Below are 122528 nucleotides of genomic sequence, written 5' to 3'. Positions count from 1 at the left end.
ACTACTGCAGCTCTGTCACTACTGCAGCTCTGTCACTACAGCAGCTCTGTCACTACTGCAGCTCTGTCACTACAGCAGCTCTGTCACTACTGCAGCTCTGTCACTACTGCAGCTCTGTCACTACTGCAGCTCTGTCACTACTGCAGCTCTGTCACTACAGCAGCTCTGTCACTACAGCAGCTCTGTCACTACTGCAGCTCTGTCACTACTGCAGCTCTGTCACTACAGCAGTTCTGTCACTACAGCAGTTCTGTCACTACTGCAGCTCTGTCACTACAGCAGCTCTGTCACTACTGCAGCTCTGTCACTACAGCAGCTCTGTCACTACTGCAGCTCTGTCACTACTGCAGCTCTGTCACTACAGCAGCTCTGTCACTACTGCAGCTCTGTCACTACAGCAGCTCTGTCACTACTGCAGCTCTGTCACTACTGCAGCTCTGTCACTACTGCAGCTCTGTCACTACTGCAGCTCTGTCACTACAGCAGCTCTGTCACTACAGCAGCTCTGTCACTACTGCAGCTCTGTCACTACTGCAGCTCTGTCACTACAGCAGTTCTGTCACTACTGCAGCTCTGTCACTACAGCAGCTCTGTCACTACTGCAGCTCTGTCACTACAGCAGCTCTGTCACTACAGCAGCTCTGTCACTACTGCAGCTCTGTCACTACTGCAGCTCTGTCACTACAGCAGCTCTGTCACTACAGCAGCTCTGTCACTACTGCAGCTCTGTCACTACAGCAGCTCTGTCACTACTGCAGCTCTGTCACTACAGCAGTTCTGTCACTACTGCAGCGCTGTCACTACTGCAGCTCTGTCACTACTGCAGCTCTGTCACTACTGCAGCTCTGTCACTACTGCAGCTCTGTCACTACAGCAGCTCTGTCACTACTGCAGCTCTGTCACTACTGCAGCTCTGTCACTACTGCAGCTCTGTCACTACTGCAGCTCTGTCACTACTGCAGCTCTGTCACTACTGCAGCTCTGTCACTACTGCAGCTCTGTCACTACTGCAGCTCTGTCACTACTGCAGCTCTGTCACTACAGCAGTGACAGAGACTTGAAATCTTCTCTCTTGTGAACAGGATCAGCCTGGGAACAGTTCTGAGGAAAAGCTTGTCTCAATTTATCTTGTTTTCTGCTGGTGCAGATAAATGTTTTCTTTGCATTAGTGACAGGAATAGGACAGGGACAGGGTAGGACAGGGACAGAAATAGGACACAGGGACAGGATAGGACAGGGACAGGAATAGGACACAGGGACAGGATAGGACAGGGACAGGGTAGGACAGGGACAGGGTAGGACAGGGACAGGAATAGGACAGGGTAGGACAGGGTAGGACAAGGACAGGAATAGGACAGGGACAGGGTAGGACAGGACAGGCAACTCTCGTGTCAACTCTCACGCATTTGGTGTGAGACTCACACATGTATGACCTGTCCCCCTGAAGCAGGGTTCAGACATGAGGCCCCTGAAGCAGGGTTCAGACATGAGGCCCCTGAAGCAGGGTTCAGACATGAGGCCCCTGAAGCAGGGTTCAGACATGAGGCCCCTGAAGCAGGGTTCAGACATGAGGCCCCTGAAGCAGGGTTCAGACATGAGGCCCCTGAAGCAGGGTTCAGACATGAGGCCCCTGAAGCAGGGTTCAGACATGAGGCCCCTGAAGCAGGGTTCAGACATGAGGCCCCTGAAGCAGGGTTCAGACATGAGGCCCCTGAAGCAGGGTTCAGACATGAGGCCCCTGAAGCAGGGTTCAGACATGAGGCCCCTGAAAAAGGGTTCAGACATGAGGTCCCTGAAGCAGGGTTCAGACATGAGGCCCCTGAAGCAGGGTTCAGACATGAGGCCCCTGAAGCAGGGTTTAGACATGAGGCCCCTGAAGCAGGTTTCAGACATGAGGCCCCTGAAGCAGGTTTCAGACATGAGGCCCCTGAAGCAGGTTTCAGACATGAGGCCCCTGAAGCAGGGTTTAGACATGAGGCCCCTGAAGCAGGGTTTAGACATGAGGCCCCTGAAGCAGGTTTCAGACATGAGGCCCCTGAAGCAGGTTTCAGACATGAGGCCCCTCTGGTGAGACATGGTGTAAATAGTGTCTTTTGTCGGTTCTCGCGCTGCTGAAGAAGACACAGGGATAAAAAAACATTTTTGTATAACTTCTGTTCATCCAGTTTGTACAGGGGACATAAACCCTTTATGTCCCACGTCCACTTGTACAGGGGACATAATCCCTGTGAGTGAGTGTGCCACGTCCACTCGTACAGGGGACATAAACCCTGTGAGTGTCCCACGTCCACTCGTACAGGGGACATAAACTCTGTGAGTGTCCCACGTCCACTCGTACAGGGGACATAAACCCTGTGAGTGAGTGTGCCACGTCCACTCGTACAGGGGACATAAACCCTGTGAGTGAATGTCCCACGTCCACTCGTACAGGGGACATAAACCCTGTGAGTGAATGTCCCACGTCCACTCGTACAGGGGACATAAACCCTGTGAGTGAATGTCCCACGTCCACTCGTACAGGGGACATAAACCCTGTGAGTGAGTGTCCCACGTCCACTCGTACAGGGGACATAAACCCTGTGAGTGAATGTCCCACGTCCACTCGTGCAGGGCACATAAACCCTGTGAGTGAGTGTCCCACGTCCACTCGTACAGGGGACATAAACCCTGTGAGTGAGTGTCCCACGTCCACTCGTACAGGGGACATAAACCCTGTGAGTGAGTGTCCCACGTCCACTCGTACAGGGGACATAAACCCTGTGAGTGAGTGTGCCACGTCCACTCGTACAGGGGACATAAACCCTGTGAGTGAATGTCCCACGTCCACTCGTACAGGGGACATAAACCCTGTGAGTGAGTGTCCCACGTCCACTCGTACAGGGGACATAAACCCTTTATGTCCCACGTCCACTTGTACAGGGGACATAATCCCTGTGAGTGAGTGTGCCACGTCCACTCGTACAGGGGACATAAACCCTGTGAGTGTCCCACGTCCACTCGTACAGGGGACATAAACTCTGTGAGTGTCCCACGTCCACTCGTACAGGGGACATAAACCCTGTGAGTGAGTGTGCCACGTCCACTCGTACAGGGGACATAAACCCTGTGAGTGAATGTCCCACGTCCACTCGTACAGGGGACATAAACCCTGTGAGTGAATGTCCCACGTCCACTCGTACAGGGGACATAAACCCTGTGAGTGAGTGTCCCACGTCCACTCGTACAGGGGACATAAACCCTGTGAGTGAATGTCCCACGTCCACTCGTGCAGGGCACATAAACCCTGTGAGTGAGTGTCCCACGTCCACTCGTACAGGGGACATAAACCCTGTGAGTGAGTGTCCCACGTCCACTCGTACAGGGGACATAAACCCTGTGAGTGAGTGTCCCACGTCCACTCGTACAGGGGACATAAACCCTGTGAGTGAGTGTGCCACGTCCACTCGTACAGGGGACATAAACCCTGTGAGTGAATGTCCCACGTCCACTCGTACAGGGGACATAAACCCTGTGAGTGAGTGTCCCACGTCCACTCGTACAGGGGACATAAACCCTGTGAGTGAGTGTCCCACGTCCACTCGTACAGGGGACATAAACCCTGTGAGTGAGTGTGCCACGTCCACTCGTACAGGGGACATAAACCCTGTGAGTGAGTGTGCCACGTCCACTCGTACAGGGGACATAAACCCTGTGAGTGTCCCACGTCCACTCGTACAGGGGACATAAACCCTGTGAGTGAGTGTCCCACGTCCACTCGTACAGGGGACATAAACCCTGTGAGTGAGTGTGCCACGTCCACTCGTACAGGGGACATAAACCCTGTGAGTGAATGTCCCACGTCCACTCGTACAGGGGACATAAACCCTGTGAGTGAGTGTGCCACGTCCACTCGTACAGGGGACATAAACTCTGTGAGTGTCCCACGTCCACTCGTACAGGGGATATAAACCCTGTGAGTGAGTGTCCCACGTCCACTCGTAGAGGGGACATAAACCCTGTGAGTGAATGTCCCACGTCCACTCGTACAGGGGACATAAACCCTGTGAGTGAGTGTCCCACGTCCACTCGTACAGGGGACATAAACCCTGTGAGTGAGTGTCCCACGTCCACTCGTAGAGGGGACATAAACCCTGTGAGTGAGTGTCCCACGTCCACTCGTACAGGGGACATAAACCCTGTGAGTGAGTGTCCCACGTCCACTCGTACAGGGGACATAAACCCTGTGAGTGAGTGTCCCACGTCCACTCGTACAGGGTGTGGGACACACATCTTCAGCTTTCTGTTGGTGGAGGAGTAAGTAGGTCAGAGGGCGGGGCTTGTGTTCTTTAGCGCGGGGACTTCCTGTGGCCCACACATGTGCTTCCTGTCCCGGCTGATAACAAACACCCAAACAGAAACACAGAGGGACATGGACAGGACAGGGACAGGACAGAGGCAGGACAGGGACAGGGCTGGACAGGGGAAAGACAGGAGCATCACATGGACAGGGATGGACAGGGACAGGAGCATCACATGGACAGGGACAAGGACAGGAATAGGACAGCGACAGGAGCATCGCATGGACAGGAATAGGACAGGGACAAGAATAGGACAGGGACAGGAATAGGACAGGGACAGAGTAGGACAGGGACAGAGTAGGACAGGGACAGAGTAGGACAGGGACAGGCAACTCTCGTGTCAACTCTCACGCATTTGGCGTGAGACTCACACATGTATGACCTGTCTCACGCTCACAAACCTGTTCCACTGAAAAAGACAAAGTTCAGTGGTGCAGGTATAAGTCATGATTTCAAACTGAGTGGACGCAGAGTGGACGCAGAGTGGACGCGGAGTGGACGCAGAGTGGACGCGGAATGGACACAGAGTGGACACAGAGTGGACGCGGAGTGGACACAGAGTGGACGCGGAGTGGACACAGAGTGGACACAGAGTGGACACAGTCCTTGTATCATCGCAGAAAGCAGATAAACAGAGTTTTCGATGCACTCGGAGCATCAGTTGCATCGACAGCAAAGACTATAAAGATTTTAAAAAACAAACGTATCTGTCAGTGGTTCAACTCAACTGTTTTAGTTTAGTCAAATCTCACACATTGCCTCCTGGATAAATTGACAGCTCTGGACAGGACAGAGACAGGGACAGGAGCATCACAGGGACAGGGGCAGGAGTAGGACAGGGACAGGACAGGATAGGTGTGACAGGTGTTTTCACAAAGTAGTCAAACAAATATAACACACACTAAGAGAGCAAGAGACAGAACCTGTCTCCTGTCTCGAGTGTCATTTTCAAACAGACAGAATCCATCTGCTGCACAGGAATCTCCTCTAATCACTATCATTACAGTCTGAATCAGAGAGGAAGCAGGGGCGGGGCCAGGGGGCGGGGCCAGGGGGCGGGGCCAGGGAGAGAGGTAAGAGAGAGAGAGAGAGAGAGAGAGAGAGAGAAGGGGGCAAGAGGGGCATGTAATAGTGTGTTTAGACTAATACACCATGTAATAGTATGTTTAGACTTATACACCATGTAATAGTGTGTTTAGACTTATACACCATGTAATAGTATGTTTAGACTTATACACCATGTAATAGTGTGTTTAGACTTATACACCATGTAATAGTGTGTTTAGACTTATACACCATGTAATAGTGTGTTTAGACTTATACACCATGTAATAGTGTGTTTAGACTTATACACCATGTAATAGTGTGTTTAGACTTATACACATGAAATAGTGTGTTTAGACTTATACACATGTAATAGTGTGTTTAGACTTATACACATGTAATAGTGTGTTTAGACTTATACACCATGTAATAGTGTGTTTAGACTTATACACCATGTAATAGTGTGTTTAGACTTATACACATGTAATAGTGTGTTTAGACTTATACACATGTAACAGTGTGTTTAGACTTATACACCATGTAATAGTGTGTTTAGACTTATACACATGAAATAGTGTGTTTAGACTTATACACATGTAATAGTGTGTTTAGACTTATACACATGTAATAGTGTGTTTAGACTTATACACCATGTAATAGTGTGTTTAGACTTATACACCATGTAATAGTGTGTTTAGACTTATACACATGTAATAGTGTGTTTAGACTTATACACATGTAACAGTGTGTTTAGACTTATACACCATGTAATAGTGTGTTTAGACTTATACACCATGTAATAGTGTGTTTAGACTTATACACCATGTAATAGTATGTTTAGACTTATACACCATGTAATAGTATGTTTAGACTTATACACATGTAATAGTGTGTTTAGACGTATACACATGTAATAGTGTGTTTAGACTTATACACCATGTAATAGTGTGTTTAGACTTATACACATGTAATAGTGTGTTCAGACTTATACACATGTAATAGTGTGTTTAGGCTTATACACAATGTAATAGTATGTTTAGACTTATACACCATGTAATAGTGTGTTTAGACTTATACACCATGTAATAGTATGTTTAGAGTTATACAACATGTAATAGTGTGTTTAGGCTTATACACATGTAATAGTGTGTTTAGACTTATACACATGTAATAGTGTGTTTAGGCTTATACACATGTAATAGTGTGTTTAGGCTTATACACAATGTAATAGTATGTTTAGACTTATACACCATGTAATAGTGTGTTTAGACTTATACACCATGTAATAGTATGTTTAGAGTTATACAACATGTAATAGTGTGTTTAGGCTTATACACATGTAATAGTGTGTTTAGACTTATACACATGTAATAGTGTGTTTAGGCTTATACACCATGTAATAGTGTGTTTAGACTTATACACATGTACAGTGTGTTTAGACTTATACACCATGTAATAGTGTGTTTAGACTTATACACATGTGATAGTGTGTTTAGACTTATACACCATGTAATAGTGTGTTTAGACTTATACACCATGTAATAGTATGTTTAGACTCATACACCATGTAATAGTGTGTTTAGACTTATACACATGTAATAGTGTGTTTAGACTTATACACATGTAATAGTGTGTTTAGACTTATACACCATGTAATAGTATGTTTAGACTTATACACCGTGTAATAGTATGTTTAGACTTTTACACATGTAATAGTGTGTTTAGACTTATACACCATGTAATAGTGTGTTTAGGCTTATACACCATGTAATAGTGTGTTTAGACTTATACACCATGTAATAGTGTGTTTAGGCTTATACATTAGACTTATACACATGTAATAGTGTTTTTGGACTTATACACATTTAATAGTGTGTTTAGGCTTATACACCATGTAATAGTGTGTTTAGACTTATACACATGTAATAGTGTGTTTAGGCTTATACACCATGTAATAGTGTGTTTAGACTTATACACCATGTAATAGTGTGTTTAGGCTTATACATTAGACTTATACACATGTAATAGTGTTTTTGGACTTATACACATTTAATAGTATGTTTAGACTTATACACATGTAATAGTGTGTTTAGACTTATACACATGTAATAGTGTGTTTAGACTTATACACCATGTAATAGTGTGTTTAGGCTTATACATTAGACTTATACACATGTAATAGTGTTTTTGGACTTATACACATTTAATAGTGTGTTTAGGCTTATACACCATGTAATAGTGTGTTTAGACTTATACACATGTAATAGTGTGTTTAGGCTTATACACCATGTAATAGTGTGTTTAGACTTATACACATGTAATAGTGTGTTTAGACTTATACACCATGTAATAGTGTGTTTAGACTTATACACATGTAATAGTGTGTTTAGACTTATACACCATGTAATAGTATGTTTAGACTTATACACCATGTAATAGTGTGTTTGGACTTACACACCATGTAATAGTGTGTTTAGACTTATACACCATGTAATAGTGTGTTTAGACTTATACACCATGTAATAGTATGTTTAGACTTATACACCATGTAATAGTGTGTTTAGACTTATACACATGAAATAGTGTGTTTAGACTTATACACATGTAATAGTGTGTTTAGACTTATACACATGTAATAGTGTGTTTAGACTTATACACCATGTAATAGTGTGTTTACTTATACACCATGTAATAGTGTGTTTAGACTTATACACATGTAATAGTGTGTTTAGACTTATACACATGTAATAGTGTGTTTAGACTTATACACCATGTAATAGTGTGTTTAGACTTATACACCATGTAATAGTGTGTTTAGACTTATACACCATGTAATAGTATGTTTAGACTTATACACCATGTAATAGTATGTTTAGACTTATACACCATGTAATAGTGTGTTTAGACGTATACACATGTAATAGTGTGTTTAGACTTATACACCATGTAATAGTGTGTTTAGACTTATACACATGTAATAGTGTGTTCAGACTTATACACATGTAATAGTGTGTTTAGACTTATACACATGTAATAGTGTGTTTAGGCTTATACACAATGTAATAGTGTGTTTAGACTTATACACCATGTAATAGTATGTTTAGAGTTATACAACATGTAATAGTGTGTTTAGGCTTATACACATGTAATAGTGTGTTTAGACTTATACATATGTAATAGTGTGTTTAGGCTTATACACCATGTAATAGTGTGTTTAGACTTATACACATGTACAGTGTGTTTAGACTTATACACCATGTAATAGTGTGTTTAGACTTATACACATGTGATAGTGTGTTTAGACTTATACACCATGTAATAGTGTGTTTAGACTTATACACCATGTAATAGTATGTTTAGACTCATACACCATGTAATAGTGTGTTTAGACTTATACACATGTAATAGTGTGTTTAGACTTATACACATGTAATAGTGTGTTTAGACTTATACACCATGTAATAGTATGTTTAGACTTATACACCGTGTAATAGTATGTTTAGACTTATACACATGTAATAGTGTGTTTAGACTTATACACATGTAATAGTGTGTTTAGGCTTATACACCATGTAATAGTGTGTTTAGGCTTATACACATGTAATAGTGTGTTTAGACTTATACACCATGTAATAGTGTGTTTAGAGTTATACAACATGTAATAGTCTGTTTAGGCTTATACACATGTAATAGTGTGTTTAGACTTATACACATGTAATAGTGTTTTTGGACTTATACACATTTAATAGTGTGTTTAGGCTTATACACCATGTAATAGTGTGTTTATACACCATGCAATAGTGTGTTTAGACTTATACACCATGTAATAGTGTGTTTAGACTTAGACACATGTAATAGTATGTTTAGACTTATACACCATGTAATAGTGTGTTTAGACTTATACACCATGTAATAGTGTGTTTAGACTTATACACCATGTAATAGTATGTTTAGACTTATACACCATGTAATAGTGTGTTTAGACTTATACACCATGTAATAGTGTGTTTAGACTTATACACCATGTAATAGTATGTTTAGACTTATACAACATGTAATAGTGTGTTTAGACTTATACACATGTAATAGTGTGTTTAGACTTATACACCATGTAATAGTATGTTTAGACTTATACACCATGTAATAGTGTGTTTAGACTTATACACCATGTAATAGTGTGTTTAGACTTATACACATGTAATAGTGTGTTTAGACTTATACACATGTAATAGTGTGTTTAGACTTATACACATGTAATAGTGTGTTTAGACTTATACACCATGTAATAGTATGTTTAGACTTATACACCGTGTAATAGTATGTTTAGACTTATACACATGTAATAGTGTGTTTAGACTTATACACATGTAATAGTGTGTTTAGGCTTATACACCATGTAATAGTATGTTTAGACGTATACACCATGTAATAGTGTGTTTAGACTTATACACCATGTAATAGTGTGTTTAGGCTTATACACATGTAATAGTGTGTTTAGACTTATACACCATGTAATAGTGTGTTTAGAGTTATACAACATGTAATAGTGTGTTTAGGCTTATACACATGTAATAGTGTGTTTAGACTTATACAACATGTAATAGTGTTTTTGGACTTATACACATTTAATAGTGTGTTTAGGCTTATACACCATGTAATAGTGTGTTTAGACTTATACACATGTAATAGTGTGTTTAGGCTTATACACCATGTAATAGTGTGTTTAGACTTATACACATGTAATAGTGTGTTTAGACTTATACACCATGTAATAGTGTGTTTAGACTTATACACATGTAATAGTGTGTTTAGACTTATACACCATGTAATAGTATGTTTAGACTTATACACCATGTAATAGTGTGTTTATACACCATGCAATAGTGTGTTTAGACTTATACACCATGTAATAGTATGTTTAGACTTAGACACATGTAATAGTATGTTTAGACTTATACACCATGTAATAGTGTGTTTAGACTTATACACCATGTAATAGTGTGTTTAGACTTATACACCATGTAATAGTATGTTTAGACTTATACACCATGTAATAGTGTGTTTAGACTTATACACCATGTAATAGTGTGTTTAGACTTATACACCATGTAATAGTATGTTTAGACTTATACAACATGTAATAGTGTGTTTAGACTTATACACATGTAATAGTGTGTTTAGACTTATACACCATGTAATAGTATGTTTAGACTTATACACCATGTAATAGTGTGTTTAGACTTATACACCATGTAATAGTGTGTTTAGACTTATACACATGTAATAGTGTGTTTAGACTTATACACATGTAATAGTGTGTTTAGACTTATACACCATGTAATAGTGTGTTTAGACGTATACACATGTAATAGTGTGTTTAGACTTATACACCATGTAATAGTGTGTTTAGACTTATACACATGTAATAGTGTGTTCAGACTTATACACATGTAATAGTGTGTTTAGACTTATACACATGTAATAGTGTGTTTAGGCTTATACACCATGTAATAGTATGTTTAGACTTATACACCATGTAATAGTGTGTTTAGACTTATACACCATGTAATAGTATGTTTAGAGTTATACAACATGTAATAGTGTGTTTAGGCTTATACACATGTAATAGTGTGTTTAGACTTATACACATGTAATAGTGTGTTTAGGCTTATACACCATGTAATAGTGTGTTTAGACTTATACACATGTATAGTGTGTTTAGACTTATACACCATGTAATAGTGTGTTTAGACTTATACACATGTGATAGTGTGTTTAGACTTATACACCATGTAATAGTGTGTTTAGACTTATACACCATGTAATAGTATGTTTAGACTTATACACCGTGTAATAGTATGTTTAGACTTAAACACATGTAATAGTGTGTTTAGACTTATACACATGTAATAGTGTGTTTAGGCTTATACACCATGTAATAGTATGTTTAGACGTATACACCATGTAATAGTGTGTTTAGACTTATACACCATGTAATAGTGTGTTTAGGCTTATACACATGTAATAGTGTGTTTAGGCTTATACACCATGTAATAGTGTGTTTAGACTTATACACCATGTAATAGTGTGTTTAGACTTATACACATGTAATAGTGTGTTTAGGCTTATACACCATGTAATAGTGTGTTTAGACTTATACACATGTAATAGTGTGTTTAGACTTATACACCATGTAATAGTGTGTTTAGACTTATACACCATGTAATAGTGTGTTTAGACTTATACACATCTAATAGTGTGTTTAGACTTATACACCATGTAATAGTATGTTTGGACTTATACACCATGCAATAGTGTGTTTAGACTTATACACCATGTAATAGTATGTTTAGACTTAGACACATGTAATAGTGTGTTTAGACTTATACACCATGTAATAGTGTGTTTAGACTTATACACCATGTAATAGTATGTTTAGACTTATACACCATGTAATAGTGTGTTTATACACCATGTAATAGTGTGTTTAGACTTATACACCATGTAATAGTGTGTTTAGACTTATACACCATGTAATAGTGTGTTTAGACTTATACACATGTAATAGTATGTTTAGACTTATACACATGTAATAGTGTGTTTAGACTTATACACCATGTAATAGTATGTTTAGACTTAGACACATGTAATAGTGTGTTTAGACTTATACACCATGTAATAGTGTGTTTAGACTTATACACCATGTAATAGTATGTTTAGACTTATACACCATGTAATAGTGTGTTTATACACCATGGAATAGTGTGTTTAGACTTATACACCATGTAATAGTGTGTTTAGACTTATACACCATGTAATAGTGTGTTTATACACCATGGAATAGTGTGTTTAGACTTATACACCATGTAATAGTGTGTTTAGACTTATACACCATGTAATAGTGTGTTTAGACTTATACACCATGTAATAGTGTGTTTAGACTTATACATATGTAATAGTGTGTTTAGACTTATACACCATGTAATAGTGTGTTTAGACTTATACACCATATAATAGTATGTTTAGACTTATACACCATGTAATAGTATGTTTAGACTTATACACCATGTAATAGTGTGTTTAGACTTATACACCATGTAATAGTGTGTTTCGACTTATACATATGTAATAGTGTGTTTAGACTTATACACCATGTAATAGTGTGTTTAGACTCATACACCATGTAATAGTGTGTTTAGACTTATACACATGTAATAGTATGTTTAGACTTATACACCATGTAATAGTATGTTTAGACTTATACACCATGTAATAGTATGTTTGACTTATACACCATGTAATAGTGTGTTTAGACTTATACACATGTAATAGTGTTTAGACTTATACACCATGTAATAGTGTGTTTAGACTTATACACCATGTAATAGTATGTTTAGACTTATACACCATGTAATAGTGTGTTTAGACTTATACACCATGTAATAGTGTGTTTAGACTTATACACATGTAATAGTATGTTTAGACTTATACAACATGTAATAGTGTGTTTAGACTTATACACATGTAATAGTGTGTTTAGACTTATACACCATGTAATAGTGTGTTTAGACTTATACACCATGTAATAGTGTGTTTAGACTTATACACCATGTAATAGTGTGTTTAGACTTATACACATGTAATAGTATGTTTAGACTTATACACCATGTAATAGTATGTTTAGACTTATACACCATGTAATAGTGTGTTTAGACTTATACACAATGTAATAGTGTGTTTAGACTTATACACATGTAATAGTGTGTTTAGACTTATACACCATGTAATAGTGTGTTTAGACTTATACACCATGTAATAGTGTGTTTAGACTTATACACATGTAATAGTGTTTAGACTTATACACCATGTAATAGTGTGTTTAGACTTATACACCATGTAATAGTATGTTTAGACTTATACACCATGTAATAGTGTGTTTAGACTTATACACCATGTAATAGTGTGTTTAGACTTATACACATGTAATAGTGTGTTTAGACTTATACACATGTAATAGTGTGTTTAGGCTTATACACCATGTAATAGTGTGTTTAGGCTTATACACCATGTTATAGTATGTTTAGACTTATACACCATGTAATAGTGTGTTTAGGCTTATACACCATGTAATAGTGTGTTTAGACTTATACACCATGTAATAGTGTGTTTAGACTTATACACATGTAATAGTGTGTTTAGACTTATACACATGTAATAGTGTGTTTAGGCTTATACACCATGTAATAGTGTGTTTAGACTTATACACCATGTAATAGTGTGTTTAGACTTATACACATGTAATAGTGTGTTTAGACTTATACACATGTAATAGTGTGTTTAGGCTTATACACCATGTAATAGTGTGTTTAGGCTTATACACCATGTTATAGTATGTTTAGACTTATACACCATGTAATAGTATAGTAGAAAAAGCTTCAGTTGTAGTCATCTGGACTCAGTTTGAAAAAATAGACGTTTAGACTCTCATCCAAGAGGCTTTATCAGCACAGAAGAAATACAAGTTCAGGACCTCAGAGCGCCGTGCATCTCCATCTTGAAGCCTCTAATCACTCGTTTGAAGACGGTGAGGTGAAGGTTTTAAGCAGGAGAAAAGATGGTTTGAAAGAGGAGTCAAGGAAGCTATTTTTGTTAAAAAAGAAAGACCTTCTTTAAACAGAAATGGAGGGCTAAGGTTTAATCTTCCTGTTATTTATAATGGGTTACTGAACCCCTGGAAAGGTAGAGGACCAGGACAAGGACATTTAGATGCTAATCAGGTACTCAGGGTGGTTGAGCCAGGGTCTCACAAAGACAAAGAGGATTCTAATAGCCCATTAAGATTCTGAATAGGCTCGGTAGATACAAGGGGGGAGTTTCTGTTGAAACAAACAACTCTTTCTACTTCAGGAAGGCTCCTCCCAATGGGCGGGTCTTACCACAGAACAGTATTAATATCGGAGTTCTCGATCTAAATTCTTTTATTGACAATGACTCTTGGATGAGAGTCGAAACGTCTATTTTTTCAAAATGAGTCCAGATGACTACAACTGAAGCTTTTTCTACTATGGAACACGCCTGGACCAATGAGGGATTACACCGACATGTAATAGTATGTTTAGACTTATACACATGTAATAGTGTGTTTAGACTTATACACATGTAATAGTGTGTTTAGACTTATACACCATGTAATAGTATGTTTAGACTTATACACCATGTAATAGTGTGTTTAGACTTATACACATGTAATAGTGTGTTTAGACTTATACACCATGTAATAGTGTGTTTAGACTTATACACCATGTAATAGTGTGTTTAGACTTATACACCATGTAATAGTGTGTTTAGACTTATACAACATGTAATAGTATGTTTAGACTTATACACCATGTAATAGTATGTTTAGGTTTATACAACATGTAACAGTATGTTTAGACTTATACACATGTAATAGTATGTTTAGACTTATACACATGTAATAGTATGTTTAGACTTATACACATGTAATAGTATGTTTAGACTTATACACATGTAATAGTATGTTTAGACTTATACACCATGTAATAGTGTGTTTAGACTTATACACCATGTAATAGTATGTTTAGACTTATACACCATGTAATAGTATGTTTAGACTTATACACCATGTAATAGTGTGTTTAGACTTATACACCATGTAATAGTGTGTTATGGTGCATGTATCTATCCTTGGAGGGAAATAGGACCCCGTATGAGTCTTGTTTAGTATCCATGGTAACACAAGCAGGCGTGACTCTCGCTGCTTGCCGTTGATTCTAAGCTCATCAACTTTATTCCTCATTGAACAAACATTACTGAGAAGCACCAGGGGACATGGTGGCCTGGTCCCCTCCTGTGGAGACCCTGGAGCACACTGCCATATTTGCCCCACCAGGAGTTCGGAGCAGAACCACAGGCAGGACATGTGTCCTGAAAGGAGCCGTTCCAAAGCGTCCTAAAGTGAGCCAGTCTGATCAGGGCCGGTCCAAACGTGTCTATAATGCATCTTTACACAAAACATCTGTGTGACCTTTAACGAATATGAAAATGTGTCTTTCAGAACATTTGAGCGCCTTTGACTCCACCGGGACGGCCCCGGCGCAGCTCCCACCGGGACGGCCCCGGCTCAGCTCCTCATGTTTGGGCTGCTCACAGCAAAACACTCATTTGGGGCGGAGCCTCCATTTACGCCTCATGAGGATGTTATTAGAGCCACAATGTGAGTCCTGTAAAGCTCCTGAAACTGTCATCAAGAACCACACACGGAGACAGAGGGACAGCACGGGGACGCCCAGGGACACACGGAGACAGAGGGACAGCACGGGGACGCCCAGGGACACACGGAGACAGAGGGACAGCACGGGGACACACAGAGACAGAGGGACAGCACAGGGACACACGGAGACAGAGGGACAGCACAGGGACACGCGGAGACAAAGGGACAGCACGGGGACACACGGAGACAGAGGGACAGCACAGGGACACACGGAGACAGAGGGACAGCACAGGGACACGCGGAGACAAAGGGACAGCACGGGGACACACGGAGACAGAGGGACAGCACGGGGACACACAGAGACAGAGGGACAGCACAGGGACACACAGAGACAGAGGGACAGCACAGGGACACGCGGAGACAAAGGGACAGCACGGGGACACACGGAGACAGAGGGACAGCACAGGGACACACGGAGACAGAGGGACAGCACAGGGACACACGGAGACAAAGGGACAGCACGGGGACACACGGAGACAGAGGAACAGCACCGTGACACACAGAGACAGAGGGACAGCACAGGGACACACAGAGACAGAGGGACAGCACAGGGACACACAGAGACAGCACGGGGACGCACACCATGTATAAACAATGAAGGTACATTAAACCATCCTTGGAGGGAAATGCGACCCCGTATGAGGCATATTTACCATCCCTTTAAAAAACCCAGGGGACAGCACTGACAGGGACACAAGGAGACAGAGGGACATGTGGAGTGAGAGGAGAGAGGGGGCTGTCTCTGGGACAGGCTTCAGCAGGAGGAATGAGGAGAGCTGGAAAACACCCACAGGTGTGAGCTCAGGAATCCAAAGACCTCCAGTAATTTCCAGTCCACTACTATGTCCACTGCCTGGGGAGGACAAATCTCCAATGAACTAGCAACTACCCAGACAAAGGTAGAACATGCAAACTCCACGCAAGCAGAAAATGTCACCATGCATGTAATAAGAAGCCATAATAAAAACCAAGAGGACTTAATTGGTGTGTTAAGTGGGACAAATTGCAGGAATGTGCTGCAGCAGACACAGAGTGAACTGCATTGTTGGCTCCACCTTTCCGGCCCTGACCTCACTTGCACCAGGAAGTGAGCTGCTCCATGTGACATTTGAACTGTGCACTTCAATCTCCAGCAGTAAACAGGGCTGACCCTTTCATTGCTCTACAAACACCTCACTGACCCACAGGTTCACCAGGACACCAGCCTCTGTAGACTAATCACAAGACTGTCATTATTTAGTTCACATATTAATGTCCTCAACGTTTACATCCCTGTGACTCCCTAGGGTTTTATGCTGTCTCCAAGCTGCTGTAGTTTAGATGGTTACAGTCCTGTTCTTCAATGACATTAGCAGTTCAAATTTCAATATTTTCTCAAATGATAGCTAGTGTCTATTTGCACTTAGGCCGCGGTTATTTTATGACTCGGTTTAAGGATCCGCCGCACTTAGATTATTGATTTATACAATATAAATACAATTAATTATTATCAATGCAAAATAGCATTAAATGAAATATAAAAAGCGGTATTTAGTCAAAAGATAAGTGCGTGTGAAGCCCCTGTGCGGTCCCGTTTCACTGTCTGCTAAGCGCCTTTATATATCGCAAATACACATTTTAAACCTGTTTACCACATTTTCAGCGCGTTTTGCCGTGACTAAGGCTGTACACCTAGAAGTGTGAGTTCTGAGTGTAAAACACGCTAAATGTACCGTTACACGCTCCTGCGCGCCGCGTCTCCTCGCTCTCCTCCTCCTGGTGCGTTTTAGGGAAACCCGGAAGAAAAAATCTTTGGAAATTGAAATTATATTGAAATTTATATTTCTTCCGCCTGTTCAATATATTTCATTTAAAAATCCGTAAACCAAGTAATAAAATAACTACGACTTACTGGTTTAAATCCAACAAGTTCAAATCTAATTCAGCCAACTTTGAACAAAAGTTCAGATCTTCTAGACTCCTTCAAAAACCTGAGGACAGAACTACATCCAGGTTCACTGTGAATATTGAGGTTAGAAATGTCTATTCTTTTGCACATCAACTGCAAAAGGGGCAGACACCAACAGCAGCTAGTACAAAACGACATTTGCCCAGTACAGATATGTCATGAAAGCAGCCCCTGGGTTCAAAATGAGACCGCTGTGATGTCTGTGTGGGTTTTATTCAGCAAAGCAGCAAGTGTACTGTCTTTACCGTGATTTAAACACCGCTTTGGCTCCGAGAGATGTGAAAAGCGCTTATATACTCTTGGTTTGGTAATGCATCTACGTGCATCTTCATCTTTAGCCACAAACCGCTCTTTTGAAGACAGAAGAATCTAAGCAGGAGAAGAGATGGTTTGAAAGAGGAGTTAAAAAGGCCATTAACGGTGGAATATAACATCATTTTGAAACCATGGAGCAAGATCAGCTCAAGCCAGTCAAGGCTTATTGTGTCTACCCTTCTCTCCAACTCAAGCACGTTGGTGGACAATTGTCATTTTGTAGTACATTAGTGGATAATTGTGGATAATCAACAAAACAGTATTATCTACAGGCATTCCAATTTTTACAATACATTTAAAAAATATAATTTTTCTGATTATTTTTTGTCAGCATTTTTCTTAGAAATTGAACTCATTGCAACAACTATTCCATAGTATAATTCCTTTACTTGATAAGCAATGTTTCCTCAGCGTCGTCACATAAGCTAAGTAGAGAAAGATTCAGCTGTCGTCCCTTATGTCTCTGGACTGTTGGAAAAACTGCAAAAAAACACCCTGTTTATGTTAAACCAGGAAACACTTTAAGACAAAAGCTGTTTTCAGGACAAGTTGCCGACACAAAAACAGACCAATGTAGTTTATTCTGTCCAATGCAGTGAAGAAAGTTGTAAAGAGCGTTACATAGTGAGACTAAACAGGGTTATTGTCTTTTACGCCAACCGTTTGACTTGTGACCGTGTTACAGCACCGCCAAGTCTATCGCACTCGCCTGCTCTCCGTATCTTCCAAATTCATTGCCTAACACTCTATTCAAACGCACCAGTATCCATCCTCGTCTCCAGTAATGGACAGACTCCTTTAGATTCCATCCAGCTACTCTTCAGAGAGTCCTTGACTATCCAGCTCCTCTTCTCTCGTACTACTCAGTCAACATTATTTTCTGCCAGGCCTATGTCGAGATACAGATTATCGTCCCTCATTTTTAAATCATCTTTGGGGGTTCTGAATAAGCTGGGCTGATTACCCGAGACAGAGTCCCCGTCCTGAGTCTCTAACCAGCCAACTATCACCGCTCCATCATTGCTCCATCATCGCTCCATCATCGCTCCATCATCGAGCCATCATCGCTCCATCATCGCTCCATCATCGCTCCATCATTGCTCCATCATCGCTCCATCATCGCTCCATCATCGCTCCATCATTGCTCCATCATCGCTCCATCATCGCTCCATCATTGCTCCATCATCGCTCCATCATCGCTCCATCATCGAGCCATCATCGCTCCATCATCGCTCCATCATCGCTCCATCATCACTATCAATAAATATCAATAAACATTCTTTCATATTCCATTGTTGTGGCGTGGTCCTTGCTAGTGAAATGTAGATGACGATATTATTTGTTAACTAAGGTTCGGGAGCAGGACCACGCCTCAACCTCTTACTCCTCCAGCAACCACGCCTCCACTCTTTAACCACACCTCGAATTACCCAGAAGCCCTATTTATACTGGCCTATCCACAGCATATCTAGTTGTCTCTGCTCTCTCGACCCCTCCCACCCCATGTCTCAATCATCTTCACATTAACACATCACCATCTGAGGAGGGGGGGTTCTGGGGGGAGTCTCTACCCAGCCAACTCTCATCAATCCATCATTGATCCTTCATCACTATTACCTATTACACTACACTACACTATTACAATATTACTATATTCCAGTGTTGTGGCGTGGTCCTTGCCTCTGCTCATGTTAAAGAGCGCAGCATGAACGGGCCAATGAGCACGGCCACAGACTGAGCAGCAGAACCATGCTTCACGCACATATATATATATTTATTTATGTATTTATTTCACGTTCCAGATGCTCTAAAATAACACTACACAAATGAAACTGAAACGCCAGTTGGCCCCTGTTGTTTATAATAAGTGAAGGGAACTATGTGTCGCATACCATTTATTTTTTATGTTTGATTTAGTTTTAATCAGGAACAGACGATATATCACTAAAACAAGCCTCTTCTATGTAGATTTAAATGTCTACAGTTTAATCAGCAGCATGTATTTAACTTTAAAAAGAGTTAAATATCGTATATAGAGATATGAGAAAATGTTATGGAGATGTACATTTTTGGCCATATCGCCCAACTTCAGGCCATTCAGTGTGGTGCATACATTGCAATCAAATCGAATTTGCAATTTGAGTTGGCAAAAAAGATCAACTCTCAAAGGCTGCAGTTATTTAGATTACTACCTCTCTGATGTCCTGAAGGTGCTGGTGGTAAGATCAGATGGCCGGATGAACCAGAGGTCCCATTGGTGCTGCTGTTAAGTGTAGACTGAGAGAAGGAGGCGATCCTCTGGAGGATGGAGCCCACACTGTCTTTGAGCTCGTCCGACTCTGCCTCTGGGGACACGAGGCCCCTTGAGACGGAGACACTGTCCAGCGTTCCCACCTGCGGCCCCGACAGGAGCAGCAGGCGAGGCGCCTGAGCAGGCGACAGGGGCACCCGGCAGGGGCTGACCCGGGGGACGCGCTGGGGGCCTGAAGGAGGAGTTACAGGACTGCACGCCTCGTGCAGGGAGTGCAGCGGCGTGTCCGAGCTATCCAGGCTGTTCAGGGAGACTGAAGAGCTTACCAAAACAGAGCCAGGAGAGCGGGGAGGAACACTGGCTCTGGGCGAGGCGTCTGGAGGGAGAGACGGAGCAGTCACGATACTGTCCAGGTCCAGGGGGAACTTGTTGAGCTGCTGGGTCTTTCTGTGACTGGCCGGGGTCACTGTCTTTTGGCTCTGGTTATTGAACGAGAGATGCTCTTCCCCAAAGCTGCTGTTATTTTGGAAGCGACCATTCCAGTTAGTGTTCACATTAGCATTAACCATCTTAAATCCGGGAGAGAATTGTCCTCCTGCTGCACTCTTCCCCAGAGCCCTCCCTTCGTCTCTGTTGGGACTCTGCAGGTCGAGGATGGCTTTGGACTCTGGAGAGAACTTCCTGTGTTTGAAGTTGCCATTGAGCGGCTGCTGATGCTGTGCGTTGAGCGAGTACTCCTCGGCCGTGCAAGGACTAGTGTAGGACAGGAGCTTGGAAACCCCTCCCGAGTATTCCAGGCTGGACGTGGAACTGTGCAGGCTGTCATTGTCACTGCCCGCTGCAAACATGGCTGAGTAGCTGCTGGGACAGAGTTGGTACTGGAAGGAGGCAGTGCGTGTCACACAGGAGCCATTGCTCTGAAGGGGCTTGTTGGGGATTCCCTTGCGGGGGGGCCGAGGCTCACGACTGTGATGTGGAGGTGGGCTCAGGGGCGAGGTGAAGGGCTGCAAAGTGGAATGGACAATGGGTTTAGTGTGGTTGAGGAAGTAGCGAGGAGAAGCTGGAGGCAGTGGGGAGCACACCGGAGAGGGAAGGGAGAAGGAAAGGATGTCCTCCTCATCATCAATGTCAAAAGACCTCTTCAGAGCTGAAACAGAAAGACAGCTTTAATAGAACATTGTCAACTCAAAGCATGAGCAAATACAATTGGCTTGATGAAAAAACGTATAAGAAACTTCTGATTATGACGTCGGGGTAGAAACTAACACTGCCAAAATTTGCCTTAAAAATCAGTTTCAGCCACATAATCCCAGAAACAATAGATGAGTACACAACAGACACAAGACTGATAACGCTACGGGAACTAAACGATCAAAGATGACGCACCGTGGCCTCAGTGGCAAACAGACTCACAACAGTGCGGCGGCCCTCTCTCCGCCACCATTCAACATATTTCAGACAATATTGATGAGTCCAGGGGCCTCAACTATAAAGGATTGTGGAGACATTTTGCTGTGTGTACTAAGTGACTGCTAGAGACTCATCAAACTACTGATTTATTAAACACTCACTGTCCCCCAGCAGCTGCCTACATGAACCCATATCATGCCCTCTACACACGTGGCACAGAGACACAAGACACGTGGGACAGAGGGCGGGGCAGACGCTGCACGCAGCAGCAGTCTCAGCGTCACAGGCTTTAGTACAAATACACATTAAAGGGATTGTAATCATTCATCCCTCTCAAATGAACTTTTAACACGTCAGAAGAAATAGTTTGAGTTTCCTACACTTGAGTTTTGGTTGTGCTTCAGGCTCTTGTTTGAATGAGATGTGAGGTTTGACCATGGCCCTGGTCACACATATGATCACATGGAGGTCTGAAAGGTCAAAGTATGTGACAGATGAAGCTCTAACTCTTATTCGGAGGATAAAACGCCGTAAAAAGTGGGCTCACTTGAGTGCGCTGGTCTGGGTCAGGGTCAGGGCCAGACTCTGCGTCCGGTTGGATCATTTGAGTGGATCCAAACTCCAGCGTGCGGAGCGTAAAGACAAATGAAGGCGTTGGATCTGCGTCTTGTCTCAGCTTCATTAAACCAAACATGGCTCATGTCGTCTGGAGGAGGAGTTTTCTCACAGCTCTGATTCTTGTTTCATAAATCCATTCACAGATTCAGAGGATCTTCTCTGTCACAGACACAGACTGATGCGGTCACAGCGCTGCATGAGAGAGAGCTTCATGTGTCATGTGACGCTTCATGTGTCATGTGACGCTTCATGTGTCATGTGACGCTTCATGTGTGTCATGTGACGCTTCATGTGTGTCATGTGACGCTTCATGTGTCATGTGACGCTTCATGTGTGTCATGTGACGCTTCATGTGTCATGTGACGCTTCATGTGTGTCATGTGACGCTTCATGTGTCATGTGACGCTTCATGTGTGTCATGTGACGCTTCATGTGTCATGTGAGGCTTCATGTGTGTCATGTGACGCTTCATGTGTGTCATGTGACGCTTCATGTGTCATGTGACGCTTCATGTGTGTCATGTGACGCTTCATGTGTCATGTGACGCTTCATGTGTGTCATGTGACGCTTCATGTGTCATGTGACGCTTCATGTGTGTCATGTGACGCTTCATGTGTGTCATGTGACGCTTCATGTGTGTCATGTGACGCTTCATGTGTGTCATGTGACGCTTCATGTGTGTCATGCGACGCTTCATGTGTGTCATGCGACGCTTCATGTGTGTCATGTGACGCTTCATGTGTGTCATGTGACGCTTCATGTGTGTCATGTGACGCTTCATGTGTGTCATGTGACGCTTCATGTGTCATGTGACGCTTCATGTGTGTCATGTGACGCTTCATGTGTGTCATGTGACGCTTCATGTGTCATGTGACGCTTCATGTGTGTCATGTGACGCTTCATGTGTGTCATGTGACGCTTCATGTGTGTCATGTGACGCTTCATGTGTCATGTGACGCTTCATGTGTGTCATGTGACGCTTCATGTGTCATGTGACGCTTCATGTGTCATGTGACGCTTCATGTGTGTCATGTGACGCTTCATGTGTCATGTGACGCTTCATGTGTGTCATGTGACGCTTCATGTGTCATGTGACGCTTCATGTGTCATGTGACGCTTCATGTGTGTCATGTGACGCTTCATGTGTGTCATGTGACGCTTCATGTGTGTCATGTGACGCTTCATGTGTCATGTGACGCTTCATGTGTGTCATGTGACGCTTCATGTGTCATGTGACGCTTCATGTGAGTCATGTGACGCTTCATGTGTCATGTGACGCTTCATGTGTGTCATGTGACGCTTCATGTGTGTCATGTGACGCTTCATGTGTCATGTGACGCTTCATGTGTGTCATGTGACGCTTCATGTGTCATGTGACGCTTCATGTGTCATGTGACGCTTCATGTGTCATGTGACGCTTCATGTGTGTCATGTGACGCTTCATGTGTCATGTGACGCTTCATGTGTGTCATGTGACGCTTCATGTGTCATGTGACGCTTCATGTGTCATGTGACGCTTCATGTGTCATGTGACGCTTCATGTGTGTCATGTGACGCTTCATGTGTCATGTGACGCTTCATGTGTGTCATGTGACGCTTCATGTGTGTCATGTGACGCTTCATGTGTCATGTGACGCTTCATGGGTCATGTGACGCTTCATGTGTCATGTGACGCTTCATGTGTGTCATGTGACGCTTCATGTGTGTCATGTGACGCTTCATGTGTCATGTGACGCTTCATGTGTGTCATGTGACGCTTCATGTGTGTCATGTGACGCTTCATGTGTCATGTGACGCTTCATGTGTGTCATGTGACGCTTCATGTGTCATGTGACGCTTCATGTGTGTCATGTGACGCTTCATGTGTATCATGTGACGCTTCATGTGTCATGTGACGCTTCATGTGTGTCATGTGACGCTTCATGTGTCATGTGACGCTTCATGTGTGTCATGTGACGCTTCATGTGTGTCACGTGACGCTTCATGTGTCATGTGACGCTTCATGTGTGTCATGTGACGCTTCATGTGTGTCATGTGACGCTTCATGTGTGTCATGTGACGCTTCATGTGTCATGTGACGCTTCATGTGTGTCATGTGACGCTTCATGTGTGTCATGTGACGCTTCATGTGTGTCATGTGACGCTTCATGTGTCATGTGACGCTTCATGTGTGTCATGTGACGCTTCATGTGTCATGTGACGCTTCATGTGTGTCATGTGACGCTTCATGTGTGTCATGTGACGCTTCATGTGTCATGTGACGCTTCATGTGTGTCATGTGACGCTTCATGTGTCATGTGACGCTTCATGTGTCATGTAACGCTTCATGTGTGTCATGTGACGCTTCATGTGTCATGTGACGCTTCATGTGTCATGTGACGCTTCATGTGTGTCATGTGACGCTTCATGTGTCATGTGACGCTTCATGTGTGTCATGTGACGCTTCATGTGTGTCATGTGACGCTTCATGTGTCATGTGACGCTTCATGTGTGTCATGTGACGCTTCATGTGTGTCATGTGACGCTTCATGTGTGTCATGTGACGCTTCATGTGTCATGTGACGCTTCATGTGTGTCATGTGACGCTTCATGTGTCATGTGACGCTTCATGTGTGTCATGTGACGCTTCATGTGTCATGTGACGCTTCATGTGTGTCATGTGACGCTTCATGTGTCATGTGACGCTTCATGTGTGTCATGTGACGCTTCATGTGTGTCATGTGACGCTTCATGTGTCATGTGACGCTTCATGTGTGTCATGTGACGCTTCATGTGTGTCATGTGACGCTTCATGTGTGTCATGTGACGCTTCATGTGTCATGTGACGCTTCATGTGTGTCATGTGACGCTTCATGTGTGTCATGTGACGCTTCATGTGTGTCATGTGACGCTTCATGTGTCATGTGACGCTTCATGTGTGTCATGTGACGCTTCATGTGTCATGTGACGCTTCATGTGTGTCATGTGACGCTTCATGTGTGTCATGTGACGCTTCATGTGTCATGTGACGCTTCATGTGTGTCATGTGACGCTTCATGTGTCATGTGACGCTTCATGTGTCATGTGACGCTTCATGTGTGTCATGTGACGCTTCATGTGTCATGTGACGCTTCATGTGTCATGTGACGCTTCATGTGTGTCATGTGACGCTTCATGTGTCATGTGACGCTTCATGTGTGTCATGTGACGCTTCATGTGTGTCATGTGACGCTTCATGTGTCATGTGACGCTTCATGTGTATCATGTGACGCTTCATGTGTGTCATGTGACGCTTCATGTGTGTCATGTGACGCTTCATGTGTCATGTGACGCTTCATGTGTGTCATATGACGCTTCATGTGTCATGTGACGCTTCATGTGTCATGTGACGCTTCATGTGTCATGTGACGCTTCATATGTGTCATGTGACGCTTCATGTGTGTCATGTGACGCTTCATGTGTGTCATGTGACGCTTCATGTGTGTCATGTGACGCTTCATGTGTGTCATGTGACGCTTCATGTGTCATGTGACGCTTCATGTGTGTCATGTGACGCTTCATGTGTCATGTGACGCTTCATGTGTGTCATGTGACGCTTCATGTGTCATGTGACGCTTCATGTGAGTCATGTGACGCTTCATGTGTCATGTGACGCTTCATGTGTGTCATGTGACGCTTCATGTGTCATGTGACGCTTCATGTGTGTCATGTGACGCTTCATGTGTGTCATGTGACGCTTCATGTGTCATGTGACGCTTCATGGGTCATGTGACGCTTCATGGGTCATGCTACGCTTCATGTGTCATGTGACGCTTCATGTGTGTCATGTGACGCTTCATGTGTGTCATGTGACGCTTCATGTGTGTCATGTGACGCTTCATGTGTCATGTGACGCTTCATGTGTGTCATGTGACGCTTCATGTGTGTCATGTGACGCTTCATGTGTCATGTGACGCTTCATGTGTGTCATGTGACGCTTCATGTGTCATGTGACGCTTCATGTGTCATGTGACGCTTCATGTGTCATGTGACGCTTCATGTGTGTCATGTGACGCTTCATGTGTCATGTGACGCTTCATGTGTGTCATGTGACGCTTCATGTGTCATGTGACGCTTCATGTGTCATGTGACGCTTCATGTGTCATGTGACGCTTCATGTGTGTCATGTGACGCTTCATGTGTCATGTGACGCTTCATGTGTGTCATGTGACGCTTCATGTGTGTCATGTGACGCTTCATGTGTCATGTGACGCTTCATGGGTCATGTGACGCTTCATGTGTCATGTGACGCTTCATGTGTGTCATGTGACGCTTCATGTGTGTCATGTGACGCTTCATGTGTCATGTGACGCTTCATGTGTGTCATGTGACGCTTCATGTGTGTCATGTGACGCTTCATGTGTCATGTGACGCTTCATGTGTGTCATGTGACGCTTCATGTGTCATGTGACGCTTCATGTGTGTCATGTGACGCTTCATGTGTATCATGTGACGCTTCATGTGTCATGTGACGCTTCATGTGTGTCATGTGACGCTTCATGTGTCATGTGACGCTTCATGTGTGTCATGTGACGCTTCATGTGTGTCATGTGACGCTTCATGTGTATCATGTGACGCTTCATGTGTCATGTGACGCTTCATGTGTGTCATGTGACGCTTCATGTGTCATGTGACGCTTCATGTGTGTCATGTGACGCTTCATGTGTCATGTGACGCTTCATGTGTGTCATGTGACGCTTCATGTGTGTCATGTGACGCTTCATGTGTGTCATGTGACGCTTCATGTGTCATGTGACGCTTCATGTGTGTCATGTGACGCTTCATGTGTGTCATGTGACGCTTCATGTGTGTCATGTGACGCTTCATGTGTCATGTGACGCTTCATGTGTGTCATGTGACGCTTCATGTGTCATGTGACGCTTCATGTGTGTCATGTGACGCTTCATGTGTGTCATGTGACGCTTCATGTGTCATGTGACGCTTCATGTGTGTCATGTGACGCTTCATGTGTCATGTGACGCTTCATGTGTCATGTAACGCTTCATGTGTGTCATGTGACGCTTCATGTGTCATGTGACGCTTCATGTGTCATGTGACGCTTCATGTGTGTCATGTGACGCTTCATGTGTCATGTGACGCTTCATGTGTGTCATGTGACGCTTCATGTGTGTCATGTGACGCTTCATGTGTCATGTGACGCTTCATGTGTGTCATGTGACGCTTCATGTGTGTCATGTGACGCTTCATGTGTGTCATGTGACGCTTCATGTGTCATGTGACGCTTCATGTGTGTCATGTGACGCTTCATGTGTCATGTGACGCTTCATGTGTGTCATGTGACGCTTCATGTGTCATGTGACGCTTCATGTGTGTCATGTGACGCTTCATGTGTCATGTGACGCTTCATGTGTGTCATGTGACGCTTCATGTGTGTCATGTGACGCTTCATGTGTCATGTGACGCTTCATGTGTGTCATGTGACGCTTCATGTGTGTCATGTGACGCTTCATGTGTGTCATGTGACGCTTCATGTGTCATGTGACGCTTCATGTGTGTCATGTGACGCTTCATGTGTGTCATGTGACGCTTCATGTGTGTCATGTGACGCTTCATGTGTCATGTGACGCTTCATGTGTGTCATGTGACGCTTCATGTGTCATGTGACGCTTCATGTGTGTCATGTGACGCTTCATGTGTGTCATGTGACGCTTCATGTGTCATGTGACGCTTCATGTGTGTCATGTGACGCTTCATGTGTCATGTGACGCTTCATGTGTCATGTGACGCTTCATGTGTGTCATGTGACGCTTCATGTGTCATGTGACGCTTCATGTGTCATGTGACGCTTCATGTGTGTCATGTGACGCTTCATGTGTCATGTGACGCTTCATGTGTGTCATGTGACGCTTCATGTGTGTCATGTGACGCTTCATGTGTCATGTGACGCTTCATGTGTATCATGTGACGCTTCATGTGTGTCATGTGACGCTTCATGTGTGTCATGTGACGCTTCATGTGTCATGTGACGCTTCATGTGTGTCATATGACGCTTCATGTGTCATGTGACGCTTCATGTGTCATGTGACGCTTCATGTGTCATGTGACGCTTCATATGTGTCATGTGACGCTTCATGTGTGTCATGTGACGCTTCATGTGTGTCATGTGACGCTTCATGTGTGTCATGTGACGCTTCATGTGTGTCATGTGACGCTTCATGTGTCATGTGACGCTTCATGTGTGTCATGTGACGCTTCATGTGTCATGTGACGCTTCATGTGTGTCATGTGACGCTTCATGTGTCATGTGACGCTTCATGTGAGTCATGTGACGCTTCATGTGTCATGTGACGCTTCATGTGTGTCATGTGACGCTTCATGTGTCATGTGACGCTTCATGTGTGTCATGTGACGCTTCATGTGTGTCATGTGACGCTTCATGTGTCATGTGACGCTTCATGGGTCATGTGACGCTTCATGGGTCATGCTACGCTTCATGTGTCATGTGACGCTTCATGTGTGTCATGTGACGCTTCATGTGTGTCATGTGACGCTTCATGTGTGTCATGTGACGCTTCATGTGTCATGTGACGCTTCATGTGTGTCATGTGACGCTTCATGTGTGTCATGTGACGCTTCATGTGTCATGTGACGCTTCATGTGTGTCATGTGACGCTTCATGTGTCATGTGACGCTTCATGTGTCATGTGACGCTTCATGTGTCATGTGACGCTTCATGTGTGTCATGTGACGCTTCATGTGTCATGTGACGCTTCATGTGTGTCATGTGACGCTTCATGTGTCATGTGACGCTTCATGTGTCATGTGACGCTTCATGTGTCATGTGACGCTTCATGTGTGTCATGTGACGCTTCATGTGTCATGTGACGCTTCATGTGTGTCATGTGACGCTTCATGTGTGTCATGTGACGCTTCATGTGTCATGTGACGCTTCATGGGTCATGTGACGCTTCATGTGTCATGTGACGCTTCATGTGTGTCATGTGACGCTTCATGTGTGTCATGTGACGCTTCATGTGTCATGTGACGCTTCATGTGTGTCATGTGACGCTTCATGTGTGTCATGTGACGCTTCATGTGTCATGTGACGCTTCATGTGTGTCATGTGACGCTTCATGTGTCATGTGACGCTTCATGTGTGTCATGTGACGCTTCATGTGTATCATGTGACGCTTCATGTGTCATGTGACGCTTCATGTGTGTCATGTGACGCTTCATGTGTCATGTGACGCTTCATGTGTGTCATGTGACGCTTCATGTGTGTCACGTGACGCTTCATGTGTCATGTGACGCTTCATGTGTGTCATGTGACGCTTCATGTGTGTCATGTGACGCTTCATGTGTGTCATGTGACGCTTCATGTGTCATGTGACGCTTCATGTGTGTCATGTGACGCTTCATGTGTGTCATGTGACGCTTCATGTGTGTCATGTGACGCTTCATGTGTCATGTGACGCTTCATGTGTGTCATGTGACGCTTCATGTGTCATGTGACGCTTCATGTGTGTCATGTGACGCTTCATGTGTGTCATGTGACGCTTCATGTGTCATGTGACGCTTCATGTGTGTCATGTGACGCTTCATGTGTCATGTGACGCTTCATGTGTCATGTAACGCTTCATGTGTGTCATGTGACGCTTCATGTGTCATGTGACGCTTCATGTGTCATGTGACGCTTCATGTGTGTCATGTGACGCTTCATGTGTCATGTGACGCTTCATGTGTGTCATGTGACGCTTCATGTGTGTCATGTGACGCTTCATGTGTCATGTGACGCTTCATGTGTGTCATGTGACGCTTCATGTGTGTCATGTGACGCTTCATGTGTGTCATGTGACGCTTCATGTGTCATGTGACGCTTCATGTGTGTCATGTGACGCTTCATGTGTCATGTGACGCTTCATGTGTGTCATGTGACGCTTCATGTGTCATGTGACGCTTCATGTGTGTCATGTGACGCTTCATGTGTCATGTGACGCTTCATGTGTGTCATGTGACGCTTCATGTGTGTCATGTGACGCTTCATGTGTCATGTGACGCTTCATGTGTGTCATGTGACGCTTCATGTGTGTCATGTGACGCTTCATGTGTGTCATGTGACGCTTCATGTGTCATGTGACGCTTCATGTGTGTCATGTGACGCTTCATGTGTGTCATGTGACGCTTCATGTGTGTCATGTGACGCTTCATGTGTCATGTGACGCTTCATGTGTGTCATGTGACGCTTCATGTGTCATGTGACGCTTCATGTGTGTCATGTGACGCTTCATGTGTGTCATGTGACGCTTCATGTGTCATGTGACGCTTCATGTGTGTCATGTGACGCTTCATGTGTCATGTGACGCTTCATGTGTCATGTGACGCTTCATGTGTGTCATGTGACGCTTCATGTGTCATGTGACGCTTCATGTGTCATGTGACGCTTCATGTGTGTCATGTGACGCTTCATGTGTCATGTGACGCTTCATGTGTGTCATGTGACGCTTCATGTGTGTCATGTGACGCTTCATGTGTCATGTGACGCTTCATGTGTATCATGTGACGCTTCATGTGTGTCATGTGACGCTTCATGTGTGTCATGTGACGCTTCATGTGTCATGTGACGCTTCATGTGTGTCATATGACGCTTCATGTGTCATGTGACGCTTCATGTGTCATGTGACGCTTCATGTGTCATGTGACGCTTCATATGTGTCATGTGACGCTTCATGTGTGTCATGTGACGCTTCATGTGTGTCATGTGACGCTTCATGTGTGTCATGTGACGCTTCATGTGTGTCATGTGACGCTTCATGTGTCATGTGACGCTTCATGTGTGTCATGTGACGCTTCATGTGTCATGTGACGCTTCATGTGTGTCATGTGACGCTTCATGTGTCATGTGACGCTTCATGTGAGTCATGTGACGCTTCATGTGTCATGTGACGCTTCATGTGTGTCATGTGACGCTTCATGTGTCATGTGACGCTTCATGTGTGTCATGTGACGCTTCATGTGTGTCATGTGACGCTTCATGTGTCATGTGACGCTTCATGGGTCATGTGACGCTTCATGGGTCATGCTACGCTTCATGTGTCATGTGACGCTTCATGTGTGTCATGTGACGCTTCATGTGTGTCATGTGACGCTTCATGTGTGTCATGTGACGCTTCATGTGTCATGTGACGCTTCATGTGTGTCATGTGACGCTTCATGTGTGTCATGTGACGCTTCATGTGTCATGTGACGCTTCATGTGTGTCATGTGACGCTTCATGTGTCATGTGACGCTTCATGTGTCATGTGACGCTTCATGTGTCATGTGACGCTTCATGTGTGTCATGTGACGCTTCATGTGTCATGTGACGCTTCATGTGTGTCATGTGACGCTTCATGTGTCATGTGACGCTTCATGTGTCATGTGACGCTTCATGTGTCATGTGACGCTTCATGTGTGTCATGTGACGCTTCATGTGTCATGTGACGCTTCATGTGTGTCATGTGACGCTTCATGTGTGTCATGTGACGCTTCATGTGTCATGTGACGCTTCATGGGTCATGTGACGCTTCATGTGTCATGTGACGCTTCATGTGTGTCATGTGACGCTTCATGTGTGTCATGTGACGCTTCATGTGTCATGTGACGCTTCATGTGTGTCATGTGACGCTTCATGTGTGTCATGTGACGCTTCATGTGTCATGTGACGCTTCATGTGTGTCATGTGACGCTTCATGTGTCATGTGACGCTTCATGTGTGTCATGTGACGCTTCATGTGTATCATGTGACGCTTCATGTGTCATGTGACGCTTCATGTGTGTCATGTGACGCTTCATGTGTCATGTGACGCTTCATGTGTGTCATGTGACGCTTCATGTGTGTCACGTGACGCTTCATGTGTCATGTGACGCTTCATGTGTGTCATGTGACGCTTCATGTGTGTCATGTGACGCTTCATGTGTCATGTGACGCTTCATGTGTGTCATGTGACGCTTCATGTGTGTCATGTGACGCTTCATGTGTGTCATGTGACGCTTCATGTGTGTCATGTGACGCTTCATGTGTGTCATGTGACGCTTCATGTGTGTCATGTGACGCTTCATGTGTCATGTGACGCTTCATGTGTGTCATGTGACGCTTCATGTGTCATGTGACGCTTCATGTGTGTCATGTGACGCTTCATGTGTGTCATGTGACGCTTCATGTGTGTCATGTGACCCTTCATGTGTCATGTGACGCTTCATGTGTGTCATATGACGCTTCATGTGTGTCATGTGACGCTTCATGTGTGTCATGTGACGCTTCATGTGTCATGTGACGCTTCATGTGTGTCATGTGACGCTTCATGTGTGTCATGTGACGCTTCATGTGTGTCATGTGACGCTTCATGTGTCATGTGACGCTTCATGTGTGTCATGTGACGCTTCATGTGTGTCATGTGACGCTTCATGTGTCATGTGACGCTTCATGTGTGTCATGTGACGCTTCATGTGTGTCATGTGACGCTTCATGTGTGTCATGTGACGCTTCATGTGTCATGTGACGCTTCATGTGTCATGTGACGCTTCATGTGTGTCATGTGACGCTTCATGTGTCATGTGACGCTTCATGTGTCATGTGACGCTTCATGTGTCATGTGACGCTTCATGTGTATCATGTGACGCTTCATGTGTGTCATGTGACGCTTCATGTGTCATGTGACGCTTCATGTGTGTCATGTGACGCTTCATGTGTGTCATGTGACGCTTCATGTGTCATGTGGTGCTTCATGTGTGTCATGTGACGCTTCGTGTGTGTCACGTGACACTTCATGTGTATCATGTGACGCTTCATGTGTCATGTGACGCTTCATTTGTCATGTGGCGCTTCATGTGTGTCATGTGACGCTTCGTGTGTGTCATGTGACGCTTCGTGTGTGTCATGTGACGCTTCATTTGTCATGTGACGCTTCATGATGTGTCATGTGACGCTTCATGTGTGTCATGTGACGCTTCATGTGTCATGTGACGCTTCATGTGTGTCATGTGACGCTTCATGTGTCATGTGATGCTTCATGTGTGTCATGTGACGCTTCATGTGTGTCATGTGACGCTTCATGTGTCATGTGACGCTTCATGTGTGTCATGTGATGCTTCATGATGTGTCATGTGACGCTTCATGTGTGTCATGTGACGCTTCATGTGTCATGTGATGCTTCATATGTGTCATGTGACGCTTAATGTGTGTCATGTGACGCTTCATGTGTCATGTGATGCTTCATATGTGTCATGTGAAGCTTAATGTGTCATGTGACGCTTCATGTGTGTCATGTGACGCTTCATGTGTGTCATGTGACACGTCTTGGGTCATGTGACGCGTCATATGTGTCATGTGACGCTTCATGTGTGTCATGTGACGCTTCATGTGTGTCACGTGACACTTCATGTGTGTCATGTGACGCTTCATGTGTCATGTGACGCTTCATGTGTCACTTGACGCTTCGTGTATGTCATGTGACGCTTCATGTGTCATGTGATGCTTCATATGTGTCATGTGACGCTTAATGTGTGTCATGTGACGCTTCATGTGTCATGTGATGCTTCATATGTGTCATGTGACGCTTAATGTGTCATGTGACGCTTCATGTGTGTCATGTGACGCTTCATGTGTGTCATGTGACGCTTCATGTGTCATGTGACGCTTCATGTGTGTCATGTGACGCTTCATGTGTGTCATGTGACGCTTCATGTGTGTCATGTGACGCTTCATGTGTCATGTGACGCTTCATGTGTCATGTGACGCTTCATGTGTGTCATGTGACGCTTCATGTGTCATGTGACGCTTCATGTGTGTCATGTGACGCTTCATGTGTGTCATGTGACGCTTCATGTGTCATGTGACGCTTCATGTGTGTCATGTGACGCTTCATGTGTCATGTGATGCTTCATGTGTGTCATGTGACGCTTCATGTGTGTCATGTGACGCTTCATGTGTCATGTGACGCTTCATGTGTGTCATGTGATGCTTCATGATGTGTCATGTGACGCTTCATGTGTGTCATGTGACGCTTCATGTGTCATGTGATGCTTCATATGTGTCATGTGACGCTTAATGTGTGTCATGTGACGCTTCATGTGTCATGTGATGCTTCATATGTGTCATGTGACGCTTAATGTGTCATGTGACGCTTCATGTGTATCATGTGACGCTTCATGTGTGTCATGCGACACGTCTTGTGTCATGTGACGCGTCATATGTGTCATGTGACGCTTCATGTGTGTCATGTGACGCTTCATGTGTGTCACGTGACACTTCATGTGTGTCATGTGACACTTCATGTGTGATGTGACGCTTCATGTGTCATGTGACGCTTCATGTGTGTCATGTGACGCTTCATGTGTGTCACGTGACACTTCATGTGTGTCATGTGACGCTTCATGTGTCATGTGACGCTTCATGTGTCACGTGACGCTTCGTGTATGTCATGTGACACTTCATGTGTCATGTGATGCTTCATATGTGTCATGTGACGCTTAATGTGTGTCATGTGACGCTTCATGTGTCATGTGATGCTTCATATGTGTCATGTGACGCTTAATGTGTCATGTGACGCTTCATGTGTGTCATGTGACGCTTCATGTGTGTCATGTGACGCTTCATGTGTCATGTGACGCTTCATGTGTGTCATGTGACGCTTCATGTGTGTCATGTGACGCTTCATGTGTGTCATGTGACGCTTCATGTGTCATGTGACGCTTCATGTGTCATGTGACGCTTCATGTGTGTCATGTGACGCCTCATGTGTCATGTGACGCTTCATGTGTGTCATGTGACGCTTCATGTGTGTCATGTGACGCTTCATGTGTCATGTGACGCTTCATGTGTGTCATGTGACGCTTCATGTGTCATGTGACGCTTCATGTGTGTCATGTGACGCTTCATGTGTGTCATGTGACGCTTCATGTGTCATGTGACGCTTCATGTGTGTCATGTGATGCTTCATGATGTGTCATGTGACGCTTCATGTGTGTCATGTGACGCTTCATGTGTCATGTGATGCTTCATATGTGTCATGTGATGCTTAATGTGTGTCATGTGACGCTTCATGTGTCATGTGATGCTTCATATGTGTCATGTGACGCTTAATGTGTCATGTGACGCTTCATGTGTGTCATGTGACGCTTCATGTGTGTCATGTGACGCTTCATGTGTCATGTGACGCTTCATGTGTGTCATGTGACGCTTCATGTGTGTCATGTGACGCTTCATGTGTCATGTGACGCTTCATGTGTGTCATGTGACGCTTCATGTGTGTCATGTGACGCTTCATGTGTGTCATGTGACGCTTCATGTGTCATGTGACGCTTCATGTGTCATGTGACGCTTCATGTGTGTCATGTGACGCTTCATGTGTCATGTGACGCTTCATGTGTGTCATGTGACGCTTCATGTGTGTCATGTGACGCTTCATGTGTCATGTGACGCTTCATGTGTGTCATGTGACGCTTCATGTGTCATGTGATGCTTCATGTGTGTCATGTGACGCTTCATGTGTGTCATGTGACGCTTCATGTGTCATGTGATGCTTCATATGTGTCATGTGACGCTTAATGTGTGTCATGTGACGCTTCATGTGTCATGTGATGCTTCATATGTGTCATGTGACGCTTAATGTGTCATGTGACGCTTCATGTGTATCATGTGACGCTTCATGTGTGTCATGCGACACGTCTTGTGTCATGTGACGCGTCATATGTGTCATGTGACGCTTCATGTGTGTCATGTGACGCTTCATGTGTGTCACGTGACACTTCATGTGTGTCATGTGACACTTCATGTGTGATGTGACGCTTCATGTGTCATGTGACGCTTCATGTGTCATGTGACGCTTCATGTGTCACGTGACGCTTCGTGTATGTCATGTGACGCTTCATGTGTCATGTGATGCTTCATATGTGTCATATGACGCTTAATGTGTGTCATGTGACGCTTCATGTGTCATGTGATGCTTCATATGTGTCATGTGACGCTTAATGTGTCATGTGACGCTTCATGTGTGTCATGTGACGCTTCATGTGTGTCATGTGACGCTTCATGTGTCATGTGACGCTTCATGTGTGTCATGTGACGCTTCATGTGTTTCATGTGACGCTTCATGTGTGTCATGTGACGCTTCATGTGTCATGTGACGCTTCATGTGTCATGTGACGCTTCATGTGTGTCATGTGACGCTTCATGTGTCATGTGACGCTTCATGTGTGTCATGTGACGCTTCATGTGTGTCATGTGACGCTTCATGTGTCATGTGACGCTTCATGTGTGTCATGTGACGCTTCATGTGTCATGTGATGCTTCATGTGTGTCATGTGACGCTTCATGTGTGTCATGTGACGCTTCATGTGTCATGTGACGCTTCATGTGTGTCATGTGATGCTTCATGATGTGTCATGTGACGCTTCATGTGTGTCATGTGACGCTTCATGTGTCATGTGATGCTTCATATGTGTCATGTGACGCTTAATGTGTGTCATGTGACGCTTCATGTGTCATGTGATGCTTCATATGTGTCATGTGACGCTTAATGTGTCATGTGACGCTTCATGTGTATCATGTGACGCTTCATGTGTGTCATGCGACACGTCTTGTGTCATGTGACGCGTCATATGTGTCATGTGACGCTTCATGTGTGTCATGTGACGCTTCATGTGTGTCACGTGACACTTCATGTGTGTCATGTGACACTTCATGTGTGATGTGACGCTTCATGTGTCATGTGACGCTTCATGTGTGTCATGTGACGCTTCATGTGTGTCACGTGACACTTCATGTGTGTCATGTGACGCTTCATGTGTCATGTGACGCTTCATGTGTCACGTGACGCTTCGTGTGTGTCATGTGACGCTTCATGTGTCATGTGATGCTTCATATGTGTCATGTGACGCTTAATGTGTGTCATGTGACGCTTCATGTGTCATGTGATGCTTCATATGTGTCATGTGACGCTTAATGTGTCATGTGACGCTTCATGTGTGTCATGTGACGCTTCATGTGTGTCATGTGACGCTTCATGTGTCATGTGACGCTTCATGTGTGTCATGTGACGCTTCATGTGTCATGTGACGCTTCATGTGTGTCATGTGACGCTTCATGTGTCATGTGACGCTTCATGTGTGTCATGTGACGCTTCATGTGTGTCATGTGACGCTTCATGTGTGTCATGTGACGCTTCATGTGTGTCATGTGACGCTTCATGTGTGCCATGTGACGCTTCATGTGTCATGTGACGCTTCATGTGTGTCATGTGACGCTTCATGTGTCATGTGACGCTTCATGTGTCATGTGACGCTTCATGATGTGTCATGTGACGCTTCATGTGTCATGTGACGCTTCATGTGTGTCATGTGACGCTTCATGTGTCATGTGACGCTTCATGTGTGTCATGTGACGCTTCATGATGTGTCATGTGACGCTTCATGTGTGTCATGTGACGCTTCATGTGTGTCATGTGACGCTTCATGTGTCATGTGACGCTTCATGTGTCATGTGACGCTTCATGTGTATCATGTGACGCTTCATGTGTGTCATGTGACGCTTCATGTGTCATGTGACGCTTCATGTGTGTCATGTGACGCTTCATGTGTGTCATGTGACGCTTCATGTGTCATGTGGTGCTTCATGTGTGTCATGTGACGCTTCGTGTGTGTCACGTGACACTTCATGTGTATCATGTGACGCTTCATGTGTCATGTGACGCTTCATTTGTCATGTGGCGCTTCATGTGTGTCATGTGACGCTTCGTGTGTGTCATGTGACGCTTCGTGTGTGTCATGTGACGCTTCATTTGTCATGTGACGCTTCATGATGTGTCATGTGACGCTTCATGTGTGTCATGTGACGCTTCATGTGTCATGTGACGCTTCATGTGTGTCATGTGACGCTTCATGTGTCATGTGATGCTTCATGTGTGTCATGTGACGCTTCATGTGTGTCATGTGACGCTTCATGTGTCATGTGACGCTTCATGTGTGTCATGTGATGCTTCATGATGTGTCATGTGACGCTTCATGTGTGTCATGTGACGCTTCATGTGTCATGTGATGCTTCATATGTGTCATGTGACGCTTAATGTGTGTCATGTGACGCTTCATGTGTCATGTGATGCTTCATATGTGTCATGTGAAGCGTAATGTGTCATGTGACGCTTCATGTGTGTCATGTGACGCTTCATGTGTGTCATGTGACACGTCTTGGGTCATGTGACGCGTCATATGTGTCATGTGACGCTTCATGTGTGTCATGTGACGCTTCATGTGTGTCACGTGACACTTCATGTGTGTCATGTGACGCTTCATGTGTCATGTGACGCTTCATGTGTCACTTGACGCTTCGTGTATGTCATGTGACGCTTCATGTGTCATGTGATGCTTCATATGTGTCATGTGACGCTTAATGTGTGTCATGTGACGCTTCATGTGTCATGTGATGCTTCATATGTGTCATGTGACGCTTAATGTGTCATGTGACGCTTCATGTGTGTCATGTGACGCTTCATGTGTGTCATGTGACGCTTCATGTGTCATGTGACGCTTCATGTGTGTCATGTGACGCTTCATGTGTGTCATGTGACGCTTCATGTGTGTCATGTGACGCTTCATGTGTCATGTGACGCTTCATGTGTCATGTGACGCTTCATGTGTGTCATGTGACGCTTCATGTGTCATGTGACGCTTCATGTGTGTCATGTGACGCTTCATGTGTGTCATGTGACGCTTCATGTGTCATGTGACGCTTCATGTGTGTCATGTGACGCTTCATGTGTCATGTGATGCTTCATGTGTGTCATGTGACGCTTCATGTGTGTCATGTGACGCTTCATGTGTCATGTGACGCTTCATGTGTGTCATGTGATGCTTCATGATGTGTCATGTGACGCTTCATGTGTGTCATGTGACGCTTCATGTGTCATGTGATGCTTCATATGTGTCATGTGACGCTTAATGTGTGTCATGTGACGCTTCATGTGTCATGTGATGCTTCATATGTGTCATGTGACGCTTAATGTGTCATGTGACGCTTCATGTGTATCATGTGACGCTTCATGTGTGTCATGCGACACGTCTTGTGTCATGTGACGCGTCATATGTGTCATGTGACGCTTCATGTGTGTCATGTGACGCTTCATGTGTGTCACGTGACACTTCATGTGTGTCATGTGACACTTCATGTGTGATGTGACGCTTCATGTGTCATGTGACGCTTCATGTGTGTCATGTGACGCTTCATGTGTGTCACGTGACACTTCATGTGTGTCATGTGACGCTTCATGTGTCATGTGACGCTTCATGTGTCACGTGACGCTTCGTGTATGTCATGTGACGCTTCATGTGTCATGTGATGCTTCATATGTGTCATGTGACGCTTAATGTGTGTCATGTGACGCTTCATGTGTCATGTGATGCTTCATATGTGTCATGTGACGCTTAATGTGTCATGTGACGCTTCATGTGTGTCATGTGACGCTTCATGTGTGTCATGTGACGCTTCATGTGTCATGTGACGCTTCATGTGTGTCATGTGACGCTTCATGTGTGTCATGTGACGCTTCATGTGTGTCATGTGACGCTTCATGTGTCATGTGACGCTTCATGTGTCATGTGACGCTTCATGTGTGTCATGTGACGCCTCATGTGTCATGTGACGCTTCATGTGTGTCATGTGACGCTTCATGTGTGTCATGTGACGCTTCATGTGTCATGTGACGCTTCATGTGTGTCATGTGACGCTTCATGTGTCATGTGACGCTTCATGTGTGTCATGTGACGCTTCATGTGTGTCATGTGACGCTTCATGTGTCATGTGACGCTTCATGTGTGTCATGTGATGCTTCATGATGTGTCATGTGACGCTTCATGTGTGTCATGTGACGCTTCATGTGTCATGTGATGCTTCATATGTGTCATGTGATGCTTAATGTGTGTCATGTGACGCTTCATGTGTCATGTGATGCTTCATATGTGTCATGTGACGCTTAATGTGTCATGTGACGCTTCATGTGTGTCATGTGACGCTTCATGTGTGTCATGTGACGCTTCATGTGTCATGTGACGCTTCATGTGTGTCATGTGACGCTTCATGTGTGTCATGTGACGCTTCATGTGTCATGTGACGCTTCATGTGTGTCATGTGACGCTTCATGTGTGTCATGTGACGCTTCATGTGTGTCATGTGACGCTTCATGTGTCATGTGACGCTTCATGTGTCATGTGACGCTTCATGTGTGTCATGTGACGCTTCATGTGTCATGTGACGCTTCATGTGTGTCATGTGACGCTTCATGTGTGTCATGTGACGCTTCATGTGTCATGTGACGCTTCATGTGTGTCATGTGACGCTTCATGTGTCATGTGATGCTTCATGTGTGTCATGTGACGCTTCATGTGTGTCATGTGACGCTTCATGTGTCATGTGATGCTTCATATGTGTCATGTGACGCTTAATGTGTGTCATGTGACGCTTCATGTGTCATGTGATGCTTCATATGTGTCATGTGACGCTTAATGTGTCATGTGACGCTTCATGTGTATCATGTGACGCTTCATGTGTGTCATGCGACACGTCTTGTGTCATGTGACGCGTCATATGTGTCATGTGACGCTTCATGTGTGTCATGTGACGCTTCATGTGTGTCACGTGACACTTCATGTGTGTCATGTGACACTTCATGTGTGATGTGACGCTTCATGTGTCATGTGACGCTTCATGTGTGTCATGTGACGCTTCATGTGTGTCACGTGACACTTCATGTGTGTCATGTGACGCTTCATGTGTCATGTGACGCTTCATGTGTCACGTGACGCTTCGTGTATGTCATGTGACGCTTCATGTGTCATGTGATGCTTCATATGTGTCATATGACGCTTAATGTGTGTCATGTGACGCTTCATGTGTCATGTGATGCTTCATATGTGTCATGTGACGCTTAATGTGTCATGTGACGCTTCATGTGTGTCATGTGACGCTTCATGTGTGTCATGTGACGCTTCATGTGTCATGTGACGCTTCATGTGTGTCATGTGACGCTTCATGTGTTTCATGTGACGCTTCATGTGTGTCATGTGACGCTTCATGTGTCATGTGACGCTTCATGTGTCATGTGACGCTTCATGTGTGTCATGTGACGCTTCATGTGTCATGTGACGCTTCATGTGTGTCATGTGACGCTTCATGTGTGTCATGTGACGCTTCATGTGTCATGTGACGCTTCATGTGTGTCATGTGACGCTTCATGTGTCATGTGATGCTTCATGTGTGTCATGTGACGCTTCATGTGTGTCATGTGACGCTTCATGTGTCATGTGACGCTTCATGTGTGTCATGTGATGCTTCATGATGTGTCATGTGACGCTTCATGTGTGTCATGTGACGCTTCATGTGTCATGTGATGCTTCATGTGTGTCATGTGACGCTTCATGTGTGTCATGTGACGCTTCATGTGTCATGTGATGCTTCATATGTGTCATGTGACGCTTAATGTGTGTCATGTGACGCTTCATGTGTCATGTGATGCTTCATATGTGTCATGTGACGCTTAATGTGTCATGTGACGCTTCATGTGTATCATGTGACGCTTCATGTGTGTCATGCGACACGTCTTGTGTCATGTGACGCGTCATATGTGTCATGTGACGCTTCATGTGTGTCATGTGACGCTTCATGTGTGTCACGTGACACTTCATGTGTGTCATGTGACACTTCATGTGTGATGTGACGCTTCATGTGTCATGTGACGCTTCATGTGTGTCATGTGACGCTTCATGTGTGTCACGTGACACTTCATGTGTGTCATGTGACGCTTCATGTGTCATGTGACGCTTCATGTGTCACGTGACGCTTCGTGTATGTCATGTGACGCTTCATGTGTCATGTGATGCTTCATATGTGTCATATGACGCTTAATGTGTGTCATGTGACGCTTCATGTGTCATGTGATGCTTCATATGTGTCATGTGACGCTTAATGTGTCATGTGACGCTTCATGTGTGTCATGTGACGCTTCATGTGTGTCATGTGACGCTTCATGTGTCATGTGACGCTTCATGTGTGTCATGTGACGCTTCATGTGTTTCATGTGACGCTTCATGTGTGTCATGTGACGCTTCATGTGTCATGTGACGCTTCATGTGTCATGTGACGCTTCATGTGTGTCATGTGACGCTTCATGTGTCATGTGACGCTTCATGTGTGTCATGTGACGCTTCATGTGTGTCATGTGACGCTTCATGTGTCATGTGACGCTTCATGTGTGTCATGTGACGCTTCATGTGTCATGTGATGCTTCATGTGTGTCATGTGACGCTTCATGTGTGTCATGTGACGCTTCATGTGTCATGTGACGCTTCATGTGTGTCATGTGATGCTTCATGATGTGTCATGTGACGCTTCATGTGTGTCATGTGACGCTTCATGTGTCATGTGATGCTTCATATGTGTCATGTGACGCTTAATGTGTGTCATGTGACGCTTCATGTGTCATGTGATGCTTCATATGTGTCATGTGACGCTTAATGTGTCATGTGACGCTTCATGTGTATCATGTGACGCTTCATGTGTGTCATGCGACACGTCTTGTGTCATGTGACGCGTCATATGTGTCATGTGACGCTTCATGTGTGTCATGTGACGCTTCATGTGTGTCACGTGACACTTCATGTGTGTCATGTGACACTTCATGTGTGATGTGACGCTTCATGTGTCATGTGACGCTTCATGTGTGTCATGTGACGCTTCATGTGTGTCACGTGACACTTCATGTGTGTCATGTGACGCTTCATGTGTCATGTGACGCTTCATGTGTCACGTGACGCTTCGTGTGTGTCATGTGACGCTTCATGTGTCATGTGATGCTTCATATGTGTCATGTGACGCTTAATGTGTGTCATGTGACGCTTCATGTGTCATGTGATGCTTCATATGTGTCATGTGACGCTTAATGTGTCATGTGACGCTTCATGTGTGTCATGTGACGCTTCATGTGTGTCATGTGACGCTTCATGTGTCATGTGACGCTTCATGTGTGTCATGTGACGCTTCATGTGTCATGTGACGCTTCATGTGTGTCATGTGACGCTTCATGTGTCATGTGACGCTTCATGTGTGTCATGTGACGCTTCATGTGTGTCATGTGACGCTTCATGTGTGTCATGTGACGCTTCATGTGTGTCATGTGACGCTTCATGTGTCATGTGACGCTTCATGTGTGTCATGTGACGCTTCATGTGTGTCATGTGACGCTTCATGTGTGTCATGTGACGCTTCATGTGTCATGTGACACTTCATGTGTGTCATGTGACGCTTCATGTGTCATGTGACGCTTGATGTGTCATGTGACGCTTCATTTGTCATGTGACGCTTCATGTGTGTCATGTGACGCTTCATGTGTCATGTGACGCTTCATGTGTGTCATGTGACGCTTCATGTGTGTCATGTGACGCTTCATGTGTGTCATGTGACGCTTCATGTGTGTCATGTGACGCTTCATGTGTCATGTGACGCTTCATGTGTGTCATGTGACGCTTCATGTGTGTCATGTGACGCTTCATGTGTGTCATGTGACGCTTCATGTGTCATGTGACACTTCATGTGTGTCATGTGACGCTTCATGTGTCATGTGACGCTTCATGTGTGTCATGTGACGCTTCATGTGTCATGTGACGCTTCATATGTGTCATGTGACGCTTCATGTGTGTCATGTGACGCTTCATGTGTGTCATGTGACGCTTCATGTGTGTCATGTGACGCTTCATGTGTGTCATGTGACGCTTCATGTGTGTCATGTGACGCTTCATGTGTGTCATGTGACGCTTCATGTGTCATGTGACGCTTCATGTGTGTCATGTGACGCTTCATGTGTCATGTGACGCTTCATGTGTGTCATGTGACGCTTCATGTGTCATGTGACGCTTCATGTGAGTCATGTGACGCTTCATGTGTCATGTGACGCTTCATGTGTGTCATGTGATGCTTCATGTGTGTCATGTGACGCTTCATGTGTCATGTGACGCTTCATGTGTCATGTGACGCTTCATGTGTCATGTGACGCTTCATGTGTCATGTGACGCTTCATGTGTGTCATGTGACGCTTCATGTGTCATGTGACGCTTCATGTGTGTCATGTGACGCTTCATGTGTCATGTGATGCTTCATGTGTGTCATGTGACGCTTCATGTGTGTCATGTGACGCTTCATGTGTCATGTGACGCTTCATGTGTGTCATGTGATGCTTCATGATGTGTCATGTGACGCTTCATGTGTGTCATGTGAAGCTTCATGTGTCATGTGATGCTTCATATGTGTCATGTGACGCTTAATGTGTGTCATGTGACGCTTCATGTGTCATGTGATGCTTCATATGTGTCATGTGACGCTTAATGTGTCATGTGACGCTTCATGTGTGTCATGTGACGCTTCATGTGTGTCATGTGACACGTCTTGTGTCATGTGACGCGTCATATGTGTCATGTGACGCTTCATGTGTGTCATGTGACGCTTCATGTGTGTCATGTGACACTTCATGTGTGTCATGTGACACTTCATGTGTGATGTGACGCTTCATGTGTCATGTGACGCTTCATGTGTGTCATGTGACGCTTCATGTGTGTCACGTGACACTTCATGTGTGTCATGTGACGCTTCATGTGTCATGTGACGCTTCATGTGTCACGTGACGCTTCGTGTGTGTCATGTGACGCTTCATGTGTCATGTGATGCTTCATATGTGTCATGTGACGCTTAATGTGTGTCATGTGACGCTTCATGTGTCATGTGATGCTTCATATGTGTCATGTGACGCTTAATGTGTCATGTGACGCTTCATGTGTGTCATGTGACGCTTCATGTGTGTCATGTGACGCTTCATGTGTGTCATGTGACGCTTCATGTGTCATGTGACGCTTCATGTGTGTCATGTGATGACGCTTCATGTGTCATGTGACGCTTCATGTGTGTCATGTGACGCTTCATGTGTGTCATGTGACGCTTCATGTGTGTCATGTGACGCTTCATGTGTGTCATGTGACGCTTCATCTGTGTCATGTGACGCTTCATGTGTCATGTGACGCTTCATGTGTGTCATGTGACGCTTCATGTGTGTCATGTGACGCTTCATGTGTGTCATGTGACAATTCATGTGTCATGTGACGCTTCATGTGTGTCATGTGACGCTTCATGTGTGTCATGTGACGCTTCATATGTGTCATGTGACGCTTCATGTGTCATGTGACGCTTCATGTGTCATGTGACGCTTCATGTGTGTCATGTGACGCTTCATGTGTGTCATGTGACGCTTCATATGTGTCATGTGACGCTTCATGTGTGTCATGTGACGCTTCATGTGTCATGTGACGCTTCATGTGTGTCATGTGACGCTTCATGTGTCATGTGACGCTTCATGTGTGTCATGTGACGCTTCATGTGTGTCATGTGACGCTTCATATGTGTCATGTGACGCTTCATGTGTGTCATGTGACGCTTCATGTGTGTCATGTGACGCTTCATGTGTGTCATGTGACGCTTCATGTGTGTCATGTGACGCTTCATGTGTCATGTGACGCTTCATGTGTGTCATGTGACGCTTCATGTGTCATGTGACGCTTCATGTGTGTCATGTGACGCTTCATGTGTCATGTGACGCTTCATGGGAGTCATGTGACGCTTCATGTGTCATGTGACGCTTCATGTGTCATGTGACGCTTCATGTGTGTCATGTGACGCTTCATGTGTGTCATGTGACGCTTCATGTGTCATGTGACGCTTCATGTGTGTCATGTGACGCTTCATGTGTCATGTGACGCTTCATGTGTCATGTGACGCTTCATGTGTGTCATGTGACGCTTCATGTGTCATGTGACGCTTCATGTGTGTCATGTGACGCTTCATGTGTGTCATGTGACGCTTCATGTGTCATGTGACGCTTCATGTGACGCTTCATGTGTCATGTGACGCTTCATGTGTGTCATGTGACGCTTCATGTGTGTCATGTGACGCTTCATGTGTCATGTGACACTTCATGGGTCATGTGACGCTTCATGGGTCATGTGACGCTTCATGTGTCATGTGACGCTTCATGTGTGTCATGTGACCCTTCATGTGTGTCATGTGACGCTTCATGTGTGTCATGTGACGCTTCATGTGTCATGTGACGCTTCATGTGTGTCATGTGACGCTTCATGTGTGTCATGTGACGCTTCATGTGTCATGTGACGCTTCATGTGTGTCATACGCTTCATGTGTGTCATGTGACGCTTCATGTGTGTCATGTGACGCTTCATGTGTCATGTGACGCTTCATGTGTGTCATGTGACGCTTCATGTGTCATGTGACGCTTCATGTGTGTCATGTGACGCTTCATGTGTCATGTGACGCTTCATGTGTGTCATGTGACGCTTCATGTGTGTCATGTGACGCTTCATGTGTCATGTGACGCTTCATGTGTGTCATGTGACGCTTCATGTGTGTCATGTGATGCTTCATGTGTGTCATGTGACGCTTCATGTGTCATGTGACGCTTCATGTGTGTCATGTGACGCTTCATGTGTGTCATGTGACGCTTCATTTGTGTCATGTGACGCTTCATGTGTCATGTGACGCTTCATGTGTGTCATGTGACGCTTCATGTGTATCATGTGACGCTTCATGTGTCATGTGACGCTTCATGTGTGTCATGTGACGCTTCATGTGTGTCATGTGACGCTTCATGTGTCATGTGACGCTTCATGTGAGTCATGTGACGCTTCATGTGTCATGTGACGCTTCATGTGTGTCATGTGACGCTTCATGTGTCATGTGACGCTTCATGTGTGTCATGTGACGCTTCATGTGAGTCATGTGACGCTTCATGTGTCATGTGACGCTTCATGTGTGTCATGTGACGCTTCATGTGTCATGTGACGCTTCATGGGTCATGTGACGCTTCATGGGTCATGTGACGCTTCATGTGTCATGTGACTCTTCATGTGTGTCATGTGACGCTTCATGTGTGTCATGTGACGCTTCATGTGTGTCATGTGACGCTTCATGTGTCATGTGACGCTTCATGTGTGTCATGTGACGCTTCATGTGTCATGTGACGCTTCATGTGTCATGTGACGCTTCATGATGTGTCATGTGACGCTTCATGTGTCATGTGACGCTTCATGTGTGTCATGTGACGCTTCATGTGTCATGTGACGCTTCATGTGTGTCATGTGACGCTTCATGATGTGTCATGTGACGCTTCATGATGTGTCATGTGACGCTTCATGTGTGTCATGTGACGCTTCATGTGTCATGTGACGCTTCATGTGTCATGTGACGCTTCATGTGTATCATGTGACGCTTCATGTGTGTCATGTGACGCTTCATGTGTCATGTGACGCTTCATGTGTGTCATGTGACGCTTCATGTGTGTCATGTGACGCTTCATGTGTCATGTGACGCTTCGTTTGTGTCACGTGACACTTCATGTGTATCATGTGACGCTTCATGTGTCATGTGGCGCTTCATGTGTGTCATGTGACGCTTCATGTGTGTCATGTGACGCTTCGTGTGTGTCATGTGACGCTTCATGTGTCATGTGACGCTTCATGATGTGTCATGTGACGCTTCATGTGTGTCATGTGACGCTTCATGTGTCATGTGACGCTTCATGTGTGTCATGTGACGCTTCATGTGTCATGTGATGCTTCATGTGTGTCATGTGACGCTTCATGTGTGTCATGTGACGCTTCATGTGTCATGTGACGCTTCATGTGTGTCATGTGATGCTTCATGATGTGTCATGTGACGCTTCATGTGTGTCATGTGACGCTTCATGTGTCATGTGATGCTTCATATGTGTCATGTGACGCTTAATGTGTGTCATGTGACGCTTCATGTGTCATGTGATGCTTCATATGTGTCATGTGACGCTTAATGTGTCATGTGACGCTTCATGTGTGTCATGTGACGCTTCATGTGTGTCATGTGACACGTCTTGTGTCATGTGACGCGTCATATGTGTCATGTGACGCTTCATGTGTGTCATGTGACGCTTCATGTGTGTCACGTGACACTTCATGTGTGTCATGTGACACTTCATGTGTGAAGTGACGCTTCATGTGTCATGTGACGCTTCATGTGTGTCATGTGACGCTTCATGTGTGTCACGTGACACTTCATGTGTGTCATGTGACGCTTCATGTGTCATGTGACGCTTCGTGTGTGTTGTGTGACGCTTCATGTGTCATGTGATGCTTCATATGTGTCATGTGACGCTTAATGTGTGTCATGTGACGCTTCATGTGTCATGTGATGCTTCATATGTGTCATGTGACGCTTATTGTGTCATGTGACGCTTCATGTGTGTCATGTGACGCTTCATGTGTGTCATGTGACGCTTCATGTGTCATGTGACGCTTCATGTGTGTCATGTGACGCTTCATGTGTCATGTGACGCTTCATGTGTGTCATGTGACGCTTCATGTGTGTCATGTGACGCTTCATGTGTGTCATGTGACGCTTCATGTGTTATGTGACGCTTCATGTGTCATGTGACGCTTCATGTGTGTCATGTGACGCTTCATGTGTCATGTGACGCTTCATGTGTGTCATGTGACGCTTCATGTGTGTCATGTGACGCTTCATGTGTCATGTGACGCTTCATGTGTGTCATGTGACGCTTCATGTGTCATGTGATGCTTCATGTGTGTCATGTGACGCTTCATGTGTGTCATGTGACGCTTCATGTGTCATGTGACGCTTCATGTGTGTCATCTGATGCTTCATGATGTGTCATGTGACGCTTCATGTGTGTCATGTGACGCTTCATGTGTCATGTGATGCTTCATATGTGTCATGTGACGCTTAATGTGTGTCATGTGACGCTTCATGTGTCATGTGATGCTTCATATGTGTCATGTGACGCTTAATGTGTCATGTGACGCTTCATGTGTGTCATGTGACGCTTCATGTGTGTCATGCGACACGTCTTGTGTCATATGACGCGTCATATGTGTCATGTGACGCTTCATGTGTGTCATGTGACGCTTCATGTGTGTCACGTGACACTTCATGTGTGTTATGTGACACTTCATGTGTGATGTGACGCTTCATGTGTCATGTGACGCTTCATGTGTGTCATGTGACGCTTCATGTGTGTCACGTGACACTTCATGTGTGTCATGTGACGCTTCATGTGTCATGTGACGCTTTGTGTGTCACGTGACGCTTCGTGTGTGTCATGTGACGCTTCATGTGTCATGTGATGCTTCATATGTGTCATGTGACGCTTAATGTGTGTCATGTGACGCTTCATGTGTCATGTGATGCTTCATATGTGTCATGTGACGCTTAATGTGTCATGTGACGCTTCATGTGTGTCATGTGACGCTTCATGTGTGTCATGTGACGCTTCATGTGTCATGTGACGCTTCATGTGTCATGTGACGCTTCATGTGTCATGTGACGCTTAATGTGTGTCATGTGACGCTTCATGTGTGTCATGTGACGCTTCATGTGTGTCATGTGACGCTTCATGTGTGTCATGTGACGCTTCATGTGTGTCATGTGACGCGTCATGTGTCATGTGACGCTTCATGTGTGTCATGTGACGCTTCATGTGTCATGTGACGCTTCATGTGTGTCATGTGACGCTTCATGTGTCATGTGACGCTTCATGTGTGTCATGTGACGCTTCATGTGTCATGTGACGCTTCATATGTGTCATGTGACGCTTCATGTGTGTCATGTGACGCTTCATGTGTGTCATGTGACGCTTCATGTGTGTCATGTGACGCTTCATGTGTGTCATGTGATGCTTCATATGTGTCATGTGACGCTTAATGTGTGTCATGTGACGCTTCATGTGTCATGTGACGCTTCATGTGTGTCATGTGACGCTTCATGTGTCATGTGACGCTTCATGTGAGTCATGTGACGCTTCATGTGTCATGTAACGCTTCATGTGTCATGTGACGCTTCATGTGTGTCATGTGACGCTTCATGTGTGTCATGTGACGCTTCATGTGTCATGTGACGCTTCATGGGTCATGTGACGCTTCATGGGTCATGTGACGCTTCATGTGTCATGTGACGCTTCATGTGTGTCATCTGACGCTTCATGTGTGTCATGTGACGCTTCATGTGTGTCATGTGACGCTTCATGTGTCATGTGACGCTTCATGTGTGTCATGTGACGCTTCATGTGTGTCATGTGACGCTTCATGTGTCATGTGACGCTTCATGTGTGTCATGTGACGCTTCATGTGTCATGTGACGCTTCATGTGTGTCATGTGACGCTTCATGTGTCATGTGACGCTTCATGTGTGTCATGTGACGCTTCATGTGTCATGTGACGCTTCATGTGTGTCATGTGACGCTTCATGATGTGTCATGTGACGCTTCATGTGTCATGTGACGCTTCATGTGTGTCATGTGACGCTTCATGTGTCATGTGACGCTTCATGTGTGTCATGTGACGCTTCATGTGTGTCATGTGACGCTTCATGTGTGTCATGTGACGCTTCATGTGTGTCATGTGACGCTTCATGTGTCATGTGACGCTTCATGTGTGTCATGTGACGCTTCATGTGTATCATGTGACGCTTCATGTGTCATGTGACGCTTCATGTGTGTCATGTGACGCTTCATGTGTGTCATGTGACGCTTCATGTGTCATGTGACGCTTCATGTGAGTCATGTGACGCTTCATGTGTCATGTGACGCTTCATGTGTGTCATGTGACGCTTCATGTGTCATGTGACGCTTCATGTGTGTCATGTGACGCTTCATGTGAGTCATGTGACGCTTCATGTGTCATGTGACGCTTCATGTGTGTCATGTGACGCTTCATGTGTCATGTGACGCTTCATGGGTCATGTGACGCTTCATGGGTCATGTGACGCTTCATGTGTCATGTGACGCTTCATGTGTGTCATGTGACGCTTCATGTGTGTCATGTGACGCTTCATGTGTGTCATGTGACGCTTCATGTGTCATGTGACGCTTCATGTGTCATGAGACGCTTCATGATGTGTCATGTGACGCTTCATGTGTCATGTGACGCTTCATGTGTGTCATGTGACGCTTCATGTGTCATGTGACGCTTCATGTGTGTCATGTGACGCTTCATGATGTGTCATGTGACGCTTCATGATGTGTCATGTGACGCTTCATGTGTGTCATGTGACGCTTCATGTGTCATGTGACGCTTCATGTGTCATGTGACGCTTCATGTGTATCAGGTGACGCTTTATGTGTGTCATGTGACGCTTCATGTGTCATGTGACGCTTCATGTGTGTCATGTGACGCTTCATGTGTCATGTGACGCTTCATGTGTCATGTGGCGCTTCATGTGTGTCATGTGACGCTTCATGTGTGTCATGTGACGCTTCGTGTGTGTCATGTGACGCTTCATGTGTCATGTGACGCTTCATGATGTGTCATGTGACGCTTCATGTGTGTCATGTGACGCTTCATGTGTCATGTGACGCTTCATGTGTGTCATGTGACGCTTCATGTGTCATGTGATGCTTCATGTGTGTCATGTGACGCTTCATGTGTGTCATGTGACGCTTCATGTGTGTCATGTGACGCTTCATATGTGTCATGTGACGCTTCATGTGTCATGTGACGCTTCATGTGTGTCATGTGACGCTTCATGTGTCATGTGACGCTTCATGTGTGTCATGTAATGCTTCATGATGTGTCATGTGACGCTTCATGTGTGTCATGTGACGCTTCATGTGTCATGTGATGCTTCATATGTGTCATGTGACGCTTAATGTGTGTCATGTGACGCTTCATGTGTCATGTGATGCTTCATATGTGTCATGTGACGCTTAATGTGTCATGTGACGCTTCATGTGTGTCATGTGACGCTTCATGTGTGTCATGTGACACGTCTTGTGTCATGTGACGCGTCATATGTGTCATGTGACGCTTCATGTGTGTCATGTGACGCTTCATGTGTGTCACGTGACACTTCATGTGTGTCATGTGACACTTCATGTGTGATGTGACGCTTCATGTGTCATGTGACGCTTCATGTGTGTCATGTGACGCTTCATGTGTGTCACGTGACACTTCATGTGTGTCATGTGACGCTTCATGTGTCATGTGACGCTTCATGTGTCACGTGACGCTTCGTGTGTGTCATGTGACGCTTCATGTGTCATGTGACGCTTCATGTGTGTCATGTGACGCTTCATGTGTGTCATGTGACGCTTCATGTGTGTCATGTGACGCTTCATGTGTGTCATGTGACGCTTTATGTGTCATGTGACGCTTCATGTGTGTCATGTGACGCTTCATGTGTGTCATGTGACGCTTCATGTGTGTCATGTGACGCTTCATGTGTGTCATGTCACGTGACGCTTCATGTGTGTCACGTCATGTGACGCTTCATGTGTGTCATGTGACGCTTCATGTGTCATGTGGCGCTTCATGTGTGTCATGTGACGCTTCATGTGTGTCATGTGACGCTTCGTGTGTTTCATGTGACGCTTCATGTGTCATGTGACGCTTCATGATGTGTCATGTGACGCTTCATGTGTGTCATGTGACGCTTCATGTGTCATGTGACGCTTCATGTGTGTCATGTGACGCTTCATGTGTGTCATGTGACGCTTCATGTGTCATGTGACGCTTCATGTGTGTCATGTGATGCTTCATGATGTGTCATGTGACGCTTCATGTGTGTCATGTGACGCTTCATGTGTCATGTGATGCTTCATGTGTGTCATGTGACGCTTCATGTGTGTCATGTGACGCTTCATGTGTCATGTGACGCTTCATGTGTGTCATGTGATGCTTCATGATGTGTCATGTGACGCTTCATGTGTGTCATGTGACGCTTCATGTGTCATGTGATGCTTCATATGTGTCATGTGACGCTTAATGTGTGTCATGTGACGCTTCATGTGTCATGTGATGCTTCATATGTGTCATGTGACGCTTAATGTGTCATGTGACGCTTCATGTGTGTCATGTGACGCTTCATGTGTGTCATGTGACGCGTCTTGTGTCATGTGACGCGTCATATGTGTCATGTGACGCTTCATGTGTGTCATGTGACGCTTCATGTGTGTCACGTGACACTTCATGTGTGTCATGTGACACTTCATGTGTGATGTGACGCTTCATGTGTCATGTGACGCTTCATGTGTGTCATGTGACGCTTCATGTGTGTCACGTGACACTTCATGTGTGTCATGTGACGCTTCATGTGTCATGTGACGCTTCATGTGTCACGTGACGCTTCGTGTGTGTCATGTGACGCTTCATGTGTCATGTGATGCTTCATATGTGTCATGTGACGCTTAATGTGTGTCATGTGACGCTTCATGTGTCATGTGATGCTTCATGTGTCATGTGATGCTTCATATGTCATGTGACGCTTCATGTGTGTCATGTGACGCTTCATGTGTGTCATGTGACGCTTCATGTGTCATGTGACGCTTCATGTGTGTCATGTGACGCTTCATGTGTCATGTGACGCTTCATGTGTGTCATGTGACGCTTCATGTGTGTCATGTGACGCTTCATGTGTGTCATGTGACGCTTCATGTGTGTCATGTGACGCTTCATGTGTGTCATGTGACGCTTCATGTGTCATGTGACGCTTCATGTGTGTCATGTGACGCTTCATGTGTGTCATGTGACGCTTCATGTGTGTCATGTGACGCTTCATGTGTGTCATGTGACGCTTCATGTGTCATGTGACGCTTCATGTGTGTCATGTGACGCTTCATGTGTGTCATGTGACGCTTCATGTGTGTCATGTGACGCTTCATGTGTCATGTGACGCTTCATGTGTGTCATGTGACGCTTCATGTGTGTCATGTGACGCTTCATGTGTGTCATGTGACGCTTCATGTGTGTCATGTGACGCTTCATGTGTGTCATGTCACGTGACGCTTCATGTGTGTCACGTCATGTGACGCTTTATGTGTGTCATGTGACGCTTCATGTGTCATGTGGCGCTTCATGTGTGTCATGTGACGCTTCATGTGTGTCATGTGACGCTTCGTGTGTGTCATGTGACGCTTCATGTGTCATGTGACGCTTCATGATGTGTCATGTGACGCTTCATGTGTGTCATGTGACGCTTCATGTGTCATGTGACGCTTCATGTGTGTCATGTGACGCTTCATGTGTCATGTGATGCTTCATGTGTGTCATGTGACGCTTCATGTGTGTCATGTGACGCTTCATGTGTCATGTGACGCTTCATGTGTGTCATGTGATGCTTCATGATGTGTCATGTGACGCTTCATGTGTGTCATGTGACGCTTCATGTGTCATGTGATGCTTCATATGTGTCATGTGACGCTTAATGTGTGTCATGTGACGCTTCATGTGTCATGTGATGCTTCCTATGTGTCATGTGACGCTTAATGTGTCATGTGACGCTTCATGTGTGTCATGTGACGCTTCATGTGTGTCATGTGACACGTCTTGTGTCATGTGACGCGTCATATGTGTCATGTGACGCTTCATGTGTGTCATGTGACGCTTCATGTGTGTCACGTGACACTTCATGTGTGTCATGTGACACTTCATGTGTGATGTGACGCTTCATGTGTCATGTGATGCTTCATGTGTGTCATGTGACGCTTCATGTGTGTCACGTGACACTTCATGTGTGTCATGTGACGCTTCATGTGTCATGTGACGCTTCATGTGTCACGTGACGCTTCGTGTGTGTCATGTGACGCTTCATGTGTCATGTGATGCTTCATATGTGTCATGTGACGCTTAATGTGTGTCATGTGACGCTTCATGTGTCATGTGATGCTTCATATGTGTCATGTGACGCTTAATGTGTCATGTGACGCTTCATGTGTGTCATGTGACGCTTCATGTGTGTCATGTGACGCTTCATGTGTCATGTGACGCTTCATGTGTGTCATGTGACGCTTCATGTGTCATGTGACGCTTCATGTGTGTCATGTGACGCTTCATGTGTGTCATGTGACGCTTCATGTGTGTCATGTGACGCTTCATGTGTGCCATGTGACGCTTCATGTGTGTCATGTGACGCTTCATGTGTCATGTGACGCTTCATGTGTGTCATGTGACGCTTCATGTGTGTCATGTGACGCTTCATGTGTGTCATGTGACGCTTCATGTGTCATGTGACGCTTCATGTGTCATGTGACGCTTCATGTGTGTCATGTGACGCTTCATGTGTGTCATGTGACGCTTCATGTGTGTCATGTGACGCTTCATGTGTCATGTGACGCTTCATGTGTGTCATGTGACGCTTCATGTGTCATGTGACGCTTCATGTGTGTCATGTGACGCTTCATGTGTGTCATGTGACGCTTCATGTGTCATGTGACGCTTCATGTGTCATGTGACGCTTCATATGTGTCATGTGACGCTTCATGTGTGTCATGTGACGCTTCATGTGTGTCATGTGACGCTTCATGTGTGTCATGTGACGCTTCATGTGTGTCATGTGACGCTTCATGTGTCATGTGACGCTTCATGTGTGTCATGTGACGCTTCATGTGTCATGTGACGCTTCATGTGTGTCATGTGACGCTTCATGTGTCATGTGACGCTTCATGTGAGTCATGTGACGCTTCATGTGTCATGTGACGCTTCATGTGTGTCATGTGACGCTTCATGTGTGTCATGTGACGCTTCATGTGTCATGTGACGCTTCATGTGTGTCATGTGACGCTTCATGTGTCATGTGACGCTTCATGTGTCATGTGACGCTTCATGTGTGTCATGTGACGCTTCATGTGTCATGTGACGCTTCATGTGTGTCATGTGACGCTTCATGTGTGTCATGTGACGCTTCATGTGTGTCTTGTGACGCTTCATGTGTCATGTGACGCTTCATGTGTGTCATGTGACGCTTCATGTGTGTCATGTGACGCTTCATGTGTGTCATGTGACGCTTCATGTGTGTCATGTGACGCTTCATGTGTGTCATGTCACGTGACGCTTCATGTGTGTCACGTCATGTGACGCTTTATGTGTGTCATGTGACGCTTCATGTGTCATGTGGCGCTTCATGTGTGTCATGTGACGCTTCATGTGTGTCATGTGACGCTTCGTGTGTGTCATGTGACGCTTCATGTGTCATGTGACGCTTCATGATGTGTCATGTGACGCTTCATGTGTGTCATGTGACGCTTCATGTGTCATGTGACGCTTCATGTGTGTCATGTGACGCTTCATGTGTCATGTGATGCTTCATGTGTGTCATGTGACGCTTCATGTGTGTCATGTGACGCTTCATGTGTCATGTGACGCTTCATGTGTGTCATGTGATGCTTCATGATGTGTCATGTGACGCTTCATGTGTGTCATGTGACGCTTCATGTGTCATGTGATGCTTCATATGTGTCATGTGACGCTTAATGTGTGTCATGTGACGCTTCATGTGTCATGTGATGCTTCCTATGTGTCATGTGACGCTTAATGTGTCATGTGACGCTTCATGTGTGTCATGTGACGCTTCATGTGTGTCATGTGACACGTCTTGTGTCATGTGACGCGTCATATGTGTCATGTGACGCTTCATGTGTGTCATGTGACGCTTCATGTGTGTCACGTGACACTTCATGTGTGTCATGTGACACTTCATGTGTGATGTGACGCTTCATGTGTCATGTGATGCTTCATGTGTGTCATGTGACGCTTCATGTGTGTCACGTGACACTTCATGTGTGTCATGTGACGCTTCATGTGTCATGTGACGCTTCATGTGTCACGTGACGCTTCGTGTGTGTCATGTGACGCTTCATGTGTCATGTGATGCTTCATATGTGTCATGTGACGCTTAATGTGTGTCATGTGACGCTTCATGTGTCATGTGATGCTTCATATGTGTCATGTGACGCTTAATGTGTCATGTGACGCTTCATGTGTGTCATGTGACGCTTCATGTGTGTCATGTGACGCTTCATGTGTCATGTGACGCTTCATGTGTGTCATGTGACGCTTCATGTGTCATGTGACGCTTCATGTGTGTCATGTGACGCTTCATGTGTGTCATGTGACGCTTCATGTGTGTCATGTGACGCTTCATGTGTGCCATGTGACGCTTCATGTGTGTCATGTGACGCTTCATGTGTCATGTGACGCTTCATGTGTGTCATGTGACGCTTCATGTGTGTCATGTGACGCTTCATGTGTGTCATGTGACGCTTCATGTGTCATGTGACGCTTCATGTGTCATGTGACGCTTCATGTGTGTCATGTGACGCTTCATGTGTGTCATGTGACGCTTCATGTGTGTCATGTGACGCTTCATGTGTCATGTGACGCTTCATGTGTGTCATGTGACGCTTCATGTGTCATGTGACGCTTCATGTGTGTCATGTGACGCTTCATGTGTGTCATGTGACGCTTCATGTGTCATGTGACGCTTCATGTGTCATGTGACGCTTCATATGTGTCATGTGACGCTTCATGTGTGTCATGTGACGCTTCATGTGTGTCATGTGACGCTTCATGTGTGTCATGTGACGCTTCATGTGTGTCATGTGACGCTTCATGTGTCATGTGACGCTTCATGTGTGTCATGTGACGCTTCATGTGTCATGTGACGCTTCATGTGTGTCATGTGACGCTTCATGTGTCATGTGACGCTTCATGTGAGTCATGTGACGCTTCATGTGTCATGTGACGCTTCATGTGTGTCATGTGACGCTTCATGTGTGTCATGTGACGCTTCATGTGTCATGTGACGCTTCATGTGTGTCATGTGACGCTTCATGTGTCATGTGACGCTTCATGTGTCATGTGACGCTTCATGTGTGTCATGTGACGCTTCATGTGTCATGTGACGCTTCATGTGTGTCATGTGACGCTTCATGTGTGTCATGTGACGCTTCATGTGTCATGTGACGCTTCATGTGAGTCATGTGACGCTTCATGTGTCATGTGACGCTTCATGTGTGTCATGTGACGCTTCATGTGTGTCATGTGACGCTTCATGTGTCATGTGACGCTTCATGGTTCATGTGACGCTTCATGGGTCATGTGACGCTTCATGTGTCATGTGACGCTTCATGTGTGTCATGTGACGCTTCATGTGTGTCATGTGACGCTTCATGTGTGTCATGTGACGCTTCATGTGTGTCATGTGACGCTTCATGTGTCATGTGACGCTTCATGTGTGTCATGTGACGCTTCATGTGTGTCATGTGACGCTTCATGTGTATCATGTGACGCTTCATGTGTGTCATGTGACGCTTCATGTGTCATGTGACGCTTCATGTGTGTCATGTGACGCTTCATGTGTCATGTGACGCTTCATGTGTGTCATGTGACGCTTCATGTGTCATGTGATGCTTCATGTGTGTCATGTGACGCTTCATGTGTGTCATGTGACGCTTCATGTGTCATGTGACGCTTCATGTGTGTCATGTGACGCTTCATGTGTGTCATGTGACGCTTCATGTGTGTCATGTGACGCTTCATGTGTGTCATGTGACGCTTCATGTGTCATGTGACGCTTCATGTGTGTCATGTGACGCTTCATGTGTATCATGTGACGCTTCATGTGTCATGTGACGCTTCATGTGTGTCATGTGACGCTTCATGTGTGTCATGTGACGCTTCATGTGTCATGTGACGCTTCATGTGAGTCATGTGACGCTTCATGTGTCATGTGACGCTTCATGTGTGTCATGTGACGCTTCATGTGAGTCATGTGACGCTTCATGTGTCATGTGACGCTTCATGTGTGTCATGTGACGCTTCATGTGTCATGTGACGCTTCATGGGTCATGTGACGCTTCATGGGTCATGTGACGCTTCATGTGTCATGTGACGCTTCATGTGTGTCATGTGACGCTTCATGTGTGTCATGTGTCTATTCATGTGTCATGTGACGCTTCATGTGTGTCATGTGACGCTTCATGTGTGTCATGTGACGCTTCATGATGTGTCATGTGACGCTTCATGATGTGTCATGTGACGCTTCATGTGTGTCATGTGACGCTTCATGTGTCATGTGACGCTTCATGTGTATCATGTGACGCTTCATGTGTGTCATGTGACGCTTCATGTGTCATGTGACGCTTCATGTGTGTCATGTGACGCTTCATGTGTCATGTGACGCTTCATGTGTCATGTGGCGCTTCATGTGTGTCATGTGACGCTTCATGTGTGTCATGTGACGCTTCGTGTGTGTCATGTGACGCTTCATGTGTCATGTGACGCTTCATGATGTGTCATGTGACGCTTCATGTGTGTCATGTGACGCTTCATGTGTCATGTGACGCTTCATGTGTGTCATGTGACGCTTCATGTGTCATGTGATGCTTCAAGTGTGTCATGTGACGCTTCATGTGTGTCATGTGACGCTTCATGTGTCATGTGACGCTTCATGTGTGTCATGTGATGCTTCATGATGTGTCATGTGACGCTTCATGTGTGTCATGTGACGCTTCATGTGTCATGTGATGCTTCATATGTGTCATGTGACGCTTAATGTGTGTCATGTGACGCTTCATGTGTCATGTGATGCTTCATATGTGTCATGTGACGCTTAATGTGTCATGTGACGCTTCATGTGTGTCATGTGACGCTTCATGTGTGTCATGTGACACGTCTTGTGTCATGTGACGCGTCATATGTGTCATGTGACGCTTCATGTGTGTCATGTGACGCTTCATGTGTGTCACGTGACACTTCATGTGTGTCATGTGACGCTTCATGTGTCATGTGACGCTTCATGTGTCACGTGATGCTTCATATGTGTCATGTGACGCTTAATGTGTGTCATGTGACGCTTCATGTGTCATGTGATGCTTCATATGTGTCATGTGACGCTTAATGTGTGTCATGTGACGCTTCATGTGTCATGTGATGCTTCATATGTGTCATGTGACGCTTAATGTGTCATGTGACGCTTCATGTGTGTCATGTGACGCTTCATGTGTGTCATGTGACGCTTCATGTGTCATGTGACGCTTCATGTGTGTCATGTGACGCTTCATGTGTCATGTGACGCTTCATGTGTGTCATGTGACGCTTCATGTGTGTCATGTGACGCTTCATGTGTGTCATGTGACGCTTCATGTGTGTCATGTGACGCTTCATGTGTGTCATGTGACGCTTCATGTGTCATGTGACGCTTCATGTGTGTCATGTGACGCTTCATGTGTGTCATGTGACGCTTCATGTGTGTCATGTGACGCTTCATGTGTGTCATGTGACGCTTCATGTGTCATGTGACGCTTCATGTGTGTCATGTGACGCTTCATGTGTGCCATGTGACGCTTCATGTGTGTCATGTGACGCTTCATGTGTCATGTGACGCTTCATGTGTCATGTGACGCTTCATGTGTCATGTGACGCTTCATGTGTGTCATGTGACGCTTCATGTGTCATGTGACGCTTCATGTGTGTCATGTGACGCTTCATGTGTCATGTGACGCTTCATATGTGTCATGTGACGCTTCATGTGTGTCATGTGACGCTTCATGTGTGTCATGTGACGCTTCATGTGTGTCATGTGACGCTTCATGTGTCATGTGACGCTTCATGTGTGTCATGTGACGCTTCATGTGTCATGTGACGCTTCATGTGTGTCATGTGACGCTTCATGTGTCATGTGACGCTTCATGTGTGTCATGTGACGCTTCATGTGTCATGTGACGCTTCATGTGTCATGTGACGCTTCATGTGTGTCATGTGACGCTTCATGTGTCATGTGACGCTTCATGTGTGTCATGTGACGCTTCATGTGTGTCATGTGACGCTTCATGTGTCATGTGACGCTTCATGTGAGTCATGTGACGCTTCATGTGTCATGTGACGCTTCATGTGTGTCATGTGACGCTTCATGTGTGTCATGTGACGCTTCATGTCTCATGTGACGCTTCATGGGTCATGTGACGCTTCATGTGTGTCATGTGACGCTTCATGGGTCATGTGACGCTTCATGTGTGTCATGTGACGCTTCATGGGTCATGTGACGCTTCATGTGTCATGTGACGCTTCATGTGTGTCATGTGACGCTTCATGTGTCATGTGACGCTTCATGTGTGTCATGTGACGCTTCATGGGTCATGTGACGATTCATGTGTCATGTGACGCTTCATGTGTCATGTGACTCTTCATGTGTGTCATGTGACGCTTCATGTGTGTCATGTGACGCTTCATGTGTCATGTGACACTTCATGTGTGTCATGTGACGCTTCATGTGTGTCATATGACGCTTCATGTGTGTCATGTGACGCTTCATGTGTGTCATGTGACGCTTCATGTGTGTCATGTGACGCTTCATGATATGTCATGTGACGCTTCATGTGTCATGTGACGCTTCATGTGTGTCATGTGACGCTTAATTTTTGTCATGTGACGCTTCATGTGTGTCATGTGACGCTTCATGATGTGTCATGTGACGCTTCATGTGTCATGTGACGCTTCATGTGTCATGTGACGCTTCATGTGTGTCATGTGACGCTTCATGTGTCATGTGACGCTTCATGTGTGTCATGTGACGCTTCATGATGTGTCATGTGACGCTTCATGATGTGTCATGTGACGCTTAATGTGTGTCATGTGACGCTTCATGTGTGTCATGTGACGCTTCATGTGTCATGTGACGCTTCATGTGTCATGTGACGCTTCATGTGTATCATGTGACGCTTCATGTGTGTCATGTGACGCTTCATGTGTCATGTGACGCTTCATGTGTGTCATGTGACGCTTCATGTGTCATGTGACGCTTATTGTGTCATATGGCGATTCATGTGTGTCATGTGACGCTTCATGTGTCATGTGATGCTTCATATGTGTCATGTGACGCTTAATGTGTCATGTGACGCTTCATGTGTGTCATGTGACGCTTCATGTGTGTCATGTGACACGTCTTGTGTCATGTGACGCGTCATATGTGTCATGTGACGCTTCATGTGTGTCATGTGACGCTTCATGTGTGTCATGTGACACTTCATGTGTCATGTGATGCTTCATGTGTCATGTGACGCTTCATGTGTGTCATGTGACGCTTCATGTGTGTCACGTGACACTTCATGTGTGTCATGTGACGCTTCATGTGTCATGTGACGCTTCATGTGTCACGTGACGCTTCGTGTGTGTCATGTGACGCTTCATGTGTCATGTGATGCTTCATATGTGTCATGTGACGCTTAATGTGTGTCATGTGACGCTTCATGTGTCATGTGATGCTTCATATGTGTCATGTGACGCTTAATGTGTCATGTGACGCTTCATGTGTGTCATGTGACGCTTCATGTGTCATGTGATGCTTCATATGTGTCATGTGACGCTTAATGTGTGTCATGTGACGCTTCATGTGTCATGTGATGCTTCATATGTGTCATGTGACGCTTAATGTGTCATGTGACGCTTCATGTGTGTCATGTGACGCTTCGTGTGTGTCATGTGACGCTTCATGTGTGTCATGTGACGCTTCATGTGTGTCATGTGACGCTTCATGTGTGTCAAGTGACACTTCATGTGTGTCATGTGACGCTTCATGTGTCATGTGACGCTTCATGTGTCACGTGACGCTTCGTGTGTGTCATGTAACGCTGCTTGTGTGTCATACGCTTCATATGTGTCATGTGACGCTTCATGTGTGTCATACGCTTCATATGTGTCACGTGACGCTTCATGTGTGTCATATGCTTCATATGTGTCATGTGACGCTTCATGTGTGTCAAACGCTTCATATGTGTCACGTGACGTTTCATGTGTGTCACGTCACGTGACGCTTCATGTGTGTCACGTCACGTGACGCTTCATGTGTGTCACGTCACGTGACGCTTCATGTGTGTCATGTGACGCTAAATGTGTGTCATGTGACGCTGCTTGTGTGTCATACGCTTCATATGTGTCGCGTGACGCTTCATGTGTGTCACGTGACGCTTCATGTGTGTCACGTGACGTTTCATGTGTGTCACGTCACGTGACGCTTCGTGTGTGTCATGTGACGCTTCATGTGTGTCATGTGACGCTTCGTGTGTGTCACGTGACGCTTCGCGTGTGTCACGTGACGCTTCGTGTGTGTCATGTAACGCTTCATGTGTGTCATGTGACGCTAAATGTGTGTCATGTGACGCTTCATGTGTCATACGCTTCATATGTGTCGCGTGACGCTTCATGTGTGTCACGTGACGCTTCCTTTGTGTCACGTGACGCTTCATGTGTGTCACGTCACGTGACGCTTCATGTGTGTCATGTGACGCTAAATGTGTGTCATGTGACGCTGCTTGTGTGTCATACGCTTCATATGTGTCGCGTGACGCTTCATGTGTGTCACGTGACGCTTCATGTGTGTCACGTGACGTTTCATGTGTGTCACGTCACGTGACGCTTCGTGTGTGTCATGTGACGCTTCATGTGTGTCATGTGACGCTTCGTGTGTGTCACGTGACGCTTCGCGTGTGTCACGTGACGCTTCGTGTGTGTCATGTAACGCTTCATGTGTGTCATGTGACGCTAAATGTGTGTCATGTGACGCTTCATGTGTGTCACGTGACACTTCATGTGTGTCATACGCTTCATGTGTCACGTGACGCTTCATGTGTGTCACGTGACGCTTCATGTGTGTGACGTGACACTTCACGTGTGTCACGTGACACTTCATGTGTGTCATACGCTTCATATGTGTCACGTGACGCTGCATATGTGTCACGTGACGCTTCATGTGTGTGACGTGACACTTCATGTGTGTCACGTGACGCTTAATGTGTGTCACGTGACGCTTCATGTGTGTCACGTGACACTTCATGTGTGTCATACGCTTCATATGTGTCATGTGACACTTCATGTGTGTCATACGCTTCATATGTGTCATGTGACACTTCATGTGTGTCATACGCTTCATATGTGTCATGTGACGCTTCATGTGTGTCACGTGACACTTCATGTGTGTCATGTGACGCTTCAGTGTGTCATACTCTTCATATGTGTCATGTGACGCTTCATGTGTGTCATGTGACGCTTCAGTGTGTCATGCGCTTAATATGTGTCACGTGACGCTTCATGTGTGTCACGTGACGCTTCATGTGTGTCATGTGACGCTTCAGTGTGTCATACGCTTCATATGTGTCATGTGACACTTCATATGTGTCATGTGACACTTCATCTGTGTCACGTGATGCTTCATGTGTGTCATACGCTTCATATGTGTCGCGTGACGCTTCATGTGTGTCACGTGACGCTTCCTTTGTGTCACGTGACGCTTCATGTGTGTCACATGACGCTTCATGACGCTTCATATGTGTCATGTGACGCTTCATGTGTGTCATACGCTTCATATGTGTCACGTGACACTTCATGTGTGTCATACGCTTCATGTGTCACGTGACGCTTCATGTGTGTCACGTGACGCTTCATGTGTGTGACGTGACACTTCACGTGTGTCACGTGACACTTCATGTGTGTCATACGCTTCATATGTGTCACCTGACGCTGCATGTGTGTCACGTGACGCTTCATGTGTGTGACGTGACACTTCATGTGTGTCACGTGACGCTTAATGTGTGTCACGTGACGCTTCATGTGTGTCACGTGACACTTCATGTGTGTCATACGCTTCATATGTGTCCTGTGACACTTCATGTGTGTCATACCCTTCATATGTGTCATGTGACACTTCATGTGTGTCACGTGACACTTCATGTGTGTCATGTGACGCTTCAGTGTGTCATACGCTTCATATGTGTCATGTGACGCTTCATGTGTGTCATGTGACGCTTCAGTGTGTCATACGCTTAATATGTGTCACGTGACGCTTCATGTGTGTCACGTGACGCTTCATGTGTGTCATGTGACGCTTCAGTGTGTCATACGCTTCATATGTGTCATGTGACACTTCATATGTGTCATGTGACACTTCATGTGTGTCACGTGATGCTTCATGTGTGTCATACGCTTCATATGTGTCACGTGACGCTTCATGTGTGTCATGTGACGCTTCATGTGTGTGACGTGACACTTCATGTGTTTCATGTGACGCTTAATGTGTGTCACGTGATGCTTCATGTGTGTCATGTGACGCTTCATGTGTCATGTGACACTTCATGTGTGTCATGTGACGCTTCATATGTGTCACGTGACGCTTCATGTGTGTCACGTGACGCTTCATATGTGTCACGTGACACTTCATGTGTGTCATACGCTTCATATGTGTCACGTGACGCTTCATGTGTGTCACGTGACGCTTCATATGTGTCATGTGACACTTCATGTGTGTCATACGCTTCATATGTGTCATGTGACACTTCATGTGTGTCATGTGACGCTTCATATGTGTCACGTGACGCTTCATGTGTGTCACGTGACACTTCATGTGTGTCATGTGACGCTTCATGTGTGTCACGTGACGCTTCATGTGTGTCATATGACGCTTAATGTGTCATGTGACGCTTCATGTGTCACGTGACGCTTTGTGTGTGTCAAATAACGCTGCTTGTGTGTCATACGCTTCATATGTGTCACGTGACGCTTCATGTGTGTCATACGCTTCATGTGTGTCACGTGACGCTTCATGTGTGTCATACGCTTCATATGTGTCATGTAACGCTTCATGTGTGTCATGTGACGCTGCTTGTGTGTCATACGCTTCATATGTGTCGCGTGACGCTTCATGTGTCATGTGCCGCTTCATGTGTGTCACGTGACGTTTCATGTGTGTCATGTCACGTGACGCTTCGTGTGTGTCATGTGACACTTCATGTGTGTCATGTGACGCTTCGTGTGTGTCACGTGACGCTTCGTGTGTGTCACGTGACGCTTCATGTGTGTCATGTAACGCTTCATGTGTGTCATGTGACGCTTCATATGTGTCACGTGACGCTTCCTTTGTGTCACGTGACGCTTCATGTGTGTCACATGACGCTTCATGACGCTTCATGTGTCACGTGACGCTTCATGTGTGTGACGTGACACTTCATATGTGTGTCACGTGACGCTTCATATGTGTCATGTGACACTTCATGTGTGTCATGTGACGCTTCATATGTGTCACGTGACGCTTCATTTTTGTCACGTGACACTTCATGTGTGTCATACGCTTCATATGTGTCACGTGACGCTTCATGTGTGTCATGTGACACTTCAGTGTGTCATACGCTTCATATGTGTCATGTGACACTTCATATGTGTCATGTGACACTTCATGTGTGTCACGTGATGCTTCACGTGTGTCATGTCCTTAGACCTCCTGGCCGAAAAGGAGGGTCTAAGGACTGTGAACTCTGGGACATCGTCACTCGTCCCTATGAACATTGTTTAATCCGTTTTTCACTGTCGCCTTCAGAGGCAGCTGTTGTTTTGATTTTGGGCGTTACAAAAATAAATGTAATTGAATTAAACAAAGATGTTACAATCTTAAACTGGTTGTCTTCACACCTACAGCTCAGACTCAAGGTTTAAAGTCTGGACAACAAAAGGTCTAAAGGTCTTTCACCAGATTGTAAAGGAGACTCATCTGAAGAACTTTGATGAGGTGAAAGACAAAGCAGTTATTAAACCATTATAGCCTTTAGACTGAAAACATATTTAAGCTTATAAATCTGACCTTTCAAAAGGATTAATATCTAAATGACACAAATGTATGAAGAGTCTGGACAGTCACATGACACATGAAGGGTCAATGGGAAAGAGAGGGTCACTTTGCTCTGGAGGATGAATAGTGTGAAAGTATAAGTACATCTCACTGGAGAACCACAGGATCACATGTTTGGAGGGAATTCTGTTGGAAAAGTGTGTCTGGCGAGAACCCATGTTCCAGTGGAGTGGCCCTGTAGGCCAGCAGCGCTCTGTTGTAATCACCATCCTTTTTCCACAAGTCTTTGATAGCACGAAGAGCGCGCTCTGCCTCTCCACTTGCTTGCTTGGATCTGGAGCTGCTCCTAACATGGGTGAACTGATACTCTTTTGCAAACTGTCTGAACTGCTCTGAAGAAAACTGCGGCCCATTATCTGAAACCACAGTCTCTGAAACTCTGTGTCTCGCAAAGGTCTCTTTGACAGCTTTAATAGTAACTTCTGCTGATGTGTCTTTGAGTTCAACTATTTCAATGTACCTGGAGAAAAAGTCGATAAGAAGAGGATACTGCCTCTTTGACCATTCAAACAGATCCATGCCGACCTTCTGCCATGGGCGGTCAGGAACAGAGGTTCACGATTCTGTAGCCTGTGTTTTTGACATGTTTCACAACTGTCTACCATCTGACCTATTTGTGCTGAGATGCCAGGCCACCAAACAGCCTGTTTTGCTCTGGCCCTGCACTTTGAAGTGCCCTGGTGTCCTTCATGCAGACGTTGTTGAGTATCTGCTCTCAGTGGAGGTGGGATCACAAGTCTCTCCCCTTTCATGAGAAGACCCTGAGCTACGTGAAAGTCCATTCTGTGTTGCCAGACCCCTTTTACTTCTGGATCTAGTTTACATTTCTCTGGCCACTCTGTCAAACAATAGTCAGTTACCTTTTTACACAGTCTGTCTCCTTCCTGTGCTGCCTTTAGCTCCACCAGCCTTTTTTCTGTGGCCGGGACATGAGACACTACACAGTCCACAAAAACCTCTACCTCTTTCTCCAGCTGGAGGTCACTTGAAGATGGCGGACCCGCCAGTGGAGCTCGTGACTGGGCATCAGCGGTGACGAGGTTTTTTCCAGGCACATGAATGATATTAAACGAGAATTGTAGCAGCCTGAGGCGGAATCTCAGGATGCGTGGAGGAAGGTCATCTGTCGTGTTCTTGTGTTGATATACGTGGGACCACTGCGTGCTTCAACAACATTTATTGAATACCCAACATGCCTCGTGCTTCCGCATGACGTCACTTCCAAACAATCATGTCAGTATAAAACAATATTAGAATATACCACACATCCAGGCCTCTTGTGCTCAGAAGAGGGACCAAAGGTTTGTGGTCCGTGATCAGTGTGAATTGTAGTCCCATGTGGCAGCGAGTGCCTCTTTTTCTATTTGGGCATTGCGCCTCTCTGTTGCAAACTCACATGTCTCGTTAAGCGTGAGACCCTCTTTTTGGAACATTTCAAGCACACAATGCAATCTCTGGTCATGCTCTTTTCTGTCCCTGCCATACACCATCACATCATCGGCATGAAACCTCCCAAAAGGTGTAATGAAAGTTGTGAGAGGCCTCGACTCTGGCGTGAGAGGGATTTTGTTGATTTGTTTGGCAGCTTCTTGGTCTTACAAGCCTCCCCAGCACTGCCAAAGTTTTATTGATGATTTTACTGAGATGCTTTCAGTCATATGCACAGACTTTGATGGTTTGGTCATTACAGGTGATTTCAACGTGCATGTTGATAATGTTTGTGACAGAAACGCTAAAGAGCTTGATGCTGTACTTGAAACCTTCAGTCTTACTCAGCATGTGAGAGGCCCCACCCACAGCAAAGGACACACTCTAGATCTCATAATTACAAAGGGGGTAAATATTTCAAATGTTAATGTGATCGATGTTGCTCTGTCTGATCATTTCTGTGTCTTCTTTGACCTGTCTGTTTCTCTCAAACCTCCGGTTGGTCCTGCAGTTGTTCAGAGGAGACACGTAAGTGATGGCACAGGTGCACTGTTTATGGAAATGATAAACTTTGAAAATGTCTCATGTTCTAATGTAAATGATTTGTTGAACTCTGTTACATCTAGTGTTTTGAATGTTCTGGACACCATCGCCCCTATAAAGGCTAAAATGGTTAAAAATAAGCAGAAGGCGCCGTGGAGAAATTATGATTCGGCCGAATGGAAATGGCGCAAGTCAAAGCTCCAGGTTCAAAAAGAGATTTACAAAGAAAAGCTGAACATGTACAACCTAATCTTATGTAGAACTAGGGAAAGATATTTTTTCTGAAATAATTGGAAGCTGCAGTAACAACTCGCGTGTCCTGTTTGCCACAGTAAACAGATTAACAAACCCTCCAGCTCAGCTGCCATTAGAACTCATTTCCACATCCAAGTGTAATGAGTTTGCATTATTCTTTAATGACAAAGTTCAGGGCATTAAAAATGCTATAAATCCCACAATGCAAAAAATTACCATAAAACCACCAAGACACTTAGAGCTAACTCACTTTGCACCAGTAACTGACAAAACTGTCCATGAGATCATCACCAGTCTGAGTTCATCTACATGCTGCCTTGATGTGTTACCCACCAGATTTCTAAAGTCTGTGCTGAACAGTTTGTTAGCACCACTCACTCACATAGTTAACATGTCGCTTCAATCTGGAACATTCCCAATGTCTTTGAAAACTGCGGTCATAAAGCCTCTCCTAAAGAAGAGCAGTCTTGATGCTGCAGTCCTGAGTCATGACCGGCCCATCTCTAATCTGCCATTTTTGGGCAAAGTCCTTGAAAAGGTTGTTTACCAACAGCTCACAGATTTCCTCTTAATAAACAACTCATTTGATGTTTTTCAGTCAGGTTTAAGACCTCATCACAGCACTGAGACTGCTCTTGTCAAGGTGACAAATGACATCCGCCTGAACACTGACACGGGCAAAGCCTCAGTCTTAATTCTGTTAGATCTGAGTGCTGCTTTTGACACTGTCGATCATGGGATCCTCTTACAGAGACTAGAGGACTGGGTGGGCATCACTGGCACTGCCCTAAACTGGTTAAGGTCCTATCTGGAAGACAGGAAGTACTTTGTTGAAATTGGTAGCTGTGTCTCAGACCACATGACCCTGACCTGTGGAGTGCCCCAAGGGTCAGTCCTGGGTCCCCTTCTGTTCACCCTCTACATGCTGCCGTTGGGTCAGTTGATACGCAGTGAAAATGTGTCCTATCACAATTATGCAGACGAGTCAGATCTATGTTTCACTATCGGCAGATGACTATGGACCAGTAGATTCACTCTGTCACTGCATCCAACAGATCAGTTTGTGGATGCAAAACAACTTTCTCCAGCTGAACTCAGACAAGACTGAAATAATCGTTTTTGGCCCACAGAAACAAAGAGAAAGTGTTAGCGGTCACCTCCAGAGTCTCGCTCTAAAACCTACAAACCAAATTAGAAATCTGAGGGTAATAATGGACTCAGACTTGAACTTTAATTGCCACGTCAAATCAATAACATCAGCAGCTTTTTACCATCTAAAAAACATTGCCAAAATCAAAAATATAGTGTCAAAACCAGATTTAGAGAGACTTATCCACGCGTTTGTCTCCAGTAGATTAGACTACTGTAACGGCCTGCTCACTGGTCTCTCCAAACGAGCTGTAAAACAGCTGCAGTACATCCAGAACGCTGCTGCTCGGGTCCTGACCAGAACCAGGAAGTATGATCACATTAGTCCTGTTCTCAGGTCTCTGCACTGGCCCCTGTGGCTCAGAGAATAGACTTTAAAGCAGCTCTGCTTGTGTACAAGTCTCTCCATGGCCTAGCACCAAAGTACATCTTGGATATGTTAGTGCCATATGAACCATCTCGGACTCTGAGGACCTCAGGGACCGGCCTCCTGCTGGTGCCAGAGTCAGGACTAAACATGGACCGGCCTCCTGCTGGTGCCCAGAGTCAGGACTAAACATGGACCGGCCTCCTGCTGGTGCCAGAGTCAGGACAAAACATGGGGAATCTGTGTTTCAGTTTTATGCAGCTAAAATCTGGAACAGTCTTCCTGAAGATGTGAGACAGGTTCTAATCTGACAATGTTCAAATCTAAGCTAAAAACAGTTTTGTTTAGCTGCGCATATGACTGAAAGGATTTTTTCTTTGCACTCTTCTCTTTTGTTTGTGATTTTATTAGTTTAGAAAATCAGTTGGATTGATAATTTTTAATTTAGTTAATTTTATTGTATTTCTGTAATTTCTTTGTGATTTGAATGCATTTTTCCTGCTGTGTGAAGCACTTTGAATTGCCTTGTGTATGAAATGTGCTCTACAAATAAACTTGCCTTGCCTTGCCTTGCCTTGCCTAGACTGTACCTAATATACCTCAAATTTGCTAAATTCAGCCTTAATGTTTGGGTAACTTTCTTTACATGTTTCTAAAATGCAAGATTAGAATCTAGAATAATGACTAAATATTCATACTGAGTCACTATATTATATAAATTCTCACCTTATAACCTTTGGCTTGTTCTGCCATGTCTGAGACTTGCCTCTTTTAATATTTGTTCGTATAATGTCCATGTTCAGTGCTTTTTCTTCTGCAACGCTGCTGTATAAAACTGTCTGTTGTTTCTTTACAGTTTCACTCTGCCTGACCTTTGACCTTCTGAATGGTTTTGGCCAGTGTTAAATCTGAGTCCATTTGTAGCTGCTCTGACAATCTTCTATCTCTTATGCCAACTACAACTCTGTCCCTCAGAAGTTCCTCTTAAATCATTCCAAATCCACAATTTTCTATAGGTTTGTGTCCAGTTGTGATAAAGGATTCTGCACTCTCACCATCTTGTTGACGTCTGGAATTGAACTGCACTCTCACCATTTCAAAAATGACGTTTGATGAGCCTGAGCCTGAACCCAAAAGCTCCAGAATGAACCTGGGACCAGAGCCACATGAATACAGCCAAATATTTTCAAAGTAGAAGAAATAATGTATAGCAGTGGGCAGAGCGTAGTTTTGTGAATGGATGTGACATGTCAAAACAAGGGACAAGACAGGGACAGGGAACATGTTTGTGTGGAGAGGAAGGGACATGTTTGGGCACTATATCCTCTCACACAAAGAATCAGTGTGAGGAACTGAGTCTCTAGTTACAGATGGAGGAAATACGACACTGTAGGCTTTGTGCCAGAGAGGCTGTGCGTGGGACTTAGAAGATTCACTGAGAGTGGACAAGGGGGACATGGTGAGGACAAGACTAGAGACTACGAGAGGACCAGGCTGGACACTAAAGCCCAGGTTCCACCGACCCTACATTTCACTAGTTCTTCTTAAGGTACCAGGTGCTTCTTTAGTACAAAACTGTTCTGATTGACACTGATTGGTCAGGGCGTAGACATTCATAGACGCAAAATTCTCCCTCGTCTTGTTGCTTTGAACTTGTTTCACTCGTTCAGCCCACGCTACCCAGAGTTATGTGAAATAAAATATTCCATCACATACACATAAATGGTGAAACCAATCACCATATTAAAGTAAATGAAATGAGACCATGGTTACAATAAAGGATTATCTTATCTTATCTTATCTTACAAAGGCAAGAAGGTCTGGTTTGCTCAAGTTGTGCCAAACGGGCTCTATCAGCGACGAGAAAACTAAGGTATGTGTATGCATTTCCGGATGGTGTATGCATTCGAGGAGACGAGGGTGACGACTCTGGAAGGTTTCCTGGAGAAGCTCATCCCGGAGCTCATTTCGGATTCTCGAGTTAAAGGCGCAATGGACGATTTTTCGGCAATTTGAGAACTCAGGTGGAAGTGCACATGCCACTCCCCCGTGCACATGCCACTCCCCCGTGCACATGCCACTCCCCCGTGCACATGCCACTCCCCCGTGCACATGCCACTCCCCCGTGTGGAATGATACAACACACACGTGTGTTTGTTTATTAGTGCGACGGATCACATCTCGTCTCCCGTAGATTTCCGTCTTCTTCTGAGTCAGCTCGAACTGTCTTTCTCTGTCTTCATTTTGTCCCGTACACTGAGGGAACTATATTATGATAGATCAATGCGCTTGGACACGCGGAAACGTGGGGACGACGGCTGCAGGTGAACGAGGCTCTGCAGGTGAACGAGGCTCTGCAGGTGAACCAGGCTCTGCAGGTGAACCAGGTTCTGCAGGTGAGCAGTAGGTGCGTTTTATGATTGATACGTGAGGAAATGAGACTCAGATTTGGGCCAAAAAAATCGTCCTTTCAACCTGTAAGGTTAGGGCTGAACGATTTGGAGAAATAATCTAATTGCGATTTTTTCCCCCCAATTTTGCGTTTGCGATTTAATGTGCGATTATTATTGTTTTTTAAGAAAGTGATGATTTTTGCATGATCTATTTGTTATTTGATCAGGTTTTGGGTTTTTCATTTGATCTTCTCTTTTCTTTTGTGTTCCTGTAGTTCTTGCCGTCGTGTATTGTGTTTCACCAGAACTAGATCCAGGTTTGTTGATGACTACAACTCAAACTTTTTTCTGCAATAAATTAATGAGAGTAAAAACAATATAATCAACACAATGATGTCATATGAGTTACAAGTGGCATCCTTTAATATTAGCCGCATATTGAACACAATAAAGATATAAAAGAAGAAAATAGACATTTAAAAACACATTTAAGCAATATAGAATATAAAAAAATAAACAAATTCTGTAATAAAAAACTATTTTATTAGGGCTGCAAGCTACCATCATACAAAGGTCACCACAAGAGGGGAGTTGCAATATTGATCTCAAACTGAATAACTTTTGAAAGAACATTTTGAATGTAAAGACAAATAAGATAGATATGTACTGGGTAAAGGAACTATTCATGGTTTTTACTGTATTTAATGTGTGGACCACTCTGAGAGAACCCTAATCAACTGGAATCTTCTTGTTCAACCTACATTGGATGAGTCAAAATCAAGGAGCAGGGGAGCAGCAATAAATAGCAATTCTGCAAATGTTTTAACCTGTTACCGTCTGCCTATTTCACCCTGTGCACACTGGTCGGACCAAAATGGCATTGCTTATTAAAAGAGGATGTTACGTTCCACATGTGAGTGTGATGCATCATGGGAAAGCTTAGGCCTTCTAGTTTCTGCAGATGTGCACATGAACACTGTCAGGGCTTCAGAACTTACACTACAGAGGCCCAAACATAAACAAAACATCCTTTTTTAGTCTCGCCTGAATATTGTCAATTTGTAATGGTCCTGAGCATGACATACTTCATTGTGTGCATATGCTGTTCACTGTACATGATGTTTATCTTGTTGACAACAACTGTGTCAAGTTTCAGATCTGTAGGAACAGGCATTTTGGTGCTGTTGACCTTTTTGTATCAAAAAGTATAAAATTATTCGGAACAAGTGATCCAAATATGTGCCAACGGTGCCAAACTGTTTTATTACAATTTTAACTCCTCTATGATCATAAAACATACATTTTGATGTTTTGTAGGCCACTAATACCTATTATAACTGCTAAAAACAATGAATGTGAAAATGTGTAAATATGAGTTTATCCATGAATTTCCCATATAGAGGTGAAATATAAATCATAAATCATATTTTTTATTTTATTTTTGTATTGGTATAATAATACATATATCTAACAAAATGCGCATCCAAAAGGCTAATAAAATCAGAAAATGTGATGCGTAAAATCTAGTCGCAGCATGCCAAAATATCTGGCTCTGACTGTCTTTACGCATGTGATTAGAGATGATTGTGTGAAGAAGCCCTAAGACCCACCCACTGTTCGAAAGCTTGGCTCATTGGCTAATTATAATATGTCAATCAAAGTCTTCTACGTCATCTTAAGCACGCGCTATGTGGATGTAAGCAAATTGATGCATGTAGTGGCGCTTTCCCCCCCCCAGAGGTTGTAAAAACAAACCCGTGGACAGATGGTGGATGGTCTCATTCTGTAGCTAACAGTCTGAAGAAAAGATCGATGCCAAACATTATCTTATAAGTCAAACAGGTCATTTGTTATGGACGGAGAAATGCGCCGGACGAGCCTTAATCCTGAATATCGTCATACGAAGAAAACTTTGTTTACTTGACAATATCTCGAAATCGGAAAACTTCAGGAAAAATACAAGTGGATATTGTTTTTCCTGTGGATTCTTACGGACAGAACGAGTCCACTTACTAAAGGATTGAACGTCGATGAGGCCGTCATAATTCGCAAAACAGGTAAGACATTTTCAATGTAAATCAATGACATATTCGTTTTGTTGAGAAAATAATCTTTAAAATTATGTATAACTTGCTGGTATTTACAACGAAAATAAAAGTGATGATGTAAGAGAACTTTTAAAAAATGGTTTTCGCCCGCGGACGGGCGGGTGGGCGTGAACAGGTTAAGAATATAGGACGGGTTGACAGTCTGGTCACTGATGTGACCCAGAATATGAAGCTCAGTGAACAAATGTGGCATGTTTTTACCAGCCCTATTTGGCTTTACTTGACTCTACTTGACTCTACTTGACTCTACTTGACTCTACTTGACTCTACTTGACTCTACTTGACTCTACTTGACCTGGTTGTGTTTCCATTTTTCTTTAGAATCTGGTACTGTATCCATAGAAACAGCTTGGCCTGGTTAGCAACTACTAAAAAAGTATCTGGTCCAGGTTAAATATGGCTGATGGAAACACCCCCAAACCAGGGCAAAGTAGAGCAGAGTAGGGCCAAGAGAGCTAGTGGAAACACCCCACAAGTAGAGCAAAGTAGGGCTGAGTAAGGCTGGTGAAGGAGGGGCTTGAATGGCCACTGCAAGATTTTGTCCGTCTGGGATGAAAGATTATTGATAGCAGGGAAAATCTTATCTCCAATTGTGGGTCGTAGATGTGAAGGCGAGACAGAGACAAGGATTCAACTTAGAGCATTTGTACAAGCAAAGATAAGCTGCTGATGCATATGTTGGAAGCTCTCCTCGCTCTGCACCTGCCATCGCTCTGCACCTGCCATTGCTGTCAAACATGTGTCAGATTTAAACTGACCCCATGTTGCACTGTTAGACTGATGCCTCAAGAACTGTGTATGGAAATGTGTTTCTGTCATATTTACTGTACATTTGCTCATTGATGTGTGTTCACAGACAATGTTGTAATATGTTGTTATGGTTGTTGTGGTGGTTTAAGTTTAAGTCAGAGGTGCTCAAATTACAAGTAGGTGCAGTATTTAAAAAATATGATCACACTCCGTCACTTAGGAGCGGCGTATCGCGGCGTATTTTCCGACGCTTTTACAAAATAAAGAGGAACTTTTAACGCCGTGTGCCGTCTGATGTTACGCCATGTGAAGTAAACAGCATATGGCGTAAATTAAGAGAACGCCGAGCGCCGCCTGGCGTAAATTACGGCGCTCTCTTAATTTACGCCATACGCTGTATTAATTTAACCGTGCTCGTACCGCAGGCTATCTTAATACATGGCGGGAGTTCGGAATCTGACTGATAGCTTTAGTCATCTAAAGTGAGCAACTAGGGATGAGCCCCGGGCGCAGAGCAGCAGTGTAAGACACTCCTCTGTCGCTGAACTCTCGCCCGTTCTGTTACATGTGAAGTGTTCAGATTCAAGACAGATAGAGACTGTGTGTGTCCCTCGTACAAATAATGCCAAAAAGTCACATCTCAGAAAAACTATTTCAGGCTCAGACCAAATAACTTAAGGAAAATAACAATCACAAATTACACAAATAAAAAAGAATATAAAATGTGGACTGCTAAACATTAGGTAAATTTCCTCTAAATCGCTTTTAGTTAATTAATTAATTGATTAAGTGATTATAACATAGATCTTCAGCTCTAACTGAAACTTGGCTGCAACAAGACGATTATGTCAGACTAAATGAGTCCACCCCACCCACCCATGTTAACCCCACCCACCCATGTTAACCCCACCCACCCATGTTAACCCCACCCACCACCCATGTTAACCCCACCCACCACCCACCCATGTTAACCCCACCCACCCATGTTAACCCCCCCACCCATGTTACCTGTCAGACCTCCAGGAGCACAGAGGTGGTGGTGTGGCAGTGATCTCACACTCAAGCCTACTCATGAGCCCTAAAACTAACACTCATTTGAAAGCCTCATGTGTCAATCATGTGTCCAAATATGAGAAACCAAAAAAGGACTTTTGTTCATAGTTATTTTCCCTGTTCAGATTTCAGACTTTATATCAAACTTAAGGCAATATGTCGGTGTAATTCCTCATTCGAAACCTGTCACCCATTCACACGCACAATCACACAGTCGGTCAGTCAGTCAGTTACTGGTGCAAAGTGAGTCAGCTCTAAGTGTCTTGGTGGTTTTAGGGTCATTTTTTGCATTGTGGGATTTATAGCATTTTTAATGCCCTGAACTTTGTCATTAAAGAATAATGCAAACTCATTACACTTGATGTGGAAATTAGTTATTTACTTTAGTCTAAGTCAAAAATGTTTTGCCCAGGTTTCTCTATCTGTTCCAGACTCTCCAGATTTCTTTGATGAGTGGAAAAAATATTTGTGGGACAAGGCAAGGAACCTGAAATCCGCTTTAAAACTCTACATCTATCAAAAGTAAAAGGAGGTTGGGATTTATCTTAGGGATCATCTCAAAATAGGTTGAAGCTGAAAAAGATTACATTTTTTTATTCTCTCTCTAGACCCCCTCCCCCCTCAAAAGACTAAAAAACAAAAATTTCTGGCATCACATAAAATGTATTTTAAAAAGAAACATTAAAACATAACAACTTAAAGGTGCCATAACGTGCTTTTGTTCACGTTTGGTAGTCCATCCTAAGTGTATCATTGATAATAATAAGTGTTGTGCAACACCCTTAACATAATAGTTCAGAAATATCACCCAGACCTTGGACCCTTCACCAACCCGGAAATGTAGACGGCTTGGTTTGATATTCGCCCCCACCCTTGTGAAGAGCCATCTGGCTCCCCCGCCCAACCCGTGACGTAGTCTCAGAGCGTGTGTGTGCCCCGCCCAACCCGTGACTTAGTCTCAGAGAGTGTGTGTGCCCCGCCCACCCGTGACGTAGTCTCAGAGCGCGTGTGTGCCCCGCCCAACCCGTGACGTAGTCTCAGAGCGTGTGTGCCCCGCCCACCCGTGACTTAGTCTCAGAGAGTGTGTGTGCCCCGCCCACCCGTGACGTAGTCTCAGAGCGCGTGTGTGCCCCGCCCAACCCGTGACGTAGTCTCAGAGAGAGCGTGTGTGCCCCGCCCAACCCGTGACGTAGTCTCAGAGCGCGTGTGTGCCCCGCCCACCCGTGACGTAGTCTCAGAGCGCGTGTGTGCCCCGCCCAACCCGTGACGTAGTCTCAGAGCGCGTGTGTCTCCGCCGTGCGCCACTCCGCGCGAGTGAGTGAGAAACGATAGAACTTCAGATCAACACTACTTTGAGCCTAAATAAATCTGGCGTTTATTCTACAGCGTGCGCAGAACAGATATATCTATAGATCTCTCTCTATATATATATATATATATATATATATATATATATATATATATATAAAAGTCTTATGTCCATAGCGCTCTTATTTCCTTGTTTTTCGGTATCGGATAGAACTTCTCTCAGTTTATTTTCCCGGTTGCTGCATCAACTGCCACATAAACCTTCACCATTGTGATAATAGTAAAGAGTGCGATATCATTAATGAAGTGTTGGGCCTCTTTGAACCGTGTTTCCTCGTAAATCGAAGCAGAAAAACTCCGGAATGGGCTTGTATGAGACACAGGAGCCTGGAGCAGCACGGAGCAGGGGGGAAGGGAGCGGGAGGCGGCAGGCGGGAGGGGGAGGCGGGTGGAGAGGGGGGAGGGGGAGGGTGAGGGGGAATGATGACGCGTGCCTGTGGTTATGACGCGGTCTTGCCCCACCGCCCATCAGTTTGGAGATTGGAGGAAAGGAGATAGTCTGTACTAAAGCTAAACACTGCGGGAATCAATTAAATAAAAAACAGTCTGGACATATATGAAGCACAAATAGCAATGTAAGAAGGTTAAAAGCTCTGAAAAATCCATTTTGCATGTTATGGGACCTTTAATAGTCATCACTTGAAAACTCGCTCTCAAATAAACTCAAAACTTGAACAATATAATATCATGATGTTACATTATACATAATATGGCATCTGATTCATACAGTATGAAGTGTTCTGTCCATCTGTGAATATGTCGTTTACAATCGGGACATTTCACTTGCTGCAGTACGACGTCCGTGTTGATAAAATGATAGTAGCTTGATAGACCCTGCTCACCTCTAGTCCCTGAACATCCTTTGGTATGTTTATCAGTAGAAGTTATGAACTCTCCAAATAATGTCACCTAACATGTTTGTTTAATCAATCCACATGGTCCACGGGCCCTAGGGGCCCTACGGCACATCCCATTCAACCGCTACACCAGCACCATGCAGACTCAACTTACTCAACCAGGAAGGGATTCAAACAACGTTTCTGATTGGCTGCTGTAAATGGCTATGCGAGTTACATTTCACAACAAGCAAAGTCATGAGCATTTCAAAACGATTACTGCCACAACCATGTATTGAAGCTTCAAAGCAACAAAAAAACTAAATGTAGGTACAGCCCCCCCAGACAAAAAATATTTAGTCTTTTTCAGCTTTTCAGCCTATTTTGAGATGATCCCTTACTATTGTCTGTGAGAGTCGGATCTCTCCTTCACTGGAACTCCTCCAGGTTTCTACGTTTTTTTCCCAAAGAGGTTTTTTTTTGTAGTTTTTCCTGGCCGAGAAGGAGAGTCTAAGGACAGAGGACCCTGGGACATCGTCCCTCGCCACCACAGACATTGTCTGACTTCATCGCCACCGCAGACATTGTTGATTCATTTCTCCCTGTGGCCCTCAGAGGCAACTGTTGTTGTGATTTTGGGCCTTACAAAAATAAATTGATTTGATTTGATTTGATATTGACTATTCCAGCTCAGATCAGAGCGTTGCTGGTGTGACCCAGAATATGAAGCTCAAAGGTCTCATACTGAGAGTAATGTGGTGCCGGGGTTCCTGTACAGGTCTTATACTGAGAGTCATGTGGTGCCTGAGGTTCCTGTACAGGTCTTATACTGAGAGTCATGTGGTGCCGGGGGTTCCTGTACAGGTCTCATACTGAGAGTCATGTGGTGCTGGGGGTTCCTGTACAGGTCTTATACTGAGAGTCATGTGGTGCCGGGGGTTCCTGTACAGGTCTTATACTGAGAGTCATGTGGTGCCGGGGGTTCCTGTACAGGTCTTACTGGCAGATGACAGACGCTTGAGTCATGAGGAGGAGGTGGAGAATCCTTCGGTGAAATCTGTTCTTACAACATGGAAGGAGCTGATCAAAACATACAAACTAAACAAAGATGTTAAAACAGGGGTGTCATCCGACCCGCCAAACGTTTTAATCCAGCCCGCTGAACATTTTTAATTTATATTTAATAAAATTTAAAAAAAAAAATAGATTCATAGAACCATGGTTACATCCGTAACTTTCGTTTTTATCGCTAAAACTACACGTCCCACAATGCCACTGGTGGCAGGGGCGGCTGTTCAGTGCTGTGTGTGCTGCCGAGGGAGAAGTGCTGACGACGCGCGTTTGCGCACTTTACAGCACTTACGCACCTCAGAGCAGAAGTCTGAGCGAGGAAAGAGACGTGTGGTTTTGGGAAACGCGTGGAAGAAATAAATTGGATGGTTTTGTGGACGTTAGAGCTTTGCTAAAAGTGGAGCTAATGTGGAGCTAACAACAAGAAAACTAACTTCTGTGATGATGCTCTGAGGAAAACATCCTCTACAAACCTGGACAGATCAGCAGCCGCAGCTAAAAACACAGGTCAGAGTGTAATAAAGAGTTATGGAACACTGTGGCTCATGCACGGCAGGTTTTTTCATAACACCAGGTTGCTCCTGCTCCTGCTCCTGCTCCTGCTCCTGCTCCTGCTCCTGCTCCTGCTCCTGCTCTTGCTCCTGCTCCTGCTCTTGCTCTTGCTCTTGCTCTTGCTCTTGCTCTTGCTCTTGCTCTTGCTCTTGCTCTTGCTCTTGCTCTTGCTCTTGCTCTTGCTCTTGCTCTTGCTCTTGCTCTTGCTCTTGCTCCTGCTCCTGCTCCTGCTCCTACTCCTGCTCCTGCTCCTGCTCTTGCTCCTGCTCCTGCTCCTGCTCTTGCTCCTGCTCCTGCTCGCGGCTCACACGTGTCACTGAGCATGCTGCTGTTCGTCTGTCAGAGGCCTCCCTGTGTGGAATGTGAGGAGGGGGACAGGCCCAGGCGGAACCCCAGCCCACCCTGTTTGAACTGAGGCTAATCACAGCATCACGAGCCGCTCTTATAAGCCCATCAGCCGGGTGGTAACCGGGGCTTTAGAAGTCATCCATTTATTCCAATGAAAGACACAACAGCTCCGCTCAGAGCATCATCATGCTTCTGTCATGGTGGGAACAGGGGGCACGTTTCCATGTCCAGAAAAAAGCTGATAACCCAATAATACAATTTGATTATTGCTGTGTGTTTACATTCCCTCTGCTCATCAAAAACTGGGTGAAGTGTTATTTTAGGAAAATAGGAGTAGAATGGATTTAAAGTAACTCTTTCGATTATTTACATCTTCTCTTTCAATTTTGTCAGTTTCCTCAAACAGCGACAGTGACAAACAGATATAACAATGTTCATAGGAAATTAGCAAACGTCCCAGCATGCACTGTCCTTAGACAAGATGTCCCAATGCCCCCTGTCTGTATTTTCCGGATAATAAATAGCTCCAGAGTATAAGTCGCACCAGCTAAAAAATGCATAACAGAGAAGGAAAAATATACACAAGTCGCACTGAAGTAGAAGTCGCATTTTGAGGGAAATTTGATCAAATCCAAGAACAAAAACAGACATTTCATCTTGTAATGCAATTTAAAAAAATAACAGATGAGAGAACATGGTGAATAGGTGTGCTAACACCTTCAGCTACATGACGTATGCTAACGCTAACACCTTCAGCTACATGACGCTGTGAACGAACTGTGGTAAGTGTCTGGTATGTTAACGTACATATTAACAGTTATTCAGATAACTATAGCATAAAGAAGATTAAATCCATTGAATTCCTCTTCCTCTGTGTCACTAAACAACTCCCCAAACTCCGGAGGTAGAGGAAGTGTTGATTCTTCTTCTGCGTCATTTAGAGTCTAGAGTACCACGTATAAGTTGCTCCGGAGTATAAGTCGCATCCCGGCCAAACTATGACTCAAACTGTGACTTATAGTCCGTAAAATACTTATCAGAGTTTTGGTGTGCTGTAAATACAGCCACTATGACAATATAAATCTAATTCTAATCTGATATATTGGAGGATTTTAGTTCAGCTCTGCGTGATGTTGCTCTAAGCTCAAACACACACCTCCCACAGCCACTCCTCCTATAGAGCTGAAAGTGGACGAGCCCTAGCCTATCCAAGGGATTTCAGGCCTTAGATCGGGTACACTCTGGACAGGGGCCAGCTCATGGCCCCTACATACATATATTTACATTTTTTTTTTTTTTTTTTACAGAAATCCATTTTTATCTGAGTTTTGCTGACTTTTTTACACTCGGATGCCAGAGTGACATGACAAGGAGAAAGTAGTGAGCAGTGTGTGAATCGCTCTGTCAACTGTACAGTCTGCTAAATAGTCAGGACTATGTAGTGAATGAGGGGTCAGGGGGAAAGTGTGGGCATTCTGAAGCCCAGTTATCACTGGTCTCATTAACATAGTTTTACATCACATCATACCAGGCCCCGCCCGTGTGCGGGCAAAAACCAGACTTTAGACGTTCTAGTGCATCATCAGTCTTATTTTCATTGTCAATACCAGCAAGATATACATTTCTCAACAAAACGAATATGTTATTGATTTTCATTGAATAATACGCCCCAATAAGCAATTACCAATAGTTTGTGATAAAACTCAACTTTTCATAACACATGTCTTACCTGTATTGCAGTTATGACGGACCAAACAGGGTTCAATCCATCTGTAGCTGTCTCATTCTGTCCGTAATAATCCACAGAAAAACAAAATCCACTTGTATTTTTCCTGAAGTAATCCCATTTGAAGAACGGTTACGGCAAACAGACATATTATTTTGCTCAGCCTGATTATTATTATTAATTTTTTTTACCTCTATTGGGAAATTCATGGTTAAACTCATGTTTAAACATTTTCACATACATTGTTTTTAGCAGTTATAATAGGTATTTGTGGTCTACAAAACATCAAAATGTAAATCTTATTATCATAGAGACAAATGGTTTCCCATCGCAGCCACAGAATGCAGAGGCTTAACTCATCTTACGGTGCACATGCTGGGGAGTTACTCAGTTAAAAGCCATCATTTCAAGCTTGTCTTGAATGTAAAAATGTGCTTATGCTGTATATTTATCAAAGGGCTGCGTATGGAAGGTGAGAGTGCAAAGCACTTCATGGTTTCGTCAAAATTGCCTTTGAAATTGGCATAACACATAGGTCGCCCTCACTGCTGTCTTCTGCACGTTTTCCTTCCTCAAACAGTACAAACTGCTCAGAGGATGAAAGACTGCTCCTGTATCCACTCTGCTCCAGCTGCACCGCTGCATGACGCGGACATGAACGGCACAAGGATTCATTCAACCACACGGTTAAATAATGAACTGAAGCACATTAGTGCCGAAATATGTTAAGGAAACTCTGTTGATCCTATAAAGTACATACATTTGGCTGAACTTCATATTATCTAAAGCCTTTTTAATCAGAAATGATTTATATTTAAAACAAACACTATTATATTTTTTAGTCTAGTTCATAATTCTTGGATTTCAATTCACAAATTTTTGCATTATGTGTCTTCTGCCTTTGAAATCTTGTCAGTTATCTCCGCAAAGCCGCCATAATCACTAGGTCTATCTTGCTCCTGGACTCCTCCGGAACCGAGTCTGATCCGGTTTGACTAAGCTAACTTAGTTGGAGCATTGCTAGCAGCTATGTTCTTGAAATAAGGGTCCACGTCTGCTCCTGTATAGAAATATCAAATTTCCCCTGGTAAACTTGTGATAAAGACGGACAAATCAACCACAGCACGACATAAACGACCAAACAAGGCAGCCATCGTGCCCGAAGTGATCATGAGCTGATGTCAAGTCCAACATTTTCCTCTGTTACAACTGTTGTAACAGTAACAATATATTTGTCTTCTCGGAGTGACATAGACCTTCTTTGGGGCGTCAACATAAAATAGTTTGGACACAACAATCTCTACCTTCATTTCTACATGCTCCAACATGTAGAGTGTTTTATAAAAAATAATTTGCCTTAGTTATTTAGAGGGAGGGTCATTACTCCAGTCAGCTGATGTCTAGTGACATAAGAAGGAAAAGGCATCACATTTGCCTGAGCGATCTAATACAAGGGACTTTGTTTGTAACCTTTCTATTGGTCAACACAACATTTAGTCTGGGTCAAAAGAATTACTAAATTTTTCATGGGTCAATAAAATCTGCAGACTTGACGTCCAGGGGTCTCGCTACGTACATTCAGGGATGGCGCCCCCGTCATCCGTTTTGACATGGGGAGAAAATACACCATCCCTAAAACTGTGCGTTGGAGCACCGCCGTGACCAGGGCCGCCGTGACCAGGGCCGCCGTGACCAGGGCCGCCGTGACCAGGGCCGCCGTGACCAGGGCGCGTCGCCGTGACCAGGGAGCGTCGCCGTGACCAGGGACCAGGGCCACCGTGACCAGGGAGCACCGCCGTGACCATTGAGCGTCGCCGTGACCAGGGCCGCCGTGACCAGGGCCGCCGTGACCAGGGCCGCCGTGACCAGGGCCGCCGTGACCAGGGCCGCCGTGACCAGGGCCGCCGTGACCAGGGCCGCCGTGACCAGGGCGGGGGAGCACGCCGTCGTCGCCAGCACAGCTTGCGCAGAAACGTTGGAAAAGCCTTTTTTTGCGGCTAGACGCGTGCAGCAAACAATCTAGAGATTAGGTTCTAGTGACGTGCCTCCGCACCCAGAAGAAGGACCATCAAAACACAACCCGCATGAGGTTTCGGCCAATCACAGAAGACGTGAGATTCTCACAAAAGCACATGTTCTGCTTCTGTCACTCTGACATGTCTAAGGTCTAAACACAGGCGAGTGACAATTACAAGTTTTGACAAGAAACATGAGTTTCTCACTCTCTCATCCTCTTGTGTCTCAATGTGGTCATCTCACGAGTTCAGACTGTGAGAGGAGGTTCTCCACTTTAGGGAGAATAAAGACCAAGTCAAGGAATTCCCCGTCATCAAAGATCCTGGAGAACCTGATGCTCCAGGAACTGAAGGTCCAAATAATCCTGATGGTCCTGACTCTGAGTCTGTGTCCAATGGAAGAAAAGGACAAGAAGAGTTGATGTGTCCAAATGAGTTCAGCCTGATGCTGCCATGAGCGAAAACTGTTCACGTTTACATTATTGTGGATTATACAGTGTCCATTAGTAATTGAATTTCCATTCAATTTTGGGAAGCCAATATTCAAATTTCTTGATGGTGGATAGAACTATACACATGTAATAGTGTGTTTAGACTTATACAACATGTAATAGTGTGTTTAGACTTATACACCATGTAATAGTGTGTTTAGGCTTATACAACATGTAATAGTGTGTTTAGACTTATACACCATGTAATAGTGTGTTTAGGCTTATACACATGTAATAGTGTGTTTAGGCTTATACAACATGTAATAGTATGTTTAGACTTATACACATGTAATAGTGTGTTTAGACTTATACACATGTAATAGTGTGTTTAGGCTTATACAACATGTAATAGTATGTTTAGACTTATACACATGTAATAGTGTGTTTAGACTTATACACATGTAATAGTGTGTTTAGACTTATACACATGCAATAGTGTGTTTAGACTTATACACCATGTAATAGTATGTTTAGACTTATACACATGTAATAGTATGTTTAGACTTATACACCATGTAATAGTGTGTTTAGACTTATACACATGTAATAGTGTGTTTAGGCTTATACAACATGTAATAGTATGTTTAGACTTATACACATGTAATAGTGTGTTTAGACTTATACACATGTAATAGTGTGTTTAGACTTATACACATGCAATAGTGTGTTTAGACTTATACACCATGTAATAGTATGTTTAGACTTATACACATGTAATAGTATGTTTAGACTTATACACCATGTAATAGTGTGTTTAGACTTATACACATGTAATAGTGTGTTTAGGCTTATACAACATGTAATAGTATGTTTAGACTTATACACCATGTAATAGTGTGTTTAGACTTATACACATGTAATAGTATGTTTAGACTTATACAACATGTAATAATAATAATAAATACATACAAAATCACAGCACATCTAAACCAAAATAAATGTCCCATTTGGTCCAAAGTTGGTCAAATATGTCCATTTCCAAATTAAGTCTGAATGACATTTTTTCCATTTGTCTGATGTCAGTCCAGTCCTCGATCGGTCCGTTTGTTCCACTCTAGAAAACTGACTGCCATCTTTGAAAAACAGGATTTACTCAATGCTCCTCTCCCTCTCCCCTTTCTTTCCTCCCTCTCCCCCTCTCTCCCTCTCCTCTCCCTCTCCCCCTCCCTCCCTCTCCTCTCCCTCACTCCCTCTCTCCCTCTCCCCTTCCTTCCCTCCCTCCCTCCCTCTCCTCTCCCCTTCCTTCCCTCCCTCCCTCTCCTCTCTCCTTCCTTCCTTCCCTCCCTCTCCCCCTCTCCCCCTCCCTCCCTCTCCTCTCCCCTTCCTTCCCTCCCTCCCTCTCCCCCTTCCTCTCCTCTCCCCTTCCTTCCCTCCCTCTCCTCTCCCTCTCCCCTTCCTTCCCTCCCTCTCCCCCTCCCTCCCTCTCCTCTCCCTCTCCCCTTCCTTCCCTCCCTCTCCCCCTCTCTCCCCCTCTCTCCCTCCCCCTCTCTCTCGCTCTAATGCTTTTGCCTGCGCTCTCATTGGTCGGGAGCCTGATCCTGTCTTAGTGTCGTGGGCCCGGCAGCTCCAGACTTGTCCAGAACTGGGACTTGTTAAATTCTTGTCTTGTGTAATGAAACGAGGCTGACACATGTCCACGGGCTGCAGAGGACGTCCTGACCGAGATGGAGGGCTCTAGAGCTCAGAGACGGGTCCACGGGTAGCACTCAAGGCACAGTTTTGGGGCCCCTGCAATTTATCTTGTACGTCATTGACTTGGATCCAAATGTCTCTGATGCTTCTTTATGCAGGACACAGTGAGTTACTGCTGTGGCTCGTCTCCTGCTCAGCCCATTTGAACCCTGCAGAAAGCTTTTGGAGCTGTCCAGCATTCACTTCAGTTCAAACTATTCATCAATGCTGACAAAACTAAGCTTCTGTTGTTTTGAGACGTATGAAGGTGCCTCAGAGAGTAGGATGAAAAGAATGAAATACATCAACTAAACTTAAATAGAAACTAAATCAGGGCACAATTAAATTAAAACAAAGGTCTTGTTTAGTCCAAATGCTAGTATATTCGTCCATATTACTACAACTTTTGTATCAGTGTTACATTACGATGATTTTTGGATGTGAATGCGTCCTCATGTCTTCTGATGGTGGACTCTCATGCTTCAGGTTCATTACTGTAGAGCCAGGACACGTCCCTGTGACTTGTCCTCACTTGTACCACAATGATTGGATTACTGCCTCTGTACATTAGTACTTTGATCACATACAGAAGTGTGGACTCGAGCACAGAGCAGGGGAAGACAGACTTTTGCTTGGAATACGTTGCAGAAACATTGGACACTGACTGAGGTCTTGTCCTTCAATGCTTTCAAAATCAGGCTGAACATTTTAGAGACTTCCTCAGTTTCCAATAACCAATGTTTTTGGACTGTTGTTATTTCTATGTTGTAACTATGTGTTACCCTTTCTGCCTCTTGCCACGTCTCCATTGAAAAAGAGGCTTTTAATATCACTCTCCTGGTTAAATGCAATCTTGTTTTGGCCTGAGTCTGCGTTCTCCCTTATCCAATCATCTGGCCGTGTCAATCATCTGGCCGTGTCAATCATCTGGCCGTGTCAATCATCTGGCCGTGTCAATCATCTGGCCGTGTCAATCATCTGGCCGTGTCTGGCCGTGTCAATCATCTGGCCGTGTCAATCATCTGGCCGTGTCAATCATCTGGCCGTGTCTGGCCGTGTCAATCATCTGGCCGTGTCAATCATCTGGCCGTGTCAATCATCTGGCCGTGTCAATCATCTGGCCGGGTCAATCATCTGGCCGTGTCAATCATCTGGCCGTGTCTGGCCGTGTCAATCATCTGGCCGTGTCAATCATCTGGCCGTGTCAATCATCTGGCCGGGTCAATCATCTGGCCGTGTCAATCATCTGGCCGTGTCTGGCCGTGTCAATCATCTGGCCGTGTCAATCATCTGGCCGTGTCTGGCCGTGTCAATCATCTGGCCGTGTCAATCATCTGGCCGTGTCAATCATCTGGCCGGGTCAATCATCTGGCCGTGTCAATCATCTGGCCGTGTCTGGCCGTGTCAATCATCTGGCCGTGTCAATCATCTGGCCGTGTCAATCATCTGGCCGGGTCAATCATCTGGCCGTGTCAATCATCTGGCCGTGTCAATCATCTGGCCGTGTCAATCATCTGGCCGTGTCTGGCCGTGTCAATCATCTGGCCGTGTCAATCATCTGGCCGTGTCAATCATCTGGCCGTGTCAATCATCTGGCCGTGTCTGGCCGTGTCAATCATCTGGCCGTGTCAATCATCTGGCCGTGTCAATCATCTGGCCGTGTCTGGCCGTGTCAATCATCTGGCCGTGTCAATCATCTGGCCGTGTCAATCATCTGGCCGTGTCAATCATCTGGCCGGGTCAATCATCTGGCCGTGTCAATCATCTGGCCGTGTCTGGCCGTGTCAATCATCTGGCCGTGTCAATCATCTGGCCGTGTCAATCATCTGGCCGTGTCAATCATCTGGCCGTGTCAATCATCTGGCCGTGTCAATCATCTGGCCGTGTCAATCATCTGGCCGTGTCTGGCCGTGTCAATCATCTGGCCGTGTCAATCATCTGGCCGTGTCAATCATCTGGCCGTGTCTGGCCGTGTCAATCATCTGGCCGTGTCTGGCCGTGTCAATCATCTGGCCGTGTCAATCATCTGGCCGTGTCAATCATCTGGCCGTGTCAATCATCTGGCCGTGTCTGGCCGTGTCAATCATCTGGCCGTGTCAATCATCTGGCCGTGTCAATCATCTGGCCGTGTCAATCATCTGGCCGCGTCAATCATCTGGCCGTGTCTGGCCGTGTCAATCATCTGGCCGTGTCAATCATCTGGCCGTGTCAATCATCTGGCTGTGTCAATCATCTGGCCGTGTCTGGCCGTGTCAATCATCTGGCCGGGTCAATCATCTGGCCGTGTCAATCATCTGGCCGTGTCAATCATCTGGCCGTGTCAATCATCTGGCCGTGTCAATCATCTGGCCGTGTCTGGCCGTGTCAATCATCTGGCCGGGTCAATCATCTGGCCGTGTCAATCATCTGGCCGTGTCAATCATCTGGCCGTGTCAATCATCTGGCCGTGTCAATCATCTGGCCGTGTCAATCATCTGGCCGCGTCAATCATCTGGCCGTGTCTGGCCGTGTCAATCATCTGGCCGTGTCAATCATCTGGCCGTGTCAATCATCTGGCCGTGTCTGGCCGTGTCAATCATCTGGCCGTGTCAATCATCTGGCCGTGTCAATCATCTGGCCGGGTCAATCATCTGGCCAAGTCAATCATCTGGCCGGGTCAATCATCTGGCCGTGTCAATCATCTGGCCGTGTCTGGCCGTGTCAATCATCTGGCCGTGTCAATCATCTGGCCGTGTCAATCATCTGGCCGTGTCAATCATCTGGCCGTGTCAATCATCTGGCCGTGTCAATCATCTGGCCGGGTCAATCATCTGGCCGTGTCAATCATCTGGCCGTGTCTGGCCGTGTCAATCATCTGGCCGTGTCAATCATCTGGCCGTGTCAATCATCTGGCCGTGTCAATCATCTGGCCGGGTCAATCATCTGGCCGTGTCAATCATCTGGCCGTGTCTGGCCGTGTCAATCATCTGGCCGTGTCAATCATCTGGCCGTGTCAATCATCTGGCCGTGTCAATCATCTGGCCGTGTCAATCATCTGGCCGTGTCAATCATCTGGCCGTGTCAATCATCTGGCCGTGTCTGGCCGTGTCAATCATCTGGCCGTGTCAATCATCTGGCCGTGTCAATCATCTGGCCGTGTCTGGCCGTGTCAATCATCTGGCCGTGTCTGGCCGTGTCAATCATCTGGCCGTGTCAATCATCTGGCCGTGTCAATCATCTGGCCGTGTCAATCATCTGGCCGTGTCTGGCCGTGTCAATCATCTGGCCGTGTCAATCATCTGGCCGTGTCAATCATCTGGCCGTGTCAATCATCTGGCCGCGTCAATCATCTGGCCGTGTCTGGCCGTGTCAATCATCTGGCCGTGTCAATCATCTGGCCGTGTCAATCATCTGGCTGTGTCAATCATCTGGCCGTGTCTGGCCGTGTCAATCATCTGGCCGGGTCAATCATCTGGCCGTGTCAATCATCTGGCCGTGTCAATCATCTGGCCGTGTCAATCATCTGGCCGTGTCAATCATCTGGCCGTGTCTGGCCGTGTCAATCATCTGGCCGGGTCAATCATCTGGCCGTGTCAATCATCTGGCCGTGTCAATCATCTGGCCGTGTCAATCATCTGGCCGTGTCAATCATCTGGCCGTGTCAATCATCTGGCCGCGTCAATCATCTGGCCGTGTCTGGCCGTGTCAATCATCTGGCCGTGTCAATCATCTGGCCGTGTCAATCATCTGGCCGTGTCTGGCCGTGTCAATCATCTGGCCGTGTCAATCATCTGGCCGTGTCAATCATCTGGCCGGGTCAATCATCTGGCCAAGTCAATCATCTGGCCGGGTCAATCATCTGGCCGTGTCAATCATCTGGCCGTGTCTGGCCGTGTCAATCATCTGGCCGTGTCAATCATCTGGCCGTGTCAATCATCTGGCCGTGTCAATCATCTGGCCGTGTCAATCATCTGGCCGTGTCAATCATCTGGCCGCGTCAATCATCTGGCCGTGTCTGGCCGTGTCAATCATCTGGCCGTGTCAATCATCTGGCCGTGTCAATCATCTGGCCGTGTCTGGCCGTGTCAATCATCTGGCCGTGTCAATCATCTGGCCGTGTCAATCATCTGGCCGTGTCTGGCCGTGTCAATCATCTGGCCGTGTCAATCATCTGGCCGTGTCAATCATCTGGCCGTGTCAATCATCTGGCCGTGTCAATCATCTGGCCGTGTCAATCATGTTCCCATGTCAATCATCTGGCCGTGTCAATCATCTGGCCGTGTCAATCATCTGGCCGTGTCAATCATCTGGCCGTGTCAATCATGTTCCCATGTCAATCATCTGGCCGTGTCAATCATCTGGCCGTGTCAATCATCTGGCCGTGTCAATCATCTGGCCGTGTCTGGCCGTGTCAATCATCTGGCCGTGTCAATCATCTGGCCATGTCAATCATCTGGCCGGGTCAATCATCTGGCCGTGTAAATCATCTGGCCGTGTCAATCATCTGGCCGTGTCAATCATCTTCCCATGTCAATCATCTGGCCGTGTCAATCATCTGGCCGTGTCAATCATCTGGCCGTGTCAATCATCTGGCCGTGTCAATCATCTGGCCGTGTCAATCATCTGGCCGTGTCAATAATCTGGCCATGTCAATCATCTGGCCGGGTCAATCATCTGGCCGTGTCAATCATCTGGCCGTGTCAATCATCTGGCCGTGTCAATAATCTGGCCATGTCAATCATCTGGCCGGGTCAATCATCTGGCCGTGTAAATCATCTGGCCGTGTCAATCATCTGGCCGTGTCAATCATCTGGCCGTGGTGAGGAGATCCTCTTTAGCTAAAGTCCACCTGGAGCCAAGAGAGCTGGACTGCTTTGGAGGTACATCTTCTTTGCCGGTACAGTTCAGTTAAGAAAGTGGAGACACATTCAGACCGAACCAATCCACTCCAAACTGACCCAATGGACGCCAACCTTCTTTCATCTCTGAGCCCACTACAGCGCAGAGGCTCCTCCCTCTGGATGAGCCGCGCCTCTCTCTGCACCACTGCCTAATGCTGGCTGGAATGTCAGGAGCCAGTGCTGTTTAGGGTGGAGCTGTCAGGTCCTCAATACTATGTGGGTCAGGAAAGTCGTGGGACCGTGAGGGGTACCAGCATGGGACAGGGCCAAGTTAATCTGCGTCATCCAAAGGTCCCGGGACGCCTGGGTGTTCTGCTCATCGACCAAGGGTTCCAATGCACTGTGGCACCCACTACCCTTGATGGTTGCCCCAGGAGCATTTAAGGATGTGTCAAATGCTGTGGTCAAATTTCCCTTTGAGGACGATAAAGTCTAAACTTTAAAGCTTGGATTATACTTTGCTTTGATTTACAGTTTATTTGTACAGAACCATTAACAGACAGAATACAATTATAAAACACAAAGGACGAGTGTACGCTCTGAGGTCCTGATCCAGAGACCTCAGTGAGCGAGGGCGAGTGTACGGTCTGAGGTCCTGATCCAAAGACCTCAGTGAGCGAGGGCGAGTGTACGCTCTGAGGTCATGATCCAAAGACCTCAGTGAGCGAGGGGAGTGTACGCTCTGAGGTCCTGATCCAAAGACCTCAGTGAGCGAGGGCGAGTGTACGCTCTGAGGTCCTGATCCAAAGACCTCAGTGAGCGAGAGGGAGTGTACGGTCTGAGGTCCTGATCCAAAGACCTCAGTGAGCGAGGGCGAGTGTACGCTCTGAGGTCCTGATCCAAAGACCTCAGTGAGCGAGGGCGAGTGTACGCTCTGAGGTCCTGATCCAAAGACCTCAGTGAGCGAGGGGAGTGTACGCTCTGAGGTCCTGATCCAAAGACCTCAGTGAGCGAGGGCGAGTGTACGCTCTGAGGTCCTGATCCAAAGACCTCAGTGAGCGAGGGCGAGTGTACGCTCTGAGGTCCTGATCCAAAGACCTCAGTGAGCGAGGGCGAGTGTACGCTCTGAGGTCCTGATCCAAAGACCTCAGTGAGCGAGGGGAGTGTACGCTCTGAGGTCCTTATCCAAAGACCTCAGTGAGCTAGGGCGAGTGTACGCTCTGAGGTCCTGATCCAAAGACCTCAGTGAGCGAGAGGGAGTGTACGCTCTGAGGTCCTGATCCAAAGACCTCAGTGAGCGAGGGCGAGTGTACGCTCTGAGGTCCTGATCCAAAGACCTCAGTGAGCGAGGGCGAGTGTACGCTCTGAGGTCCTGATCCAAAGACCTCAGTGAGCGAGGGCGAGTGTACGCTCTGAGGTCCTGATCCAAAGACCTCAGTGAGCGAGGGCGAGTGTACGCTCTGAGGTCCTGATCCAAAGACCTCAGTGAGCGAGGGCGAGTGTACGCTCTGAGGTCCTGATCCAAAGACCTCAGTGAGCGAGGGCGAGTGTACGCTCTGAGGTCCTGATCCAAAGACCTCAGTGAGCGAGGGCGAGTGTACGCTCTGAGGTCCTGATCCAAAGACCTCAGTGAGCGAGGGCGAGTGTACGCTCTGAGGTCCTGATCCAAAGACCTCAGTGAGCGAGGGCGAGTGTACGCTCTGAGGTCATGATCCAAAGACCTCAGTGAGCGAGGGCGAGTGTACGCTCTGAGGTCCTGATCCAAAGACCTCAGTGAGCGAGGGCGAGTGTACGCTCTGAGGTCCTGATCCAAAGACCTCAGTGAGCGAGGGCGAGTGTACGCTCTGAGGTCCTGATCCAAAGACCTCAGTGAGCGAGGGGAGTGTACGCTCTGAGGTCCTGATCCAAAGACCTCAGTGAGCGAGGGCGAGTGTACGCTCTGAGGTCCTGATCCAAAGACCTCAGTGAGCGAGGGCGAGTGTACGCTCTGAGGTCCTGCTCCCATCACAATGGAAAGAGCTCATCGCATTGTTGTCAGTTGTAAGAACTTTAAGATAAATGGTTCATATGAGCAGTTTGTAGAGGCAAACCCAAACTTAAGTCATTTTGGATGTTTCTTTTGAGAGCTTTCCATAGGTTTGGCCCAACATTTCCTCTGGATTCGACTGTGTTTGCCGTGGAACATCAAGGGGAATTCACTATTGTTGAACCTGATGATTTCTATCAGTGGCAAGATCCTAGAACGCATTCAAATATCTCAAATCATAAGCATTGAACCATTTGAATTTGAGTTGCTCCACATCTCTCTTGAATATGATCAGAGAGTGTGGGGTCTTCTGGGGTCTTTTGGGGGTCTTCTGGGGTCTTCGTCTCTATGGAAGTGGGACACGGCTGACCCCCACCTGGGGCATTCTAGAATCTGAGAAGAGCCCACAAGTTTGTGAGATGTGAAGATAAGAGCCGCCCCTGGTGCCGCTGGGGCCCTGCAGATGATGTTACACGGGGGGCCCCTACCTGTCCTCTCCTCGCTCCTGTACTGTAATTACGCAGCGCCTCGGGGCCGCAGCCAGCCAACCAAAAACGAGACATTCTTTCGGGACCGCGGGACAATAAAAGCTTGTGATCATGTGGGACAGCGCCTCTTTTCACACTTTGGCTCAGATACAAACACTTCTCCACTGCGTAAACTTCAGATGTGATACACGGATCGTATCGTGCTGTTTACAGGTGCAAATCGCAAATCTGCCCACTATGACGTCACGGACTTTTTACACAACTTGAAGAAGTCGCATTACGCGTTACGAGTACACGTACCTTCAAAATCCGATAGAATCCCTTCGAGGTGATCGTTGACCGAGAGTCCCGACATGTTGAGTCCCGGGTCAGTGCGTGAGGAGGTGAGGACGTGAGGAGGTGAGGAGGTGAGGACGTGAGGAGGTGAGGAGGTGAGGAGGTGAGGAGGTGAGGACGTGAGGAGGTGAGGAGGTGAGGACGTGAGGAGGTGAGGAGGTGAGGACGTGAGGACGTGAGGAGGTGAGGAGGTGAGGAGGTGAGGAGGTGAGGGTCTGTGCGCGATGTGGAGCAGGTGGGAGATGATGGGAGCGCTCCTGCTGCTCCTGCTGCTCCTGCTGCTCCTGCTGCTGCTGCTGCTGCTCCTGCTGCTGCTGCTCCTGCTGCTCCTGCTGCTGCTGCCCCTGCTGCTCCTGCTGCTGCTCCTGCTGCTCCTGCTGCTGCTGCTCCTGCTGCTCCTGCTGCTGCTGCTGCTGCTGCTGCTCCTGCTGCTCCTGCTGCTCCTGCTGCTCCTGCTGCTGCTCCTGCTCCTGCTGCTCCTGCTGCTGCTGCTCCTGCTGCTCCTGCTCCTGCTGCTGCTGCTGCTCCTGCGGCTCTTGCTGTGGTCGGGTTGTGTGCGCTCTGCTCCGCTGCTGGAGCCCGTGTAGCGTCTAGGCCCAGCCCCCCGCAGCCCCCCTGGGCTACTCCAATAGTATAAATGTGCAGACGTGGAGCTGCAGTCTCAGGACCCCACTTATGGCCGCACTCAATTAAAAGTGATTTCAGACAATTATGTCATCACTTGTTTGTGATGTATATCATTAGTTTAAAAATCATATATATGGACAAGCTGGAGACGGCTGGTGTGGAGTACGACCTGCAGAGTGGATCCTGGACTACCTCATAGACCGACCCCAGTTTGTGAGAGCCCGGGACTGTGTATCTGATACTCGGACCTGCAGTGTGAGGGACCTGCAGTGTGGGGGACCTGCAGTGTGGGACCTGCAGTGTGAGGGACCTGCAGTGTGGGGGACCTGCAGTGTGGGACCTGCAGTGTGAGGGACCTGCAGTGTGAGGGACCTGCAGTGTGAGGGACCTGCAGTGTGGGGGACCTGCAGTGTGGGACCTGCAGTGTGAGGGACCTGCAGTGTGAGGGACCTGCAGTGTGGGGGACCTGCAGTGTGAGGGACCTGCAGTGTTAGGGACCTGCAGTGTGGGGGACCTGCAGTGTGGAGGACCTGCAGTGTGGGGGACCTGCAGTGTGGAGGACCTGCAGTGTGGAGGACCTGCAGTGTGGGGGACCTGCAGTGTGGAGGACCTGCAGTGTGTGGGACCTGCAGTGTGGGGGACCTGCAGTGTGGAGGACCTGCAGTGTGGAGGACCTGCAGTGTGGGGGACCTGCAGTGTGGAGGACCTGCAGTGTGTGGGACCTGCAGTGTGGGGGACCTGCAGTGTGGAGGACCTGCAGTGTGGAGGACCTGCAGTGTGGGGGACCTGCAGTGTGGAGGAACTGCAGTGTGGGGGACCTGCAGTGTGGAGGAACTGCAGTGTGGGGGACCTGCAGTGCGGGGGACCTGCAGTGTGTGGGACCTGCAGTGTGGGGGACCTGTGGAGGACCTGCAGTGTGGAGGAACTGCAGTGTGGGGGACCTGCAGTGTGGAGGAACTGCAGTGTGGGGGACCTGCAGTGTGGAGGAACTGCAGTGTGGGGGACCTGCAGTGCGGGGGACCTGCAGTGTGTGGGACCTGCAGTGTGGGGGACCTGTGGAGGACCTGCAGTGTGGAGGAACTGCAGTGTGGGGGACCTGCAGTGCGGGGGACCTGCAGTGTGGAGGACCTGCAGTGTGTGGGACCTGCAGTGTGGGGGACCTGCAGTGTGGAGGACCTGCAGTGTGTGGGACCTGCAGTGTGGGGGACCTGCAGTGTGGAGGACCTGCAGTGTGGGGGACCTGCAGTGTGGGGGACCTGCAGTGTGGGGGCCCCAGGGCACCGTCCTCGCGCCCTTTCTCTTCACCCTTTACACTGCAGACTTCAGACACGACACGGACAGCTGTGTCCTGCAGAAGTTCTCTGACCACTCTGCCATCATCGGACTCATCACAGACGATGATGAAGTGGAGGACAGAGGACTGGAGCAGGACTTTGTGGACTGGTGTCAGCGGAACCACCTCCTCATCAACGCGGGGAAGACCAAGGAGATGGTGGTGGATTTCCACAGAGGCCACGCCCCCCTCACCAGAGAAAATCCAGGGACAGGGCCACTCCTGACAGGGCCACTCCTGAATACCTTCTCCGACTCTGTGGTGCATCAGCTCCTGTAGGTGTGGTCATCACAGTGGGAGAGGAAGAAGCTGGACAAAGCTCCGTCCTGGACTGTCCTCTGGACTCGGTGCAGGAGGTGGAGGACAGAAGGGTCCTGGCTAAACTCACATCTATGCTGGACCATGAGTGTCGCCCCCTGCAGGACACTCTGCCCCCTGCAGGACACTCTGTCCCCTCTGGAGAGCAGCTTCAGTGAGAGACTTATCCACCCTCGCTGTGTGAAGGAGACGTTTCACACGTCTGTCCTTCTGCTGCTGTCAGACTTTATAACAAACACTGTCACATTCAGGTGCATATAACTGATGTAAATAGAGTGTTTATTTTACCATTATTAGTAGTATTATTTTGTCTTACGTTAGCTTTTTTATTTTATTGTATCTTTATTTTCCCCTCCATTTCTTATTAAGAAATGAGAGGTTTTGTTCATAAGAGTTTTGTTTATAAGAGTTCTTTTATTAAGAGTGTTTTTTAAACCTCCTATAAGTTATCTGTCCTTTTCCTCTGGATCTACTGTGTTGCAACAGCAAAATTTCCCCATGTGTGGACAATAAAGGAATATCTTATCTTATCTTATATGGGGCCACCATCAGTCACCTCCTCTACATGGATGACATGACGCTGGATGCTAAGAGCGAACGGGACATTCACTCCCTGATCCACACTAGAGAAGTCTGGTGATGGTGACTAAGAGAGGGAAGGTGGTCCACACAGAGGGGAGGTGGCTCCCAGTTGTTCAGACCCCTGAGCCACGCCCTGCCAGTGATCAGACCCCTGAGCCACGCCCTGCCAGTGATCAGACCCCTGAGCCACGCCCTGCCAGTGATCCGACCCCTGAGCCACGCCCTGCCAGTGATCAGACCCCTGAGCCACGCCCTGCCAGTGATCCGACCCCTGAGCCACGCCCTGCCAGTGATCAGACCCCTGAGCCACGCCCTGCCAGTGATCAGACCCCTGAGCCACGCCCTGCCAATGATCAGACCCCTGAGCCACGCCCTGCCAGTGATCAGACCCCTGAGCCACGCCCTGCCAGTGATCAGACCCCTGAGCCACGCCCTGCCAATGATCAGACCCCTGAGCCACGCCCTGCCAGTGATCCGACCCCTGAGCCACGCCCTGCCAGTGATCAGACCCCTGAGCCACGCCCTGCAGGAATAATCAGTTGGCCAAAGGATGAGATACAGACCACAGATGTTAATACACGAAAGCTCCTGACCATGGAGGGTTCCATCCTAAATCTAGAACCCTGAGACTGTACACTAGCACCCTGAGACTGGACACTAGCACCCTGAGACTGTACACTAGCACCCTGAGACTGGACACTAGCACCCTGAGACTGTACACTTGCACCCTGAGACTGGACACTAGCACCCTGAGACTGGACACTAGCACCCTGAGACTGGACACTAGCACCCTGAGACTGGACACTAGCACCCTGAGACTGTACACTAGCACCCTGAGACTGGACACTAGCACCCTGAGTCTGTACACTAGCACCCTGAGACTGTACACTAGCACCCTGAGTCTGTACACTAGCACCCTGAGACTGTACACTAGCATCCTGAGACTGTACACTAGCACCCTGGGACTGTACACTAGCACCCTGAGTCTGTACACTAGCACCCTGAGACTGTACACTAGCATCCTGAGACTGTACACTAGCACCCTGGGACTGTACACTAGCATCCTGAGACTGTACACTAGCATCCTGAGACTGTACACTAGCACCCTGAGACTGTACACTAGCACCCTGAGACTGTACACTAGCACCCTGAGACTGGACACTAGCTGTAAGGAAGGAGGCGGGACTAGTGAGCGTAAGAGCCACTATCCAGGACGAAACGTCCAAGATCCATAAGTACATCAAGGACAAGGCTCCTACAGAGGACGTGCTCAGTGAATGTCTCAGACAATGAGGAACAGAGGATAATGAGGTGCTGGAGGGACCATCATGGGAGGACACGCCCCTACATGGGAGAACACGCCCCTACATGGGAGGACACGCCCCTGCATGGGAGGACACGCCCCTACACGGGAGGACACGCCCCTAAATGGGAGGACACGCCCCTACATGGGAGGACATACCCCTACATGGGAGGACACGCCCCTACATGAGAGGACACGCCCCTACACGGGAGGACACGCCCCTACATGGGAGGACACGCCCCTACACGGGAGGACACGCCCCTACATGGGATGTACCACAGGAACGGAACTGAAGTGGCTGATATCATGAAATCCTACCAATGGTGAGAAAGAGCCGGTCTGAAGGTCAGAGGCCCTGATCATGGCAGGACAGGAGCAGGACAGGAGCAGGACAGGAGCAGGACAGGGGCAGGACCTGAACACCAGATCAATAGAGGTCCAGAGACCATCCCACACATAACTGCAGGTGCAGATGCTGCAGGGACAGCACACATGGAGCGCCATCACCAGGAGCTGGCATAGTGTAAGAAACATCTGTGCACTATGTGTATATATATATATATATATATATATATATATATATATATATATATATATATATATATATATATATATATATTTATATATATATATATATATACACATAGTGTAAGAAACATCTGTGCACTATGTATATATATATATATATATATATATATATATATTGGAGACCCCAAGGACAAAGTGGGAAACACCTCCAAAGGTGGTGGAGAACGACCGAAACAAGGTCCTCTGGGACTTCCAGATACAGACAGACCACATGGTAATGGAGAACCAACCGGACATAGTGGTGGTCTCAAGGGTCAGAGGAAAGCCGTGGTGCTGGACGTTGCAGTTCATGGGATGGAAACAGGAACATGAGAAACTAGAGAAATCCCATGGCCTCAGAGAGGAGCTGGAGGAGGCCTAGAGCGTGAAGGTTTCAGTGGTGCTGTAGTGATCGGAGCACTTGGGGCAGTGACCCTCAAACTGGAGGAATGACTTGAGCAGATCTAGGAAAAATCTCGATCCAGAAAAGTGCAGGAACAGCAAAGATACTAAAGAACCCTCAAGCTCCAAGAATATATATATATATATATATATATATATATATATATATATATATATATATATATATATATATATATATATATATATATATATATATAGTAGACATAAGATTTGGGTGAGATGTACAATTAATCTCTTTGGTTCAGAGTCAGAATATTTTATCCTTGGTGCGTGCGCTTTTTAAAACGTTTATTTGCGTAATTTACATAAGCAGGAATCTTGGTTGCTAGGTGACGGAGCGGCTCCGTGGGCTTGGCCTGTCCCATTTTGGCACGGGCTTTGCGGTCCACCGAGGCGACTCCTATCTCATCCACCCCTGGAGCCCTGCCACTGAGGAGTTTGCCAACAACACCCAGCTTGGGCGATGGACGGGCCAGCCTCTGAGTCACCAGTCTCTGCTTTCTCTTCGGAAGATATGACTGAGGGATTAAGGAGGTCCTCAAAGTATTCCTTCCACCGTCCGACGACATCCCCAGTCGAGGTCAGCAGGTGTCCACCCGCCCCGTAAACGGTGAGGCGTCTGGCGGTTTGCCAGAATTTCTTTGGGGCCGACCGATAGTCCTCCTCCATGGCCTCCTCGAACTCCTCCCAGCCCCGGGTTTTTGCCTCTGCGACAGCACTAGCCGCGGCTCGCTTGGCCTGCCGATACCTGTCGATGACCTCCGGAGACCCACAAGCCAGAGTGGCCTGATAGGCCTCCTTCTTCAGCCTGACGACATCCCTTACTTCCGGTGTCCACCACCGGGTTCGGGGGTTGCCACCACGACAGGCACCGGAGACCTTGAGACTACAGCTCCGAGCAGCCGCATCGACAATGGAGGCGGAGAACATGGTCCACTCGGACTCAATGTCCCCAGCCTCCCCCGGGACATGGGAGAAGCTCTCCCGGAGGTGCGAGTTGAATACCCTACTGACAGAAGGCTCCACTAGACGTTCTCAACAGACCCTCACAATGCGTTTGGGTCTGCCAAGTCTGTCCGGCTTCCTCCTCCGCCAGAGGATCCAACTCACCACCAGGTGGTGATCGGTTAACAGCTCCGCCCCTCTCTTCACCCGAGTGTCCAAGACACGCGGCCGGAGGTCAGATGACACGACAACAAAGTCGATCATTGACCTCCGGCCTCTGTCCTGGTGCCACCTGCACTGATGGACACCCTTGTGCTTGAACATGGTGTTCGTTATGGACAATCCGTGGCACAGAAGTCCAATACTGAACACCGCTCGGGTTCAGATCGGGGAAGCAGTTCTTCCCCGATCACACCACAACCTCAGCCTCCACCAAAGGATTCATCAGCAGCTGCTCCACCACCTCCAGCAAAGGATTCAGCTCCAGCTGTTCCACATTCACCTCCACCGCCTCCAGCAAAGGAACAATCTTCAAAGGCCTTGGACCCATCTGTGACAGGCCCAACAACATCCCTGTCATCGCCCCTGCCTTCAGACCATCCCTGGGTTCTCCCTGCAACATCTACTCCCACTAAAGATTCATCATTCTCCTTCTCATCTCCACTCTCACCCATGGGCCTTCCCAGCCATTTTGAAAGTCTAATCAATACAGGCATTAAGATGGCTCCACTCACGCCCAATATAGCAAGATCAAGGGTAATGTCAATACTTATCAACTCGTCCCTGCACAAGCCGACTACACCAACAAAAGCCCCACCACCCACCCCCCCTCGCCTTTCACCTGGTATCTCCCATAAATAGGATGCACTGGGTCTCAGCGTTGCCGGGACTTATTGTCATATTAGAACTCAAACCAACCCGGGGCCCTATGTAAAAAGAGCCCCCCCTAGTGCTATTTCTGTAGTCACATCACACAGATGGGAAAACAAAATGCGAGTCAGGCCCAATCTGAGAAATGTGATTCATATTCCCTGTGAAAAGATAAAGCCCAGTCCCACTGAAACTAGTCTGAAACTTGCTGTGCTAAATGTCAGATCCTTATGTAACAAATCACTCTTAATTAATAATTTTATTTCTTCTTATAATCTTGATTTTATGTTTTTAACTGAAACATGGCTTGACAAAAACACAGGAAATGTAGTTCTGATAGAATCTGCTCCACCCAACTTTAAGTTTGAATCTGAAACACGAGAAAACCAAAAAAGGGGGTGGAGTCTGTGCTGTCTTTAGAGATGAAATAATTACCCGCAAGTTGTCTTTTGGGGTGTTTTTATCATTTGAGTATGTATCCTTTAAAATGGAGCTAAAACGGTCTTCATCCATTCTCTTCATTGTTTTATACAAGCCTCCCCAGCACTGCCAAAGTTTTATTGATGATTTTACTGAGATGCTTTCAGTCATATGCACAGACTTTGATGGTTTGGTCATTACAGGTGATTTCAACGTGCATGTTGATAATGTTTGTGACAGAAACGCTAAAGATCTTGATGCTGTCCTTGAAACCTTCAGTCTTACTCAGCATGTGAGAGGCCCCACCCACAGCAAAGGACACACTCTAGATCTCATAATTACAAATGGGGTAAATATTTCAAATGTTAATGTGATCGATGTTGCTCTGTCTGATCATTTCTGTGTCTTCTTTGACCTGTCTGTTTCTCCCAAACCTCCGGTTGGTCCTGCAGTTGTTCAGAGGAGACACATAAGTGATGGCACATGTGCACTGTTTATGGAAATTATAAACTTTGAAATGTCTCATGTTCTAATGTAAATGATTTGTTGAACTCTGTTACATCTAGTGTTTTGAATGTTCTGGACACCATCGCCCCTATAAAGGCTAAAATGGTTAAAAATAAGCAGAAGGCGCCGTGGAGAAATGATGATTGGGTCAGGGCACAGAAAAGGGAGTGCCGCAGGGCCGAACGGAAATGGCGCAAGTCAAAGCTCCAGGTTCAAAAAGAGATTTACAAAGAAAAGCTGAACATGTACAACCTAATCTTATGTAGAACTAGGGAAAGATATTTTTCTGAAATAATTGGAAGCTGCAGTAACAACTCGCGTGTCCTGTTTGCCACAGTAACAGATGAACAAACCCTCCAGCTCAGCTGCCGTTAGAACTCATTTCCACATCAAGTGTAATGAGTTTGCATTATTCTTTAATGACAAAGTTCAGGGCATTAAAAATGATATAAATCCAACAATGCAAAAAATTACCCTAAAACCACCAAGACACTTAGAGCTAACTCACTTTGCACCTGTAACTGACAAAACTGTCCATGAGATCATCACCAGTCTGAGTTCATCTACAGCTGCCTCCATGTGTGGCCCTCCAGATTTCTAAAGTCTGTGCTGAACAGTTTGTTAGCACCATTCACTCACATAGTTAACATGTCGCTTCAATCTGGAACATTCCCAATGTCTTTGAAAACTGCGGTCATAAAGCCTCTCCTAAAGAAGAGCAGTCTTGATGCTGCAGTCCTGAGTCATGACCGGCCCATCTCTAATCTGCCATTTTGGGGCAAAGTCCTTGAAAAGGTCGTTTACAACAGTCACAGATTTCCTCTTAATAAACAACTCATTTGATGTTTTTCAGTCAGGTTTTAGACCTCATCACACTGAGACTGCTGTTGTCATGGTGACAAATGACATCCGCCTGAACACTGACACGGGCAAAGCCTCAGTCTTAATTCTGTTAGATCTGATGCTGCTTTTGACACTGTCGATCATGGGATCCTCTTACAGAGACTAGAGGACTGGGTGGGCATCACTGGCACTGCCCTAAACTGGTTAAGGTCCTATCTGGAAGACAGGAAGTACTTTGTGTCTCAGACCACATGACCCTGACCTTGGAGTGCCCCAAGGGTCAGTCTTGGATCCCCTTCTGTTCAACCTCTACATGCTGCCGTTAGGTCAGTTGATACGCAGTGAAAATGTGTCCTATCACGATGATGCAGACGAGTCAGATCTATGTTTCACTGTCGGCAGGTGACTATGGACCAGTAGATTCACTCTGTCACTGCATCCAACAGATCAGTGTGTGGACCGGCCTCCTGCTGGTGCCAGAGTCAGGACTAAACATGGACCGGCCTCCTGCTGGTGCCAGAGTCAGGACTAAATATGGGCCGGCCTCCTGCTGGTGCCAGAGTCAGGACTAAACATGGGCCGGCCTCCTGCTGGTGCCAGAGTCAGGACTAAACATGGTCCGGCCTCCTGCTGGTGCCAGAGTCAGGACTAAACATGGACGGGCCTCCTGCTGGATCCAGAGTCAGGACTAAATATGGGCCGGCCTCCTGCTGGTGCCAGAGTCAGGACTAAACATGGACCGGCCTCCTGCTGGTGCCAGAGTCAGGACTAAACATGGACCGGCCTCCTGCTGGTGCCAGAGTCAGGACTAAACATGGACCGGCCTCCTGCTGGTGCCAGAGTCAGGACTAAACATGGATTGGCCTCCTGCTGGTGTCAGAGTCAGGACTAAACATGTAGCGGCCTCCTGCTGGTGCCAGAGTCAGGACTAAACATGGACCGGCCTCCTGCTGGTGCCAGAGTCAGGACTAAACATGGACCGGCCTCCCGCTGGTGCCAGAGTCATGACTAAACATGGAGCGGCCTCCTGCTGGTGCCAGAGTCAGGACTAAACATGGACCGGCCTCCTGCTGGTGCCAAAGTCAGGACTAAACATGGACCGTCCTCCTGCTGGTGCCAGAGTCAGGACTAAACATGGTCCGGCCTCCTGCTGGATCCAGAGTCAGGACTAAACATGGACCGGCCTCCTGCTGGTGCCAGAGTCAGGACTAAACATGGACCGGCCTCTTGCTGGTGCCAGAGTCAAGACTAAACATGGACCGGCCTCCTGCTGGTGCCAGAGTCAGGACTAAACATGGACCGGCCTCCTGCTGTTGCCAAAGTCAGGACTAAACATGGCCCGGCCTCCTGCTGGTGCCAGAGTCAGGACTAAACAGGGACAGGCCTCTTGCTGGTGCCAGAGTCAGGACTAAACATGTAGCGGCCTCCTGCTGGTGCCAGAGTCAGGACTAAACAGGGACCGGCCTCCTGCTGGTGCCAGAGTCAGGACTAAACATGTAGCGGCCTCCTGCTGGTGCCAGAGTCAGGACTAAACATGGACTGGCCTCTTGCTGGTGCCAGAGTCAGGACTAAACATGGACCGGCCTCCTGCTGGTGCCAGAGTCAAGACAAAACATGGACCGGCCTCCTGCTGGTGCCAGAGTCAGGACTAAACATGGACCGGCCTCCTGCTGGTGCCAGAGTCAGGACTAAACATGGACCGGCCTCCTGCTGGTGCCAGAGTCAGGACTAAACATGGATTAGCCTCCTGCTGGTGTCAGAGTCAGGACTAAACATGGACCGGCCTCCTGCTGGTGCCAAATTCAGAACTAAACATGGACCGGCCTCCTGCTGGTGCCAGAGTCAGGATTAAACATGGACCGGCCTCCTGCTGGTGCCAGAGTAAGGACTAAACATGTACCGGCCTCCTGCTGGTGCCAGAGTCAGGACTAAACAGGGACAGGCCTCCTGCTGGTGCCAGAGTCAGGACTAAACAATGACCGAACTCCTGCTGGTGCCAGAGTCAGGACTAAACATGGACCGGCCTCCTGCTGGTGCCAGAGTCAGGACTAAATATGGGCCGGCCTCCTGCTGGTGCCAGAGTCAGGACTAAACAGGGACAGGCCTCCTGCTGGTGCCAGAGTCAGGACTAAACAGGGACAGGCCTCCTGCTGGTGCCAGAGTCAGGACTAAACATGGATTAGCCTCCTGCTGGTGTCAGAGTCAGGACTAAACAGGGACCGGCCTCCTGCTGGTGCCAGAGTCAGGACTAAACAGGGACAGGCCTCCTGCTGGTGCCAGAGTCAGGACTAAACATGGACCGGCCTCCTGCTTGTGCCAGAGTCAGGACTAAACATGGACCGGCCTCCTGCTGGTGCCAGAGTCAGGACTAAACAGGGACCGGCCTCCTGCTGGTGCCAGAGTCAGGACTAAACAGGGACAGGCCTCCTGCTGGTGCCAGAGTCAGGACTAAACATGGACCGGCCTCCTGCTGGATCCAGAGTCAGGACTAAACATGGACCGGCCTCCTGCTGGTGCCAGAGTCAGGACTAAACATGGACCGGCCTCTTGCTGGTGCCAGAGCCAAGACTAAACATTGGCCGGCCTCTTGCTGGTGCCAGAGTCAAGACTAAACATGGACCGGCCTCTGGCAGGACTAAACATGGGCCGGCCTCCTGCTGGTGCCAGAGTCAGGACTAAACATGGACCGGCCTCCTGCTGGTGCCAGAGTCAGGACTAAATATGGGCCGGCCTCCTGCTGGTGCCAGAGTCAGGACTAAACATGGACCGGCCTCCTGCTGGTGCCAGAGTCAGGACTAAACATGGACCGGCCTCCTGCTGGTGCCAGAGCCAAGACTAAACATTGGCCGGCCTCTTGCTGGTGCCAGAGTCAAGACTAAACATGGACCGGCCTCTGGCAGGACTAAACATGGGCCGGCCTCCTGCTGGTGCCAGAGTCAGGACTAAACATGGACCGGCCTCCTGCTGGTGCCAGAGTCAGGACTAAATATGGGCCGGCCTCCTGCTGGTGCCAGAGTCAGGACTAAACATGGACCGGCCTCCTGCTGGTGCCAGAGTCAGTACTAAACATGGACCAGCCTCCTGCTGGTGCCAGAGTCAGGACTAAACATGGACCGGCCTCCTGCTGGTGCCAGAGTCAGGACTAAACATGGACCGGCCTCCTGCTGGTGCCAGAGTCAGGACTAAACATGGATTGGCCTCCTGCTGGTGTCAGAGTCAGGACTAAATATGGACCGGCCTCCTGCTGGTGCCAGAGTCAGGACTAAACATGGAGCGGCCTCCTGCTGGTGCCAGAGTCAGGACTAAACATGGACCGGCCTCCTGCTGGTGCCAGAGTCAGGACTAAACATGGACCGGCCTCCCGCTGGTGCCAGAGTCAGGACTAAACATGGGCCGGCCTCCTGCTGGTGCCAGAGTCAGGACTAAACATGGGCCGGCCTCCTGCTGGTGCCAGAGCCAAGACTAAACATTGGCCGGCCTCTTGCTGGTGCCAGAGTCAGGACTAAACATGGGCCGGCCTCCTGCTGGTGCCAGAGTCAGGACTAAATATGGGCCGGCCTCCTGCTGGTGCCAGAGTCAGGACTAAACATGGACCGGCCTCCTGCTGGTGCCAGAGTCAGGACTAAACATGGGCCGGCCTCCTGCTGGTGCCAGAGTCAGGACTAAACATGGACCGGCCTCCTGCTGGTGCCAGAGTCAGGACTAAACATGGACCGGCCTCCTGCTGGTGCCAGAGTCAGGACTAAACATGGACCGGCCTCCTGCTGGTGCCAGAGTCAGGACTAAACATGGACCGGCCTCCTGCTGGTGCCCAGAGTCAGGACAAAACATGGACCGGCCTCCTGCTGGTGCCAGAGTCAGGACTAAACATGGACCGGCCTCCTGCTGGTGCCAGAGTCAGGACTAAACATGGACCGGCCTCCTGCTGGTGCCAAAGTCAGGACTAAACATGGACCGTCCTCCTGCTGGTGCCAGAGTCAGGACTAAACATGGTCCGGCCTCCTGCTGGTGCCAGAGTCAGGACTAAACATGGACCGGCCTCCTGCTGGATCCAGAGTCAGGACTAAACATGGACCGGCCTCCTGCTGGTGCCAAAGTCAGGACTAAACATGGACCGTCCTCCTGCTGGTGCCAGAGTCAGGACTAAACATGGTCCGGCCTCCTGTTGGTGCCAGAGTCAGGACTAAACATGGACCGGCCTCCTGCTGGATCCAGAGTCAGGACTAAACATGGACCGGCCTCCTGCTGGTGCCAAAGTCAGGACTAAACATGGACCGTCCTCCTGCTGGTGCCAGAGTCAGGACTAAACATGGTCCGGCCTCCTGCTGGTGCCAGAGTCAGGACTAAACATGGAGCGGCCACCTGCTGGTGCCAGAGTCAGGACTAAACATGGACCGGCCTCCTGCTGGTGCCAGAGTCAGGACTAAACATGGACCGGCCTCCTGCTGGTGCCAGAGCCAAGACTAAACATTGGCCGGCCTCTTGCTGGTGCCAGAGTCAAGACTAAACATGGACCGGCCTCTGGCAGGACTAAACATGGGCCGGCCTCCTGCTGGTGCCAGAGTCAGGACTAAACATGGGCCGGCCTCCTGCTGGTGCCAGAGTCAGGACTAAACATGGAGCAGCCTCCTGCTGGTGCCAGAGTCAGGACTAAACATGGACCGGCCTCCTGCTGGTGCCAGAGTCAGGACTAAACATGGTCCGGCCTCCTGCTGGATCCAGAGTCAGGACTAAACATGGACCGGCCTCCTGCTGGTGCCAGAGTCAGGACAAAACATGGACCGGCCTCTTGCTGGTGCCAGAGTCAAGACTAAACATGGACCGGCCTCCTGCTGGTGCCAGAGTCAGGACTAAACATGGACCGGCCTCCTGCTGGTGCCAGAGTCAGGACTAAACATGGCCCGGCCTCCTGCTGGTGCCAGAGTCAGGACTAAACAGGGACAGGCCTCTTGCTGGTGCCAGAGTCAGGACTAAACATGGACCGGCCTCCTGCTTGTGCCAGAGTCAGGACTAAACATGGACCGGCCTCCTGCTGGTGCCAGAGTCAGGACTAAATATGGGCCGGCCTCCTGCTGGTGCCAGAGTCAGGACTAAACATGGACCGGCCTCCTGCTGGTGCCAGAGTCAGTACTAAACATGGACCGGCCTCCTGCTGGTGCCAGAGTCAGGACTAAACATGGACCGGCCTCCTGCTGGTGCCAGAGTCAGGACTAAACATGGACCGGCCTCCTGCTGGTGCCAGAGTCAGGACTAAACATGGATTGGCCTCCTGCTGGTGTCAGAGTCAGGACTAAACATGGACCGGCCTCCTGCTGGTGCCAGAGTCAGGATTAAACATGGACCGGCCTCCTGCTGGTGCCAGAGTAAGGACTAAACATGTACCGGCCTCCTGCTGGTGCCAGAGTCAGGACTAAACAGGGACCGGCCTCCTGCTGGTGCCAGAGTCAGGACTAAACATGGACCAGGCCTCCTGCTGGTGCCAGAGTCAGGACTAAACATGGACCGGCCTCCTGCTGGTGCCAGAGTCAGGACTAAACATGTAGCGGCCTCCTGCTGGTGCCAGAGTCAGGACTAAACAGGGACCGGCCTCCTGCTGGTGCCAGAGTCAGGACTAAACATGGACCGGCCTCCTGCTGGTGCCAGAGTCAGGACTAAACATGGACCGGCCTCCTGCTGGTGCCAGAGTCAGGACTAAACATGGACCGGCCTCCTGCTGGTGCCAGAGTCAGGACTAAACATGGGCCGGCCTCCTGCTGGTGCCAGAGTCAGGACTAAACATGGGCCGGCCTCCTGCTGGTGCCAGAGTCAGGACTAAACATGGAGCGGCCTCCTGCTGGTGCCAGAGTCAGGACTAAACATGGACCGGCCTCCTGCTGGTGCCAGAGTCAGGACTAAACATGGGCCGGCCTCCTGCTGGTGCCAGAGTCAGGACTAAACATGGGCCGGCCTCCTGCTGGTGCCAGAGTCAGGACTAAACATGGAGCGGCCTCCTGCTGGTGCCAGAGTCAGGACTAAACATGGACCGGCCTCCTGCTGGTGCCAGAGTCAGGACTAAACAGGGACAGGCCTCCTGCTGGTGCCAGAGTCAGGACTAAACATGGACCGGCCTCCTGCTGGTGCCAGAGTCAGGACTAAACATGGACCGGCCTCCTGCTGGTGCCAGAGTCAGGACTAAATATGGGCCGGCCTCCTGCTGGTGCCAGAGTCAGGACTAAACATGGACCGGCCTCCTGCTGGTGCCAGAGTCAGTACTAAACATGGACCAGCCTCCTGCTGGTGCCAGAGTCAGGACTAAACATGGACCGGCCTCCTGCTGGTGCCAGAGTCAGGACTAAACATGGACCGTCCTCCTGCTGGTGCCAGAGTCAGGACTAAACATGGTCCGGCCTCCTGCTGGTGCCAGAGTCAGGACTAAACATGGACCGGCCTCCTGCTGGATCCAGAGTCAGGACTAAACATGGACCGGCCTCCTGCTGGTGCCAAAGTCAGGACTAAACATGGACCGTCCTCCTCTGGTGCCAGAGTCAGGACTAAACATGGTCCGGCCTCCTGTTGGTGCCAGAGTCAGGACTAAACATGGACCGGCCTCCTGCTGGATCCAGAGTCAGGACTAAACATGGACCGGCCTCCTGCTGGTGCCAAAGTCAGGACTAAACATGGAGCGGCCTCCTGCTGGTGCCAGAGTCAGGACTAAACATGGACCGGCCTCCTGCTGGTGCCAGGGTCAGGACTAAACATGGACCGGCCTCCTGCTGGTGCCAGAGCCAAGACTAAACATTGGCCGGCCTCTTGCTGGTGCCAGAGTCAAGACTAAACATGGACCGGCCTCTGGCAGGACTAAACATGGGCCGGCCTCCTGCTGGTGCCAGAGTCAGGACTAAACATGGGCCGGCCTCCTGCTGGTGCCAGAGTCAGGACTAAACATGGAGCAGCCTCCTGCTGGTGCCAGAGTCAGGACTAAACATGGACCGGCCTCCTGCTGGTGCCAGAGTCAGGACTAAACATGGTCCGGCCTCCTGCTGGATCCAGAGTCAGGACTAAACATGGACCGGCCTCCTGCTGGTGCCAGAGTCAGGACTAAACATGGACCGGCCTCCTGCTGGTGCCAGAGTCAGGACTAAACATGGACCGGCCTCCTGCTGGTGCCAGTGTCAGGACTAAACATGGACCGGCCTCCTGCTGGTGCCAGAGTCAGGACTAAACATGGGCCGGCCTCCTGCTGGTGCCAGAGTCAGGACTAAACATGTAGCGGCCTCGTGCTGGTGCCAGAGTCAGGACTAAACATGGACCGGCCTCCTGCTGGTGCCAGAGTCAGGACTAAACATGGACCGGCCTCTTGCTGGTGCCAGAGTCAAGACTAAACATGGACCGGCCTCCTGCTGGTGCCAGAGTCAGGACTAAACATGGACCGGCCTCCTGCTGGTGCCAGAGTCAGGACTAAACATGGCCCGGCCTCCTGCTGGTGCCAGAGTCAGGACTAAACAGGGACAGGCCTCTTGCTGGTGCCAGAGTCAGGACTAAACATGGACCGGCCTCCTGCTTGTGCCAGAGTCAGGACTAAACATGGACCGGCCTCCTGCTGGTGCCAGAGTCAGGACTAAATATGGGCCGGCCTCCTGCTGGTGCCAGAGTCAGGACTAAACATGGACCGGCCTCCTGCTGGTGCCAGAGTCAGTACTAAACATGGACCGGCCTCCTGCTGGTGCCAGAGTCAGGACTAAACATGGACCGGCCTCCTGCTGGTGCCAGAGTAAGGACTAAACATGGACCGGCCTCCTGCTGGTGCCAGAGTCAGGACTAAACATGGATTGGCCTCCTGCTGGTGTCAGAGTCAGGACTAAACATGGACCGGCCTCCTGCTGGTGCCAGAGTCAGGATTAAACATGGACCGGCCTCCTGCTGGTGCCAGAGTAAGGACTAAACATGTACCGGCCTCCTGCTGGTGCCAGAGTCAGGACTAAACAGGGACCGGATTCCTGCTGGTGCCAGAGTCAGGACTAAACATGGACCGGCCTCCTGCTGGTGCCAGAGTCAGGACTAAACATGGACCGGCCTCCTGCTGGTGCCAGAGTCAGGACTAAACATGGACCGGCCTCCTGCTGGTGCCAGTGTCAGGACTAAACATGGACCGGCCTCCTGCTGGTGCCAGAGTCAGGACTAAACATGGGCCGGCCTCCTGCTGGTGCCAGAGTCAGGACTAAACATGTAGCGGCCTCCTGCTGGTGCCAGAGTCAGGACTAAACATGGACCGGCCTCCTGCTGGTGCCAGAGTCAGGACTAAACATGGACCGGCCTCCTGCTGGTGCCAGAGTCAGGACTAAACATGGACCGGCCTCCTGCTGGTGCCAGAGTCAGGACTAAACATGGACCGGCCTCCTGCTGGTGCCAGAGTCAGGACTAAACATGGACCGGCCTCCTGCTGGTGCCAGTGTCAGGACTAAACATGGACCGGCCTCCTGCTGGTGCCAGAGTCAGGACTAAACATGGGCCGGCCTCCTGCTGGTGCCAGAGTCAGGACTAAACATGTAGCGGCCTCGTGCTGGTGCCAGAGTCAGGACTAAACAGGGACCGGCCTCCTGCTGGTGCCAGAGTCAGGACTAAACATGGACCGGCCTCTTGCTGGTGCCAGAGTCAGGACTAAACATGGACCGGCCTCCTGCTGGTGCCAGAGTCAAGACAAAACATGGACCGGCCTCCTGCTGGTGCCAGAGTCAGGACTAAACATGGACCGGCCTCCTGCTGGTGCCAGAGTCAGGACTAAACATGGACCGGCCTCCTGCTGGTTCCAGAGTCAGGACTAAACATGGATTAGCCTCCTGCTGGTGCCAGAGTCAGGATTAAACATGGACCGGCCTCCTGCTGGTGCCAGAGTAAGGACTAAACATGGACCGGCCTCCTGCTGGTGCCAGAGTCAAGACAAAACATGGACCGGCCTCCTGCTGGTGCCAGAGTCAGGACTAAACATGGACCGGCCTCCTGCTGGTGCCAGAGTCAGGACTAAACATGGACCGGCCTCCTGCTGGTGCCAGAGTCAGGACTAAATATGGGCCGGCCTCCTGCTGGTGCCAGAGTCAGTACTAAACAGGGACAGGCCTCCTGCTGGTGCCAGAGTCAGGACTAAACAGGGACAGGCCTCCTGCTGGTGCCAGAGTCAGGACTAAACATGGATTAGCCTCCTGCTGGTGTCAGAGTCAGGACTAAACAGGGACCGGCCTCCTGCTGGTGCCAGAGTCAGGACTAAACAGGGACAGGCCTCCTGCTGGTGCCAGAGTCAGGACTAAACATGGACCGGCCTCCTGCTGGTGCCAGAGTCAGGACTAAACATGGACCGGCCTCCTGCTGGTGCCAGAGTCAGGACTAAACATGGTCCGGCCTCCTGTTGGTGCCAGAGTCAGGACTAAACATGGACCGGCCTCCTGCTGGATCCAGAGTCAGGACTAAACATGGACCGGCCTCCTGCTGGTGCCAAAGTCAGGACTAAACATGGACCGTCCTCCTGCTGGTGCCAGAGTCAGGACTAAACATGGTCCGGCCTCCTGCTGGTGCCAGAGTCAGGACTAAACATGGACCGGCCTCCTGCTGGATCCAGAGTCAGGACTAAACATGGACCGGCCTCCTGCTGGTGCCAGAGTCAGGACTAAACATGGACCGGCCTCTTGCTGGTGCCAGAGTCAGGACTAAACATGGACCGGCCTCCTTCTGGTGCCAGAGTCAAGACTAAACATGGACCGGCCTCCTGCTGGTGCCAGAGTCAGGACTAAACATGGAGCGGCCTCCTGCTGGTGCCAGAGTCAGGACTAAACATGGACCGGCCTCCTGCTGGTGCCAGAGTCAGGACTAAACATGGACCGGCCTCCTGCTGGTGCCAGAGCCAAGACTAAACATTGGCCGGCCTCTTGCTGGTGCCAGAGTCAAGACTAAACATGGACCGGCCTCTGGCAGGACTAAACATGGGCCGGCCTCCTGCTGGTGCCAGAGTCAGGACTAAACATGGGCCGGCCTCCTGCTGGTGCCAGAGTCAGGACTAAACATGGAGCAGCCTCCTGCTGGTGCCAGAGTCAGGACTAAACATGGACCGGCCTCCTGCTGGTGCCAGAGTCAGGACTAAACATGGACCGGCCTCCTGCTTGTGCCAGAGTCAGGACTAAACATGGACCGGCCTCCTGCTGGTGCCAGAGTCAGGACTAAATATGGGCCGGCCTCCTGCTGGTGCCAGAGTCAGGACTAAACATGGACCGGCCTCCTGCTGGTGCCAGAGTCAGTACTAAACATGGACCGGCCTCCTGCTGGTGCCAGAGTCAGGACTAAACATGGACCGGCCTCCTGCTGGTGCCAGAGTCAGGACTAAACATGGACCGGCCTCCTGCTGGTGCCAGAGTCAGGACTAAACATGGATTGGCCTCCTGCTGGTGTCAGAGTCAGGACTAAACAGGGACCGGCCTCCTGCTGGTGCCAGAGTCAGGACTAAACATGGACCAGGCCTCCTGCTGGTGCCAGAGTCAGGACTAAACATGGACCGGCCTCCTGCTGGTGCCAGAGTCAGGACTAAACATGTAGCGGCCTCCTGCTGGTGCCAGAGTCAGGACTAAACAGGGACCGGCCTCCTGCTGGTGCCAGAGTCAGGACTAAACATGGACCGGCCTCCTGCTGGTGCCAGAGTCAGGACTAAACATGGACCGGCCTCCTGCTGGTGCCAGAGTCAGGACTAAACATGGACCGGCCTCCTGCTGGTGCCAGTGTCAGGACTAAACATGGACCGGCCTCCTGCTGGTGCCAGAGTCAGGACTAAACATGGGCCGGCCTCCTGCTGGTGCCAGAGTCAGGACTAAACATGTAGCGGCCTCCTGCTGGTGCCAGAGTCAGGACTAAACAGGGACCGGCCTCCTGCTGGTGCCAGAGTCAGGACTAAACATGGACCGGCCTCTTGCTGGTGCCAGAGTCAGGACTAAACATGGACCGGCCTCCTGCTGGTGCCAGAGTCAAGACAAAACATGGACCGGCCTCCTGCTGGTGCCAGAGTCAGGACTAAACATGGACCGGCCTCCTGCTTGTGCCAGAGTCAGGACTAAACATGTAGCGGCCTCCTGCTGGTGCCAGAGTCAGGACTAAACAGGGACCGGCCTCCTGCTGGTGCCAGAGTCAGGACTAAACATGGACCGGCCTCTTGCTGGTGCCAGAGTCAGGACTAAACATGGACCGGCCTCCTGCTGGTGCCAGAGTCAAGACAAAACATGGACCGGCCTCCTGCTGGTGCCAGAGTCAGGACTAAACATGGACCGGCCTCCTGCTTGTGCCAGAGTCAGGACTAAACATGGACCGGCCTCCTGCTGGTGCCAGAGTCAGGACTAAATATGGGCCGGCCTCCTGCTGGTGCCAGAGTCAGGACTAAACATGGACCGGCCTCCTGCTGGTGCCAGAGTCAGTACTAAACATGGACCGGCCTCCTGCTGGTGCCAGAGTCAGGACTAAACATGGACCGGCCTCCTGCTGGTGCCAGAGTCAGGACTAAACATGGACCGGCCTCCTGCTGGTGCCAGAGTCAGGACTAAACATGGATTGGCCTCCTGCTGGTGTCAGAGTCAGGACTAAACAGGGACCGGCCTCCTGCTGGTGCCAGAGTCAGGACTAAACATGGACCAGGCCTCCTGCTGGTGCCAGAGTCAGGACTAAACATGGACCGGCCTCCTGCTGGTGCCAGAGTCAGGACTAAACATGTAGCGGCCTCCTGCTGGTGCCAGAGTCAGGACTAAACAGGGACCGGCCTCCTGCTGGTGCCAGAGTCAGGACTAAACATGGACCGGCCTCCTGCTGGTGCCAGAGTCAGGACTAAACATGGACCGGCCTCCTGCTGGTGCCAGAGTCAGGACTAAACATGGACCGGCCTCCTGCTGGTGCCAGTGTCAGGACTAAACATGGACCGGCCTCCTGCTGGTGCCAGAGTCAGGACTAAACATGGGCCGGCCTCCTGCTGGTGCCAGAGTCAGGACTAAACATGTAGCGGCCTCCTGCTGGTGCCAGAGTCAGGACTAAACAGGGACCGGCCTCCTGCTGGTGCCAGAGTCAGGACTAAACATGGACCGGCCTCTTGCTGGTGCCAGAGTCAGGACTAAACATGGACCGGCCTCCTGCTGGTGCCAGAGTCAAGACAAAACATGGACCGGCCTCCTGCTGGTGCCAGAGTCAGGACTAAACATGGACCGGCCTCCTGCTGGTGCCAGAGTCAGGACTAAACATGGACCGGCCTCCTGCTGGTGCCAGAGTCAGGACTAAACATGGACCGGCCTCCTGCTGGTGCCAGAGTCAGGACTAAACATGGACCGGCCTCCTGCTGGTGCCAGAGTCAGGACTAAATATGGGCCGGCCTCCTGCTGGTGCCAGAGTCAGGACTAAACAGGGACAGGCCTCCTGCTGGTGCCAGAGTCAGGACTAAACAGGGACAGGCCTCCTGCTGGTGCCAGAGTCAGGACTAAACATGGATTAGCCTCCTGCTGGTGTCAGAGTCAGGACTAAACAGGGACCGGCCTCCTGCTGGTGCCAGAGTCAGGACTAAACAGGGACAGGCCTCCTGCTGGTGCCAGAGTCAGGACTAAACATGGACCGGCCTCCTGCTGGTGCCAGAGTCAGGACTAAACATGGACCGGCCTCCTGCTGGTGCCAGAGTCAGGACTAAACAGGGACCGGCCTCCTGCTGGTGCCAGAGTCAGGACTAAACAGGGACAGGCCTCCTGCTGGTGCCAGAGTCAAGACTAAACATGGACCGGCCTCCTGCTGGTGCCAGAGTCAGGACTAAACATGGACCGGCCTCCTGCTGGTGCCAGAGCCAAGACTAAACATTGGCCGGACTCTTGCTGGTGCCAGAGTCAAGACTAAACATGGACCGGCCTCTGGCAGGACTAAACATGGGCCGGCCTCCTGCTGGTGCCAGAGTCAGGACTAAACATGGGCCGGCCTCCTGCTGGTGCCAGAGTCAGGACTAAACATGGACCGGCCTCCTGCTGGTGCCAGAGTCAGTACTAAACATGGACCGGCCTCCTGCTGGTGCCAGAGTCAGGACTAAACATGGACCGGCCTCCTGCTGGTGCCAGAGTCAGGACTAAACATGGACCGGCCTCCTGCTGGTGCCAGAGTCAGGACTAAACAGGGACCGGCCTCCTGCTGGTGCCAGAGTCAGGACTAAACAGGGACAGGCCTCCTGCTGGTGCCAGAGTCAAGACTAAACATGGACCGGCCTCCTGCTGGTGCCAGAGTCAGGACTAAACATGGACCGGCCTCCTGCTGGTGCCAGAGTCAGGACTAAACATGGACCGGCCTCCTGCTGGTGCCAGAGTCAGGACTAAACATGTAGCGGCCTCCTGCTGGTGCCAGAGTCAGGACTAAACATGGAGCGGCCTCCTGTTGGTGCCAGAGACAGGACTAAACATGGACCGGCCTCTTGCTGGTGCCAGAGTCAGGACTAAACATGGACCGGCCTCCTTCTGGTGCCAGAGTCAAGACTAAACATGGACCGGCCTCCTGCTGGTGCCAGAGTCAGGACTAAACATGGAGCGGCCTCCTGTTGGTGCCAGAGTCAGGACTAAACATGGACCGGCCTCCTGCTGGTGCCAGAGTCAGGACTAAACATGGACCGGCCTCCTGCTGGTGCCAGAGCCAAGACTAAACATTGGCCGGCCTCTTGCTGGTGCCAGAGTCAAGACTAAACATGGACCGGCCTCTGGCAGGACTAAACATGGGCCGGCCTCCTGCTGGTGCCAGAGTCAGGACTAAACATGGGCCGGCCTCCTGCTGGTGCCAGAGTCAGGACTAAACATGGAGCAGCCTCCTGCTGGTGCCAGAGTCAGGACTAAACATGGACCGGCCTCTTGCTGGTGCCAGAGTCAGGACTAAACATGGACCGGCCTCCTGCTGGTGCCATAGTCAGGATTAAACATGTAGCGGCCTCCTGCTGGTGCCAGAGTCAGGACTAAACATGGGCCGGCCTCCTGCTGGTGCCAGAGTCAGGACTAAACATGGGCCGGCCTCCTGCTGGTGCCAGAGTCAGGACTAAACATGGGCCGGCCTCCTGCTGGTGCCAGAGTCAGGACTAAACATGGAGCGGCCTCCTGCTGGTGCCAGAGTCAGGACTAAACATGGGCCGGCCTCCTGCTGGTGCCAGAGTCAGGACTAAACATGGGCCGGCCTCCTGCTGGTGCCAGAGTCAGGACTAAACATGGGCCGGCCTCCTGCTGGTGCCAGAGTCAGGACTAAACATGGGCCGGCCTCCTGCTGGTGCCAGAGTCAGGACTAAACATGGGCCGGCCTCCTGCTGGTGCCAGAGTCAGGACTAAACATGGACCGGCCTCTTGCTGGTGCCAGAGTCAGGACTAAACATGGACCGGCCTCCTGCTGGTGCCAGAGTCAAGACTAAACATGGACCGGCCTCCTGCTGGTGCCAGAGTCAGGACTAAACATGGACCGGCCTCCTGCTGGTGCCAGAGTCAGGACTAAACATGGACCGGCCTCCTGCTGGTGCCAGAGTCAGGACTAAACATGTAGCGGCCTCCTGCTGGTGCCAGAGTCAGGACTAAACATGGGCCGGCCTCCTGCTGGTGCCAGAGTCAGGACTAAACATGGGCCGGCCTCCTGCTGGTGCCAGAGTCAGGACTAAACATGGGCCGGCCTCCTGCTGGTGCCAGAGTCAGGACTAAACATGGAGCGGCCTCCTGCTGGTGCCAGAGTCAGGACTAAACATGGACCGGCCTCCTGCTGGTGCCAGAGTCAGGACTAAACATGGACCGGCCTCCTGCTGGTGCCAAAGTCAGGACTAAACATGGACCGTCCTCCTGCTGGTGCCAGAGTCAGAACTAAACATGGTCCGGCCTCCTGCTGGTGCCAGAGTCAGGACTAAACATGGACCGGCCTCCTGCTGGATCCAGAGTCAGGACTAAACATGGACCGGCCTCCTGCTGGTGCCAGAGTCAGGACTAAACATGGACCGGCCTCTTGCTGGTGCCAGAGTCAGGACTAAACATGGACCGGCCTCCTGCTGGTGCCAGAGTCAAGACTAAACATGGACCGGCCTCCTGCTGGTGCCAGAGTCAGGACTAAACATGGGCCGGCCTCCTGCTGGTGCCAGAGTCAGGACTAAACATGGAGCGGCCTCCTGCTGGTGCCAGAGTCAGGACTAAACATGGAGCGGCCTCCTGCTTGTGCCAGAGTCAGGACTAAACATGGACCGGCCTCCTGCTGGTGCCAGAGTCAGGACTAAACAGGGACAGGCCTCCTGCTGGTGCCAGAGTCAGGACTAAACATGTAGCGGCCTCCTGCTGGTGCCAGAGTCAGGACTAAATATGGGCCGGCCTCCTGCTGGTGCCAGAGTCAGGACTAAACATGGGCCGGCCTCCTGCTGGTGCCAGAGTCAGGACTAAACATGGGCCGGCCTCCTGCTGGTGCCAGAGTCAGGACTAAACATGGACCGGCCTCCTGCTGGTGCCAGAGTCAGGACTAAACATGGACCGACCTCCTGCTGGTGCCAGAGTCAGGACTAAACATGGAGCGGCCTCCTGCTGGTGCCAGAGTCAGGACTAAACATGGACCGGCCTCCTGCTGGTGCCAGAGTCAGGACTAAACATGGACCGGCCTCCTGCTGGTGCCAGAGTCAGGACTAAACATGGACCGGCCTCCTGCTGGTGCCAGAGTCAGGACTAAACATGGACCGGCCTCCTGCTGGTGCCAAATTCAGAACTAAACATGGACCGGCCTCCTGCTGGTGCCAGAGTCAGGACTAAACAGGGACAGGCCTCCTGCTGGTGCCAGAGTCAGGACTAAACATGGACCGGCCTCCTGCTGGTGCCAGAGTCAGGACTAAACATGTAGCGGCCTCCTGCTGGTGCCAGAGTCAGGACTAAATATGGGCCGGCCTCCTGCTGGTGCCAGAGTCAGGACTAAACATGGGCCGGCCTCCTGCTGGTGCCAGAGTCAGGACTAAACATGGGCCGGCCTCCTGCTGGTGCCAGAGTCAGGACTAAACATGGACCGGCCTCCTGCTGGTGCCAGAGTCAGGACTAAACATGGACCGGCCTCCTGCTGGTGCCAGAGTCAGGACTAAACATGGAGCGGCCTCCTGCTGGTGCCAGAGTCAGGACTAAACATGGACCGGCCTCCTGCTGGTGCCAGAGTCAGGACTAAACATGGACCGGCCTCCTGCTGGTGCCAGAGTCAGGACTAAACATGGACCGGCCTCCTGCTGGTGCCAGAGTCAGGACTAAACATGGACCGGCCTCCTGCTGGTGCCAAATTCAGAACTAAACATGGACCGGCCTCCTGCTGGTGCCAGAGTCAGAACTAAACATGGACCGGCCTCCTGCTGGTGCCAGAGTCAGGACTAAACATGGACCGGCCTCCTGCTGGTGCCAGAGTCAGGACTAAACATGGACCGGCCTCCTGCTGGTGCCAGAGTCAGGACTGAACATGGACCGGCCTCCTGCTGGTGCCAGAGTCAGGACTAAACATGGACCGGCCTCCTGCTGGTGCCAGAGTCAGGACTAAACATGGACCGGCCTCCTGCTGGTGCCAGAGTCAGGACTAAACATGGAGAATCTGTGTTTCAGTTTTATGCAGCTAAAATCTGGAACATTCTTCCTGAAGATGTGAGACAGGTTCTACTCTGACAATGTTCAAATCTAAGATAAAAACTGTTTTGTTTAGTTGTGTTTGACTGAAAGGATTTGTCTTTGCACTCTTCTCTTTTATGTGATTTCTTTAGTTTAGACAATCAGTTGGACTGATTTAAAAGGGAGTTGGACTCTGAAAACACGTGACCCTTCGTTCTTGGCTAGGTGTTTTTTAATTATAATTTTTTTATTTAGTTAATTTTATTATATTTCTGTTTCTGTGATTTCTTTGTGATTTGAATGCATTTTTCCTGCTGTGAAGCTTTGAATTGCCTTGTGTATGAAATGTGCTCTACAAATAAACTTGCCTTGCCTTCCCGATCACCCCTCTCCAGGTGTCACTGTCATTGCCCACGTGGGCGTTGAAGTCCCCCAGTAGAACAACGGAGTCCCCGGTCGGTGCACTGTCCAGTACCCCTCCCAAGGACTCCAAGAAGGCCGGGTCCTCTGCACTGCTGTTCGGCCCGTAGGCAGACACAACAGTGAGACCTGTCCCCCACCCGAAGGCGGAGGGACGCGACCCTCTCGTTCACCGGGGTGAACTCCAACACGTGGCGGCTGAGCTGAGGGGCTATAAGCCTGTGGGCCAGCCCGCCGCCTCTCCCCGCGGGCAACACCAGAGAAGTGGAGCGTCCAGCCCCTCTCGAGGAGATGGGTTCCAGAGCCCAAACTGTGCGTGGAGGTGAGGCCGACTATATCTAGTCGGTATCGCTCAACCTCCCGCACAAGCTCAGGCTCTTTCCCCCCCAGCGAGGTGACATTCCATGTCCCCAGAGTTAGTCTCTGTGTCTGGAGATCTGGTCATCGAGGCCCCTAGTGTTGACTGTTGCCCAGATCACTCTGCACCGGCCCCTTATGGATCCTCCTGCGGGTGGTGGGTCCACGGGAGGACGACCCCATGTCACTCGTTCGGGCTGTGCCCGGCCACCAGATGCTCGCCGTCGAGCACCCACCCCAGGCCTGGCTCCAGGATGGGGCCCCGGTAACACCATGTCATTGTGCCCAATACCCACAGGGAAATGCAACTACTCCTGTCATGGACTCAGTGAGTAGATCCCGTTGGAATGTGCTTTTGGCGGCAGGAGAAAAAGCCAAAACAAATACCCCCGACGACCAAGGACTGGACTGACATAAGGAATTAGACAAATGGAAAAAGCTACATTTGAACTTAATTTGGAAAAGAACTGACTCTGGACTCGGTGTGAATGTTTTTATACGTATTTAAAACTGTTGTTTGTATATTTGTTTTGTGATTTGCTCTCTGGGCGTGTTCTGTATGTTTGTGGTCTTTTCTTCTTGTTTTTACTTAAAAAATGGAAAGAAAAAGTAACTTTTTTACTAGATTACTTGGCTGCACAAAACTAACACAGAAAAGTAATTGGAGTACTTGTTACCAGCTAATGCTAATGCGTTACCCACATCTCTGCACAACTTATGACTATATAAAGACAAGGGAGATAAGCCATCATTGAATGATAGTCACTGTGTGACACACTGTCCCACTGACATGAGCTTCTGAGATGGATCCGCCCGCTGTGGGGCCAAGAACTGCCCTGTCCTTTTATGACTTTGCTGCTTTTCCAAAGTAAGAGGATAAAAGCAAAAACAGAAATGTAGGCAAATAAAACCTAAAATCTTATCTTTTATCAAATATTATTTTTAATATTGATATTAGTCTAGAACCACAACTGCGTTACTAATACACACTATAATGTGAAGTTGTTTTTTGGCAATAGCACATTCAGACCACTGGGGATGATGTAGTACTAAACTGTACCACTAGATGTCACGCTAGAGAAGCATTTCAAACTGTAGATTCTACATGATGTGGATAGTCACAGAGCAACATGGAGGACCTGCTCCAGCCAATGAGAGCAGCTTTGCTTGTCATGTGACTTCTGGCAGCTTTGGCGCTCCCTTCTAGGCAAGGCAAGTTTATTTGTAGAGCACATTTCATACACAAGGCAATTCAAAGTGCTTCACAGCAGGAAAAATGCATTCATATCACAAAGAAATGACAGAAACAGAAATACAATAAAATTAACTAAATTAAAAATTATCAATCCAACTGATTGTCTAAACTAATAAAATCACAAACAAAAGAGAAGAGTGCAAAGAAAAAATCCTTTCAGTCATATGCGCAGCTAAACAAAACTGTTTTTAGCTTAGATTTGAACATTGTCAGAGTAGAAGCCTGTCTCACATCTTCAGGAAGACTGTTCCAGATTTTAGCTGCATAAAACTGAAACGCAGATTCCCCATGTTTTGTCCTGACTCTGGCACCAGCAGGAGGCCGGTCCCTGAGGTTCTCAGAGTCCGAGATGGTTCATATGGCACTAACATATCCAAGATGTACTTTGGTGCTAGGCCATGGAGAGACTTGTACACAAGCAGAGCTGCTTTAAAGTCTCTTCTCTGAGCCACAGGGGCCAGTGCAGAGATCTGAGAACAGGACTAATGTGCTCATACTTCCTGGTTCTAGTCAGGACCCGAGCAGCAGCGTTCTGGATGTACTGCAGCTGTTTTACAGCTCGTTTGGAGAGGCCAGTGAGCAGGCCGTTACAGTAGTCTAATCTACTGGAGAC

General features: G+C 47.6%; 1 protein-coding gene across 1 annotated transcript; it reads right to left on the bottom strand.

The window, feature by feature from the left end:
- Positions 1–20101: 20101 nt before the first annotated feature.
- LOC140357788 (uncharacterized) lies at positions 20102–94905 on the bottom strand. The gene is made up of 2 exons (XM_072442304.1): positions 94521–94905; positions 20102–21336 (listed from the first exon to the last, which is right to left on the bottom strand). The coding sequence occupies exons 1-2, from the start codon at positions 94573–94575 to the stop codon at positions 20102–20104; spliced, it is 1290 nt and encodes a 429-aa protein (XP_072298405.1). The 5' UTR covers positions 94576–94905.
- Between the last annotated feature and the right edge of the window lie 27623 nt (positions 94906–122528).

This window comes from Eucyclogobius newberryi, unplaced genomic scaffold, assembly GCF_026437365.1.
Source record: "Eucyclogobius newberryi isolate DKJ021-1_F unplaced genomic scaffold, fEucNew1.0.hap1 SCAF_13, whole genome shotgun sequence".
NCBI lineage: Eukaryota > Metazoa > Chordata > Actinopteri > Gobiiformes > Gobiidae > Eucyclogobius > Eucyclogobius newberryi.
The sequence above is the reverse complement of the archived record's forward strand: the minus strand, read 5'-3'. Positions and strand labels throughout refer to the sequence as shown.

Bases quoted from the DNA above. Each gene is read 5' to 3' on its own strand.
- LOC140357788 (XM_072442304.1), bottom strand. From the start codon at position 94,575: ATGTCGGGACTCTCGGTCAACGATCACCTCGAAGGGATTCTATCGGAT. The intron at 21,337-94,520 runs GTACGTGTACTC...TTTCTGTTTCAG, and splicing joins GATTCTATCGGATTTTGAAG to CTCTGAAGAGGTCTTTTGAC.